This window comes from Saccoglossus kowalevskii, chromosome 20, assembly GCF_978046115.1.
Source record: "Saccoglossus kowalevskii chromosome 20, keSacKowa6.1, whole genome shotgun sequence".
Taxonomy (NCBI): Eukaryota; Metazoa; Hemichordata; class Enteropneusta; family Harrimaniidae; genus Saccoglossus; species Saccoglossus kowalevskii.
Genome location: NC_140660.1, coordinates 14,990,035 through 15,134,213, shown reverse-complemented (window position 1 = coordinate 15,134,213; position 144,179 = coordinate 14,990,035). Strand labels below are relative to the sequence as shown.

The window sequence follows — 144,179 nt, the reverse complement described above, 5'->3', positions numbered from 1 at the left end:
TAGCCATTTGACATCACTTTGGTGCTGCATCTCTTTCAGGAATAGGGGATCAAATCCAGGACATAATAAATCTTCCACTCTTTCTCCTCTTCCAGCCTGCTCATCATAGACAACAGTGTTTTTACTTTCTGCTTGGCGAATGGCATCCATTGAATAGAATCTTACTTTATCAAGGTCTTCATACATCTTCATTGATAGTTGACTAATTATATGTTCCTCAACATTGCATCCTGGAGAGATTTCATTACGGACATCATAGATACAATGAGTAACAATCTCCATCAGCTCGTAACACGCACCCATGCCTTTATCTGTCTCACTTCTCACAAAGATGTTTATGGCTGTCTTGTCTTTTGTCAGAAGTACCAATCCCTCAACACCATGGAACACCTTGATGCCATTTTTCCATATACCACTTGGCTTCTGTCCAAGTTCGCTGAATGTATGATGAAGACGTATCTGTATTTGGAGAAATAGTTGTGGTAGTAACATATCGATTTTCCTTTGACATTCAATCCTGCGTCCCTTGCGTATTTTGTATGGCCCTGCCATCCATTGGTCTTGTGGCACATCATATGGAAGTAGGGTTGGGATGACATACACATCATTCATGGATACGCCTTTAGGATCGCGTGTTAAAAGAAATAGCAACTCTAGTTTTTTCAAGAGTTGCAGTACCAACAGGATATTAGTAGATTTTTCAAATACTGGTGATGACTGGTCACATGTCAGGGATTACAACGTTAACTTCTTCCATGACATAAACCATGGCGATGACTGATTATGCCATGTCAGTGATTGCAACCTTATCTTGTTCCATGACATAAACCATGGTAACGACTGATGACATCATGTCAGGATTACAACCTTACCGTCTTCCATTACATAAACAATGGTAACGACAGATGATGTCATGTCAGCGATTTCAACCTTACCTTCATCCATTACATAAACCATGGTGATGACTGATGACATCATATCAAGAATTACAAGCTTACCTTCTCCCATGACATAAACCATGGTGACGACTAATGACATCATGTCAGGATTACAACCTTGCCTTCTTCCATGACATAAACCATGGTGATGACTGATAATGTCATGTCAAGGATTACAACCTTACCTTCTCCCATGACATAAACCATGGTGATGACTAATGACATCATGTCAGGGATTACAACCTTACCTTCTTCCATGACATAAATCATGGTAACGACTGATGACATCATGTCAGGATTACAACCTTACCGTCTTCCATAACATAAACCATAGTAACAACTAATGATGTCATGTCAGGGATTACCACCTTACCTTGTTCCATGATATAAACCATGGTGATGACTGATGACATCATATCAAGGATTACAACCTTATCTTCTTCCATGATATAAACCATGGTTATGACTGATGACATGTCAGCAATTATAACCTTTCCTTGTTCCATGACATAAACTATGGTGATGACTGATGACATTTCAGGGATCACAACCTTACCTACTTCATCGACATAAACCGTGGTGATGATTCATGAAGACTGACGATATCATGTCCGGTATTACAACCTTACCTTGTTCCACGACATAAATCATGGTGATGACTGATGATCTCATGTCAGTGATTAACACCTTACCTTGTTCCATGACATAAACCATGGTGATGACTGATGCCACATCATATCAGGGATTACAATCTTACCTTCTTCGGTGACATAAACCATGGTGATGACTGATGCCATGTCAGGAATTACAACCTTACCATCTTCCATGACATAAACCATGGTGACGACTGATGACATGTCAGGATTACAACCTTACTTTGTTCAACGACATAAACCATGGTGATGATTCATGACATGTCAGTGATAACAACATTACCTTTTTCCATGACATAAACCATGTTGATGACTGATGACATCATATCAGGGATTACAACCTTACCTTCTTTCATGACATAAACCATGGTGGTGACTGATGACATGTCAGGGATTATCATCTTACCCTCTTCCATGACACAGTCATGGTGACGACTGATGACATGCCAGGGATTACAACCTTACCTTCTTCCATGGCATAAACCATTGTGGTGACTGATGACGTCAGAGATTACAACCTACCTTCTTCCATGACATAAACCATGGTGATGACTGATGCCATGTCAGGGATTACAACTTTACCTTTTTCAGTGACATAAATCATGGTGATGACTGATGACATGTCAGGGATTACAACCTTACCTTCTTCCATTACAAAAACCATGGTGATGACTGATGTCATGACAGGGATTCCAACCTTACTTTGTTCAACGACATAAACCATGGTGATGATTCATGACATGTCAGTGATAACAACATTACCTTTTTCCATGACATAAACCATGTTGATGACTGATGACATCATATCAGGGATTACAACCTTACCTTCCTTCATGACATTAACCAAAATGGTGACTGATGACATGTCAGGGATTATCATCTTACCCTCTTCCATGACACAGTCATGGTGACGACTGATGACATGCCAGTGATTACAACCTTACCTTCTTCCATGACATAAACCATGGTGATGACTGATGCCATGTCAGGGACTACAACTTTACCTTTTTCCGTGACATAAATCATGGTGATGACTGATGTCATGACAGGGATTACAACCTTACCTTCTTCCATGACATAAATCATGGTGATGACTGATGACATGTTAGGGATTACAACCTTACCTTCTTCCATTACTAAAACCATGGTGATGACTGATGTCATGACAGGGATTACAACTTTATCTTCTTCCATGACATAAATCATGGTGATGACTGATGACATATCAGGGATTACAACCTTACCTTTTGCCATGACATAAACCATGGTGATGACTGATGTCATGACAGGGATTACAACCTTACCTTCTTCCATGACATAAACCATGGTGATGACTGATGCCATGTCAGGGATTACAACCTTACCTTCTTCCATAGCATAAACCATGGTGATGACTGATGATGTCATGTCGGTGATTACAACCTTACCTTGTTCCATGACATAAACCATGGTGATGACTGATGCCACATCATATCAGGAATTACAACCTTACCATCTTCCATGACATAAACCATGGTGACGACTGATGAAATGTCAGGGATTACAACCTTACCTTCTTCCATGACATAAACCATGTTGATGACTGATGACATCATATCAGGGATTACAACCTTACCTTCTTTCATGACATAAACCATGGTGGTGACTGATGACATGTCAGGGATTATCATCTCACCTTCTTCCATGAACCATGGTGGTGACTGATGACATCAGAGATTACAACTTTACCTTTTTCCGTGACATAAATCATGGTGATGACTGATGACATGTCAGGGATTACAACCTTTCCTTCATCCACGACCATGGTGACGACTGATGTCATGTCAAGGATTACAACCTTACCTTCTTCCATGACATAAACCATGACATAAACCATGGTGATGACTGATGACTTCATATCAGGGATTACAACCTTACCTTCTTCCATGACATAAATCATGGTGATGACTGATGCCATGTCAGGGATTACAACCTTACCTTCTTCCATGACACAACTCGTGGTGATGACTGATGACATGTCAGGGATTACAACCTTTCCTTCTTCCATGACATAAACCATGGTGGTGACTGATGACGTCAGAGATTAAAACCTTACCTTCTTAAATGACATAAACCATGGTGATGACTGATGACATGTCAGGGATTACAACTTTACCTTTTTCCGTGACATAAATCATGGTGATGACTGATGACATGTCAGGGATTACAACCTTACCTTTTGCCATGACATAAACCATGGTGATGACTGATGTCATGACAGGGATTACAACCTTACCTTCTTCCATGACATAAACCATGGTGATGACTGATGCCATGTCAGGGATTACAACCTTACCTTCTTCCATAGCATAAACCATGGTGATGACTGACGATGTGATGTCGGTGATTACAACCTTACCTTGTTCCATGACATAAACCATGGTGATGACTGATGCCACATCATATCAGGAATTACAACCTTACCATCTTCCATGACATAAACCATGGTGACGACTGATGACATGTCAGGGATTACAACCTTACCTTCTTCCATGACATAAACCATGTTGATGACTGATGACATCATATCAGGGATTACAACCTTACCTTCTTTCATGACATAAACCATGGTGGTGACTGATGACATGTCAGGGATTATCATCTCACCTTCTTCCATGAACCATGGTGGTGACTGATGACGTCAGAGATTACAACTTTACCTTTTTCCGTGACATAAATCATGGTGATGACTGATGACATGTCAGGGATTACAACCTTTCCTTCATCCACGACCATGGTGACGACTGATGTCATGTCAAGGATTACAACCTTACCTTCTTCCATGACATAAACCATGACATAAACCATGGTGATGACTGATGACTTCATATCAGGGATTACAACCTTACCTTCTTCCATGACATAAATCATGGTGATGACTGATGCCATGTCAGGGATTACAACCTTACCTTCTTCCATGACACAACTCGTGGTGATGACTGATGACATGTCAGGGATTACAACCTTTCCTTCTTCCATGACATAAACCATGGTGGTGACTGATGACGTCAGAGATTAAAACCTTACCTTCTTAAATGACATAAACCATGGTGATGACTGATGACATGTCAGGGATTACAACTTTACCTTTTTCCGTGACATAAATCATGGTGATGACTGATGACATGTCAGGGATTACAACCTTTCCTTCATCCACGACATAAACCATGGTGACGACTGATGTCATATCAGGGATTACAACCTTACTTTCTTCCATGACATAATTCATGGCAATGACTGATGCCATGTCAGGGATTACAACATTACCTTCTTCCATGACACAACTCGTGGTGATGACTGATGACATGTCAGGGATTACAACCTTTCCTTCTTCCATGACATAAACCATGGTGATAACTGATGTCATGTCAGGGATTACAACCTTACCTTCTTCCATGACACAAACCATGGTGATACCTGATGTCATGTCAGGGATTACAACCATACCTTCTTCCATGACATAAACCATGGTGATGACTGATGACATGTCAGGGATCAGAACCCTACCTTCTTCCATGACATAAATCATGGTGATGAATCATGAAGACTGACGATACCATGTCCGGTATTACAACCTTACCTTGTTCCATGACATAAACTATGGTGATGACTGATGATGTCATGTCAGTGATTACAACCTTACCTTGTTCCATGACATAAACCATGGTGACGACTGATGACATGTCAAGGATTACAACCTTACCTTCTTCCATGACATAAACCATGGTGATGACTGATGACTTCATATCAGGGATTACAACCTTACCTTATTCCATGACATAAATCATGGTGATGACTGATGCCATGTCAGGGATTACAACCTTACCTTCTTCCATGACACAAATCGTGGTGATGACTGATGACATGTCAGGGATTACAACCTTTCCTTCTTCCATGACATAAACCATGGCGATAACTGATGTCATGTCAGGGATTACAACCTTACCTTCTTCCATGACATAAACCATGGTGATACCTGATGTCATTTCAGGGATTACAACCATACCTTCTTCCATGACATAAACCATGGTGATGACTGATGACATGTCAGGGATCAGAACCCTATCTTCTTCCATGACATAAATCATTGTGATGATTCATGAAGACTGACGATACCATGTCCGGTATTACAACCTTACCTTGTTCCATGACATAAACTATGGTGATGACTGATGATGTCATGTCAGTGATTACAACCTTACCTTGTTCCATGACATAAACCATGGTGACGACTGATGCAACATCATATCAGGGATTACAACCTTACCTTCTTCCGTGACATAAACCATGGTGATGACTGTGCCATGTCAGGAATTACAACCTTACCATCTTCCATGACATAAACCATGGTGACGACTTATGACATGTCAGAGATTACAACCTTACCTTGTTCAACGACATAAACCATGGTGATGATTCATGACATGTCAGTGATTACAACCTTACCTTCTTCCATGACATAAACCATGGTGATGACTGATGATGTCATGTTATATATTACAACCTTATTTTCATATATGGCATAAACCATGGAGATGACTGATTACATGTCAGGGATTACAATCTTACCTTCGTCCATGGCATAAGCCATGGTGATTACTGATGACATGTCAGTGATTACAACCTTACCTTCTTCCATGACATAAACCATGGTGATGACTGATGACATCATATCAGGGATCACAATCTTACCTACTTCCATGGCATAAACCATGCTGGTGACTGATGACGTCAGGTATTACAACCTTACCTTCTTCCATGACATAAACCATGGTGATGACTGATGACATGTCAGGGATTACAATCTTACCTTCTTCCATGGCATAAACCATGGTGATGACTGATGACATGTCAGTGATTACAACCTTACCTTCTTCCATGGCATAAACCATGGTGATGACTGATGACATCATATCAGGGATCACAACCTTACCTTCTTCCATGACATAAACCATGGTGATTACTGATGTCAGGTCAGGGATTACAAATTTATCTTCGTAAATGGCATAAACCATGGTGATGACTGATGTCATGACAGGGATTACAACCTTACCTTCTTCCATGACATAAACCAAGGAGATGACTGATGACATGTCAGTGATTACAACCTTCCCTTCTTCCATGGCATAAACCATGGTAGTGACTGATGACATCATACAGGGATTACAACCTCACCTTCTTCCATGACATAAATCATGGAGATGACTGATGATATGTCGGTGATTACAACCTTACCTTCTTCCATGGCATAAACCATGTTGATGACTGATGACATCATATCAGGGATTACAACCTCACCTTCTTCCATGACATAAATCATGGTAATGACTGATGACATGTCATGGATTATAACCTTACCTTCTTCCATGACATAAACCATGGTGATGACTGATGACATCATATCAGCGATCACAATCTTACCTTCTTCCATGGCATAAACCATGCTGGAGACTGATGACGTCAGGGATTACAACTTTACCTTCTTCCATGACATAAACCATGGTGATGACTGATGACATGTCATGGATCATAACCTTACCTTCTTCCATGACATAAACCATGGTGATGACTGATGACGTCAGGGATTACAATCTTACCTTCTTCCATGACATAAACCATGGTGATGACTGGTGACATCAGGGATTACAAACTTACCTTCTTCCATGATATAAATCATGATTATGACTGATGACATCATATCAGGGATTACAACCTTACCCTCTTCCATGACATAAATCATGGTGATGACTGATGACATGTCAGTGATTACAATCTTACCTTCTTCCATGACATACACCATGGTGATGACTGATGACATGTCAGGGATTACAACCTTACCTTCTTCCATGACATAAACCATGGTGATGACTGATGCCATGTCAGGGATTACAACCTTACCTTCTTCCATAACACAAACCATGGTGATGACTGATGCCATGACAGGGATTACAACTTTACCTTCTTTCATGACATAAATCATGGTGATGAATGACATGTCATTAATTACAATCTTACCTTCTTCCATGACATAAACCATGGTGATGACTGATGCCATGTCAGGGATTACAACCTTACCTTCTTCCATGACATAAAACATGGTGATGACTAATGACAAGTTAGAGATCACAGCCTTACCATGTTCTATGACATAAACCATGGTGATAACTGATGACATCATGTCAGCGATTTCAACCATGCCTTCATCCATTACATAAACCATGGTGATGACTGATGACATCAAATCAAGGATTACAACCTTACCTTCTTCCATGACATAAACCATGGTGATGACTAATGACAAGTTAGAGATCACAACCTTACCATGTTCTATGACATAAACCATGGTGATAACTGATGACATCATGTCAGCGATTTCAACCATACCTTCATCCATTACATAAACCATGGTGATGACTGATGACATGTCAGCAATTACAAACTTTCCTTCTTCCATGACATAAATCATGGTGATGATTCATGAAGACTGACGATACCATGTCCGGTATTACAACCTTACCTTGTTCCATGACATAAACCATGGTGATGACTGATGATGTCATGTCAGTGATTACATCCTTACCTTGTTCCATGACATAAACCATGTTGATGACTGATGACATCATGTCAGTGATAACAACCTCACCTTCTTCCATGACATAAACCATGGTGGTGACTGATGACGTCAGAGATTACAACCTCACCTTCTTCCATGACATAAATCATGGTGATGACTGATGCCATGTCAGGGATTACAACCTTACCTTCTTCCATGTCACAAATCATGGTGATGACTGATGCAACATCATAGCAGGGATTACAACCTTACCTTCTTCCGTGACATAAACCATGGTGATGACTGATGCCATGTCAGGAATTACAACCTTACCATCTTCCATGACATAAACCATGGTGACGACTTATGACATGTCAGGGATTACAACCTTACCTTGTTCAACGACATAAACCATGGTGATGATTCATGACATGTCAGTGATTACAACCTCACCTTCTTCCATGACATAAACCATGGTGATGACTGATGATGTCATGGCATGGATTCCAACCTTACCTTCTTCCATGACATAAACCATGGTGATGACTGATGACATAATATCAGGGATCACAATCTTACCTTCTTCCATGGCATAAACCATGCTGGTGACTGATGACGTCAGGGATTACAACCTTACCTTCTTCCATGACATAAACCATGGTGATGACTGATGACATCATATCAGGGATCACAACCTTACCTTCTTCCGTGACATAAACCATGGTGATGACTGATACCATGTCAGGGATTACAACTTTACCTTCTCTCATGACATAAACCATGGTGATGACTGATGCCATGTCAGGGATTACAAACTTACCTTCTTCCATGACATAAACCATGGTGATGACTGATGATGTCATGTCATGGATTACAACCTTACCTTCTTCCATGACATAAACCATGGTGATGACTGATGACATCATATCAGGGATCACAATCTTACCTTCTTCCATGGCATAAACCATGCTGGTGACTGATGACGTCAGGGATTACAACCTTACCTTCTTCCATGACATAAACCATGGTGATGACTGATGACATCATATCAGGGATCACAACCTTACCTTCTTCCATGACATAAATCATGGTGATGACTGATGACATGTCAGGGATCACAACCTTACCTTCTTCCATGACATAAACCATGGTGATGACTGATGACATGTCAGTGATTACAACCTTACCTTCTTCCATGGCATAAACCATGGTGGTGACTGATGACGTCAATGATTACAACCTCACCTTCTTCCATGACATAAATCATGGTGATGACTGATGCCATGTCAGGGATTACAACCTTACCTTCTTCCATGACACAAATCATGGTGATGACTGATGCTATGTCAGGGATTACAACCTTACCTTCTTCCATGACACAAATCATGGTGATGACTGATGACATGTCAGGGATTACAACCTTACCTTCATCGATGACATAAACCATGGTGATGACTGATGTCATGTCATGGATTACAACCTTATCTTCGTATATGACATAAATCTTGGTGATGACTGATGACATGTCATGGATTATAACCTTACCTTCTTCCATGTCAGAATAATACCCTTACCCTTTTAAGTGTTTCCTTGAGAGTTGTCTTTCCAACACCACCATGGCCACAGAAATAGTATAGTATAGTATAGTATAGTATAGTATAGTATATTTTATTTGACACAAAAAAATGCATGGAAAATACATAATCTATGGCCAATATACATTACTTTATAAACACACAAACAAATAACAAATAAACAAACACTGTAGAAATATAAAATAAATGTTAGAAAAAAAAATGTTAAATATTAAAAGTTTAATTTTTGTTTTCTGTTAAAATATCATTGATGAATTTTCCCAGGCTGTTGGTAATGAACTTTAATGTACCCTAATGTTGGTAATGAACTTTAAAATTTGTTTGAACATGTTTTGTTCCGATAATGTTAGTAGACTATCATTATACAATGACAAAGTATTAATAAATTGTGTACGACTAGTTATTAACCTTTGGTTCTTACAAACCAATACTGCATGTATTTCATCACCAATAGCCTTGTCTTCACACAAATTACAAATTCTTTCCTCTGAAGGCATGCCTTTGTATCTTAACCTTTCAATTGGCAGTGTATGAGCAGAGATTCTAAATTTGGTTATACTTGTTCTATGACTAATATTTTTTACAAGTTCTAGATATGGCTCAAATTCATATTTTGATTTAAATATCTTGTAAATGCGTAATTTATTATTTTCTGTTTTTTGGAGTGCTGGCAACCACTTGTTATCAATATAGGTTTTCTGTAATTTCATTTTTGTTTGTATACTACTGAATTCTGAATTATCATGTACATTTGTTATTTCATGTAATTTGTTCACAAATGCTGTCCAGGTGTTGCCATTTAGTTTGCTTTCTGACTTGAATGCACATTGAACCAATGGACTGCATTCTGAATTTAATATTCTTCTTTGGTATTTTAGCATTTGTGTACATATATCAGTGATGATTGGGTAGCTTCCAAGCTCTGCTCTGGAAGCAATGTTACTGGACCTTTTATGTACACCAAGTGTTTGCTTGCAAAATTTGATGTGCAGTTGTTCAAATTGTAATTTGTCATTGAATAATTTTTGAATGAATGAATCATTTGCAATAATGTTACAATTTTTTTATTTAAATAATTTAAAGTTAAAAGCTGCCCATACTTCTGATCCATACAATATGATTGGCAGAACTGTACTTCTGAATAGTTGTATGGCATTTTTTGGTGAAATGGTATAATTGTGCAAGTTTAGTGTCTGTCTTAGTGCACCTAGGGCTCGCTGTGCTTTCATCACTAAGTTATCTATTGCTAGTTTAAAGTTTCCACTGCTATGAAAGATAATTCCTAGGTATGTATAAGTGGAAACTATCTGTATTTGCCTATTACCTAAATAAAAATTAAAATTATGACCCATGATTCTACCCTTTTTATTAAATATTATGATTTTAGTTTTATTGATATTTACCTGTAATTTCCACTTTTCACAATAACTGTTTAATTTGTTAATACTATTTTGGAGTCCTGTCTCTGAATCTGATAATATTACAATATTGTCTGCAAAAAGCAGAGAGTTGAAACATGTATTTTCCAAACTAACAGAATTTGAATATATATTATCAGACAAGTCATTTATAAATATGTTAAACAGAAGTGGGCTTAAATTACACCCCTGTTTAACCCCACTAGCTGATACAAATGGTTTAGTGTAACCATTATTTGTTTTGATAGCATAACTGGTATTACAGTACATTGACCTTATTAGTTGGAAGAATTTCCCAGTAATACCTGCTTTCACCAGTTTATAAAGCATCCCATCGCGCCAAACACTATCAAAAGCTTTACGTAAGTCAACAAAACAGGCAAACAAATATGGAGTTTTACCTGCTTTATTGATATATTTATTTATTAGGGATTTTAGGATGAAAATGCTATCAGTTGTTCTATGATCCTTTCGAAAACCAAACTGTGTTTTTTGAAAATAATTTTGCTTATCAAGATAATTTTGCAGCCTATTATTTAGAATAATATTTAATAATTTTGATACACAGTTTGAAAGAACAATTCCTCTATAATTATTAACATCTGTAATTTCACCAGATTTATGTAATGGTATTAAATAACTGGTGTTCCAGTGGGATGGGAAATTCCCATTTGATAGTATTTGGTTGAACAATTTCTTTATGCATAATTGCAGTTTTGGGATTGAACATTTAAACATTTCATTAATGATTGTGTCTGGGCCAGGTGATTTACCTGTTTTTGTTTTTTTAATAGCCCAATTAATCACTTGAATGCTAATTTCTTTAACGAGATCAGGGTTAATGGTTTGATTAACTTGGCATTCTTTAAGTACGGATTTTACCTCAGAATCAATTACAGAATTATTTGCAGTATCTATATTGTAAAGAGATGAAAAATAATTTGTCCATTCTGTAGATGAAATTGAAGGGGTTTGTTGATGATTTGTGGGATTATTAAAATCCTGAATTTGTTTAATAATTTTCCAAAAACTTGTAGGATTGTGATTTTCCAAATTTAGTAAATTTTGTAAGAGTTTTTCTTCGCACTTGTTCTTCTTCAGTTTAATAAGTTTTTTGTATTGCTTATTCAGTCTCATTCTCTCAGTTCTTAGGTTTCGGTCAAAAGGAAATTTATTAACTTTACTTGAGATATGTCTTCGTGGTATCGACTTTATCTTTTCCCTGTGTCATCAAATCACTAGTTTCCCTTTCGCTATAAAAATACAAATAGAACATGTAAACATGATTAGATATGTAAACAAAACATGTTTTATCTTTTGTAATAACACTAGTTAATCAGGAGTATCATGTGAACTCAAACTTAAGCAATTAAATAAATAAACCTTTACCTAACACCACACAACATATGTGTATGAGGTGATTAGGTGCACTGTACAAAATTTCAATTACTCATTAGAAACAAAGGAAATTGTCTGAAAATCAAGTAAACATGAAGAACAAATACCAAATTAGGAACCCATTCAAATGGAATATGTTTACAGTTAAGAACTGACACTGATAACAATAATAGAATTCTAATTCTATTGTTGCCAGTGTCAGATTGTATGATAATATGACACACTCATTGTTATTTATGAACCATATTGAATCAGTTCTTGAATTCAATGTCAAGTTTGTCATATATGCAAAATATTATATGTCTACTGAGGTAAAATACGCGCATATTGGAGATGAATCTTGTGGATGAAACATTTGAACATTTGATGTGTTCACACATCACATATAAATTAAAACACTAAATTCACTCATGAATACTAAAATTGATGTGTTTATATTTATAAAGTTATCATGATAACCTTCCTATTATTATGTGGGTCATTTGACAATCTCTGCGACAGTCTGGAAATATTTAGAGATTTTGCTGATTAATCATGTGATTTATAATTTCAATATCACAAAGATTGGCGGTTACACTGTTATGTCTATGACAACTATCAGCAGATACAGCGTGCAGGCAAACGTGCATCTGTCATCTACTTGTTGGAAATTGATATATTCAGAGTAGAAATGTATGATCCAATCAACATCACAGTTAATATCTAATGAATGCAGAGTGAAAATCTAAACATTTCCAGACGGTTATGATGAGGGTTGAAGCATCCACAAACTATCAGGAAGGTAACCAGGATATTTTAAAGTCAAATATAGTGGAAGGTTTTATATTGATTTACCTGTATTGCTTTTAGTAGTAATAGTTTAGCTTCTTTGTAGAAATCAGTTTTCGTACCAGCTGACCTTATGTTGGAATCAATATACTGTAATGGTGTCTTACCGTGACGCTGTAATATAAGATGTAGAAATAAACAGGTAATAAATGTACATTTTAAGAATTATGATATGATATGAAATGAATTGTATTTAGTGCAATGGCCTCAAGCCTATGATACGATAAATCAAAAATAGAAAAGGAAGGAATCCTTTAAATAATTGTTGAATCTACTAGTCATAACTGGTTAAGTAGATTTTCTCTATGTTTAGAAGCATAGAATATAAATTTTGAAATTTGAAGTACAGATAAGTTGTTAAACTGCATTAAACGAAGAAATTTTCCGTTAGTCCGATTTGACTGATAACATATTTCTTTCCAAGATTTTCGTAACGTGGACATACAAGGCAAAAATGGTATTCAATCCTCAACCAACCCTAAATTACATAATTTACAGATTCTCATATTTCTCGGTTTAATTTACGATCAGATTCAACCCAAGGTTGTGAGATGACGTTCTAAGCTGGCATAGCGCAGAGCGTAACTTGTTATCCTTTATTAAATGCAAATATTGTTCACATCCAAAATCGATCTTAAAATCTCTGTATTTATCAAGTTTAGGATAGTTGTTGAGATCTGTAAACCAAGTTTGTTTATACATATCATGGACTCTTTGGGTGAATAGAGACAAAAAGGAACAATTATCTTCCACGCCCTGGTTTAACCAAACAAAACCAAAACCGTGCAAAAATAGTAGTTCTTTGAGTTGGAAAGACCAACATTTACGGTTGTTTTCCGCTTCTTTATACTGGAAATGGTAACATTAGTAAACATAACCCCAAAACCCCAAACTTCACTGCCGTACATCAATATTGGTAAAATTTTACAGTCAAAAATCTTTATATAAATTTGTACATTAATATAATTAAGAATTATTAACTCTCTGTTGAATGTTCAAGTGGTAAAATTAATACACGTGTTTATAAATTACCATGTACTATGGATCTAATTATTGGACAATTCAAGTGATGATATTTAACAATACAAGACTGTAATTGTATTAAGTGTAAAATAATGCATGCATGTAAATAACACAATGGTAAATCAATTAAGACAAAACTTACATCGACGTTGTCCAAGGGTATATTAGTATCTAAAAGCAACTTCATGACATTTATTGCAGATAATTTCATGTCGTCATTAAATCCATACACGGTATTTGGATAGTAAAGCACCATGTTGAGAGCATTCTCTCCCCTCTGAAATAATAATATTTATATCACACTACATAAACCCTTGTCACTGATATTCATCTAACCTATATGTCAACGTCTGACACAAATAACACGTTTATCACAAAAAACGCTGATTGTCATAATACTAATTATAACCCTGAAAGAACAATTGTGTTTCCATTTTACTGTGGCCACATGGAAAAAATAATCAATAACTGCCTTCAGTTAATGTCTCTCCTTGGTTATTACAAATAACCAGTATGTAACTATTATGTGAACATAAAGTTCATCGTTCATGATGCACACTAAAGGGTTCTATGGATAACCAATCTGATGTCACTTTTATTGTAGACTTGCAGAGATATCATTATATCCTCTTACTTGCACATATTGGTCATTTGACAGAAATAATTACTTTTTACCATTAAAGGGCACAATTCACAAATTATTCTCATTTATAATCAATTGCATCTGAGGAATTAAGCACCTGTTTAGATGATAGTTATATATTCATTTAAATAGTACACAACTTGATTAGAATCATTCCAGTGGAATTTTAAAAATTATATAAACATCATATCTGTTGAATGATCTACTCAATAATTCAATATTTGCACACACATTGACGTCCCTAATATTCAATCTTACAATGTGATAATTATGTATGTGCTTGCTTAGATAACTGATTACTGTATTTGCAGTGTAGTGTGCTGATGACACCCTGTGTAATTTCACCAAAGTGTACTCCCTAGGTTTAACATATTAGATAACTGATTACTGTATTTGCCCTGTAGTGTGCTGATAACACCATGTGTAATTTCACCAAAGTGGACTCCCTAGGTTTAGCATATTAGATAATTGATTACTGAATTTGCAGTGCAGTGGATTGATGATGTGGTGAGTCAGAATTGTAAGTTCTGTTAAAGATGAAATTGTAAATCTGAGCTGGAAAATATTTCAGTTCCAAATGACTAAAAAGCCTGGCTTATTTCTGATGACTTGAAGAGCCTCACATATAGCCATGCTATGATCATAATTAGAACTCACTTTATCTTGAAATTTGTCTGTATATGCCATAAGTGCCTGGCATACTGTTATATTATTGAAGGAAATAAAAAAGCTTTTCATCAGTGAATAACAAGTGATTGTCTGAACCCATACTGTTAGGGAATAATATCTAGTCATCAACTCATCCAGCAAATATAAGCAAAGTTGTCATGCTGTATTGTGTTTAATATGGGCCCCAATGCGTTCATGTTGATGTATCTATTGGTATACTGTCTTTGTACAAAATTTAAACATAAATGTTCATTGCATTCATGGGAAAGTAGGCATGGGTATCATGAAAAACAAAATGACCACCAGTCAGCCATATTAGTTTGAATCATAGAAAAAATATGACATGCAACTATAACCCAATATGTATGATCTTCATACCAACTTTGATCCAAATTGGCCTAGTCATCACTGAGAAACAGCTCCGGACATGTAAAAATGACGATTTATAGTGCTTTTAAATAAATATTGGGTGTCAGCCAGCCATATCTAATTGAATCAAAAAAATAATGTTGGTGCAGATGTATGTCTTGGCATACTATCTTTGTACAAAATTTAAAGAGAAACATTCATTGCATTCAAAAGAAAGTAGCATGGGTACCATGAACAACAAAATGGCTGCCAGTCGGCCATATTTGTTCGAATCACAGAAAAAAATATGACGTGCACCTATAACCCAATATGTATGATCACCTTACCAACTTTGATCCAAATCTGCCTAGTCATCTCTGAGAAACAGCTTTGGACATGTAAAAATGACGATTTAGCACTTTTACATGAAATTTGGGCGTCAGTCAGCCATGTTGAATCGAATCACAAAAATAATGATGGTGTAGTTGGCCAGCCAGTCGGCCATATTTGTTTGAATCATGGAAAAAGTATGACGTGCACCTATAACCAAATATGTATGATCATCATACCAAGTTTGATCCAAATCGGCCCAGTCATCTCTGAGAAACAGCTCCGGACATGTAAAAATGACGATTTAGCGCTTTTACATGAAAATTGGGTGTCGGCCAGCCATATTGAATTGAATCACAAAATCATGTTGGTGCAGATCGCCAGTCAGCCATTTTTGCTCCGATCATAAAGTAACTTGACGCGCATATGTAAGACATTATGTATTGTCTTCATGTAAAGTTTGAATGAAATCTATCTATGGATGTTTGAATGAAATCTGTCAATGGATGTCCGAGATATAACTCCGGACGTACGGATGGATGGATGGATGGACGGACGAAACGAACCCAATTTAATAACAATAACAAGTGATTGTCTGAACCCATACTGTTTGGAAATCATATCCAGTCATCTACTCATCCGGCAAATATAATCAAAGTTGTCTTGCTGCATAGTGTTTAATATGGTCCCAATGTGTGTAAAATACATTGCTTATAATCACATAGTGTTTTATAGGAGGCTGTTATGATATACTGAATTCAGGTTCAATTCAAGGGAGATTTTATAAATTTTGCACTACATATGTTTTCAGTTACTAAATATTTCAGGTTTAGGACCAACAAGTAGTATAACTGTCTTGCAATTTACGTTTCCTATCAATACTGAGTAATTACAATGACGTCACTTGATATGAATATGATGTAATTAAAGTGTAGAGTAAATGGTTAGACCATACAAGCAGGCCTAACATAATTCATGAATTACCAGGGTAGTAATATGAACAGCATATGAACTACTTAAATTACCTTATCAACTACTTCTACTTTTGCCCCTGCTGATAACAATGCCTCAACTGATTTATTATCACCTTTTCCTGCTGCATAGTGAAGTGGAGTCTTGTTGTCCTGAAACAAATATAATACAGTGTTAAATGACACAAATACAGTGTAGAGTAAACTTTCAGACTATACAAAAAAATAATGTTGGTGCAGATGTATCTCTTGGAATACTATCTTTGTACAAAATATAAAGAGAAACATTCATTGCATTCAAAAGAAAGTAGCATGGATACCATGAAAAACAAAATGGCTGCCAGTCGGCCATATTTGTTCGAATCACAGAAAAAATATGACGTGCACCTATAACCCAATATGTATGATCACCATACTAACTTTGATCCAAATCGGCCTAGTCATCTCTGAGAAACAGCTTCGGACATGTAAAAATGACGATTTAGCACTTTTACATGAAATTTTGGCGTCAGTCAACCATATTGAATCGAATCACAAAAATAATGATGGTGTAGTTGGCCAGCCAGTCGGCCATATTTGTTTGAATCATGGGAAAAGTATGACGTGCACCTATAACCGAATATGTATGATTATCATACCAAGTTTGATCCAAATCGGCCCAGTCATCTCTGAGAAACAGCTCCGGACATGTAAAAATGACGATTTAGCGCTTCTACATGAAAATTGGGTGTCGGCCAGCCATATTGAATTGAATCACAAAAATCATGTTGGTGCAGATGTATCTCTTGGCATACTACCTTCGTAAAAAATGTATACAGACAGATAAAGTAGCATGGGTACCGTGAAAAACAAGACGGCCGCCAGTCGACCATATTTGTTCGAATCACGAAAATAATTGACGTACACCTATAACCAAGTATGTATGATCATCATACTAAGTTTGATCCAAATCGGCCCAGTCATCTCTGAGAAACAGCTCCGGACATGTAAAAAATACGATTTAGCGCTTTTACATAAAAATTGCATGTCAGCCAGCTATATTGAATTGAATCACAAAAATCATGTTGGTGCAGATGTATCTTTTGGCATACTACCTTCGTAAAAAAATTAAACAGATAGATAAAGTAGCATGGATACCATGAAAAACAAGATGGCCGCCAGTCGGCCATATTTGTTCGAATCACGAAAAAAATTGCGTGCACCTATAACCAAGTATGTATGATCATCGTACCAAGTTTGATCCAAATCAGCCCAGTCATCTCCTAGAAACTGCTGCGGACACGTTTAGGTATCATAAATAGCAAATTTTACATCAGAAATGGCCGCCAGTCAGCCATTTTTTGCTCCGATCATAAAGTAACTTGACGCACATATGTAAGACATTATGTATTGTCTTCATGTAAAGTTTGAATGAAATCTGTCAATGGGTGTCCGAGATATAACTCCGTACGTACGTACGGATGGATGGACGGACGAAACGAACCCAATTTAATAACAATAACAAGTCATTGTCTGAACCCATATTGTTTGGAAATCATATCCAGTCATCTACTCATCTGGCAAATATAATCAAAGTTGTCTTGCTGCATAGTGTTTAATATGGTCCCAATGTGTGTAAAATACATTGCTTATAATCACATCGTGTTTTATAGGAGGCTGCTATGATATACTGAATTCAGGTTTCAATTCAAGGGAGATTTTATAAATTTTGCACTACATATGTTTTCAGTTACTAAATATTTTAGGTTTAGGACCAACAAGTAGTATAACTGTCTTACAATTTACGTTTCCTATCAATACTGAGTAATTACAATGATGTCACTTGATATGAATATGATGTAATTAAAGTGTAGAGTAAATGGTTAGACCATACAAGCAGGCCTAACATAATTCATGAATTACCAGGGGTAGTAATATGAACAGCATATGAACTACTTAAATTACCTTATCAACTACTTCTACTTTTGCCCCTGCTGATAACAATGCCTTAACTGATTTATTATCACCTTTTTCTACTGCATAGTGAAGTGGAGTCTTGTTGTCCTGAAACAAATATAATACAGTGTTAAATGACACAAATACAGTGTAGAGTAAACTTTCAGAATATACAAGCAGGCCTGACATAATTTATTTACATAATATGTAAATAGTAGAAACATGAATTTGTAATGTGAACTTTCAGACCATACAAGTAGGCCGGACATGATTCATTTTAATACACAATATACAATTGGCACCAAAGCATGAATTTAAAAATATTTTTGAATTACCTCAATAACCACATCTACTTTGGCCCCTGCTGACACCAATGCTACAATTGATTTAGAACAATAATGTTCTACTGCATAGTGAAGTGGAGTCTTGTTGTACTGAAACAAATATATTAATACCATGTTTAATGTTGTAAATATGGTGTAAACTGTCAGACTACACAATTTCCTGGTTGACATGAGATTCAATTATCATAGCACACATGAACAATGTTAAACAGAATAAAGAAACCTAGCCAATCACGGCTCAAATCATAATTCATATATCACATAAATTGCAGTTTATATATATATATATATATCTTTATTTCGTACTGTGGCCATTGGCCTTATGTACAGATACAAATAAATACATAATAAATTAGATTGGAATGGTCGCAGAAACAAGTAAAGAAAAACAAATATAAAATCATAATACATAACATTTGCATAATTAAGTGTTCTCTTCAAGCATAAGCTGACGTACTTGAAAACTATAAAATATAAATTTACCAAGGTTTAATTGTATATATGGGGTTTGATTCTGAAATAATGAAATAAACTTTATCTCTGTAGGTGGGGAGAAGTAATACTGTGCAATAAACTTCAACCTTAGGGAGCTATATTTGGGACAAACTAATGTAAAGTGGTATTCGTCCTCAATTACATTACAGCCAAAAGGACACAACCTCTGGTTACGTGGAGTACCACTGGCCCTACCCTTTTCAATTTGTAGTACATGGGACGAGATCCTTAATCTACATAAAGCATTTCTATATATTGCATAAGACTGACCAATATTTGTAAGATATTTCTCACATGTTAATTCATGTTTCACCTTACAATAAGTTACTAGTTTGAGACTTCTATTAATTTCAGAGCTCCAATCTTGTCTGGAAATATCAAAGCACCTCTGTTTAAATAGTTCCAGGAATGCAATAGAGTTACTTACATATTGGTCAATCCAAATATGTCCAAAACCATATTTATAGAGAAGATTTTTAACTGTCAAAGCCCAGCAAATAGCACCTGCTCCTGCCATATTAAGTTGAAATTTATACGATTCTTTTAAAATATGTGGAGAAACATCACGTATTAGTTTTAACCAAAAACGAATAATTTCAACATTTACATACACTCTAAGATAATGCCGACCCAACTCTCCCCTAACAGCGGAATTAGTGGCAACCAAACTAACACTTAGTAAAAATTTGCAAAATTTATTGTGTACTCTCTCCACATCATTAATATCAGAATGAGTGCCCCAAATAGCACTACCGTAGAGGAGAATTGGGAGGATTTTACAATCAAATATACGAAAAGCAACATCAGGCGGCACACCACCCAGATTCTGTATCTTTTTTTCCAAACAAAAAAGTGCTTTACTGGCCTGTTGAGAAACATATTTTTGTGCCTGGTACCACTTTCCAGAACTGGAAAGTATAACCCCCAAATAATTATATTTTGAAACAGTTTCAATGCTTTTACCCTTCCAAAACCATTTTTCACTGTTTTTTAAACGACCCCCTTTCCGAAAAACAATAATTTTAGTTTTCTTAAGGTTCACTGTAAGTCTCCACTTTGAACAATAGTCTGCCAAATTATTCAATAATCGTTGTAAACGAATGGGTGTACTACTAAACAGAGCCAGGTCATCTGCATACAATAGGTAACACAATTTCAAAGCACACAGGTAAACTACACTTTCATGACCTCGTTGAAAAGCCCCATGAAGATCATTAATGTAGAAACAAAATAAAAGAGGTGAAATCACAGAGCCCTGTTGCAAACCCATACTAATATTAAAGTAGTTAGTTACCCCCCAGGGAGTTTTCACTGCTGCCTTTACATGCTGGTACATTGAATATAAGGAATTAAATAATTTGCCTTTGAGACCGGTCTTCGATAATTTGTAAAACAATGAGCAATGATGTACCCTGTCGAAGGCCTTCTCATAGTCCACAAATGCACAATAGAAACGACCTTTTAACTGAAAGACATATTTTTCCACAAGAGTACGTAAAATGAAAACATTATCTAATGTGCTTCTATGTTTCTGGAAACCACTTTGTTCTTCTACAATTTCATTATAATGTTTTAACCAGGTATTTAACCTATTACTTAATATACTTGTATAAATTTTACTTATGACGTTTAATAACATAATACTCCTATAATTACCGGGGTCATCCTTATTTCCCTTCTTGTATACAGGCGATATTAATCCCCTACCCCATTCATCAGGAAAGATTCCCTGGTCAAATACCTTGTTGTATAAAATAAATAACATTTCATGGATTTCTATGGGAGCATTTTTCCAAAATTCTGTGGGTATACCATCTGGTCCTGGGGCTTTATTTGTCTTTAATTTACTTAAATTTTCCCTAATTTCATCCAAAGAAATAGGCCCATCAAATTCAGAAACATTTAATTCGTTATTTAACACCGCATTATCTTCTAAATCATCCATGTAGTTTTTGATTGATGCGAAAAACTCTTTTTGATTTTCGTCCTCCATCAAGGTTAGAGGGTTAAATAAATCATTAAAATAGTTAAACCATTCAACCTCTGATATACTGTCTGGCACATTGGGCCTATTAGATTTCCAACTCTTCCAAAATTGTTTTGAATTAGGTTGTATCGCCATTTTTAAAAATTCATCACGTTTTTTTCTTTGATAATTATTTTTCTTATCACGAACTAGTTGCCTGTATGAGTATTTAGACTGCAAATAATAGTCTAAGGTAGCCTGACTTCTACAATTTCTGAAACGATTCAATGCTTGATTTACTTCTCTTTTAGTAGTACAACATTCCTTGTCAAACCAGGAGTTAAAATATGACCTGCCAACATAATTAGGTTTGTGCATCATATGTGTGTTACAAGCATATATAATATCAACTAAATTATTTGCAGCTTTACTTACATTTCCCTGCCTAATATTATCATGAAAATCATGGCGCATCCCCTCAACGTGTTGTAAATTAATATTATTATAATACTAAATTGCAGTTTATGTAAATGTATTGCATATTATGCTGACCTGCTAGGTAATGACTGTATAATCTTACATGCTTTGGTAAATGTAGAAACATGGTTGATATTGACCAAACATAATGCCATATGCCACACTTATAAACCTAAACACAATAGAACTTTGCATAACCAGATCATATTTTTTTACCAAATTATTCCCATTTATAATAAATTGTGTCCGAGGAATTAAGCACCTGTTTAATAGTGCTATATTTGATTGGTTTATTTAAAAAGTACATAATTTTATTAGAATAATTGCAGTGGAATTTTAAATATAATATAAGCATCTTATCTGTTGAATGATGCACATCTACATTACTGACCATGTATATCTAATTACATAATTCAATATTTGCACTCACATTGACATCCCTAATATTCAATCTTACAATTTGATTGGTGTGATTATATGTTTGTGCTTGAAAATGACAGAGTAGAACCCCTAGGTTTAGCATATTAGATAACTGATCACTGTATTTGCAGTGTAGTGGGCTGATTACACCCCTGTAATTCCACCAAAGTAGACTCCCTAGGTTTACCATATTAGAGAACTGATTACTGTATTTGCAGTGTAGTGTGCTGATTACACCCCTGTAATTTCACCAAAGTGGACTCCCTAGGTTTAGCATAATAGATAACTGATTTAACTGTATTTGCATGTAGTGTGCTGATGACACCCCTGTAATTTCACCAAAGTAGACTCCCTAGGTTTAGCACATTAGAAAACTGATTACTGTATTTGCAGTGTAGTGTGCTGATGACACCCCATAATTTCACCAAAGTGGACTCCCTAGGTTTAGCATATTAGATAACTGATTACTATTTTTGCAATGTAGTGTACTGATGACACCCCTGTAATTTCACCAAAGTGGACTCCCTAGGTTTAGTATATTAGATAACAGATTACTGTATTTGCAGTGCAGTGTGCTGATGACACCCCTGTAATTTCACCAAAGTGGACTCCCTAGGTTTAGCATATCAGATAACTGATTACTGTCTTTGCAGTGCAGTGTACTGATGACACCCCTGTAATTTCACCAAAGTGGAGTCCCTAGGTTTAGCATATTAGATAACTGATTACTGGTTTTGCAATGCTGTGTACTGATGACACCCCTGTAATTTCACCAAAGTGGACTCCCTAGGTTTAGTATATTAGATAACTGATTACTGTATTTGCAGTGCAGTGTGCTGATGACACCCCTGTAATTTCACCAAAGTGGACTCCCTAGGTTTAGCATATTAGATAACTGATTACTGTCTTTGCAGTGCAGTGTACTGATGACACCCCTGTAATTTCACCAAAGTGGACTCCCTAGGTTTAGTATATTAGATAACTGATTACTGTATTTGCAGTGCAGTGTACTGATGACACCCCTGTAATTTCACCAAAGTGGACTCCCTAGGTTTTGCATATTAGATAACTGATTACTTTTTTGCAGTGCAGTGTACTGATGATACCCCTGTAATTTCACCAAAGTGGACTCCCTAGGTTTAGCATATTAGATAAATGATTTAACTGTATTTGCAGTGTAGTGTGCTGATTAAACCCCTGTAATTTCACCAAAGTGTACTCCCTAGGTTTAGCATATTAGATAACTGATTACTGTATTTGCAGTGTAGTGTACTGATGACACCCCTGTAATTTCACCAAATTGGACTCCCTAGGTTTAGTGTATTAGATAACTGATTACTGTCTTTACTGCGTAATGTGCTGATGACACCCTTGTAATTTCACCAAAGTGTACTCCCTAGGTTTAGCATATTAGATAACTGATTACTGTATTTGCAGTGTAGTGTACTGATGACACCCCTGTAATTTCACCAAATTGGACTCCCTAGGTTTAGTGTATTAGATAACTGATTACTGTCTTTACTGCGTAATGTGCTGATGACACCCTTGTAATTTCACCAAAGTGTACTCCCTAGGTTTAGCATATTAGATAACTGATTACTGTCTTTGCACTGCAGTGTACTGATGATACCCCTGTAATTTCACCAAAGTGGACTCCCTAGGTTTAGCATATTAGATAAATGATTTAACTGTATTTGCAGTGTAGTGTGCTGATTAAACCCCTGTAATTTCACCAAAGTGTACTCCCTAGGTTTAGCATATTAGATAACTGATTACTGTATTTGCAGTGTAGTGTACTGATGACACCCCTGTAATTTCACCAAAGTGGACTCCCTAGGTTTAGGGTATTAGATAACTGATTACTGTCTTTACTGCGTAATGTGCTGATGACACCCTTGTAATTTCACCAAAGTGTACTCCCTAGGTTTAGCATATTAGATAACTGATTACTGTCTTTGCAGTGCAGTGTACTGATGATACCCCTGTAATTTCACTAAAGTGTACTCCCTAGGTTTAGCATATTAGATAACTGATTACTGTCTTTGCAGTGTAGTGTACTGATGACACCCCTGTAATTTCACTAAAGTGGACTCCCTAGGTTTAGCATATTAGATAACTGATTACTGTCTTTGCAGTGTAGTGTACTGATGATACCCCTGTAATTTCACTAAAGTGTACTCCCTTGGTTTAGCATATTAGATAACTGATCATTGTTTTTGCAGTGTAGTGTACTGATGATACCCCTGTAAATTCACTAAAGTGTACTCCCTAGGTTTAGCATATTAGATAACTGATCACTGTCTTTGCAGTGTAGTGTACTGATGACACCCCTGTAATTTCACTAAAGTGGACTCCCTAGGTTTAGCATATTAGATAACTGATTACTGTCTTTGCAGTGTAGTGTGCTGATGACGCCCTTGTAATTTCACTAAAGTGGACTCCCTAAGTTTAGCATATTAGATAACTGATTTAACTGTATTTGCAGTGTAGTGTGCTGATTACACCCTTGTAATTTCACCAAAGTAGACTCCCTAGGTTTAGCATATCAGATAACTGATTACTGTCTTTGCAGTGCAGTGTACTGATGACACCCCTGTAATTTCACCAAAGTGGAGTCCCTAGGTTTAGCATATTAGATAACTGATTACTGGTTTTGCAATGCAGTGTACTGATGACACCCCTGTAATTTCACCAAAGTGGACTCCCTAGGTTTAGTATATTAGATAACTGATTACTGTATTTGCAGTGCAGTGTGCTGATGACACCCCTGTAATTTCACCAAAGTGGACTCCCTAGGTTTAGCATATTAGATAACTGATTACTGTCTTTGCAGTGCAGTGTACTGATGACACCCATGTAATTTCACCAAAGTGGACTCCCTAGGTTTAGTATATTAGATAACTGATTACTGTATTTGCAGTGCAGTGTACTGATGACACCCCTGTAATTTCACCAAAGTGGACTCCCTAGGTTTTGCATATTAGATAACTGATTACTTTTTTGCAGTGCAGTGTACTGATGATACCCCTGTAATTTCACCAAAGTGGACTCCCTAGGTTTAGCATATTAGATAAATGATTTAACTGTATTTGCAGTGTAGTGTGCTGATTAAACCCCTGTAATTTCACCAAAGTGTACTCCCTAGGTTTAGCATATTAGATAACTGATTACTGTATTTGCAGTGTAGTGTACTGATGACACCCCTGTAATTTCACCAAATTGGACTCCCTAGGTTTAGTGTATTAGATAACTGATTACTGTCTTTACTGCGTAATGTGCTGATGACACCCTTGTAATTTCACCAAAGTGTACTCCCTAGGTTTAGCATATTAGATAACTGATTACTGTCTTTGCAGTGCAGTGTACTGATGATACCCCTGTAATTTCACCAAAGTGGACTCCCTAGGTTTAGCATATTAGATAAATGATTTAACTGTATTTGCAGTGTAGTGTGCTGATTAAACCCCTGTAATTTCACCAAAGTGTACTCCCTAGGTTTAGCATATTAGATAACTGATTACTGTATTTGCAGTGTAGTGTACTGATGACACCCCTGTAATTTCACCAAAGTGGACTCCCTAGGTTTAGGGTATTAGATAACTGATTACTGTCTTTACTGCGTAATGTGCTGATGACACCCTTGTAATTTCACCAAAGTGTACTCCCTAGGTTTAGCATATTAGATAACTGATTACTGTCTTTGCAGTGCAGTGTACTGATGATACCCCTGTAATTTCACTAAAGTGTACTCCCTAGGTTTAGCATATTAGATAACTGATTACTGTCTTTGCAGTGTAGTGTACTGATGACACCCCTGTAATTTCACTAAAGTGGACTCCCTAGGTTTAGCATATTAGATAACTGATTACTGTCTTTGCAGTGTAGTGTACTGATGATACCCCTGTAATTTCACTAAAGTGTACTCCCTTGGTTTAGCATATTAGATAACTGATCATTGTTTTTGCAGTGTAGTGTACTGATGATACCCCTGTAAATTCACTAAAGTGTACTCCCTAGGTTTAGCATATTAGATAACTGATCACTGTCTTTGCAGTGTAGTGTACTGATGACACCCCTGTAATTTCACTAAAGTGGACTCCCTAGGTTTAGCATATTAGATAACTGATTACTGTCTTTGCAGTGTAGTGTGCTGATGACGCCCTTGTAATTTCACTAAAGTGGACTCCCTAAGTTTAGCATATTAGATAACTGATTTAACTGTATTTGCAGTGTAGTGTGCTGATTACACCCTTGTAATTTCACCAAAGTAGACTCCCTAGGTTTAGTGTATTAGATAACTGATTACTGTATTTGCAGTGTAGTGTGCTGATGACACCCCCTGTAATTTCACCAAAGTAGACTCCCTAGGTTTAGCATATTAGACAACTGATTACTGTATTTGCAGTGTAGTGTGCTGATGACACCCCCTGAATTTTCACCAAAGTGGACTCCGTAGGTTTAACATATTAGAAACCCGGACAGGAAAAAAGCAGGCGATCCAGGCAGAGACGCTAGACTTGATCGCCACTCGATGCGGAGAAAAAGCAGAGTAAGTATCCAGCCCTAATGGGGCCGCCATATGGGCTCGGCCACGTGGTTCGTGATGTAAGGAAAAAGAATCTTGGGGTCATGGGGCTTCCCCTGATCTAGATTCTATCTCTCCGTCATTGGCAGAATTAATGCCTACAGTTAAAAATAGTCATTTTGACTGACCGGAGTCTATGGTGGGTAATTGAACGTAGTGAATTTACCTTATCAACTACTTCTACTTTTGCTCCTTTAGACAACAATGCCTCAATTGATTTATTATCATCTTTTCCTGCTGCATAGTGAAGTGGAGTCTTATATGTGTACTGAAACAAATATAATACAGTAACTGTGTTAAATTACATAAATGGTGTAGAGTAAATTTTCAGACCATACAAATAGGCCTGACATGACTCATTTTAATACACAATGTGCAGTTGTATGAAAGCATGAATTTAAAAGTATATTTCCAATTACCTCATTAACTACATCTACTTTGGCCCCTGCTGACACCAATGCTACAACTGATTCAGAACAATAAAATTCTACTGCATATTGAAGTGGAGTCTTGTTGTCCTGAAACAAATATAATAATACCATGTTTAATGTTGTAAACACAGTGTAAACTGTTTGACTGCACAATGTCCCGACTGACATGAGATACAATTATCATAGCATACATAAACAATGTTAAACAGAATAAAGAAACCTAGCCAATCACGGCTCAAATCATAATTCATATATCACATAAATTGCAGTTTATGCAAATGTATTGCACATTATGCTGACCTGCTAGGTAATGACTGTATAATCTTACATGCTTTGGTAGATGTAGAAACATGATTGATATTGACCAAACGTAATGCCATATGCCACACTTATAAACCTAAACACATTAGAACTCTGCATAACCATAGTTTATATGTATATAAACATGTGAGCTGATGATATCTTGATACATCCATGATACTTGTCCCAGTAAACAATGTGTTTCAAAATACATTAGAATAATCTAATGTCTCCCTGTCCACATGGGTGGAAACCATATTAATGACCATAGTCAAGGACACATACAGATAGCGACTTTTTCCTGTGTTCTTATCTTACTTAGCCAGAACATGAAAACTGTTAGTTTGCATGCATTTTGTATACTAATAGCATACATAATAATTCCTGAAGCAATGCACGAAGCAACACAAGAGACAAGAGGTGACAATAATGGACACACTGACAACTAACTGTGGTGATGGGCAACTAATTGCCTGAAAACCATTTTTATTGAATGACGTTGCCTGACCAATTTTTGCAATTATCTTTAAACCTGCATACTTCTGTTGGTCATGGTTGGCAATCTCAACCCATGGTCATCAACTTTTGTTCATACTATGATAAACATGACTTTATTATACTACTAAACAGCACTGCATGAGCATGCATATCCACATTCAATTGTCAACAATTTTGTTCAATACAAGTCTGGTTTCCTAACAAATTTTAACAGCAAGTTATCATTTTCAGCAACTTTGTCCAGTATAATGTACAAGTTTTGACATATTTTATTTGGACATTTTTTGCTTATTCACTGGTACATGCACTGCTTTTATAATGTTGTAGTGATTTAATCCACAAATCATCCTGTAAAACAGGAAACAAACATTTCCCTATTCTACCGTATATGGCGCACTTCACCAGTATGGCAAATTGGAGAAAAAATTTGCGAGACACAGATCTCAAACTGATACACATGATGGCGACAACCTAAACCTATTTTTAGACCTAATGAAAACAATTTAGCATACAGGAAACTATTAATAACTAAAAGTCAATTTTATAAAATGACAAAAAAAAGAACAACTGATATGAATAAATTATTTCATGACAGAAAACTGTGCAAAATGCAAATGTTTGCCATTTTCTATGACATTTCTGATACTTTTCTCCGATAACTGATGCAGTCATCATTGAACACAATCACTTGAACACTTGCATCTTCCTACAATAATACACTGCCTCTGTATAAAATCTTAATAACTTGTAAATTAATACGGTACTTGCAAAGTTTTTAGTTTTCTAAAAATCAGAAAAATAATGAATTTGCCTCAGTATGCTAACAATAGATACACATTTTCTATGTTTGAAAAAAATCGGCCAGGACAACTTGAAGATAATTTTGGGGGAAAATATGGCCACCAGTTGAACAAAAACACATTATGGGCATAATGATACAATTGGGGAAATCGGTTGGTAAATTTCTGAAATAATGCACCAAATAATCCACAATCCACAAGTACCAGTTCAGGTCACCCTCAGTGAGGTATGCAAGGGTGCCTCAACAGGGTAATAGCACATTTTTGTCAATATGCCACTTGCGTGTACGCGCAAACCAGACTTGCGCGTGACATTCTAATCATAACCTGCGCACAAACCGTTACGCAGTTACGCGTGCCAATATAATAGAGCTGGAATTAAGGAAATGTACGCGCAAATTAGACTTGCGTGTGAGCTTGCATGTACCTTTCTAATTGTTCAAGCCAATAAAATATGGAGATATCAAATATTATAATAAAATGTATGCAAGTGTTGTAATGTCCGGTGAAATAACCACAGTTTCAGTTGAGTTTTAAATTTGAATGTGAACTATTCCAGTTCAAGGATGCCAATGTAAGTTGAGAACAACTGAAAGGTACAAGTCAGGCTCTTTGATACGAATGGATCGAGAGTATACACACATGAATTATTTGCCCCAATAAATTGGTTTATTCTTTATTCTAAGTTGCGAGTGATATGTTTTATGGGCTTGAATGGCACCTCAGCAGCAAGTATACCACTCACAACTCTCTGATATCTAGTGGTGTTAGATTCTTATACATTGGGTGCTTTAACCTTTATCTGGTCAACTCAATGGAAAAGTACATGGCCTGACAGGATAAGGGTTTATTTATCCGACCCGATTTTAGTAATTTTTGTGAATTTCAGCTTCAGTAATTTAGTATATAATTTATATTCACTACTGCATCCTATGTAAAGCTTTCATTTGTGATGTCATATACTCCAAATAATTATTTGTGAGTGAGGGAGGAGGGCATCATTTCAGACAAAATTAAATATGCTGTTATCATAAAAGAACTTTCCCAAAATGCATTGCGCTAAATGACACCACCCAAGTCCAACGAGTTACATAGGGCAACCACCTGAATACAAAGCAATACAAGTAGTTCCAGATTTGACACAAAAGATTATCATGAGTGATTTCATGTCATAACACCTCATTACAAAACATTAAAATTATAGTCAGAGCAATCGTATGATAGTAAATTTTACATAGCATCCACAGTCCTTGTAAATACAGACTACTCACACAAATTGTAGAGTGCTGTGAAAATGCAACAATAAAATGTCCAACAGGTGCCAACGATGGTGGCGGCAGTAAAATCTAATTTGTTTCTGTCATGCCAATACTGCCATGTTCACAGAAATTTAAACTTTTGCTCTGAAATTGTCATGATTAACATGCTCATTGTATATTAAAAAAGAACAAAATAAAAAGATAAATATCTTTAGCAGTCAGGAAAATGACTAGCGGTGTCAGGTGATAAAAATACTGTGGCAGGAGCGCCACTTTCTTTGTATCCTTCTGAGGTTGAAAATGATAAAAAAAAAATACCAAACAATAAAAGCAATACAAATCCTTGATATTTTACCAAACCATTGGGTCCATGACAAAAAGGACATACAAATTAGAGGAAAAAATTGGTGTTTTCTTGTGATGTTGAATTTTATACTGGCGGGTATTTTGAACTGAAAATTTGTCCAAATACAAATAGCTTTTTGTTCAGTATTCAGCTCACTCCCCCTAAGTTGATTTTTTTGAATAGCCAGTAGCAGAAAATAGTTTAGCCAGGAATCTCCAGTGTGAACATGTGTTCGCCATGCTTATTCTTGAAGTGAAACTTGTCCAATAGACCTTAGATGTAAAATACTTCATTTTTGCTATTTTCACTGAAGGGATGAGGAACAGTGAAAATAATAAATAAAAAATATCATTCCAGGAATGATACCTATTTACCTATATTTTCCATTCAACTCTTAAAAAATAAACTATTTTCAAAACACCTAAAAATTATTTTCAGCTGAAATAAAGTGTTATACAGTAACTACATACACGAACTTTATTTTGCTTTTGATGCTTCTGGCATAGCGCCCTCTACAGTCAATAATCTTTTTTTAAGATGGCTCAGAAGCAGAGGATTATTACTCACATATCTTGAGACTAATGATAATTTATTATTAGACTATAATCTTGAGAGCACAGTGTATGAAGACTAGATCAGAAAAATGTTTGGTAATCCTGCAAATCTGTATATATATATATATACTGTTAAAAGTTGAGATTGTGGAGAAGTAATAAAAAAGTAAACGTAATGTAAATGTGGTCTCCAAGAACAACAATTACTGGTAAATGTGACTATACCTACTTCATAAACTGTTACCTCCATTGCAAGGGCACTATTTAAGGTTTTGCATATAATAATATATTAATTAGGCATATGGCCACCTCTCATCTCTACTCTAAAATGAAAGTATCATACTTGTCTGATTTAGAGCACAGGGTTACATAGGGGTGAGCGGTTAGTCATTACATCATAAATGCGAATCAAATAATATGGAGGGCAGGTATAATTTATATAATATATGGAGTATTTGCAGAATACATTATTGATCAATCAGTGCAGAAATGTTGCTTTAAATTGCTTTTCAAAGTTAATTTTGAATTTTATTATTTTTTTTTAATAAAGTGAATTCATAAAAAAAATACATGGGAAGCGACATTGTTTCATGAAATAGTAGTGTCTGTGTTTACAAATAATGCTAATACATTTTAACCAAAAACTGAAATTAACAAGCATGACTATGACCTTCAAAAAGTTTTGTACCTGTACTTTGGGTTCACTGGTGCTAATATTTTGGTAGTGGCAAATTTTTACTGACATTTAATACACATTTTGTAGTTAAAGAAAGAAATTCATGTGTAATGTAGTGAGGACGGGAGAGAATTAAAAATTGCATAGGTTATTTTCGGAGGCCTCTTTCTGACAGAAGTATAAAGAAGGTACAAATGAATGCCTTCAGATGTGGTGGTGCTACAAATAGACAATACAACGCCATAACTATTATCTAATAACTTGAATTGCAATTTGCTAAGTCGCTCATTAACCATGGCTGTGTGAAACATAAATATCTGACTTTGAACCCTGGCTGCTATACTTGTATTAACCATATACTGTTAGTATTTTATGTATTTGAGACAAAGGCATTTAAATGAAATATGTGTCAAGTAGTTAGCATAGCTTAAAAACCCAACGTCTCACTGCCCAGCTGCTAATTAATCATATCTTCATACAACGAATACAAAACATGTATCGACTGACATCTATTCTATGTACTAGGACATTTCTGCATATAACTATAAACTACAATATAGTTTGTAATCTAATCTAGTTTTTTCCTAAATTCCCTGGAAAAAATCATTAAATTTACTTCCAAGAATCATTATTGAATGGTTCTCTTCCCAATATGAAGTCTTAAAAATAAACTCCTTTTTCCAAGAAATCTAGAATGTGCATGAGGGTGAGTTGGTATAGCACATGTATACACACTGATATACTACACCTGCATTGATAACACACTCACTTTATTGACAGCATTCACATTAGCACCTGTATGTAGTAACTTCTCCACTGTAGATGTGTGTCTACTTAAGACAGCGATATGTAATGGAGTGTTCTGGTCCTGGAAATGAAAACATTATTTCATTATATTCTATATTGTAATCAGAGGCTTGCACAAAACACTATTGGTTACATGGCCAATATGGTGCTGTAACCAGGGTAATGGCCCAATCAGCTGACTTTCAGGCAATCATAATGCACTCCCTCTATCAGAATTCTCATGAATTGTACGGTTTTGAACAAAATATATTTGTGATTGGAAAGCATGTTTATTGATGTATCAATAAACATCAATAACATTTTTATTTTTATATTTTACATGAATCGTTGAATGGTTGATTTTTGAGGAAATATTAATAGTACAGACTGATTTATTTGGGTTTTCAGCTCTTAAGTGTCCGGGTAACTACTCGCTGATTTGACATGGTCATCACATATAAAACGTCTACATATAAAATAATGAAGCAATCGGGTTAATAATTTTCAAGAAGTCATCAAAAATATCACTTTTTACAAAAAATATTCATCAAAATTAGAGATTTTAAGATATCCCAAAATAAATGTATCTGAAAGAGGTCCAGCTAAGGGGAAGTTTTAAATCACTTTTGTTTTCATTTTAATTCCCACAAATTGTTAGATCAAGTGGAAACTTTTGAAGCAATTTAGTGCAGTTTTTTAATTTATCCTAGTTGGATGCAGTCATTGTAATAACGAGTGGATCGCTCTATTGTCTGCATATCAATAGCTACTTTAAATACAAGATTGTGCCTGATTGGCTACCCAACAAAAACAATCAGACCAATCAGAGAGCAGCTTGTTTTTTGATAGTTTTTGTTTATGTATCACATTTTGCCTTGTATATGCTTTGAAACAAGTAAATGGTTGTGGTGCTTTGTACTGAGAGTAGTAAAAAAGAAAGCAATATTGTTTGAGCGTTTTTTTGGTTTTAAAAACCTGGTGGATAATATGGTCTGTAAACGGTTGATATGCACATGCACAAGAACTACAAAGCTGAGACAATAATACGACTTGGGTTTTACTAATAATAATATTTTATTGACACAACTCTAACACAGTAAGTTCTTAAAAAATAAGACATACAAAATACAACACAACTTGAAACTATAAAGCTACAAAAGAACGATCATGAATTATTCATAAATAGTGATGTCATTTAAATTGCCTAATCAACAGTAGTTTAATAAACTTAGACCTATAATAGCTCATACCAAAAGAGTACAGGTCTGGTTTTTGTTTATTTTGTACATGGAAACTTTACAAACATTATATCAAATGACCATGCATGTTACTGCAAATGAGAGATAAACCCACAATTCCAAAGAAAAAGTTTCGCGAACATTTGCATGACATAAGTTTGGCACTATAAGTAAGAAGTTATTTAATTGGTTTCTTTCTTCAAAAATAGAAATATTCTGCTTTGTTGGTCATTGCTAAAAAAATTGTTAAAAAATCTGCACACTTTTGCTAATCCCACAACGGTATTTGCAGTATAGCCCCCACAAGAGATTGTGTCAAATGGCAATGGTTCCCACAAATCTGAATCTATACCATATAAAGAGATTACCAAATTTTGAATGTGGGAGTTTAAAAAATTGTTTTGTTTGCTAATATTTTATTCACACATTTTTCCTTTTTTTCACAGAAATATTATGTTTACAAAATCAGAAAACAAAAATGGAATTTATAGTTTAATGTACGACCAAATAGGCCCAATACAGATAACTCGACAGGAAACGTATATTTTTTGTCTGAATCCAATATGACACTGTGGGGAATTCATTATCACCACTATCTGAATTAAATATACTTGCGTGATTCAGTGAATAGAGGTTTATCATGTGATAAAAAAAGCTATGACATTATAAAAACCTTTATTTCTGATAGTTGTGATTTGTAACACACACTAATGGGCTGTGTGTTGTCCTTTATTCCCTGAAGCAATATCCAAATATTGCAGTCTCTGGGATGTATTTACAAATTAGTCTAAACAACATACTTTGGATATACCCATACCTGAATCACAAATACATACATATGCAAATAACCAGCTTTAAAAAGTTACAGTTTAATGGAAAAAAAACTCTCACAGAATATTGCCATGGTAAACTTGAAATAGTGTTGATGTGTTCTGTGAAAAGCAAAGCTAAAATAACTTAGTTGTCTTTCACATAAGAAATGTGCCCCTTGGGAGTGCTGCTGTGTTGTTATTAAAATAGTAATAGTTTGATATCTCCATATAATTTTCATTGAGGTACTGACACAATATTCAATCAGTGGTATGGTTCTGAAAGTCTCCCTCTGCCCTGAAACAGCATAGTTTGATACTTCTGGCACTCTTCTCAATAAATATGCCTGTAGAAAATGCATGTGTAGCTGGTTTCTACAAAATACTGAAAAATAAAAGAGAAGAGAAATTTGTAAAGATCCAGTGTTTCTATACAAAATTTGGAGTGAATTAAGAATATGCACACACCCACTCATGAATAATCAATGACATCATGAATAATTAATAGCAGTCAAATGCCCGTTGATGCGTCCAGTCGGGATTTCTTTAGCTGTCAGGTTAGTTTTTGCGATCATGCTAAAAGGACTAAAAGAAGAATTATTATTTCTTTTTGTAAAACAAAAAAGAAGTCCCGACTTTGCCAGTCTAAAGCAATCTGTCCGACAGTATAAGAAAGAAGACCTGTATGCAGAGTGAATTGAAGGCATCAATTCGATGTAGGGTATATTTATAAGAGCATTCAAAATTTAAAGTTGTTAACAACGTTACAGGGGATATATAAAGCATACTGTATGAACATGAATCAGTTGAAGACCCCATCAAGTGATAGACATTCAAGACAGTATGCAGGGAACTCATGTGAAACATTTGAAATCAAGTGCCTGCTACATTTTTATGAAAAAATAAATAAATACTGAAATTATGCTCATTTCCCACATAATTCCAATATAGTGGCAAACTATGTGACAAAACAAAAATATTCCTCAAAATTTATATTTTTAATACCACATGAAACCGTGGGGAAACCGCCAACGTTATAGTATTTTTTTTTATTAATATGCAAAAATTACAATGACAAAGGGTTGACCAGTTTAAATCAACTTGTATTTGTAATATGCATTAATTTTCAAGTTTAAATGCAAGACAGATAAACCAGGGGGTTTTACCTGTAAAATAGGTAAGGTGTGAACCGCCATCGGAACTGAACTGAAAAAATAACAAACCCAAGTCTAAACAGAAATAAAATAGAACCCCACTACACCCAGTACACATGGTACCCTTATACCTTTCTATATAAAAGAACACCACCATCCCCATACAAATTGGTGTCAACACTAGATGATACACCACATATAAGTACAGAGTTTGGTAAAAGTGCTTTATATAAAGACATTTATGTTTCACATCATGGATGTCCATGCATTAACATTATTCGGGGTGGGGGTGGGGTGGGGGTATGCATATACATATATATGAGGTATATGCAAGACCTAAAAACAAAAATTAGGTAACGGGGTGCTTTTGCACAAATTATGCAGGTTTGTTCAATTCATCAACAGAGGGTGCTGTGCAGTGGCAAAAAAGTGGAATAAAAAAGATTGGCTAATGTTTTGATTGTGTGCATGTGGGAATCAAAATGATTGCATGTTTAAAATAGTAAAATAAAATGACTGCCTGTAGAAATCAAAATGATCATATTTAGGAATAAAAATTACAGACCTTAAAAATAAAATTTTCTGGCATAGATACGGGTCATATCCTAAGGGCACAGTTGCAGCGACTATGACACCTAAACAGCTGACAGTTTTTAAGAAGAAGTCAAAAATAGCCTACATATAACTTTCCCATTCTAGATTAAATAACAAATGGATGGGTTAAATTAATGAAGCACAAACTTTTCTTTTCATGGCAAAAGAAATAACGTAATAATACAGGCTAAATTTAGATGTGAACACTTAATCATAATTACATGAAAAAAATAATAATACTTGTACTGTATTAATCTCAATGTTCCTTACAGAATAATGGTACGTGAATTGTATAAAAGTTCCTAAAATTAATATAGCCACATATCCAGGCCAAATTTGGCAAGAAAAATACTAGCCAATTAATACTGCATGTACTGTATTAATCTCAATGTCCCTTATAAAATAATGGTACATGAATTTTATAAAAGTTCCTAAAATTAATATAACTACATATTCAAGCCAAATTTGACAAGAAAAAATACTAGCCAATTAATACTGCATGTACTGTATTAATCTCAATGTCCCTTATAGAATAATGGAACGTGAATTTTATAAAAGTTCCTAAAATTAATATAGTCACATATCCAAGCCAAATTTGGCAAGAAAAATACTAGCCAATTAATACTGCATGTAGTGTATTAATCTCAATGTCCCTTATAAAATAATGGTACGTGAATTTTATAAAAGTTCCTAAAATTAATATAGCTACATATTCAAGCCAAATTTGACAAGAAAAAATACTAGCCAATTAATACTGCATGTACTGTATTAATCTCAATGCCCCTTATAGAATAATGGAACGTGAATTTTATAAAAGTTCCTAAAATTAATATAGCCACATATCCAAGCCAAATTTGGCAAGAAAAATACTAGCCAATCAATACTGCATGTACTGTATTAATCTCAATGTCCCTTATAGAATAATGGAATGTGAATTTTATAAAAGTTTCTAAAATTAATATAGCCACATATCCAAGCCAAATTTGGCAAGAAAAAATACTAGCCAATTAATACTGCATGTACTGTATTAATCATGATGGCCCTTATAGAATAATCATGGAGGTATAATCTGTTTATAACTCCATGGAATAATATAACATCAACTGTAAAAAAGTTCCCAAATAAAAGTGGAGTAGAAATAACAAAAGTCATCTACAGGGGAATTTACCAAAACACAGTGCAAATGACGGACATTATTGACAAAACAATCAACAAGAACAATAACAACTGACAAAATACACAATACTACATAATCAAATCAGTAAAAGAAATTTATATGGAGTGATGTCAGGTGTTTCAAAAATAAGTGAGCACATGCTGCTTCACATGTGACACTTGCCATGCTTCTTCCTGAGTCATAATCAAATGGTTTCTGTTTGAACCCTGAGGTTTACATCAGACAAGTGACATTGATGCCATCCAAGATCATCTTTCAAATAGTTTTTTGAAAGTAAGCATATGTCCTACATGCTCAGTGAATGAGTTGGAAAATGTATAAGCAGGAGAGAGTGGAATATTGCTATGAAGGTGTGGAAAATAGAATCAAATTCAAGGCACAGATTTAAGTAAGAAGCAGATTCTTTAGTTTGGCTTCTCTGTACTGTTCGTTATTAACTAATTCAAATAAAAATCAAGTAAAGGAATAAATTGACTAGAACCACATTAATTGAAAAATGCTTGACAGATAATGTTCTTAAAGAAAAAAAATTGCAGGGATTAATAACAGGAAATAACACACAGACGAAATAAAAAATTGTTGTGAATGTATCATTGGGAAAAAATAGCAAAAAAATAAAATAAGTGGCGGAAAAATATTTACTTAGTTTTCTGCCCCCCCCCCACCCTAAAGTTTTTAATGGTCAAGCCCTAATTTAATTTAATTTTTATCTAAAGTGCCTGTGCAATGCCCACCCACATGTTTCCTATTTTAGATCTGTGTCCCACTGAAATGGGCAGTTATTGATTTTTTTGCTGAAAATGATTACTCGTATCCAAATAAATTTGAGATATTTCTCGTGTTGTAGCCACACCCACCAATCGGATTTCCGACTCTCGCCAAAAATGCGCCACCAAATGACATGCATGCTTTTGTATTACAATACATATTTTTAATAATATTGTAGATTTTGCCATTTATTTCATTTTTGAGTAATTTATAAAACAACCCATTACGCCAGACACTATCGAAGGCTTTTTGGAAGTCTATAAAGCATGCATATAATTTTCCATTTAGCTGGAGATATTTTTTAACAATTGTTTTCAGTACAAAAATGTGGTCTGTTGTGCGGTGACCTTTACGGAACCCTGCTTGATTATTGTTAATTATGTTATTTGTTTCAATGTATTGGGTAATTCTATTATTTATTATAGTACAGAATGTTTTTCCCACACAACTTGATACAGCTATTCCCCGGTAGTTTCCTGGGTCGTGTGAGTCACCCTTTTTATAGATGTGTGAAATAATACTAATATTCCACGACTTTGGATAAATTCCGGACTCTAAAATAAGGTTAAAAAGTTTTTTTAATGGTTTTATCAACGAATCTGAGCTGCATTTCAAAAGCTCAGAGCAGAAGCCATCATAACCAGGTGCTTTTCTATTTTTAAGTTTTTTAATAGCATTTTTTATCTCTTTTTCTGTTATTTTATTGTTAATAAGTTTATTAGATTCATTTCTGTTTTCCATTTCTGACATATCAGAAATGATATTATTTTGCAAATTGTTGTTCTGATCAGCTTTGTTTAATATTTTATAGTATTCTTCCCACTGTTCTACAGAAATAGGATTAGATTGATTTTTATGAGAATTTTTCAATTCATTAATGATTTTCCAAAATTGATTGGGATTAGTATTTCTCAAATGTGTTAATTAAATTATGTTTGAAGAATAATGAATTGTCATGATTGGGTTAATTTACTGAAAAAATAGAACTGAAATACATAGCCATAGAACATTGCACAGGAAAAGAAAATGCAGACATAAGCAGAAACTAACAATAGTTTTGGTATGGCTTTTAATGAATCCAGAACAAAGACCTTGTAAAATTATTTCAACACCAAGACCTTGATATAACTGTGTCAGATTTCATTGTAATATTTATTTTAGTTATAAACTTGTATTAGATACACCACCTAATATGTTTTTTTTGCTCTAGCAATTTTCAAACCACTTTGATATTTTTTATTTACAAGAAATAAACAAGACATAAATGCCACAGTCCCAGTCTTTGAAAAACAAATTATGGCCTTTAATCATGAGTAACTAAATAAAAGTGAATTATATTTGATTAACACTGAAGAAATGATACAGAGGCAGGTATTGGAAGAAAAATTCAGGGGGGAATGACCTCATGTGACCCAGATCTTGACAATGACAACGTGGTGCTTGAGTGAGACTATGGGAACTCGTATGCATAGGTGTCACTGATTACAAGAAATATTTATATCATTGGGAATAAAAGCTGCATTTATATAGAGCCACTCAGTACACATGTAGGACTGGTTGTGAATGCAGTGTATTCAAATACTGAGATGCAAATACTAGCATTATAGGAGAAACCTACATGGACATTGAATCTGATCACAAGAAATATTTACATCATTGGAAATAAAAGCTGCATTCATATAGTTACTCAGTACACATGTAGAACAGGTTGTGAATGCAGTGTATTCAAATACTGAGATGCAAATACTAGCATTAGAGGAGAAACCTGCTTGTGACTAGGATGATGACCACATGTTGGTTTTTGGTTTGTTTTTAGGCAAAACTGGTCACTAGCCAGTCAAAGGTCAAGCAAACAAAAACAAATTGATGTGCATATGTATTCTGTTATGACTTGCCGTTGTACCAACATGGAACAAAATTGGTCAAGAAATATTTGAGAAATGATGGCAAGTGGACAATGCACACATGGACACACAGACAGAATCAACAACATAAGTATTCATCTTGGACAACATCCAACAGGAAATAAAGCCAAGAAAAACATAACTGCATTCCCATAATAACCCTACCAACCCATATTTTTGGTGAAACACAACATTTTATTTTATGCAAATGTGTCTATTTGTATTTTATTTTTATGCAAGTTGACCACACAAAATATTTTTAGTTCACTTAATGTAATGGAAGACTAGAAGGGGACAGTAATAAATGCATGATTGTTATAAAAATAACCTGTTAGATGGTATTTTATTAGGGGAAAATAAACTGAAATAAATACCCTATTTGCCTACTCAATGTTTTGTTTGCCTATTACGATTTTTTTCCATGTCAAATTAGTAATTATGTTTGCATTTAAATTGTTCTGTGTCAGTTTTCAGGTTTTATTGATTTTTCCATTCTGAAATTACCTTCATGCAGGTCCAGTCATTCCCAAAGACTAAAATACTAAGACTGTATTTTCTTGTTTACAGATAGTAGAACTTGTGCTTTTAATGTAAATTACAGAGTGTTTCCATGGTAAAAATAAAGTTATATTTTAATGATTCATTTTAATTTTTGGTTTATATATGGGGTCCTATGCAAAATGGAAGTGAAAGTATTACTGCCATAACAATGGATTTGTTATTGTCATGTTCTAGTCAACTAATACATCATAGGAAGCAAATACAAGTACAAAGTGAAATATGGCTAATTTGCATAAATTAATATATCAATACTCATATTTCCTTAGTTTACAAAAAAAAATTATCCTAATTTTTAAAAAAAATACTGTTTTCAGTTCTGAGGGTTTCTTCCTTAACATCAACATTTTAATCTGCCAAACATACCATTAAAATTCATGACAACCATAACCCTTTAGCTAAGACAGAATATTTGAATACTCACTGTGAACTGTGAACTCATTTTGAACACTGCATAATAGGATACTGTGACATTGTTCTCAAAGATACATCTTACACATGTGTTAGGTCAGCTTGCAAGAAATTTGATTGGTGGTGACACACAGTCTGTGAATAAAATTAAAAATAATTTAAAGATTGATAAACAAATCATTTTATTATTACAGCAGATCCCCTGTAGCACATATCCCCGCCACCCCCACCTGCACTAAAAAAATTGTTTGCTTCCCAACCAAGGGGGAAATTTGTTTATTAAGATTATTCAATACTAGAAGTAGATACATGTGTGTCCAGCATTTAATATTTTTTTTTAATGCTCAAACACATGTTTACAGGATGATTTGGATAGACAAAGAATCCTCTGAAAATGTACACTCTATTGTACATGTACATCAAACATTTATTGGTATACAAAATTAAAAATAAATGTGTGGGGCACAGGTTTCAAACTGATCTGAAACTGACAATTTTTTTTGGCTAAACAATATTTGCAATTTCACTAAATTCCTCACCACTAATTCAAATATAATTAATTAATCTTCACCTTTATAAATTTGCAGCAACAATCACACTCACTGTTAATTATATAACTGGTTAAATTAAATAAAGTGAAGGCAAAAAATTGATTTATCCCCTTCAAAAATAATACACTGTCACTCTCACAAAATGTAGTAGAATAATTAAAAAAATCTTTATATTTAATTTTAAAGCGGGGTTAGAGGCACAAAATGAACCGTTCCCAACTATGGGATCTAGAGAACCATAAAATATCATGTCAATGAAAACAGTTTTACCCAATCAACCAGAAAAAACAAAAATGAGCACACAACGGTCAACTATTAATTACGTCTGGAAATGTATTATGACAAGATATTTCCCACCTCTCATGGTGAGCAGGCGCAACAACTATTTCTTGAATTCGAAAAAAAAAGCAAATGTGTCACCATAAAACAATTCAATTGACACAAAATGTCATTTTACCACAAGAATATACAGTAGGTATCAAATTTAACTCAAAATAAACCCGAGGTCCAAGTACCGTTGAAATTCGATCACATGTGATAAGCTTACCAGATCACGGAGCTCCATTACAAGACCAACTTTTAAATGCACACCGACATGGCACACCTTGGATACAGAATAAGTGTAGAGACTTCAAGGAAGCGACGGTGAGCACCATGTTATCAACGAACAGGCACACACATAAACTTTCTGGCAGAGTCAATTGACGACTGCGGCATAATCCATCATCCAGTTTTCCGCGAGTTCATTGTAATTTTCAGAATCTCCTTCTCGCTTCCTTTCTATATGATTCTGAGCGGTGTTACTCGGGTACCTACAAGTTCATAATACACCAACAGCAGATTAAAATTATGCAATATTACAGCAATACAAGTCAACAGTAATGCCATGCAGACACCCATCGCTCACTCTCACTTGTAGTAAAACGACACGCGTCAACATGTTGTGCGCCATCTACGGCCACTCAATCAGTTCATTTTGTTTAAATCTGAATCCCATTATCATCCCTGTGATAAAGTTGACCGCAAAACTTACTGTGCACATTTTGTTTGAAATGGCTGAATATAAATACATACATTACACATAGGTTGAACTCTCACAACAATTATATTTGATTCGCAAAGACAGATGGAAATCATGTTGTTGTAAACTAATTTGGCAACATAGAATGAATGATAATGATGCTTCAACAGTAAATGAACCTGGAAGTCTCAAACACATGAAATTTCCAATAGTAAATAAAACAGACAAGCTGTAGATGCACAGAATCACGCTTTTTTGGAATTTATTAATTCTTCTAGCAAAATATATTGCAGTTCTTTAACATAAATTTTTCAGAGAATACTTTTCATTCAACAAGTGTTTTTCAAATGAATCACTCAAACACAATTTGAAGATACCCTGGATGTTGAACTTTGCAAATACCGTAATAGGTTTTGGAGAAATTTATGGCCGTCAAAATGCACACAAGCTGTAATATGATTCAATAATTAGATTAGGACTTTAATACTTACCTAGGTTTGTAAATTTCCGATGCAGGAAGGAAAGAATTTTTACCAATGAATCCGTCTGAAGTCGTCCACTTAGAGCAAACATGCCATAATTGGTGATTCAATGAAAATTATAGATACAGGGCACACCACGAAAAAAGGTGTATTTTGTAAAGTTTTTGAATGTCATTCCCTGTTTGCACTTTTCTATTGGTAACACGTTATGCTATTATTATTATTTAGGATATGTCATTTTAATAGTGACCAACATTTTGTTTAGAAAAAAATCACTGTGAAATATTAAAAAAAAGATTAGTTTGGGCTAACTAATATAGACTAAAAAGGTGAAATTAAAAGCTGTTCAATTAACCTGCCCTCTGGCTAGAAAAAATCTCAACTGGTCTATGATTTATTCCCACTCATGGCTGTAAGAAGTATGAATCTGTTAAAAGAAGTTAGCATAAATTGTTAGCTTAAAGACCCATATCTAGCAGCCTGGCTGTAAATTATTCCTTTAGTTTTGGTTGTTTCCATAAGATTCCTGATAGTCTATTATAGTCATGCATTTAATTTTGGAAATCATTGAAGACAGTGCACTTCTTGTAGAGCAAGTCGTATATGTGAATAGCTATGGTGTAATTCACTACTGCTACCGGGTAGTGGTCATTTTGACCTCACGTGGACGCCCTGACACAGCAACTCTTGGAAAACATCCTACAATGGTGCTGGTGTGGTAGTGTGGTAGACTGCTGGCAAAACTCTTTCAATTTAATTCTATTTGATGAATATTTTGGTAATTAACTTCCATGGATAATTTTCAGATCCACAACTTTTTTTAATTTATCAAAATTTGTTTTTATTTATTTAATTTTTTTATATGTAGTTACAAAATAGCTTCTCTCCCTCAATAAATCTAGTACATGCATGTGAGTTGATATACTACACTGGTACCAACAACATACTCACATTATTGGCAGCATTCACATTGGCACCTTTAGCTAATAACAATTCAACCATAGATGTGTATCCTTCCTGTGCAGCACCATGTAATGGAGTGTCCTGGTCCTGGAAAAGAAATGAAAACATTACTTTGATCAGTATAATGCAATCTATGATGGAATACCCTGGGATAAAATATTTGGAATTTTAGTGATGTTAACTGACTGGATACACTGATAAAATAATGTAGAATACAAATAATGGTAAACATTAAAGGAGAAGACCAGAAAACAACAAAATGCTCCCAGGTGAAAGAGCATTATTTTGTTTACCTCTTTTAAGGACTCATAAAATTAAATAAACACAAGCAAAGAAAATAAACAAATTAAAGTAGAAAAAAATAATGAAAAAATAATTTGGATTGCTTTTCAGATTTGTGTTGGTGAATATTTGGTTTACCAATGCATGTACATGACCTTAACTTGAGGTCGCTGACTTTATTTTTCAGTTTTTCTTCTGTTGTTTTGAAACAGTTATTTATGTATTTTGCTATTTGTATTATTGTTTTCTCATCTTTATTATTCAAAACATATTTTAGTTTTTCTTTATATTTTGCTAAATGTGGGGGTGATAACTGCTGGTAAAGTTTTTTTTATTTCTTCTGCCTAAAGATCACACGTTAACAAAAAATATGTTCTTCGTCCCCTATGGTGTTCACTCACAAAATAGCCATTTTCTGTCAGCTATATCTGTGTTATATCTCTCAGTCTCTATTTGTAGTCTGTGAGCACTAATCCTCAATTTTATCATTGTTGACCTGTGATGGGTATTACTGTAATGACTATATGGTATGTGTAAGTAGTTTTCAAAACCATGATCTGTTTTCAATTCTCTGTAAGTGCACAATTTATTATTGTGATTTTTCCCCTTTGTTATCATTTTCCAAAAATTAGTTTACAATTTTTTTCAAATTTGTTCTGATATTATTTTATCTATAATTACACTGTTCACGTTTTGCATTTTTTCTTCATGCCACAAATGGTCTATATCTAGATCTTTAAGGATAAGTTTTGAACCGGATCGGAGACCCAGTTGTAGATGCCAGAGTTGTCTGTTTCTAAGCTGAGACTATATGCTTCATATACATTACCCATGAATTTGCAGGCATTTTGTTTATTCTAGACCAGTATTTGATCATCTGTTTTATACCTGCTGTAATTAAATAAGTCAATTTGCTTTTAACTTTGTGCAGATATTTGCAATATTTCCATTGTAAGTGTTCCATTGGTGACATGATATTCATATCAAACATTTTAAGGTGTGTTTTATAGGTATATATGTATCTGAGAATAATACCTTGTTTCATCCTGAAGCATGATTTCATAGCTCTATTTTTAAGATCTTCTTGTGCCAAGTCAAATTTACAATTTGTTTTATAATTTAAGTGCAGGTTGACACTTTTTAATTCAACACCATCTATGAGAAAATTGTTAACGTGTTTGTTGAATACCATGGTTTTTGATTAATTTATATCAATGCTTAATTTTCATTTTTTTGGAGTAAATTTGAAGACTACTTAGTGCATTCTGCAAACCTGAATTGCTTTCTTATAGTAGAATTAAGTCATCTTCATATAGTAAACATGGCAGTGTATTATTTCACAAAGATGGCGGATTATCCCCCCTGTTTATATGTCTTTTAATATCATCATATATTAAATAACAGTTGACTTAGGCCATTCCCTTGCCTCATGCCTCTTTCTACTAGAAATGTTTTTCTTATAAAGCCTTTTTTTGTTTTTATGAATGCAAGTGAATTTTGGTAGAAAAATGTCCCTGAGCTAATTTTTATCACTCAAACTAGAATGCTTGTTTGTAGTAATGGACAATGATAACTCTGATATCTATCATTTCTGTCATCAGCCATGATCTTGACAACAACTAGCCCTGATCATTCGGTCTCCGCAGTCCATCGCCTTTGAAGGTGGTCGAGTATAAACTGCGTAGTCATAACAACAAACTGAACGAGGCATACAATTACTCCTGGTACTAGCTTGTAGCAGTTTCTATTGCCCCCTGGTCTTATTGCACCCGGGGGGCAATATTACCTAGGTCCTATTGCACCCCGAATAAATGTGTATTACATGTAAAAACTATACATTTTGTTATAAACTCAATAGCATTTTTGAAAAGGAAAGCTGACAATCCCTGGGACAAGATCACAAAAATTTAAAAAGCGAGGCTTATGTATATGCTTGATGTGGCTTAAATTGTCATTTAATATCTCAACTTGGTAAAATGTACATGATCATTTTGTATTACCATGTATTGTAACCCAATCATATAATTATTTTCAAATAAAAACCCAGAAACAGTATTGCCAAGTAATCTGTGGGGCGCACTAGAAACTAGCTAGGATTTATTGCACCCCAGTTAGCATAAATCAGTTTTTATATCATACAAAATATTTGTAGACTTTTGTCAAGTAATCTGAGGGGTGCAGTAGAAACTAGCTAGGATCTATTGCACCCAGTTAGCATTTCCCAATTTTATATCATACAAAATATTTGTAGACTTTTGTCAAGTAATCTGAGAGGTGCAGTAGAAACTAGCTAGGATCTATTGCACCCCAGTTAGCATATACCAATTTTATATCATACAAAATATTTGTAGACTTTTGTCAAGTAATCTGAGAGGTGCAGTAGAAACTAGCTAGGATCTATTGCACCCCAGTTAGCATATAACAATTTTATATCATAAAAAATATTTGTAGACTATTGTCAAGTAATCTGAGGGATGCAGTAGAACCTTGTGGGTGCTCTCATGAATTGCTTAAGGCATCTATGAAAGACATTTGAGTTGCCTCCAGTCAAATAAACAAATTGAAGTGACGTCGGCCATTTTGAACCAATCCAATCCAATGGAATAATTGTAAGTGCATGTGTATCAGATGCACACATACACACCCAACCCACCACAAACCACAATTACACTGGTAGGTCTTGTATAAAATGGGCATTTAAATATTGAAGTTACTATAAACTAATTTTATTTGAAATATTTATATTTTATTCATGCACAGCAGCAGCAAGCTCTAGTATGAACTTTCTTGTGAAAATAATCTCAGAATATACATTCTGCATCTTGTAAATTTTCTGTACACAGTATATACGGTCCAAACAGAGGACAAACATAGCTGGTTGTGTAACTCCACAAATAAACAAATATACAGTACATACAGCTGAGCAGAGGTCATAAAATAGAATGTTACACTTGGGGGGGGGAAGCAATGAGTACAGGCTCAAACTGACAAATTAAATCACAGACAAACACAATATCATCAATATTGTCCGACACAACATTTGTAATATATAATGGTAATAGTATGTTAGGAAGGTAATTTTAATACAACTACCTCTCAAAACAGCAGAACGTCAATTTACTTCTTTGAACATTTTTGCAGCTATTAAATAATATAAAATAATCAAAGTACATGTATGACATTTTAAATTTTTAAAGGGGGACAATAAAACCAGGGGAGGCAATAACACCTAGTTAGTATTGCCCCCGGGGTGCGATAAGAACTAGGTGTTACTGCAGGGGGTGCAATAGGGACTAGGTACTATTCAAGAGGTGCAGTAATAAGGGGGTGCAGTAAGATCTAGTACACTAGAACACACAGGCGAGAATGAAATCTAACTTGTCATTTCATAGGTAACATACCATAACAATGAATTGGCAAACAAGTAGATAAAGTCCAGTCTGACAAAATTCACGGCAAGGTATTTATAATACAAGTCATTGTCAATGACAAGTTTCTGTCCGGTTTTTAGTGACTGTTTTAGTGCCAAATAATTATTTACACTAAATGTGACATGATTCAAAGTGGGGCCAGTTTATTTGACATGTGTGATTCCTTCATTTATTCTGTCCATACCATTCATCTGATTCTGAAACATGAAATTAATTCTGAAATATGATTCCGGACTGACGCACGGACGGATGGACGCACAGACAGATGGACGAACTGTCGGTCGGAAGACATGTATCCTAACATGTATAATTTATGTACCAAATTTGAATGAAAACTGAAGATGGCTGCCAGTCGGCCATTTTGAATCGACTCGTTAAACCACTGTGTGTGCATATGTCCTACATAGGCACATGCAAAGAATAAATGGAATCGGCCCAAAGGATTCTGAAATGTGGTTCCGGACGGACGCACGGACGGAGACTGAATTATAGGTCCCCCGAACAGGAACTACCGGTAAAAATCATCCAAATGTATTTTGTATCAGACTGCTATGCTATATAGTTTGAAAGTGATACAGCAGAAACTATAGGAAGACGTTTTGCCCCAATAGTACCAATTTTAGCATTTTTGTGGTCATAATTCAACCAGTAGTCGTTTAGCAACCAAGCACAACTGCATTACTACAATTTTGGTAAATGATAACAAGCGACATAATGGTCAAAATAGCTCCTGGTGTCCTACAAGAACATTGTGGTAGCCAAGTCGAGCAATGCACCCATAAGATTTCTTGAAAAACTGCCAACTCAACTTGATACCAAGTATCAAAGCAATTGAGCTGGTGGTTCAATAAAAATAGCTTTTTTTTAAAGATGACAAAAATAGAGAATTGAAGATATCGTCATGAAATGAACACAGAGACCACCCAAGGTACCAACATACTATGTATCAAAGCAATTGAGCTGGTAGTTTTCAAGAATTAGGAAATGCAATTGTTGACTCACGATGGACGGATTTTGAGAGGGGTAGTCAGACCAGGGATTTTTTTTAATATTAGTACTCATTCCATTTATTTATGTATTTCCAACTTTTTCATAAATTGTTGCCTTTGGGATCCATTCATGATTTTTGTTTTAGGTTGAAAAAGTATTTTTGATATAATATCCGTATCCTAAAATACAGCCAAAATCTAGGTGACAATGTACTTTAACTGAATGAGCTGATTATATTGCTGTTCTATTGACAGTGATATTTACATATTCACAAAACCAGTGCAATTCATGTCAGATGAACTTTGACCCCTCCATATTCTTATTAAGCTACTAAATTTTACTGTAACACAAAATCCATCCAATGATACCACATTAGTCCACACAGCTGGTACCAAATCTGTCAAAAATTGGACATGGACTCATGGATTAATTGTTTATACAATGTCGTACAAAGTTGTGGCCTTTATGCTTAATTTATTTCATGATGCAAAATTCATATGCACTAATGAATGGAACTAATGGTATATTTTAATGTAATTTTATAAAAAAAAATTTAATTTGTCATCTCCCTTCTAAAATCTAATGGTCCATCCATAATCATGTTAGTTCAATCATGAGACATGGCAGCATTTCCCGTTACAATATATGCCAGTCAATGTGACCTAGTTCCCAACCTTATGCCAGGTGTGGAGGTATGGGAGCAATAACGATATTTTTATATTTGTTCAATATGTTCCACTTGTGGCAGAGCTTATGAATGTTAGCAGTGTGTTTCCCAAACATTCTGAATGAAAAAATCAAATATACAATTTTGGACTCTAATGGGAGGACCATTATGAACTCTGGGGATGACAGAATTGAAATAAAAAAAATGAAAATAACAGAAAAAAATCTGCATGTCTATTTTGTAGAAACAAATTATAAAAGATTAGAATTCATTAGTGAAAAAGGAAAAAAATATATTGCATAGTTTTTTTTCTGCCATGCCCCCCAGAATTACTTATGGTTCACCCCCAAGTATCGTTTTCTTCAGAGCCAGACGAACATTATTGCCGAGATTATGAATATTATGAGAGATAACAGCTCAAAAAGAACGCATAACATTGCCACCATGTGCAGTCTGTAGTCACTGCAAGACAGCGTGGCAACCAACGATGGTTCCCACAAACCTGAATCTACAATAAGGAATTACCAATTCGAAACTTAGGGGGTTACAAATTTTTGTGCATACTAATATTTTATTCCTACATTTCCCCCATTTTTTCACTTTAGTATGCAGTAAAATTTGCACATATTTTTCTCTTCATCCACAGAAATGCTGTGTGTACAAAATCAGGAAGTAAAAGTGGAATTTGTAGTTTACAGATAACCCATGCACAGAAAAAGTATATTAATTTTGAAATTTACTGAGATGTATGTTATGAAATTACACATATGTTTTATTAAAGTCCCTGGCATAATCACGACCACCCCCACCTAATACAAAGTACCAAACATGGAATAGGATATCACATGTAGACTTGATGAGAAAACAGTTAGCAACATATTCACATTCAGAAACAGACAATGCAGACCAATGCTTGGTAAAAAAATGAGCATCTGTTGAATGCTTGTGACAACACCAAGACACATGTCATTTTTTTAAAATTCTAAACAAATTTGAGTAAATAATCTACTAACTTGACTCTCAAAACAGGTGTTTCTCAGAACCACAAGCTCTAGTCAAGAGTCATGGGTCTAATTTATGTAAATTAAGTAATAAATTTGCACATATTTCAACTGAGATCCAACAGGTGGGCTATCCCAGTCTCACATATGCTGCTTAATCCAGAGCAAAGTTTCATGAAAATCTGATGTGGTTCATGAGGTATCAGTGTAAAATGTGGAAATTGACCGATTATTATGCAAATTAGGTAATTAATATGCACATAGGTCAACCCAAAACTGAGGTCTTCAAGTAATCCCGGAGCATCTATGTAAATAATTTCATTGAAATTTGATGAGCGATTCTGATTATAACCATGGTACAGACGCATGCAAATAAAGTACTGCACACTGCCAAGTATTAAGTCATAACAGGTCTCTCAGACAGGGGATTGAATCTTACCCACTGCACACATCACCCCATCCCATTCATGTTATTTAAACGATAAAGAAGGATATATGGTGGCAAGATAATGTGGGAGAAGAAGTCAAACACATTATTGCATCTAGAACCATCTTCAAATCCAATATGACACTGTGCGAGATTCAGAAACAAACCACATAACCTTGTATACACACATACATATACCACATATATTTTAATACACATGAAAATAAATAGTATTACAAAGTACAGTTTAATGATTGAAAAAAAACAGCTCACAGAATATTGCCAGGATAAACTTAAAATAGTTACATATGTTAATGAATTCTACGTTAAATACAGAGTTGAAATAATTTGTATGTCTATCACAGCAAGAAATGTACACTTTATAATTGAGATGCACTATAGGAATGCTGCTATGTTGTTATTAAGGTGGTGATAACTTGATATTTTCATTGAGGTACAAAGTTATATTCGTTCAAGCATCAGTGGTATGCTTCTGAAAGTCTCTCTTGTGCTTGAAACAGTGTTTGGTAGTCCAACAACAAATTTCATGCACTTCTCTTGTACTGAAAAATAAAGAAGTTGAAACAAGTCAAAACAACGTCCCGTGTTCCAATATTAAATGTGGAGTAAATTCGTCACCCAGTGTGTCAGAGAAAAGACACTTTAGAATTAAACCAAACGGCCATCATCAAATCACAAGTCATGCTATAAAGTAAACTGAAACAGTAATCTATTTTCAATCGAATTTTCACATTATGGCAAAGTATGTAACTTAATAATAATAAATTTATTGAATCCTGAGAAATACTTTCCATTGGTTAACAGCAATAAAATGTTAGTGATAATATTATGTTAGTGCATATGTGACGTTTGAACAGCGTTTATTAAAATAATGGCCACTTTCCAATCTGAAAATCACAATCATTAATAATGCGCACAGCCCCTGTTCTATATTTAATGCCAATGTACTCCATTATGAAAAATAAATACTGTGACTAGTGCATTGTTACCTATTGGTACATGCGCCATAGTCTATTCCAAAGCCTTTGCCTCACATGAATTTGAGTGACAGAATAGTGACTGTATTCTGACTCACCCTTAAATTTTCATTAATGGTAGTCAAACATGAACAACAAATAATATTCTGGTTATGTTTCACTGTGTTGTTAAAATATATGCATAGGAACTGTAATTTCATTACATTGGGATCAACCATTAAATGACACATTCATATGTCAAGGCTGTTGAAGCAGTTGAATTTTGAGTGACAATATCTAGTACTCTAGAAATATGGTCTGAATTGAACATACATATGTAATATGAATTATAAATATTAATGTAATACTGATCAATTTTTGCTTGCTATAATAATAATAATAATAATAATCGTTTTTTTATTTATTTGTTAAAGTTAAATTCATCTTGGGTAAAAAAGTAATAAATAAGTAGTTCTAACAAAAAGAAAAAAAAATATAATGAGCCATGTGCTTATGCATATTAATGAGGTTACATGATCATATATGGTAATATCTTATGTTAGTTGCTTCTTTTATTTGATGTCTCCATTATGGCACTGGTTGCATGTTCCGTTCTGCAACAGTGTTACAGATATAACGATTATGCATCTTAATGAGCTCACATGACCATATATGGTCATCTGTTATTTTAATCAAATCTCTTGTTCAATGTTGTCATAATAACACAGGATTCATCTTCCTAACTGCAACAGTGTTTGAGAAATGACAGTTATGCATATTAATGAGCTCACATGACCATATATAGTCATCTGTTATTTTAATCAAATCTCTTGTTCAACGTTGTCAAAATAACACGGGATTCATCTTCCTAACTACAACAGTGCTTGAGTTATAACAGTTATGCATATTAATGGGGTTAGAAGCCCCCACCCCATGGGTGCCCAGCCACATGGCCTAGCAATGTGCTATTGGGGCAAAATGATGCATCTGATGACACAAATGCACATACAAAATTTGAAAGTAATCGGACTAATACAAAACATGTAGCTGCATAATTTATATTTTCACAAAATCCAAGATGGCGGCCAAACCATGTGACTGATCAAAATAATATTATTTTTTTCATATGGAACTGTAGACAGGGATGGTAAATATGAAAACATCCAGTAGATCCGCTGAAGCACCTTTAAGAAACAAATGCCTAAACTATTGGTCAGTTTTTTGTAAAATCTAAGATGGCCGCCAAACCGCGTGACTTATCGAAAATATATTATTTTTCTCATATGTAGCAATGTTCAGGCATGATATATTCGAAATCAGTAGTTAATTGGTTGAATCACCTCTGAGAAACAAATGCTCAAACTTTTGGTCAATTTTGCCTAAAATCCAAGATGGCAGCCAAACCACGTGACTGATCTGAATTCTTTTTAAGGTTTCTGAAAAGGTCCGATATAGAGATGCCATGCAGCAAAACTGAAGATAATCCCTCGAGTGTGGCATGAGTAAAAAACTACTTCCTGTTTAGAAGGAATCCAAAATGGCAACCAAACCATGTGACCAATCATAACAATTTTCTCAAACATAAATGTGCTTCATATATAGAGCTAAGTACTAAATATCATAGCATTTTACCGAGTAAAAGAAGATGATTTTTAAGTGTTTTTTGTCATTTTTAGGAAAAACAAAATGGCAGGAAAAGTCACGTGACAGCTAAAGTTTTTATTTCTGATATTTATTACACATGAGTTGTACTATATACCATACAAAATCTAGATGCCTAGACCCTCAGAAAGTGGTCAAACATCCACTTCCGGTTTTATTTCAATCAAATATGGCTGCCAAACTAATTGACCAATCAAAATTAGAGAATTTTCAGACCATTCTGTTCAGCGGTTTTCTCAAACGGCTTGACAAAAAAAGTTACGGAAGAAAGAAAGAAAAAACGGATAATAATAGGGGCCTCGCCCTTAGGGCTTGGGGCTTGGGCCCCTAACTAAACAATAAACCTATTCATGTACACTACAATAGCAGAACCAAGACCCAATCAACTATAAAAACACGTCTTAGTTACATAGGCCAACAAGTCATTGTTAATGACACAGTCCCCGTCCCAAATTTTGTGATCTGACATCAATTTGATGCTGATGAAGTCATTGAGATTAGATTGAAACCACTAATAGGAGATGGATTTGTAAAAAATTATGATTTTAGTGCTTTTATACAAGAATTGGACATTGGGCAGTCATATTGAATCAAATTACAAAAAAACAAGTGGCGTATACAACAGATTGTTTATTTACATCAAAACACGTGTTCCGTGTAGTAGTAATATGGCCAAAAATAAAAACAGCCGTTATTTGGCCATCTTTGATCTGATTATGAAACACACTGATATGTATGATGCATGTGCCAAATACGAATGAAAATGATACATAAATTGTGGAAATATAGTAGTAAGGCCAAAAAGTCAGATTGCTGTCAATCGGCCATCCTTGACCAGATTTTGAAACAAATTGTTATGGACATGCATCCTAACATGTATAAAGTACATGTATGTGCTAAATTTGAATGAAAACTGACAGAGCACTTCCAAGATACCGCATAAAAAAAACAAGATGCCTGCCAGTCAACCATCTTTGATCCAATTGCGACTATAACAATAACCTAACATGTATAATCTATGTACCAAATTTGAATGACAACTGACAAAGCATGTCCAAAATACAACATTTTCAAAAAACAAGATGGCTGCCAGTCGGCCATTTTGAATCGAATCGCTAAACCACTGCATGTGCATATGTCCCACATAAGGTACTAGGCACATGCAAAGAATGAACGGAATCAGTCCACAGGATTCTGAAATATTACTATTGACAGACTGATGCACGAACGGACGGACGGACAGACGAACAGACTCAGGAACTCACCAATGGTCGGGCACATGTATCCTAACATGTATGATCGATGTACTAAATTTGAATGAAATCTGGCAAAGCATGTCCAAAATACAACATTTTCAAAAAACAAGATGGCTGCCAGTCGGCCATCTTTGATCCAATTGTGAAATAAATCGTCAGGGACATGTATCCTAACATGTATAATCTATGTACCAAATTTGAATGAAAACTGACAAAGCATGTCCAAAATACAACATTTTCAAAAAACAAGATGTCTGCCAGTCAGCCATTTTGAATCGAATCGCTAAACCACTGCATGTGCATATGTCCCAGATAAAGTACTAGGCACATGCAAAGAATAAACGGAATCAGTCCAAGGGATTCTGAGATATGACTCCGGACGGACGGACGGACGGACGGACGGAGACCAAATTATAAGTCCCCGTTTTCGAACTTTGTCCGAACGGGGACTAAAAAAAGCCACCATTGCATGTGGAAGTGTTGATGGGTTTAGGAGCAGACATGCTATCAAGGCTTGACAAGCGGGAGAACCAAATTGAACAAGTCATTGAAAATGACACGATCCCCATTGAATTTTTGAAAGTTCTCTTTGTGCTCGTCATATTTAAGCGGAGGGGTTGTTGCGAGCATGTCCTTGAAACTTGAGTTCCAAGTGGCATATACAACAGATTGTTTATTTACAACAAAACACGTATTCCGTGTAGTAGTAATATGGCCAAAAATAAAAACAGCCGTTATTCGACCATCTTTGATCTGATTATGAAACACACTGATATGTATGATGTATGTGCCAAATACGAATGAAAATGGTACATAAATTGTGGAACTATAGTAGTAAGGCCAAAAAGTCAGATGGCTGTTAATCGGCTATCCTTGCCCAGATTTTGAAACAAATTGTCATGGACATGCATCCTAACATGTATAAAGTACATGTGCTAAATTTGAATGAAAACTGACAGAGCACGTCCAAGATACCGCATAAAAAAAAACAAGATGCCTGCCAGTCGACTATCTTTGATCCAATTGCGAAATAAATCGTCATGAACATGTATCCTAACATGTATAATCTATGTACCAAGTTTGAATGACAACTGACAAAGCATGTCCAAAATACAACATTTTCAAAAAACAAGATGGCTGCCAGTCGGCCATTTTGAATCGAATCGCTAAACCACTGCATGTGCATATGTCCCACATAAGGTACTAGGCACATGCAAAGAATGAACGGAATCGATCCACAGGATTCTGAAATATGACTCTGGACAGACTGACGCACGAACGAACGGACACACGGATGGACGGACAGATTCAGGAACTCACGGACGGTCGGGACATGTTTCCTAACATGTATGATCTATGTACTAAATTTTGAATGAAAACTGACAAAGCAAATCCAAAATACGACATTTTCAAAAAACAAGATGGCTGCCAGTCAGCCATCTTTGATCCAATTGTGAAATAAATCGTCATGGACATGTATCCTAACATGTCTAATCTATGTACCAAGTTTGAATGAAAACTGACAAAGCATGTCCAAAATACAACATTTTCAAAAAACAAGATGGCTGCCAGACAGCCATTTTGAATCGAATCGTTAAACCACTGCATGTGCATATGTCCCACATAAAGTACTAGGCACATACGAAGAATGAACGGAATCAGTCCACAGGATTCTGAAATATTACTATTGACAGACTGATGCACGAATGGACGGACGGACGGACAGACTCAGGAACTCACCGATGGTTGGGCACATGTATCCTAACATGTATGATCGAAGGGAAACGGTCCAAGGGATTCTGAGATATGACTCCGGACGGACACATGGACGGACGGAGACCGAATTATAAGTCCCCGTTTTCAGACTTCGTCCGAACGGGGACTAATAAAATCAATGAAAACACCTACTTATGAAGGTGAATGATAGAAAGATAAACGATGAGATCACTTAGAGAGGATAATAAACAGTTGAAATAAAAAAAGAAAATGTGGACAACGTGAGAGAAATGAGCTCACAACCAATCAAATGCACCAGCTTTCAGAGGAAATTCTGAGCCAGTGGTAGCCAAGACAATGTGGTACGGAGATAAAGAAAAAGTTAAGAAATAATAGAAAATTATGGAATATTGTAAATGCATTTCTTATTCACTTAATTTTATTTTTGCTGATATGTAAAATTTGCTAAATTACATGTGAACATGTGAAATAACAATAGAACTCATTGATTCACTGACAAATCATGGCTCAAGTGGTTAGAGTGGTTAAATAAACTGACAATTTTGATTTATATCTTTGTAGTTGAAACATGGTTACCTTTCTTTGGTATACTGCATTTAATTCTGTCATTGAATGGGTAGAGCATGTTAGCAGAGTTGGTGGTGCAGTGTCGGTATTTATTAACAAATCAATGAAAATAACCTATGGTACTTTTTCACAGTGATTTTTTATGAGCTAAACACCGGTCATCCCAATAAAAAGAGTGGACTAAAATCAACCATGACAAGAACAAAATAATTAACTGGTACATTACTCAAAATAGAAAGAGAAAGAGAAAGATATATAGACCCTGTCATATATACCTGAAAAGGTGTGAAAAACGCAAAGGGCAAATGCAAAGTGCTGACCGCACTTTTAGTAAAATGCCCTGTGAAAAATTTTCATGACCGACCTCCATGACATAGAAAATAGTCTGTCAAAAACAAAGACTACGAACCATCAACAGAATAAAAATCAGGAGATGCCCGACTTACAAAATCACCGGACAAACAAAGTGCTGAGTGCACTTTCAGAAAGTGACTAAGTGTGAACGACAACATATATTTAGTGCTGACGTAGACTATAAGCGGTAAAACATCCACTGACATAAAAATAAACAACTACAGTTGAAGTCCAATCACAGACCGTGGACGCATGTACAACGTAGACGCTTCTTTACTACTAGCAATGGCCGTCACCGAACTAACGCAATATTGACGCAAACTCTGATACGACTTATTATGAACTGGCCTTTCTTGTGTCTGCACCCATGTAAAGTATTTCCGAGCTCTATTTTACAATGCAATGCCAGTAGATGAAGAGGAAAACATGCGAACAACTAGATAGACATAAAATTAAGTCACCACAATTTTAAATTATATTTTGTTCATGGTTGTTGTGACTACAAAATGTTGACAGATTGTTGTTACAGTAGTAGCTCTGTTGCTCTCTTAACACTGACTTTTAGCTTTTTTTACGTTCTCTTGGTCGTATTTTGTATGTACCAGTCAGACACTGACAGCAAGTACATGTAAGTAAACAGCCTGGCATAGTCAACATGGGACTCTGAATCACAGGAAGGCTCTGAAGGTAGCGTCACTACACGGCATAAATGAACGAAATTTAAATTACAATGTCATGCTTCCAAAAAATCTGATATTTATGCTGGTACTGGCTACGATATACCGTAAGTGAAAATAATATACCTAATAACCGCTGTTAATCCAAGAACACAAAACAAATAACTGTCAACAGTCAACAGTCAACAAAACAAAACAAAACACTGGCGAGTGTAGTGACTTCAGTGTAGTCCAATCAATAAGAAAAAGATACTATGAACTTCATGGTAAAAGAAAAATATAAAGTCAAAGAAAGCTTAGAAAGAACTCCTGTGTTTTTTATTTAAGGGCAGCTGGTAGTTTTTAAATGATTTTTTGATGGCATTGAAACAGGTATAGATGTACCTTGTTATTATTTGTTACATTGAAACCAAATTATTAGTATTTGTGTTGTTGCAAAGTATTGAATTTCAGTTCTCTCATTTTCATAACTTTTGCATTCAAGTAAGAAGTGCATTTCGGCAACAAGCAGTGCACTTTCTGCCACTGCAAGGTATTTTTTTGTATCGTCCTTTCTCTATTTCTTAATTTCCCAATTATACTCTATGTGTTGCATTCCTTACTGTAGTTATCCAAGTTTTATACTGGCAATTTTTCTTTAGCAGTCTATATGTGTGCAGCTTATTCTTTTGGTTTGTTTTTATTAGCATGCATTTGTTGACTCTTGTTTTCAAATATATTTTTTGAGTTTAATGAAAATTATGTTGATTAGATTGGTGTTACAATTTGGAGCATTATTTCCTCATGACTTATCATATTCTTATCCTTATTCTAAATAGTGCAAATAATTTTTGGTACCAGATACCAAATTAAGTATGCTATTACCATTCATCTCTATGCCGAGTCTGTATGCTTCATGGACTAGTGTATTTTCATTCTTTGTTTCATTACTGTACTGTATGTTGGTCCTCTCATCTATGAGGGTCCCGTCTTTTCATGGTCCATTTTTGGTACCACATGTTCTAGTAGCGAATTATGGGCGTCTATAGTAAAAGGACAAGTCAAGATCAACAATATAATGCTCCAAGATGAAAGAGCACCACAAATGTTGCAGAATGCAATTTACAGTGGATATGATTTCAACTTTACCCACAATTCATTGCTGGAGAAACAAGATGGTGGACTACATAATATAGTGATAAAAAGTTGAATATCTAGAGAATGGAAAGTGGTGTAAAAAAATGTAAATTACATTTCTTACACATGTCTAGACTTTTCCTTTAAATAAAAAGACAGGCTTTTCTAAACTTGTAATTTGTGTTTTGGCCTAGTTATCTGACAAGAATAGGAAGTAGACGACAAGACTTTTTTGTTAGCGTGGGGGCAAACAGAGGTGCCAATCCGAAAATTCATGTGATTTTGCCCTGATATTTTTCACGTCAGTCTGCCCCTGCTTTCAATTTTGTCACCAGCTTGTATGATTTGTGGTCAGTGTTTTTGATTGACTATTTTTTCATGGCAGCAAGACATGACCATGAAAGATAGCAGACCTACTACCTTCCATGCTTGAATTGCATGTTTTTGTGATGCTTTTTTTCATGTGAGTGAGCCTGATTTTAATTATTTTAATTTTGTCATCAGCTCGTTGACTCGTAGACACTGCTTTTGATCAGTAATTTTTCAAGTCAGCCATCTCATGATTTTTTTTCTGTTGATGGTTTGTAGTTTGTATTTTTGACAGACTATTTTCAAAGTCATTGAAATTTGTTTACTGTCTATCTTCTATTGTATTAGCACATCTGCACTGTGGTTTATCCATCCACCCTCTATCCTTTTCTAAAAATGTGCTCCACACTTTGCATTGTCAGGTGTTTCAAACAAAGTGAGTGCATATCATGAATCATATGTGGAATTTGCCATATATTATTCTGAGCCATAATCGAATGATTTCTGTAAGTGTTTGGTCAAAATATGTCAGAGATACAGCACTGGAACAGCCATTTTATATTCAATCTTGAACAATGACATGCAACAATGTCTTTATCACTATGTTCAAGGTACATCCCAATTTTTAAATAAAATATGTCAACAATGACATTGATCCAGTTCAGGAATGTTTGATTTTTTATATTTTGACATTACAATCACTATGATTTGGCCATCTTGTGTTTGTACATATGTGTGCTATGATGTATGTGTAAAATTTGAATGTGATTGGTTGAGGCATGTCAGAGATACAGAAAAAAGATAGATGTGAAATTACAAGCCCCATTTTCAAACTACATCCAATCAGGAATTAAAAATAGGATATCACCTGACCTAGCTGATACATTTTAGATGCAAATTATTTTGGCTGGACAGCAATTAATTATTTTTAGGTGTATATATATCCCCACATAAATAATCAACAAGCAGCCTAACGGCTGAGATAGCTCCGCTGTTAGCAATGCACATTTCAATTAAAGAACTGAAGACATCATTAGAAAATGAACAATATGAATAGTATCAAAGCAATCAGACTTGCGGTATTTAACAAGAAGTCGAAAATATCACTTTTTACCAAAAATTACAAAAATATTCACCAAAATTAGAGAACTGAAGATATCATCACAAAATAAACAAATCTGAGAAAGGTCTACATGTAGTATCTATATATGTAATATCAAAGCAATTGAACTATTGGTTTTTAACAAGAAGTCGAAAATCTCACTTTTTACCAAAAATTACAAAAATATTCACCAAAATTAGAGAATTGAAGATATCATCACAAAACGAACAAATCTGAGAGAGGTCCACATGTAGTACCTATATATGTAGTATCAAAGCAATTGGACTTGCGGTTTTTAACAAGAAGTCGAAAATATCACTTTTTACCAAAAATGACAAAAATATTCACCAAAATTAGAGAATTAAAGATATCATTACAAAATGAACAAATCTGAGAAAGGTCCACATGTAGTACCTATATATGTAATATCACAGCATTCGCACTTGCGGTTTTTAACAAGAAGTCGAAAATATCACTCAATACCAAAAATGACAAAAATATTCACCAAAATTAGAGAATTTAAAATATCAACATGAAATGAACAAATCTAAGAGAGGTCTACCCAAGGTACATATACACCAAGTATAAAAGCATTCAGGCTTGTAGTTTTCAAGAAGAAGTCGAAAAAGTAAAACATTGACACGGACGATGGACGACGGACGACAACGACGGACGACGGCGGACGACGACGATGGACAATCACTCATATGATAAGCTCCGCTCGACAAAGTCGACAGCGGAGCTAAAAATTTACACCATTGAAACTAATGGCATCAACACCTTAAAAGTATCAGTACTAACAAATAAGAATGTAATTATGGTGTGTAAATAGAACCATAATTAAAAAAACAAGAAATTCAAATTTAAAATATGAGCATTTAAATGAGAAATTAAATTTAAAATACAAGTATATATTTGGGCAATGTTTGGTTCCAGTGATCTCCCAAAATATAACCTATTATCCAAACAATCAACCCGGGCGATTTTTAAGGTAAATGTTAATAAATGTTCACCATTCATTTATCATATTTGATATCAACTTCTCATATTTTAAATTTAAATTTTTAAATTTAAATGTTTACAATTTTTTCCTGGTCCTAATGACACACCACAATGTAACAGTCACACATGTTACTCATGGAAGATCTAAACACGCTTGCTTACAGCACTGTTAGACATAGAAGAAGAACTGTCAAAACATCAAGAAAACCCATTAGATACAGAAATAAGGATTACGAAAACAACACCGACTCAGACAAAAAAAATCAGATAATATGGTCACTGAATCACCACCACCACCAACGACATTGTAATAGAAAGTCATATCAAACACTTCACACCCAGAAAACCATCAACGCATTTCAAAGATGACACACTTCTACAAAGAATTGGAAAAGAAGGATTGATTCCAACACCAAAAAAAAACTGATTGACACCAACAACAAGTGCCTATGTTCACAGCAATAGACAGTAAAATCTCAGAAGGTCTCAGCCAAATCCTTGCTAGAGTAGGCTCTATCAATGATGTCAATAATAAAGCACTATGTGCAAGTATTACTAAAGGAGCTTAAAATAAAAGATAAAGATATACAAGAAATAAAGTTCTACATGAAAAAAGAGGAACTTATAGAAGGAATGCAAGTAAACATGAATGGTAAGATTGTTGATAATAATACAATGACAATCAAACTAGCACAGATGGATACCCAATGGCGTACAACATCTAATTATTCATTAAGAACAGTCTTGCCAAGAATAAGATGGTTCTGAAATATAGTGGTGTGCAGCAATATCTAATCTGAAACAAGCAGTATTGAATAATGAATACCACCAGACACCGACAGACAAACACTCAAATAATAAGCTCCACTCTACAAAGTCAACAGCGTAGCTAAAATAATGATGGTCATTGTGTTACGTTGTTTTCAATACAAGTCTACAATGAAGTATACAACTTATGTAAAATATATGAAAACATCAAACATGCACTGCATATTAAACGACAACCATCCTGTAACTAAACAGAATAGTTGACATTATACTCACAATTATGAACTCATTTTGAAGACTGCATGATGGAGGCTGTGACTTTGTTCTCATAGATACACGTGAAACATGTATGTGGTAGGACAGCTTGGAATGCTGCACAAAGCCATCCATTTTGTGATAGCATGCCACCATACTTTAGAGTCAGGAAATCTAAATTTAATGCAGAGAAAAAAAAACAATTATGAAATATATGTAGATCTCAAGCAATCAATACTTTAATAAATAAAGCCATATGTACACTGTGTCACACTCATTGCTCAAAATTGGAGAGATGTGCTCCCTGTTCACATCACTCGATCTTCTCTAGTTGCTCACATAACAGTAACTGGAAATGGGATGGGACCAGGAATATCACTTTTATCCGATAGTTTCAGAGCAAACAGACCAAAATGACACAGTGACAAAGCGCTGACCACAGGTGCACAGTTAGAAAATAACAATTAAAATTTAATTCAAACTTAAAAATAGTATACCATAGTTGCTCTATTAGTAGTGCAATCAATGCACATGCGTAAGTTTAGATATTTTAAGTAATATTTTAATAATTCAGTATAACAACTGATTTTGTATTTATATATACACTTCTAGTGGAGATGCGCTTCTAATAGAGCAAATATACAGTATAGTAAATATAAGGTTATAATTATCAAGAAAAATAAAATAATGCACATGACTACTTAGTCTCACATATAGCATGGGCCAACAGAAAACAAAATTTCTTCATTCTATCATACATGTACATTTGTATATTTGGCTGCACTTTATGCAACATTGGAAAAAAGTGTGAAGCACTGTTTTCAAGATGATGTGCACAGTGACAAGAAGTAAGATTTGTTTTGCCTAACCAAGTCAATTTTAAATGGCTCACAATATTTGTAATTTCACTGAATTCCTCGCCATAAATACAATCAGCTGATAAATCCTTACTTCTAAACCGTATTGAAGTTGAGAAGTCTGCCCAAAGTACATATACACCAAGTATCAAAGCAATAAGGCTTAAAAAAGAAGCTGAAAAAGTAAAAAAATTATGGGACTGACAAAGTCAACAGTGGAACTAAAAATAAACAAGTGACTGTGTGCAAGTCTAAAATTACTATAATTAAGTACATTTGCAACAAACAGACGACTTATAATTAATTAACTGGAAATGGTTGCCTGACAACAAATATTCCTATTTCATGGCATGTATGAATTAATACATTGGAATTGCCGGTAAGTACACTTATATTAAATAGAGCAATCAGCAAAATTCAAGTTTTTATGACTGGAGGTGAGCTGGCAAAATCTTTATGAGGTTACAAATAATGTTCTACAAACTTTTCCTAAAACACAGTAAATATTATTAACAAGTTTACTAGTGATTACAGAATTTAGATAGGAGCATTATAATAAGCATATATTAAATATCTAAAAACAATAATAAGAATTAAATCATCTATTGTATGGATCACTGTAAAATTTTCACTGATTCATCCCTACATCAAAAATAAAAGTGGAAATTAGGTATTTTTCAGTAATTGTGTCAAATCTGTTTTCAGTATAAATTGGGTTAATTGCTACACATATAAAGCCTTGCCTGTTCAGTATTCTCTATTGTAGCACCCTCTAGCTATTAGATTCATTGTATAGCGCCACCTAGTGGCAGCATATTCTCAGTCTACTTCAGTTTTTGTTCCCCTGGCTGTTTGACATCTTTATTTTTTACAGTTATTGCTTTGTTCCAGATATGCAGGACAATCCAATTACTAATGAATCATCAAGTAGTCACTGGAATGTTCAATAATATTTTGAAAAAATAATTAATATTTAACCAATGACGGTCTAAACTGAAGCTGATTTTCTCCTTGGATTATGCCGCCACACACCCTCTAAAAAAATTAGGTGTCACTTGACAATACATTGCAACTAATAAAAAAACAAGACATGTGACAGTCTATCACATGTGTCATACTTAAAAGACTTTCAAATACACTGACTTGGCACAATTTGGATTCAATGTAGAGACCTCAACATTAGTGATCATAATCAATGAAAACGCACACACAATTCCAATTCCCATGTCAGTACGCATACCACTTGCAACCATGGGTGTACACGTCTTACTCTTCCTTCGCTTCTGATTTCCATGATTTGGAATGATGTTATGCATGTCCCTATAAGTACGGTACATGTTACACAATCAGCATGGTCATTATGATTCAAAGTATGTGGTATTACAGCAATATGTGTCACTGTATTAGAGACGCCAAGACTAGACATTTAGCAACCACTCATTCCAAAAGAAAGCACAAGTAAACAAGCAAATTGCACCACCTATGGTCATTTAACTAGTTTAACTTTGAATGCCACAATTGAGACAACATTTTAAATACAAAAAGCAAATACAATGTTAACCAAGAATTCTAACAATGAAACAAAATTTGTATTGATATGGAAAACCAGATTGAGCAGTAACGTTTAATTTTAAATTACTTTGACAACATAGAATAAATTTTGATTTGCACATAAACAGAAAATGAAAAAAAGAAAAGCATAAAAAGTCAAATAAATATTAAAACAGTCAAAAGTATTACATATTATTTTATAGTTATTTTTGTTAGGTTTCTTTAACATAAATTACTTGGTGAATACTATGTATTCAACATGTATTGGTGTTGTTCCAAATCTTTTTGTTTTTAATTAATCACTCTAAAATCAATTAAGATATCTCAAATTTTGACAATGCAAATGCCCTTCAATGGTCATATGGGATCAATTTAAGTTTGCTGGATTTTCATTTATAATAAACTTTCAAATGTCCAATATCACTAGTTTTGTTAATATGTGAATGATTATAATAAACACCCATTAGTTGAATAACCCATAAGATGCTACCATGACTTTGTGATATTCCGGTAATGTTGTAATTTACAAACATCAACAAAATATAGAACTTCCATGTCTAAGGTGGAACACATCACTTTTGTTGAGGCCTGCATTTCTTATTTACTCTGTAGGGGGCAGTAAAACCACAAAGAGCCATGAAATCGATGGGTGGTGGTAATACATGATTGAATACCCCAGGTTCCGTTGTCTGTTTCTCCACTTCGCTACCAAAAATAGTGAAGTGGAGAAACAGACTGGATTGGAAGCTGGGGCATTGATTGTAGTTCTGGAAAGAGATTATGACAGTATCCATACCTTGGTTTAATTAGTGTTATACGTATGCCACCCTTCCATTCTACTACAGTGTTACAAGCAATCTTTTATCACTGACACATTGTATCTCTAGTACTCCCAACAACACCAGTCTTTCCTGGGACCTCTGCAAAGAAACAGAACACATATGCACGTAGTCATTGAGATTCATCATGCCTCACCACATAAAAGATGCAAACAAACTTGTATGAATCAATATTCAGATTAAGACCTCGATACTTACCCTAAGGTTTGTGAATTTCCTCCGCATGCAAGAAAGAATTTCGGCTGATGAATACGTCTGAAATTGACCACTCAGTGCAAACACGCAATCTAGTAAGACGTCTTTTGCAATAAAAGTTTTATAATCACAGTCCATCTTGACACTTTCCTATCGTTAACACGTTAATTATTATATCATGTGAGACTGAAATCAACTACGAAATGTAAACATTGAGACTATTGATCACCTTGACCATGAACTATACTGTGATTTATGATGAAATTTATGTTATTATCACAGACTCACTTTCAATTTATCAAAAAACATTGGGTATGATTTTGTGGTCTAGGAGTGGGTTGTTTGTGAAGAATTCACTAGACTTTTAGTTTAGTAGAAATATGTGGGCAAAAGGTTTAACGTTCTAACCATTGTTGAGTAAGTCATGATTTAGTATAGGTTATTGTAAGTAATTTAATAAATCTTGAAACACGATGCATTGTGGGGCTTAGATTTAGAGGGAAATGTTAGTTGAAAATGCTAAAGAAATAAAACTCTTGGCAAAGACTATAATTTTTTTAAAATAAAATTGCCAGCATTCAACCATCTCGAATTGGGTCATCAAATGAGTGTACATACATGTGACATATGTAAAATTTGAACATCATCAAGCCAGGCATATATCTGGATATATAGGTACAGATTCACAGAGGTAAATCTATCCTCATTTTTGGATTCCAATTAAATGGTATTTTACAATGTGGTCATATGTAACTACATTGTTTTAATGAAATCGAAATCGATGGGGGGGGGGTTACTCAAAGTCAGGCCGGGTACAACTGCTGAGGTATTGCCTTTCAAAAAAAATGCTAAACACGAACTTATTTTTGTAAAATTATACCCTTGTTCAAGTGTAGAAACTTAAAATAGATACCTACATGTATATACATACTAAAATCATACTGTTTCCAAGTTGAGGTAACATGAATTCATGAAATTCTTTTTTTTCACACTGTACACTAACACTGTACATACATCAAATAACTAAGTGACACCCCTTTTAAGTGTTTTTATACTTCAGCTTGCGTGCCATATTTTATTCAGAACCCCCCCCCCCACTATACCTTATCACTTCATTATCAATAAACATGAAATACCAGCAAATCATTTGCACCCAAAGCCCATGCATGACTTTACATTAAACATGCAGGGAAGTTAATGTGTACAAAATGATTCCTTGACAGGGAAATTATAATTCAGCAGTTTGTGAATGATAGGACATAACAATAAAATTCAAGGTTTTTGGACCTTTTTTACATCCATATGCATGTACATATACATGGTTTTGAGAGCAATGATTGTATGGGGAGGGGGTATGACATTGCCACATGCAAAGTTCCAGGCTTGGGTGGCTTAGGTGATTGGGTACACATGCCTGCACATTATTTCTCAACATTAAACCACTAAATTTTGCTATGTTATCACAATTTACTTGCTTTCACAACAAACATACATTCATTCAACACCACCAGTATACTCACTTTGTCGACAGCAGTGATATCAGCACCATGTTTTAATAACAACTCTGCAACAGGTGTATGTCCACTGTATGCAGCCCATTGTAATGGAGTTCTCTGATACTGGAAAACAAATATAATGAAGAGTACAACATGAATATCTAATGCATGCTGTAGAAGATTTGGTCAGTACAAACGTGATTTATTCATTTATTATTGTAGAAATCTAGGTCATGTCATACAATGACAGAATAAGCTATGTAAATGCCTGGTTCATTGACCTGTACTCGTACTCAGAACAGAAACAGTACATATTTCCAACATTTTGTATTGCCCCATTCACTTGCACACATGAGAAAATGCACTACAAGTTTTCATGATTTTTCTAGTCATAGGAGTAATAATGACTATTATCTTAATACATTAATATTGGGCATCAACTTGGTGAATGGTACGTTGGGAATAAAGAAAGAAACCATGTGTAATTATAATTAATTTTCTGGCAACTAAAGGAGAACTATGGATCTATTATTAGTATGTACATCTTTCATTTGACAGCTGACAGATTGGGCGAACATGGCACTCAATACCATACATGTGACATGGACAACATCTGAATATGCATTATTCAAGTTTTGTGTGTGCTTTCAATTAGTACAGGCCACATTAATTGTAATGGAGGTGAATCTTGTCATAAAGGACATTAATCGATCATTCCAGAAAATATGATAACATTCTGAATTACAAGAAACTCAGAAACTCAGAAACTCCGACTCGGCTCTGTGTGGCAACTCAAGCCTTTTTTTGTTATGATGCCAACTGAGAACTAGTTATCCACAATTTTGGATTGGGTAAGAAACACAAGGTAGATAAAATACCCTGTGTATATTCTTTGATTTAAAGTTGCATTCACATATACCATTTTCTGTATAAAATCTTTGACCTTCACTGTAAGTATCATATTAAATCATTTTGCATTTCATATGGTTTATTAGATATCTTATTAAACAGAACTCTAAAATCAAATTCAGAGGTGCGTCTTAAAATGAACAAAAATTTGGTTTTATTTAGTTATTAGACACCACGTCATTAGCTGTACTATACAAATTACCTTGTTTTACACAACAGTTTTATCAGGGCCCAGAAACTTGAGCCAGTAAAAATTGTCTAAAGCCTTGCAAAAAAAATGTTTCTAGCCAAATTTGAAATGGGTGTCAAAAGTTGTCTTGAAGTCAATGAAACATGCATAAATTTTATTAGATTTCTTGGCCTTAGATTTAGTGCTTTTAGAATGTTCTGCATGGTACAGATATTTGTTCACATATGTCTTTAATATAAATAGGTTGTCTGTAGTTTGACAATTCTTTCTATAATTAAACTGCTGCTTTGATAACAGGTTATTCATATCTAAGTATGATATTAGCCTAGTGTTTAAAATGTTTGTGAATAGTTTTCCACGGCAGCTTAAGATAGCATTACCTCTGTAGTACGTGTATACTGGATTATGTTTTAAACTGGATTAATTTATTGGCATTATTATACTTGTATACCATGATTCAGGCATCTTAATTTCCAGATTTAAAAATGATATTGAATAGTCTTTGTAAAGCAGTAGTAAGATATTGTGTCCTACTTTTAAACATATTATAGAAGATGAGTAATTTTAGTACTGATACTGACTGCAAGAATATGCAAATGAGACAGTACTTTGATAATTTATTTGTTTTTCATGTTACAATGCAAATTAGTCACGTGCCAGTGCATTTTTTTTATTTCGGCACAAATTATGCAAACTTCATTTCATTTTACATTATGGACTTGGGCGTTCAAGAAAATAGTTCGTCAATCAACATACACTGACATAAAAGAGGTAATAGATGACGATGACCATGAGGAAGATGGTATAATTTCTTTCATCTGAATGATGGAAGTCAACAATCTGGCTGGTACACAAAAAATAAAAAAAATTAGAGAAATGAAGACGAAACAGGAAGTATCTCTATTTAGAATAGTATAGTATAATATGAATGAAGATGTGGAAATGCAACTGACTGAGGAAAGCACTAGGTATGACCAAAGAACATGAGAATGCAATGTTCAAAGCTGGTCAACTCAATTCTCAAATTTAGCCACTTTGCTACACAGCGCCAAACTGCACGATCTGAGAGTTAACGAACACTTACAAATGAAATGAGATTGATGTATTCATTTTAGGCGCTGACAAAGAAGGTAGTGAGTATTCGATGTACTACAAATGCCTGACAAAACAAAATGACATGAATCAGGGGACAACCTTTTTCTCTCTATGCATGTCACGTGACAGCTGATATATCTTTTTTGCATCCATGCAGTCTATGGGAGTGAACTGCTGAACAATTATCATTTTAGAGATACCAATATTGATGGGAATATATACATGTTAAATGCTGTTGTTTCACTTGATTTGTTGTATTATGATTTGAATAAACTATAAATATTGAAATGTATAGTATTAATTGTTTGAAATCATAATCAACATAAAATAACATAGTTGAACTCTGGTGACCTTGCCCTTTGTTATATAATATAATTCCCTTTATCATAGTTTGTTTCAATATAAATATGCATTGTCATAATTAATTTTGAATACAAACAAGTTTTGGGGTTGAAACAACAGTGGGGAATCAGTCTACCGAATGTCCTTAAAAGATGTAAATATCTTACAAAAACATTGGTGCCTTTTTTGTTTAATTATTTTAAGGGACATAATTTCCAGCTTTATTCAAAGTAATTCAGATATTTTAGTATAAAAACAAATGTCTCATTGTAAAAAAAGTGCTGCATTTAGATGTGAATAGATTCATAAAACATGCAAGGTAACAGACAATTTTAGCTGGCTTTTGTCCAAGTAATTTGTACAGGTGTCTGTCAAAAATTAATGATTCACTGAGACAAATGTGAACTGCCTCATTGTGTGACTACTGTATTATATGAAAAGTAAAAAAAACACCCTTTATGAATAGCTATCATGTTGCAAGCTCTGCTTTGTATGTAAATCAACTTAAATAGTTAGTTGGTGTCCAGTGGAGGGAGAAGTCAACAGTACTGTTGCCTCCTGAGAATCTACATCTTCAAACACTGCAATCTTTGAAGTGCGTGTTTAAACTAGTATTATAAAAGCTCTATCTTTCTGTTCTAATAGCTGAAACATATTCCTGTGAGGTTTCATTTGTCGAATGAACTGTTTGTCAAATACAGAATACATATATTTTAGAATAATTTTCTTTTTAAAATGTGGAAGAAATGTTTTGCTTTTAATGTATTTTTTATGTATTGTTTTTGATTTGATAACTTTGAACTAAACAGATTTTCTATTAGCTTCAGGTCTTGATCAAAGTTAGGCACCCAGTTCATAGGAGTGCTTATATTGATTTTCTGACATCTTGTTTTCTGTAAAGATTTTATTGGTAGGTTTGCAAATGTGTATCAGACTGTGCAATCTCTCCATGAGTTGGTTTTGAAACCCAGTATGGGATTCTGAGATACATTGCCAAGGATATTATTACAAGATAAATCATTTGCTTCATTGAACACATACAACAATGCATATTTCCACTGAGATCAGTGACCTTTGATGTGTATCACCAGATCAGTAGAAACAGTCAAAATATTTTATCAGATTTTCTCAATTTTCATACAGGACATCTGTTCTTCAAACTCAGGGAAGACTTTATACTGATGAATAAGGTGACCAAGTTTGATAAAGTTTGGAATATAATTAGTAAAGTTATTATGCACACAATAACAATTATTAACGACGACGACAATGCCGGACAAAATTTTTCCCTTAATATACCTTTCCCTTCCATCTTTGATGGTACGGGCAAGGTAATAAAAGTGATATTAACTTGTTAATGCACAACTAAATTGGCAAAAGAATCCACACTGTCTAAAAGTATTGACCAGCAACGACAAATGAATAATATATTGGCAGAGACACAAAACATATACAACCCCAGACAGCATCAACAGTGTTACCCTTGGCAATATTGACAACAAAAACAATGGCATATCATTAGATAAGCAACCTGAAAGAGCAAATCTTTTTCACAGCATGATTCTCTATTTGTCCCATCACAGTGCCATAAACATCCAGTAATCCACTCAAATAGTAATTGAAGAAACACATTATTACTTTATTGGTAATTTTTTACAAATTGTATTGATTTTCTAATTTAGCCAAAGATTGTTCTCACTGCAGATGAATTCTGGGGATATATTTATTTGCATATTTCTTCATTTATGCTTTAAAGTGGTCACAGGCTCCTTGCAAAGCATTAATTAGATCAAGCAAAATTTTAATTTTGGATCTGGCATCATCAATATTTTGGTCATGACCACCATCCCTTGGGTAGGCAACAAGTTGTGATAATGCCCTCACAAACATGTGTTATTATTTAAATAGTCACTTTTTGTGTTGTAGGCAATAAAAAAAAGTATGGTGGTCACATAACAAATCAACATGTTTAGAGGTTGTTTTGTCAATTTTAGAAGCTAGGTTAGAACCAATATTTACCAAATTGTAGAAGACTTCAGTAATTTTTCTAGGATTTGAGCAAATAAGTTTGGCACCGTGACGTTTCAGCCTGTCTGGGAGTGACTTATTTCCCTGCTTATTACCAATCAAGTCATTGATGATTCCCATGTTTCACCTATGGTATTTGGGAAACTGTTCTGAGTAGTAGCATTTTTCTGCCTTTTCAGGAATTAACAGTTGTCAGTACATTACTATATTTGCAACCTTTTTATATAATTTATGTTTTGCTTTTAAATAAGACATTTTTGATTGCTGACGTAAATCCAGGTTAAGAAACTTATTTATGGTAGTTTGCTACCATTAAAAAAATACTCAGAAATCCTCAAAATCCAGCAAAAGGGGTTGGGTTTAATATTGTAATATTCAGAATTCTGAAATTAAAACTATAAGGTCACTAATTTCTCAAAAAACGACCTTGAAAATTGATCAAAAGTGCATTTTTTGAATAGTATACAATTGGTTACTATGGCAGAAATGTTATTCAGTTACCTATGCTAAAAAAATTATATATAGTGCTATGAGGGCTCGATATGGACATCACATAAATGGGAAAATTTTGGAATAATATGGAATGGAATAATATGCGTAAATTTTTCACCACCTGACTTTCTCACCTAAATTTGTATGCCCATTTTTATCACATTCTTCAATATTTCTAGAAATGAATCAGAATCAGTAAATTTTCAGTTTTTCACTCAAAATTTGGCTACTTTTGTCCCCATCTTCCAAAGAAAAGAGCAGACTATAAAAAGGACTATGTCATTAATAAACTTGTGATGATAAGAGGGAACTGGAGGTGGAATCCTATGCAAAATGTTCAAAAATGGCCAGTTTTTAGATTATTTTGCACATGTTTTCTTGAAAACACATCCTTCTTTCTCTGTAAAAATGGTAAATATGAATAAGCAGCCAGGGAGAAAATACTTTCAAATATTTTTTTTGTTGGATCTGAAATATCGGTAGTAATAACACCAGTGTGAGTACAACACAAATTAATATTAGAATAAATTATTCACTGATGAGTGGTTTGATTTTCTCATCAGCCATGATGTATTTATTATTAAACCAACAAGATAAATCTGTTTTGAAACATTGTGCCCTTGCTGGCAGTGTTCTATTGAACAGTGATCTGACATAAACAAGTCATTGTCAATGACACGTCCCCGTTCCGTTCATATTTGAGTAACAGATACATTCAAAGCAGATCATGACCGAAATGCACCTGCATATGTACAACACATTGTGCTAAATCTGAACAAAATCCATCCATGCATGACTGAGATCCGGTTCTGGAATTGTGAAAATACGTGATGTTGATGCATTTTCGGCCTTAAAATGGCCATCATTCCGCTATTGTTAAGCAGATCATGAAACAAATGCACATATCTATTTGTGACATGATGTACCATGTGTGTGTGAAGTTTGAACTTGATCAATCCAGACATGTCTTGGATACGGATCCAGAACTGAATTCTTTAACAAAATGGCCGCCAGTCGGCCATTTCGAACTTGATCCGAAAAAAAAGACGTGCATCAAGGTCCTATTATGTTTAATGTATGTACCAAATTTGAACAAAATCCATCCATGCATAACTGAGATACGGGTCCGGAATGGTGAAAATGTGCGATTTCAATGCATTTTTGGCCTTAAAGCGGCCCCCATTTGGCTATCGTTAATGAGATCATGAAACAAATGCACATACGTATTTGTGACATGATGTACCTTGTGTGTGTGAAGTTTGAACTTGATCAATCCAGACATGTCTCGGATACGGATCCAGAACTGAATTCTTTAAAACAAAATGGCCGCCAGTCGGCTATTTCGAACTTGATTCGAAAAAAAATGACGTGCATCAAGATCCTATTATGTTTAATGTATGTACCAAATTTGAATGAAATCCGTCCATGCATAACTGAGATCCGGGTCCGGAATGGTGAAAATGTGCGATTTCAATGTATTTTCGGCCTTAAAGCGGCCGCCATTTGGCTATCGTTAATGAGATCATGAAACAAATGCACATACATATTTGTGACATGATGTACCTTGTGTGTGTGAAGTTTGAACTCGATCAATCCAAGCACGTCTCAGATACGGATCCAGAACTGAATTCTTTAAAACAAAATGGCCGCCAGTCGGCCATTTCGAACCCGATCCAAAAAAAATGACGTGCATCAAGGTCCTATTATGTTTAATGTATGTACCAAATTTGAACAAAATCCGTCCATGCATAACTGAGATCCGGGTCCGGAATGGTGAAAATGTGCGATTTTGATGCATTTTCGGCCTTAAAATGGCCGCTATTCGGCTATCGTTAATCGGATCATGAAAAAAATGCATGTGCATATGTCCCATATAATGTGTGATGTATGAGTGAAGTTTGAACTTAATCGGTCCATGCATGTTCGAGATACAGGTGATCACGGACGCACGGACGCAGGGACGGACGGACGGACGGATGCACACAGGGCAAAACATAAGTCCCCGTTTTTGGACTGCGTCCGAACGGGGACTAATAACAGTCTTGCTAGAATTAAAATGTCCACTGGATTGTATCATTTGCATAACTTGTCAATTCTTAGCTGACCATTTCAGCAATAAGTGGGTCATCATCGATACTTTAATAATAAAATCACCACTAAAATTATAATCAAAGAAAGCTTAGAAAGAACTCCCGTGTGCTGAGAGTATTGAAGACGCATTAAAAATTAATTCAAAATTACTAGTACACGAGATATTGATGGAAAAGCTGAAAACTAATTATGTAAATCAGGTAACTAATATAAACAGATCAAAAAATTATGAATTATTATGCTAATTATAGAATTAATATGAACAAATTTTAACCCAAAATTAATCACGTCTGTCTATTGTCCTAGAGCATTTATGTACAAAATTTTATTCAAATGATGATCAGTAATTGAGATATCAGTGTTAATTAATTATGTTAATTAGGTGATTAAAAAGTATAAATATTTACCAAAAACTGATTGGGTCTCTGCATAGTTCCTTTTAAAAGTTTCATTAAAACCCAATTCGTGGTTCTTTATATATCAGTGGAATATTATGCAAATCAGGTAAACAATATTAAATTAAAACTAATCAGGTCTCTGCATAGTTCTAGAAGATCTAGTAGCATGTCTCATTGAAATATGATGATTAGTACTTGAGATATCAGGCAAAAAGCTGAAAATTAACTAATTATTCTAATAAGGTAATTAATATGCACAAATATTTTCCCAAAAACTAATCAGGGGTCTGCACAGTCCTTAAGTAAGTTTGTACCAAGTGTCATTGAAATGTGATGATTACTACTTGAAATATCAAAAACTGAAAATTAATTAATTATGCAAATTAGGTCATTACTATGTACTTGTATTACCCTAAAAAATATCAGGTTTGTGCAGTGTTTTATTGAAATGTGATGATTAGTACTCGAGATATCAGTGGAAAAGCCCAAAATTGATTAATCATTATGCAAATTAGGTAATTAATATTGCACAGATTTTTACCCAAAACTAATCAAATCAAATCTGCGCATTAGTTTGGAGTACTATGTGCCAAGTTTCAACAAAATACAATGAGTGGTTCTTTAGATTTAGTGGAACAGACATGGAACAGCTAAAAAATCAGCTAATTATCATGTAAATTAGGTAATTAATATGCATGGATTTTTACCAAAACCTAATCAAATCTGTGCATTGGCCCAGAGCATCTATGCACCAAGTTTCATCAAAAATCAATGTATGGTTCTTGAGATATCAGTGGAACAGACACACACACAGACACACTAACTGCAAAGACTCCCTTTTTGTGCTTCGCACACGGGAGTCAAAAAGTAATGACACTATCAAGAATAATGATGATAGTAAAGCATAAAAGTATGTTGATTGGGTGATAAGGAAACCAGAAAATAGCTTAGAGCTAGTTGAATCTTATTTTTTGAAAATGAGGGCTATTTGGATTAGTCATTAAAAATTAACATTAAGGCATTTGGGTGAAAACAATTTGCCTGCTTTGAACGATTTTAGCCAATATCAAAACAAACCACACTTTTGTCAATAACGATTTAGTTGCTGAACAGCACTTCCATCTAACGACGAGAACTTTGGATATTTTGAAAACATTGCACAAAATTGGCTCTCGTAAAGGAGTAATTTTTTTGGAGAAAGGAAAGAATTTAATATGCCGACTGAACACCCTTCATGATGAGAACATGATTTTGGCATATGCCAACTGGATACCCTTCATAATGAGAACATGATTTCAGCATATGCTGACTGGATACCCTTCATGATGAGAACATGATTTTGGCATATGCCGACTGGATACCCTTCATAATGAGAACATGATTTCGGCATATGCCGACTGGATACCCTTCATAATGAGAACATGATTTTGACACATGTCTACTGGATACCCTTCATAATGAGAACATGATTTCAGCATATGCTGACTGGATACCTTTCATGAGGAAAACATAATTTTTGCATATGCTGACTGGATACCCTTCATAATAAGAACATGATATCGACATATGCCGACTGGATACCCTTCATGGTGAGAACATGATTTCGGCACATGCCTACTGGATACACTTCATAATGAGAACATGATTTCAGCATATGCTGACTGGATACCTTTCATGAGGAAAACATAATTTTTGCATATGCTGACTGGATACCCTTCATAATAAGAACATGATATCGACATATGCCGACTGGATACCCTTCATGGTGAGAACATGATTTTTGCTTATGCCGACTGGATACCCTTCATAATGAGAACATGATTTTGACACATGTCTACTGGATACCCTTCATAATGAAAACATGATTTCGGCATATGTCGACTGGATAACCTTCATGATAAGAACATGGTTTTTGCTTATGCTGACTGGATACCCTTCATAATGAGAACATGATTTCGACACATGTTTACTGGATACCATTCATAATGAGAACATGATTTCGACACATTTCTACTGGATACCCATCATGATGAAAACATGATTTCAGCATATGCCGACTGGATACCCTTTATAATGCGAACATGGTTTCGGCATATGGCAACTGGATCCCCTTCATGATAAGAACATGATTTTGGCATATGCTGACTGGATACCCTTCATAATGAGAACATGATTTCGACATATGCTGACTGGATACCCTTCATAATGAGACAATGATTTCGACACATATCTACTGGATACCCATCATGATGAGAACATGATTTCAGCATATGCCAACTCGATACCCTTCATAATGCGAACATGATTTTGGCATATGCTGACTGGATACCCTTCATAATGAGAACATGATTTCGACATATGCTGACTGGATACCCTTCATAATGAGACAATGATTTCGACACATATCTACTGGATACCCATCATGACGAGAACATGATTTCAGCATATGCCGACTGGATACCATCCATGATGAGAACATGATTTCGGCATATGCCGACTAGATACCCTCCATGATATTAATATCATGGTATTTATATACACAACAATATAACATATATTTATATACACATAAACAAAAATGACCTCTATCTCGTTTCGGTTTGAGTTCGCCAGTGAGAATACTGTCATAGTCTTTGTTCTGTGTCAACACAATTTCAAACCAAGAGATAAATTTCCTGTCACAATATTGCCCATTCAGTATGCAATATGTCACGGGACAATTTACAATTTGTGGTACCCACACACTCAAGCTATGAGTATTCTAACCCATGACTAGTGCTATGACATAGCATAATAGCTGTATTTAATGTATTAATTACTGGTATTTTTATTTTTTTTTTATCCACCAAAATGAGGGATGTTTTAGTTAAACTTTGAGCTATGGCAGAATGAATATGAAAATGTAGACAAAGAAAAATTAAATTATTAAAATATGTAATTAAAAAGTTCACTATGTCATATTCTAAAACTAAGTCAAAATTGAGAAGAAACCAAGTCAAAGAATTACAACAAGGGGTTGCAAAGCTTGAGAATGATCACAATCACATCACTGCTATTTGCAGATGATTTAATTATTAATGTCACAAACATAAACTGGTTTGCATCCAACCCGAACTTGAACCCCAACTCTACCCCTACCTTCCAGTGCTTCCCAATTTGACTGTACATTTGTATATACCCCTCTGATGGACACAGATAGTTATCTAGAGGGGACATTTCCAATTGAATTGGGGAGGGAGATAGGATGTGGGTTAGAATTAGAATTTCGGGCGGATGCAAAATGAACTTTTTCCACAGATAGAAATAAACATTTTATAAAATTATTGTGAAAAGTGGAATCTGAAGTTTAATTTATCTAAAACTGAAGTCATGATTTTCTGTAAAAGATCACTTTAAATCAACAGTAAAAAAGGATATATAACAAAAAAACAATCAATTTTGTATCTATAACTACAGTTATTTAGGTACCTTGATGACATTTTCAAGCAACTTCTCAGAAGCTGGCCAGAGTTTATCAGACAAGGCAGCAAATACAACAAGCAGTCTGTGCTGAGATAGTGTCACAAGACTTGTTTTCAATTAATTAATAATGGTAGCCAGAGGAGGACCAAAAGACCTTGCCTTGTGTTGTGGGTTCTTTACCCATTACAATTTGGAAATGTACACGAATTCGACACACACGCTTGCAATGACAACATGAATATGTATTAACTTTCAACTCAATATTTAATAACACAACTATAAACAAGCAGCCTCTCGGCTGAGATAGCTCCGCTGTTAGCAATGCACATTTCAATTAAAGAACAGAAGATATCATTAGAAAATGAACAATATGCATAGTATCAATGCAATGGGACTTGCTGTTTTCAACAAGAATTCAAAAATATCATTTTTGACCATAAATGATTGTGGTTTTTACCAAGAAAAAAAATCACTTTTTACCAAAAATGACAAAAATATTCACCAAAATTAGAAAATTAAAGATATCATCATGAAATGAAAAAAATTGAGAGTGGTCCACATGTAGTACCTATATATGTAATATCAAAGCAATTGGACTTGTGGTTTTTAACAAGAAGTTGAAAATATCACTTTTAACCAAAAATGACAAAAATATTCACCAAAATTAGAGAATTAAAGATATCATTACAAAATGAACAAATTTGAGTGAGGTCCATATGCAGTAGTCGAAAATATCACTCTCACCAAAAATGACAAAAATATTTACCAAAATTAGAGAATTAAAGATATCATTACAAAATGAACAAATTTGAGAGAGGTCCACATGTATTACCTATTTATGTCATATCAAAGCAATTGGACTTGCAGCTTTTAACAAAAAGTTGAAAATATCACATTTTACCAAAAATGACAAAAATATTCACCAAAATTAGAAAATTAAAGATATCATCATGAAATGAACAAATCTGAGAGTGGTCCACATGTAGTACCTATATATGTAATATAAAACAATTGGACTTGTGGTTTTTAACAAGAAGTTGAAAATATCACTTTTTACCAAAAATGACAAAAATATTCACCAAAATTAGAAAATTAAAGATATCATCATGAAATGAAAAAAATTGAGAGTGGTCCTCATGTAGTACCTACATATGTAATATCAAAGCAATTGGACTTGCGGTTTTTAACAAGAAGACGAAAATATCACTTTTTACCAAAAATGACAAAAATATTCACCAAAATTAGAGAATTAAAGATATCATTACAAAATGAACAAATTTGAGAGAGGTCCACATGTAGTACCTATATATGTAATATCAAAGCAATTGGACTTGCAGCTTTTAAAAAGAAGTTGAAAATATCACTTTTTACCAAAAATGACAAAAATATTCACCAAAATTAGAAAATTAAAGATATCATCATGAAATGAACAAATCTGAGAGTGGTCCACATGTAGTACCTATATATGTAATATCAAAGCAATTGGACTTGTGGTTTTTAACAAGAAGTTGAAAATATCACTTTTTACCAAAAATGACAAAAATATTCACCAAAACTAGAGAATTGAAGATATGATCATGAAATGAACAAATCTGAGAGATGTCTACCCAAGGTACATATACACCAAGCATCAAAGCACTCAGGCTTGTAGTTTTCAAGAAGAAGTCGAAAAAGTAAAACATTGACGACGACGGATGACGGACAATCACTCATATGATAAGCTCCGCTAGACAAAATCGACAGCGGAGCTAAAAAGTGATGTAGCTTTCATTTGGCTATTATTTTATCTTTTGAAATATATTAATTAATAAAATAAAATGATAAATTTTGACAATACATATATTGCATTGTAATATTACTATTACATTATAATCTAGTATCCGTAATTAGTTACCTGCAGTGTACACCACTTCAGATTGTATTGTTTTAAACAAAGAACTAGTTTGGAGTGACAGGGGTTAGGTTAAGGAAGGTCGCCCAGCTGTACTGTTATTATACAAATTTCTTTGTTTCTGGTCCCTTGTGGTGAGCACTGAAGGCAAATTCAAGTTCGTCTCACCCAGAACACAGTCCTGGAAGGTTGTTCTTAGGCAACCACTTGCTGGGGTCTTGTGACGAGCCAAGTTCTGCTTTTTGTTTGGGGCGCTAGGGAAGTGGCTATATCTCTAGTATAAGCCTGGGCCAGCTTTGGAGCCTATGTGTTCAGATTTTCTGGAAGGAACTGTACAAAAAAGACAGTATCTTTAACTAGCTATTGTGGTTATTAAGGGCCAGCACATCGAATATGTCTTGTCGTGTACGTATAACTCAATTGCTGTTCACCTGGGGTTCATCACAAAGGAACTATTAAAATGCAAACTCAAATATAATTGTAAGTAGAATTGTGTTGTAGATTTTGTTGAATTTAATTATGAGAATTATTTCCGTAACATTTTGATATTATATTGTTTGAAAGAATGACATGAAATTTGTTAGTTTCAAGCCTTAGTAGTAAGTTAAATATATTTATTGTGATTTTCTTATGGTGCTGCTATTTTTCATATTGCCATCTTGAATTTTATCAAGCAGTTAAAATGTCACATTATCGGAAGATATGTGTGGTCTCACTTGGAGCTACGTGTTACATTATCGGAAGAAGCATGTTGTCTCACTAGGAGCTACGTGTTACATTACCGGAAGATACACTTGGAACTACGTGCTACATTATATACTGGGAGTTGCGTTATATTCTTGGAAGCTATGCGTGGTATTACTCAAAGCTACACGTTACGTTGTATAGAACTTTGAGGGTCATACATAAATGTGTAATTTAAGGCAACAATTTTGTACATCCAGTAACTTTCTATTCCGAGGCTAAATCATTTGTGTAATCGCTCGTTTAACAATTTTCTCGTATGTTTTGCGCTGGCAGTCCAATGTTTCACTAATAGGTAGAAAATCCTAAATTTGTAAACAAATTGCATTGTATTTAATTCTTTTTTCATCTTGATTAATTAAAGTTATTCTTTCAATGTTATTTAACTAATTTGTGGTCTTACTGTTACTAGGCAACATAGTCAAAATTGTTGGTATCTCGTATGCATGACAATTGCACCTTTTTAAAAAAAATAATATTTTTTTGTATTACAAGTTCAGTGAAAGAAATACTAGTATGGGAATCTTGCCATGCTGCTAAATGACCACAACGGAAACCTAAATTGACAACTGCACACAAAAAATTTTGATTTGGTGTGCAACAGTTGATGCCTCAGTGACTGTTTCTGTTGTAGTCATCTATGAATTCTGCAATGCATAGAACTTATGCCTAAAATCTTAGAATTCTAGCTTATCTACTGTTGTCGTTGACTTTCACCATATACATGTAACGCTTCCTTTTTTATAGTAAGAAATGTGTTTAACTATACGGTTATCGCCATGTGTCATAATAAATAATGTTCTAGCTCTATAAATGACTTTATGATTTACATAAATATTATAATAAATATATATTATATTTATATTTACAGATTTTTATAAAATATCTTGTAGATTTCTTCAATAAAAAACTCATATAATTTCTATAAAAGTTTATAGAATTAAAACATCTCTAGAAATCTCATAGAATCTTATAAACTTCAAGGCCTATGCCTCGTGAGCTTTTGCCCATCATCAGTTGGAGAGTCATTCATTATTGTTTAAATATTATGAGAGTACATAAATTTAAAAAAATGTCTCTTCATTCGACCAAATTATGGAGACAGTTAATTGCTGGCAATTATTCTCACTATTTAGTGTTTATGTGTGAATTGTTTTTTTTTAAATTGTTCATTCATTATTTGGTAGTAACCATGGGAACAGTACTTAGATGTGCCTGGTATAAAATATATCTACTTTATTGGTGAAAATTACATTTGCAAGTCAAGTTTACAGACACCTTGAGTACTCATCTGAATGACTCATTTCACTAATCAGGTACAATAGCTGTTTCTATAGTGTATATCATTGCTGTCAATGAAAGTAACATGGTAGTATTTACACACATGACAGACATTTGCTATCAACTACTGGGATGGAAAGCATATCTGTGATATGTGTGTGATACTTACAATATACCACATTGTAAGTTATGCTCTAACAAAGCTATGACAACATAGTAATTATACTCACAATATCGGTAGCATTCACATTGGCATTTGCTGAAATCAACACTTCTGCTATAGTTGTATTTCCATTAATTGCACAATAATGTAATGCAGTGCGGTTCTCCTGTAATATGAACATGTGATGCATACATTAGATAACCATGCAGAAGAATAATTTAAATATTACACACAATGTTTAGCAGACCCAACATATCAAACAACAATAGTTGCTATCTGTAATTTAAAATTTATTTAACTGTTTTTGATCACCACTGATCACACAGTAATTACAAGTTATCTATTATTTCAATGTACAATTATAATTCATCTTAACAGTATTAAAAAGCAGATGTCATGATTTTATTCGTTTGGTAAATTATGTTTTCAAGTAATTTCAAGCAGTATTAAATCAGTGGACAATAGTGGCGAATCAAGTTCATAAACCATTTTATTTAAGAAATTAATACAATTGATATGCTATTTTGTAAATATTTAGATTATTCAATGAAAATAAATTCATTCATTTTGTATATTTTTGCTACTACTGGTAACTTCGGTTGTTTTCCATACAATGATGTGCCATTTACATACTGTTTTACCAATTAATTGTTTCACACTATTTCAGTATTCATGTACATTATTAACTTGGAATCCACTCATTCTGTGTACACCAAAGAATGGATGGTTGACTTGTTACAAACCCAAATCAACATTTTACTGAAGATCCAAATCTATGTACAAGTACATCAGGTCATTGTAAAAATGTGGGTTACACAAAGCAAGAATGTTCATAGCACATGTATAAATATGTTTCCAGGGCGGAGAGATTTTGTGGAACAGTCACAAAATGTAGAGAGGGCAGTGAAATGGTAGGGTACAATTTCCCAATTGAAATTCAGCAATGTTACAAACAATGCGTGTCGTGATATACGATTTTTTCATTCTTAGCATTTTTGCAACAACAAAAAATTTCTATATTCTAAAAAAATTTTGTTCTATATTAAAGTTTTGTTGTCCTGAATGTTGGTTCATTTTGTTGTTGTAACTATTGAACATTACTCAAGATTTCTGTGGAACGTTCCAAATAAAAAATCTATTTATGGGCTGTTTTAGATTCAATTGCAAGCCTGTGTCTCCTCCCCCAATTTTTGTTATTTTGTTGTTTGCAATTACTGGCATTCCATATCTTCAATGGTAGTTATTTTATACAGGGATGCAAGCAGCATGCCGGGTACCCAGGCTGAGTCACAGTAGCAAGTGACAAGAGACTGGAACCAAGTCTAACACTTGACATGTTATTGTGTGTGCTTAAACACTAATTTTCTCAGAGGGATATTTCACATTTGAAATGATGAGAACCCATGTGGGAGGGGGTAATGTGTACCATAGTAGTAAATGTGTATCCAGCACATGTATGAATGAGCATTCTGATTTTAATGGAAAGCAAAGGAACAGAAATCTCAAGTCATCAAACTATGCCATTCTGAACACATTTGGTGTCATTTATTTTTAATGAAGTATGTTATACATGCACAGACTGACCTGAAAGTACCTCCTCTCTCAAAAAAAACTTTAGAGTGATTCACTACCCGAGTCTATATTCACAGTTTTTAAAAAGTTTTGTGCTCATAGACTTCATCTAGTCTAATACATTACACAAAGGCCCAACATGTATTTCATTCACTTATCCAAAAATGAGCACATGCAAGGAATTTCAATCACGTCCTATCGTTTATTTAAACCATATCTTTATGATTGGTTGCTTTAATCTAGAAAAAACATTTACATTGACTTTGACTTGACTTTTCAGATGTCCAGAATTGAGTCAGAAGCCAAAAGTTCAAAGATTCGGAAGTGTAAAAAAAAATTAAATGAAAATAAATTGTATTGAATTACTAAATAAAAGCCAATAAAGATACGGCTACTACACATACCAGGTTCCTTGTGATTTGATTATATTTGACCTCCACACATATAGGTCACAAATCACTTGCTTTTTCACATCAGTGACAACCAACATTTGAAAGAATGGCTGAATAGCTATCATGTTGCAAGCTCTGCTTTGTATGCAAATCAACTTAAATAGTTGGTGTCCAGTGGAGGGAGAAGTCAACAGTACTGTTGCCTCCTGAGAATCTACATCTTCAAACACTGCAATCTTTGAAGTGCGTTTTTAAACTAGTATTATAAAAACTCTATCATTCTGTTCTAATAGCTGAAACATATTCCTGTGAGTTTTCATTTGTCGAATGAACTGTTTTTCAAATACAGAATACATATATTTTAGAATAATTTTCTTTTTGAAATGTGGATGAAATGTTTTGCTTTTAATGTATTTTTTATGTATTGTTTTTGATTTGATAACTTTGAACTAAACAGATTTTCTATTAGCTTCAGATCTTGATCAAAGTTAGGCACCCAGTTCATAGGAGTGCTTATACTGATTTTCTGACATCTTGTTTTCTGTAAAGATTTTATTGGTAGGTTTGCAAATGTGTATCAGACTGTGCAATCTCTCCATGAGTTGGTTTTGAAATCCAGTATGGGATTCTGAGATACATTACCAAAGATATTATTACAAGATAAATCATTTGCTTCATTGAACACATACAACAATGCATATTTCCACTGAGATCAGTGACCTTTGATGTGTATCACCAGTGATCAGTCAAGTAGAAACAGTCAAAATATTTTATCAGATTTTCTCGATTTTTGCATGATATTTTCATACAGGACATCTGTTGTTCAAACTCAGGGAAGACTTTATACTGATAAATAAGGTGACCAAGTTTGATAAAGTTTGGAATAGAATTATAGTAAAGTTATTATGCACACAATAACAATTATTAACGACGACAACAACGACGACGACAACGCTGGACAAAATTTTTCCCTTAATATATACCTTTCCCTTCCATCTTTGATGGTACGGGCAAGGTAAAAATGGCAACTTTCATAAGTTTATGGTCATAAATAGTGCATATTCTTGAAAAAAATATTTTAAATGTGTAATCTAAACATATTCAAAGTGTCCATGAATCAGCAATGTGGATATTATTTGGTTGAGCTTTTCTTAGAATACCCCCCCCCCTAGAATAAGCACATACAGTACTGGTAGTAGTAAATCCATGTGTACATGCATACAAATGAGCATTTTGATTTTAATGAAGAAAGGAAGAATTGCTGAGCAGTTTGCATGTACACAGACGCCATAATGTGAAGTGAGCTTTAGCGAAAGATTTTCAGTGTAAACAAGCACGGGTCACACATGTACGTCATCTGTCCAGAAACGCTGTGGGTATCATTGAACAAATGCATTTCAAATGCGAAAACAACAGGTTCAGCTTACAACCAAATATCTCATAGAACATGAAACAGTAACAGATATACACCATTCAACACATGTTTGGCCGTCATTTATTGTCATGAAGTATGATATAAACTAGTAAAGACAAATTTGTATCTGCTATTGAATATGTAAAAATGAATAGAGGTTGTGAGATGGGAAGTATATCGTTTAAAATACTCTTGGATGTCATTATAAAGTCAGTTCAAGTGGGTAAATCAGAATTAAATAATTGTTGGTATATTGCATCATTCATTTAAAATGCATCAAATACTGCATATGAAAAAATGGTTAAACTGAAATACACAAATCATACATGTGTATGCTACATGATATTCAAAACTTTCATATCAAATTGTAGTACTGCCTGAGACGGTTGAATGCAACAATATTTTATACAAGTTTAACAACAAAACAATGTATAACAACAACATTACATACCACATCTGGTTCATCTACTGGTCTTCCTTCTGCCAGTAAACGTCTCACACCATCAATATCATTCTTGTCAGCAGCTTGATACACCGTCTAATTATAATGATAAATAAACATAGATTCAGATATCAAGGATTTGAACCTAATACAAGTATCACATGGTAGTAAAATGTAGAGGGAATGCTGGGTATAAATTGTGACACACATTGTACTGTATGTATTATTATTTACTGTTTTCAAAGACTTGAGTTCAAATGTCAATGTTCTAAAACTTTTCTCACTTAGTTTGTATTTTACACTGACAATAATCTGCGTATTGGGTTAGAATATTTATCGGTTTAATTTGCATACTTAGGCGTTACTTGATAGCATCCCTGAAATCACATTTTATAAAATCTCATCAAGGTCATCACTTTGAATGGTCATGTGTTGGTGAATAAAACTAATTAAGTCAAAGAGAATCCAGTGACCTTATACTAGTATTTCATGCACAGTGTTTACAATACCAAAAAATGATCCCAATGTTTGAATAATATTGTATTTATTTGGTACATGTGTACAGTGTATAATAAAACATTTCAGTGAATATTCAGTTTTAACCCTTAAGACGCGATGTACGAGAATACTCGTAATAGCGCGTCTGAATCCCACAGTGAAGTACGAAAATAATCGTAAACGACCCTCTGAGAAATTGCGTTGTTTTGAATGACGTATATGTGGAGTACATCATCAATAAAGGCGAAAAACGTGTGAAATAAACTTTGACCTGTGTATATGTGTGTGTTATTCTTGCCTCAACCGGGGATTCCCCGCCCAATATGCAAATTGTATGTACAAATTCCATAGCTCGACCGCTAACTTTGAATGTTTGACTAGCAACGCAATCAAAATGGCAACGCCAAATTTGCATTTCGATGACCCTGAAATACAAGCTGTATGGGATCAAATATTTGCCGATTCTGATTCTGAATACGAATTTGAAGGTTTTACTGCGGAAGAGATCGATTTTGGTGACATTCCGAATGATGATACCGAGTGGGAGATTGAAAATTCTGGAGTGGAAGTTGCCGACGATACTCGTCTTGGCTGGTAATCGAAAGCAAGTGGCGACGACATTTTGGTACCACCGTTCACCGGTGTTCCGGGACTCAATGTTCAATTGCCGGAAAACGCAACCGCATTATATTTTGTCAAGTTATTTCTTAAAGATGAGGACATTATCAGCATTGTCGAGCAGACAAATTCGTACGCAAATGGTCATCTTGCACGCAACGGTGAAAACCGCACTCCAGACTCCGGAAGTAGAAGAATGTAAACATAGACGCCATAGAGATGAAGATTTTTCTTGCCATGACAATCGCTATGTCGATGCTCCATAAGAACGATCTTGATGATTATTGGAGCCTAAATCCGATAATTTCGACGCCTTTTTATCGTAGCATGATGCCAAGAGATAGATTTGAGCTCATTTTAAAATTTCTGCACTTCAATGATAATGCTGCCTACGTCGCTCGCGGTGAAGCCGGATATGACCCTCTTTTCAAAATCCGACCTTTGTATGACACCATAACATGCCGTTTGTCGGAAGTTTATACGTGTGAGCAGTGTATTAGTCTTGATGAAGGAATGGTGCCATGGAGAGGGAATATTCACTTCAGGCAGTACATTCCAAGTAAACCAGATCGTTTTGGTTTGAAATCATACATGGTGTCAGAATCATCAAGTGGGTACACTTCTGTTTTTGATATATATACTGGGAAAAATTACACCCCTAACCCCGATACAATAGAAAGTGAAAATGAAGGCCATACTTTCAATGTAGTAATGGGGCTGATGAGAAAAGCTAGTTTGCTGAACAAGGGATACAAACTGTACACAGACAATTATTACACCAGTCATACGCTTATTGACCATCTAAAAGCTGAAGATACAATGTTAGTTGGTACAGCTAGAATGAATAGAAAAGAAATGCCTGCAGCCCTGAAATTGCCATTGCGACAAGGTGAAGTCATTTATCGTCAGAGAAATGGAGTCTTGGCGATGAAATGGAAAGATAAGCGTGATGTTACTATGTTGTCATCAGTACACATGCCAATTTGGAAATTTGTTGGCCTATCCAGGGGATCCGGAGAACCAATTGTAAAGCCTTTGTGTGTTGTAGATTACAACAAAAATATGGGAGGTGTGGATCTTTCAGACCAGATGATCAGATCGTACAAAATGCATCGCCGACGTTCAAAGTGGTATATCAAGCTTTTTTGCCACATGATAGCTCTTCTTGTCACTAATGCCTACATCCTTCACAGGAAGTTCAGTGCCAAGAAGTTAACTTAGCTAAATTTCGTTTATCCATTGTTCATGATCTTGTTTCTAGTGCAACCACTGCACCCATCCCAGCACAGAAAGGGCGAAGATCAGTTGGTCAGCCACTAAGACGACTCGAAGAACGCCACTTCCCCTCACCCATCCCTGCTTTCCCTGGTAGTAAAAAACAAAACCCAACTCGCCAGTGTGTAGTTCACAGAGTGTCACACGTAACATAATAATACCAGTACCAGTTGAAACCTCATCTGTTGACTCCGTGTTTGTATGTTATCATCGCCGCCAGGGAAGTCTTTATGTTACTGTTGCCATTTTGGTATTTGAACCATCACACCTGTACTATACCAATTACGGTAATATTATGTTACGTGTGACACAGAGCCTACTACAAAAAGCATCAAGATGGCAAGCGTCCACAAGAGAGTCGCGTGTGGTGCCGCAAGTGTGAAGTCACCTTATGTACATACCCATGCTTTGAGATTTATCACAGCAGACGTCACTTTGATGCAGTTGATCCAACAGATTTCCATTTTGATACCTAGTTCGTTACTCACTTAGTATTGTGTGCATCTGTGGTCACCACTGTACTAGTACAGTCAACAAACTCCCCCAGCGATGTCATCACAGTTAGCAGAAGCGAACTCGCAGATCTCGTTCGTCGCCTACAACAGCAAGGAAACTGTTAGACGCAGCCGAATAATATTTCGCAACCGCCCGCTGCTCCACAACTGTTGGCAAGCCTCGCGTCATCTCGCGATCCAAGCCAAACAACACCATCAAGTTCGATGGCAACTGACTCTCTCACAAATAACAGTCTTCTGATGACCTTGCCAATAGCTAGTCAACATAATGTGATCATACACAATAATACCGCTCATCAAGACAATTCGATGTCTCACCAACAACTTCCAGCTACTATAAGCCAAGCATCGCTAGCTCACGCTAATCCTAGTCAACAATGTTTTGCTACCGGGGGTCATTTCAATGCAACCAACATGGCCGCTCCCATACAACGTTCCGCTTGTGAGGGCATTCTCACTTCCGCTTCCGGTATCAACACTGCGACACAGGCGATGCCGATGATGAACAAAGCCAGCATTGCAGTTTCTCCTATCATCTCACCTGCAGACTTGTTATTAGCATATGTCGACCAGCAAATAATACTCAATCAACTAGCAAACCGGGGTAAGTTTGTTGATTTGTCCGATTTACACCCTGACTCAAGAAAACCAAATGCCACCCAGATCTCAAACACCCGAGTGGCTTTGGACTCTGACTATCCCTCAGTCGCTGTTCTCTCAAAACATGCAAAAAAGAATGAAATTCGCGATCTAGCGAACTGGCTAGAATGTTGGTCAACATTTGCTGCCTATAGGGCACATTATTTTCTCCATGAGGCTGTACATCTATTCAACTACCAGCGTCACATCGCCAGCCGAGCTCTTGAGTTCAAGCCAGAAGCATGGGTCACCTATGACAAAGAATTCCGTCTAGATTACTCACGTTACCCTGGCCTACGGAACTGGAGTTTGCCTAACAACCAACTTGATTACAAATTCTGTCAACAAAAACTCCATCTGCTCATTCCAACATGTCCTGACTGTCATAAAAAAGGTTATACCAAACAGGAATGCCAACGAAGCAGGAATCCTTATACATTGGTGAACGAATCTGCTGACAATTATAACAATACAGCGTGCCGTAATTTCAATCAAGACCGCTGCGAAACTCCATGCCGGTATAATCGGCTCCACATTTGTTCATCTTGCCACTCTGCAGGCCACACTGCCACTAGCCACCGTGATACCGAGACGAAAAAACCATCTTCCTTAATTTGGGGCCACTTGTGGTATGGTCATCGAATACGGTTCCACTGCGATAACATATCAGTCGTCCAAATATGGAAAAAAGGCTCCTCATCATGTCCACAGATTATGCAACTTGTCCGACTGTTGTTCTTTACTGCAGCATCTAATAACTTTCATGTTGGGTCCCAACCAAAACTCCAGACCTGTGCACCCTCTTAACGGTTCCGATGTGCGACGTAGTCCCGTCAACCTCACACAACAAGCCTGCCACTACATCAACCCGAGCATTGCACCAGGTACACGACGGACATATCATGCGGGACAAACTCGCTATCTTCTCTTCTGTCGCATGTATGGAATGAATCCTTATCCACTAACGCAACGCTCAACGATTCTGTTTATGACACATCTCGCAACGTGGTCACTTACCTATGGTACGCTAAAAGTTTACCTCGCAGCTATCATCCGTGCACACATCGAAGCTGACTTCACCTCATCAATACGCGACGACCTCCTGCTTCACTTCACTATGCAAGGCATTAAAAGACATCACTGCGTGCCAAATCGTGTAAAACTCCCAATCACCATTGCACTGATGCGAATTCTTAAGGACACCGTCGCAAACCATCCCACTATTTGCAACCATGACAAAGCTATGTTGTGGTCTGCTTTTACACTGGAGTTCTTCGGCTTCTTGAGAGTCAGCGAATTTGTCGCACCCGTGTCAACCACCTTCGACCCACAACGCACTTTACTGACGGCAGACATCACTTGCAACACAGACCTCATCATTGCGCTCAAGGCTTCTAGGACAAACCCATTCCGCCGGGGATGTAACATCATCATCACACCCTCACAGTCATCGGTCTGTGCTGTGCAGGCATACCAGGCGTACAAAGTACTACATAGTTCCGTCACTCACCTACCTGCATTCCAGTTCGCCAACAGTACTTTCCTCACGTGGCAAGCTGTTAGCAACCACATTAAAGACCTTCTCACTCGCGCATCTGTGCCAGATGTTAACTGTTACACTACTCACAGTTTCCGCAGTGGTGCAGCCACAACAGCTGCCAACGCAAATCTCCCAGACTGGTTGATCAAGGCACTGGGCAGGTGGTGCAGCGACGCCTACCAGACTTACATTAGCACCCCCCCCAGCATTATCTGAACAGGTCCGGGTCACTTGTCCATTGCTGACTGCTCTTCTTTTAACTGTATCTTCATCATTCGTTTTGAGATTTCATTTCGTTTTCGCCATGTGTATTTGCAGTGTATTTAGTTTAATGTTTTATCGGTCTAACCATGCTTTGTTTTATCTTATCGCGATAGACTTTGTAATTTTATCGGTTTCTTTAGCGTGTTTCTTTTTCTTATTTACAGTATGTTCGTTATGTTGCTGTGCAAGTTTTTCAATTTGTTTTTTTTTTTGGTAAATTTTCAGTTTGTTTTACTCTTCGTGTAAAGCCCATCTCCCGCAACACATCATCCTGCCTTTAAATTTGGGGTTTCCACCACAGACCAAGCAGACTTTTCACGGGTACCCACGCTGTCCATCCTCTTGGGATTGTGAGTCTATCTGCAGGCTCCCGCTAGGGGGACGCCAGCCATGACACCCACCTGTACAGTCTCTGCTGGTGGAAGGTTGCAACCAGGTACCACGCACTCAGCGTCATGATGCAATTCACAGGCGAGTCGCATCATGGAGCTGATCGCTGCGACGCCTGCGTCTGTAATTCGCTCCCCTTTCCACTTATCACAAAACCTTGTGTCTTGTGTCATTTATTGAAGCATTAATAGTATGATTATGAATATAATTTATAATCTGTGTTAATGCTCAATTATGACATGCATTGACCAAGCTGGCATCCCCCTTTCATATTTTGACACCTCCCATGCACATTGTACTTCATGCAATATTTGCTCACATTTCGTCCTTCAGTCGGATTTACGTTAGTTAACGCCAGACTGTTCATTTGCTTATCTGTGCTCGCATCCTCTTCAAGCATCAGTTCGTTTTACCGCACCGTACGATACACATCGTCTCAGCAGACCTCCCACCCACCCATTCATGCAAAAGTCTCTATATAACAACTTTCTATACCACTACCGATCTCACTCAAGTGTAACTCATGTTTATCTGCTCATGAACAACCTTAGCAATAAACAGGTAAGGGGGTTTCCACCACAGACCAAGCAGACTTTACACGGGTACCCACGCTGTTCATCCTCCTGGGGTTGTGAGTGTATCTGCAGGCTCCCGCCAGGGGGACGCCAGCCATGACGCCCGCCTGTACAGTTTCTGCTGGTGGAAGGTTGCAACCAGGAACCACGCGCTCAGCGTCATGATGCAATTCACAGGCGAGTTGCATCATGGAGCTGTGCGCTGCGACGCCTGTGTCTGCAATTCGCTCCCCCTTCCACTTATGCCAAAACCTTGCGTCTTGTGTCATTTATTGAAGCATTAATGACACAAATACAGTGTACAGTAAACTTTCAGACCATACAACCTACCCAACATAATTTATTTACATGGTATGTGAACAGCATTGAACTACTTAAATTACCTTACCAACTACTTCTACTTTTGCTCCTTTAGACAACAATGCCTAATTGGGTTTCATTATTCAGGAGCTAATCAGCTGTAGCCTTGAAGTTGGATGGCGATTTTGGTTTCAAGTATCCCAGGAAAAGTGTTCTATGTTCCTTGTGCAATGAGATGTTCGTATTCAAGGGATTTTCCATGAAAAAGTCATTTAGTGGAATGGCATGGCATGACTATTTAAGTGGCATATGAGCTTTTGTAGATTTCTGTTAAGCGTCTCTCAAAATACACCCATAATGGTAATTTATAGTGAGCTGGGAAGATACCCCCTTGATGTATTTATAAACAAGCAACCTATCGGCTGAGATAGCTCCGCTGTTAGCAATGCACATTTCAATTAAAGAACTGAAGACATCATTAGAAAATGAACAATATGAATAGTATCAAAGCAATCGGACTTACGGTTTTTAACAAGAAGTCGAAAATATCACTTTTTACCAAAAATTACAAAAATATTCACCAAAATAAATTAATTAGAGAATTGAAGATATCATCACAAAATGAACAAATCTGAGAGGTCCACATGTAGTACCTATATATGTAGTATCAAAGCAATCGGACTTACAGTTTTCAACAAGAATTCGAAAATATCACTTTTTACCCAAAATGACAAAAATATTCACCAAAATTAGAGAATTAAAGATATCATTACAAAATGAACAAATCTGAGAGAGGTCCACTTGTAGTACCTATATATGTAGTATCAAAGCAATTGGACTTGCGGTTTTTAACAAGAAGTCGAAAATATCACTTTTTACCAAAAATGACAAAAATATTCACCAAAATTAGAGAATTGAAGATATCATCACGAAATGAACAAATCTGAGAGAGGTCCACATGTAGTACCTATATATGTAGTATCGAAGCGATTGGACTTGCGGTTTTTAACAAGAAGTCGAAAATATCACTTTTTACCAAAAATGACAAAAATATTCACCAAAATTAGAGAATTAAAGATATCATTACAAAATCAACAAATCTGAGAGAGGTCCACATGTAGTACCTATATATGTAATATCAAAACAATTGCACTTGCGGTTTTTAACAAGAAGTCGAAAATATCCCTTTTTACCAAAAATGACAAAAATGTTCACCAAAATTAGAGAATTGAAGATATCAACATGAACAAATCTAAGAGAGGTCTACCCAAGGTACATATACACCAAGTATCAAATCATTCAGGCTTGTAGTTTTCAAGAAGAAGTCGAAAAAGTAAAACATTGACACGGACGACGGACGACGACGACGGACAATCACTTATATGATAAGCTCCGCTCGACAAAGTCGACAGCGGAGCTAAAAACAGAGTATTAAATAATTTAACCGAATCAAGAATTCTACAAACTCACTGTTAAATGAAGCCTATTTGGTTGATAAAGCAATTAGAATCAAATGGTATCTGCAAGTAACTTCTTTGCTGAATAACACCAAGCAAAGCCATCTAAGTCACTCATCAGATAAAATGAATCCATCTCAAATTACACACATCCCCAATAACCATCTCACTAATACAATGACGATGAAAAGAAAGAAATCGAAGACGTTGATGACATGATGGGACGAAACAAATCTGCAACTCAGTGATGCGGGGTCATATTTACTTATTTAGGTCAAAGACGAGGAGGTTGAGTCCAAAAACTCTGGAGGGGAAAACCCGGAGTCGTACCACTATCCATGCCCAGGCAGATGGTGAAGCCTTAAACTAGACTTTGTGGCTCCCTGGACCCGAAAATGCCAGAACGTCCAACCACCAGGGCCACATTCTTCAATCACGGTCTTCTTCTGCTCCTTAGAAGGAGACCACGAGTGCTTTAGATCCTCGCTGTCTGTTCAAAAATCATGGGACTTGCCTGAGCCATCCTGCGGTTTTGGTTTGAACTGTTGGCCGAAAACAGGCAAACAGCCCTAGCCAACAAAAATGATTGCTTCAATGAATATGTTGATCCTGAGCAACCACCAATAACGATCACCGCATCAGCTAGCCAGTTACCAACGAGTCGGCCATGCACCCAAGGCCCTCTCCGCAGGAGATCAAACTTGATCGTCTCCTGCTAGAGTAGGGTAGGCGTACTGACTCAGTATTGCCTCTCGCTCAACTGAAACCGCTCCTTGCCAAGAGGGCAGTATGGACTGTATGTCGCATATAGCAACTCTCTTCAGCTACAACCCCACCTCAAAGCGCTGCCACGAACGTGAATGCCACAGATCGCAAATTCCGCCGAGGAAAAATCCTGATCTTAGTCTTTTTAATGATTAAAGCATGATTCAATCGAAGAAAAGACATGAAAAGTGATAGTGAGCTGTTGAGTCAACAAACAGATGAAACAAGTCATTGAAAATGACACAGTCCCCGTTAAATTCTTTTTGTGCTCGTCATATTGAAGCGGAGGGGTTGTCGCGAGTGCGTCCTTGAAACTTGAGTTCCAAGTGGCGTATACAACAGATTGTTTATTTACATCAAAACACGTGTTTCGTGTCAGAGTAGTATGGCCAAAATAAAAACAGCTGTTATTCGGCCATCTTTGATCTGATTATGAAACACACTGATATGTATGATGTATGTGCTAAATACGAATGAAAATGGTACATAAATTGTTGAAATATAGTAGTAAGGCGAAAAAGTCAGATGGCTGTCAATCGGCCATCCTTGACCAGATTTTGAAACAAATTGTCATGGACATGCATCCTAACATGTATAAAGTACATGTATGTGCCAAATTTGAATGAAAACTGACAGAGCACGTCCATGTGCATATGTCCCACATAAGGTACTAGGCACATGCAAAAAATCAACGGAATCAGTCCACAGGATTCTGAAATATGACGTTGGACAGACTGACGCACGGACAGACGGACGGTCGGACTGACAGACTCAGGAACTCACGGACGGTCGGGGACATGTATCCTAACATGTATGATCTATGTACTAAATTTGAATGAAAACTGACAAAGCAGGTCCAAAATACGACATTTTCAAAAAACAAGATGGCTGTCAGTCGGCCATTTTTTTATCCAATTGTGAAATAAATCATCATGGACATGTATCCTAACATGTATAATCTATGTACCAAGTTTGAATGAAAACTGACAAAGCATGTCCAAAATACAACATTTTCAAAAAACAAGATGGCTGCCAGTCGGCCATTTTGAATTGAATCGCTAAACCACTGCATGTGCATATGTCCCACATAAAGTACTAGGCACATGCATATAATGAACGGATTCGGTCCAAAGGATTCTGAAATATGACGTTGGACAGACTGACGCACGGACAGACGGACGGTCGGACCAACAGACTCAAGAACTCACGGACGGTCGGGGACATGTATCCTAACATGTATGATCTATGTACTAAATTTGAATGAAAACTGACAAAGCACAGGCGGACGGACGCACGGGCGGACGGACGCACGGAGACCGAATTATAAGTCGCAGTTTTCGGACTTCGTCCGAACGGGGACTAAAAATAGGGCCCTTAATAAGGAAAGCCTAACCGTAATGACGTTGATTGTCGGAGTCAATCACAACTAGATTTCAAGAGAGGCTCGGTCAAAAAACTGCAATCTGCATCTTTTTTGTGTGCAAAAGTACACAATCATCGGCCAGCAGAACAAATTGAAATTGGAATTGGCAGGCCTTTCGTGTGTGATCACCCTGTGGGTAACCCCTTAGGCGAGGCCTTTTTTCTAGAGAATGCTACTAGGATGTTTCTTTTGGACCCAGGTATATTCTTTAGAAGTTCCTTTTGGGGCTGTAATCTGTAATTAAGCCTAACGAGTAATAAATGAAATTTATTATTTTCACGGATTTTCTGGTAGGTTTAACCTGGTAAACTACCAGGTTAAAAGTAAATCAAAGAAAGCTTAGCAAGAACTCCCGTGTGGCTAAAATTATTGGAGGCATGAAATACAATCAAGGAATACTATATTTACTATATATTTACAGTTAGCACATTAGCTTCAATTAGCAAATACACCATTTAAAAATATAACTACAAGCAATGTTCAGGGTAGTTCCCAGTAACAATTGGTTAACAATTTAATGAAATAATGACCATATATGATGACTTGATAATTTGGTAATCTTTTCAGACAATAGCACCAATTACATGTTTCTATCTGCAACAGTACTTATGATATTACAGTTATGCATATTATTGAGGTCATCTGAAACTAATCTATGTACCCATCTTGTTTCATTAAAATCTGTTGAATGATACTTGAGAAAAGTAAAAATGCTTAAAGTTCCTTGCAAACTACAGTAAACAATTAAGTGTGTAAACACTATGTACCGGCGACATGCCACACTGTTCAGTGATTGGCAAGCACATGGAAGACAAATTGTGAGACCAAACACATGTCACATCACTTGGCTGGCTAGAAAAGTGAAATAGTGTAACATGCACGTTGGTGTTGACTGCCTAATTATGGTGTAACGTTAACACCATCTTGAAGTTGTAAGGCTTTGTCCTGACGACTATGCTCATTAGCATAGGCAGCAGCTTCAAAGAGAGTGGAATGCAAAGTACTTTTCAAAGTTACTAGTAACCATGGCTACTGTGATCATCTGCTACTAAGCAATGCAGTTGTGTTTGTTTCAGAACATACTTTACTTGGCAATAAAAAAATGCATATTACCTTAAATGCTGAGTATTTTTTGTGATCAGGTGAAATTTTAAATCTAGTGTTCTCCCCAGGATACAAACAGCGTGGCAGTGCCGCTTTGAGAGGCTACCACCGCTACGCTCAAAATCATTACCGCTATGCTTGATTTCCACACCTTTACCTTTGTCTATAAGTTCCACAGCTATTGTTCTATGAGATGTGTCATCTCGCAAGTTTATAAACAGTCAAAAACAATAACCAACATAACATAAGTCAGAAGACTGCTAAGTTTATTTGGGTCAGCATGTACTCATGAACAGTTTGATCACCTCATAGCTAATGTCAAAAATAAAACATTTGAAGGAAAGATCATTGTAATGTCGAAATTGAATCATAAATGATTAAAAGTAGAAAAAAAATGTTCAACATGTTTTTCCATTGTAACTGGTTTGAAGGAATCGGTAAAACTTCACAAATTCAGTCTGTACGCTACCTTACCGTTCACACCACGACCAATTTCCGAATTGAAAACAAAATTCGTTTGCAGGAATGCTGATTCCAATGTTGAAAATAAAACTTGTTATAATAATTACTAGTAGCTTCCTGAAAAATCTTTACAGGCTTCACGTAAGGTCACAAAAACTTGAGATTTAGTTAATAATTCTTCTTTTCCTATTAATTTTCTATTTTACTTTGCTTGTTAATCTTTGACAAGAAGAATAATGTCAATAAAGTTATCTTATCTTATAAAAGTTTTGACGTGCGACATAATGATGACTGGAATAATAGACTCGAAATTCAGAATAAAGTGGTATCCAAAATATTGAGAATTTATATCAACATGAAAAAATGCATGCATATCTCGTCCCCACATGATTACACTATGACAATTGGTCTTCCGATCATAATATGCCGTTTCGTAGAGTGCAATAATCGACATTCGCGTTGCAGATTTAGTTTTTAGACCCCCCCCCCTGCACACATGAGTATACAGATAAACATATACATACAGACACACTAACTGCAAAAACTCCTACTGTGTGCTTTAAAGCTGAATAATAACTGCAATTGTCAATTTATATTCAAGCTGTTTTGGGGATGCCAATCGTTGAAAATTTCACAAATTTGTCCAATCACAAAAATGATGAGATGTGCATATGTGACCCATAGAAATGAGCCATGATGGCCAGTTAATTTAGAATTAATTCACAAAACAAACTGACACGCCTCTATAACATAGAGAGGCAATAACTTATCACAATTACTCAGTTGTTTAGTTGGCTTTACAAGTGGAAACCGAAGCAAAATCACCGACCTACAGATCAGAGAGGTAGTTATAGCTGGGAGCACAGCTTTCACAGCTGATGTAATATGTTGTTCCCGGGAAGCTTTCAGCACTTAACAGCACGTAGGAGGGTCGAGGCAGCATAGTAATGAAGTACGCTGCTTTGTTTAGTCTTCTGAGCCTGAATAACCAAAAATAGGTCACATAATATTGCTAGGAGGCAGGCAACCCAATTGAGCTGTAATCCAACTACTATATTTGGTCTTCAGATTGAACTAGAGAAACCGACAGTATGAAATATGCAGGGGTTTTCTTCCCGAACCACTCTCTTCATAGTTGACTTGCTGTAGCAATCGAGCAGTCATAATACATGTCATGAGCAGTTGTAGAATAAATGCTATGAATCTGGCGATGAATGCAACATAAGCGTGACAGCAGATGAGTTTTTACTCAGCCAACACTTTAGATCCGCAACGTTGTCATTGTCATTGGATTCCAAATTAACATAAACTTCACAACAAAAGAAATGTTATCACTAAAGACACGCATGACGCACAAGCCATCATTACACAGATAGTTTTGAAAGCCAGAGCATTGACATGGCGTCTTCAGTTATTAAGAGAATCTGACGTCCAAACTTCCATTTTCTTCTGTGAAATGAACAACCAATCACAGGTAAGAAAACTAAATGAGTTGATGAGACTGGCAAATTTACCCTATGTACTTTTACATCAACTTGATCACACAAGGGTTAATGGCACACTAGTAAAAGTAAACAAGTCATGAATGACACTGCCTTCGCTAGTTGTCATTTAAAAGTTGCATGGACATAAATTGGCAAACGTGATTTCGATGGCAATTTCAAGTTTATAGCACTCTCCATCCAGGTCAGCATTATTCTCAGCAAGAAAACCAGATAGCGACAAACCAACAACAGGTAAAATGACAAGGAAGTATACAAATCAGATCTGCAAATATGTAGAAGAGTCAGTGTTGGATAAACTAGTTTGTGGCCCTGGATTAGTTCCAATATCTCTAATAAGGACAAGAGTACTTCTCATATGACAATGATACAAATAAAGTACAACAATCCAGAAAAATAGTATCAAGTTTTTATTATCATACATTAATATTAACAAATCGTGTGAAATTTTATGTACAGAGAAACACATATTTATGCTTTGGTTGACAGCACTTCTCAAAGTGAAAAAAAAGAGGACCGGTGAAACTTTAGACAATTGTCAGACACGCAGCGAATAGTACTGGTATGTTTTTTTAATACATGCAGTTCCAGTGGCTTTGCTTTCCGAGAAAAAAATTCCGACTCTGCAATTGCAAAAAAACACATTGGCTGTTAAGATTTAATTAAAAAGATATTTGAGTTTTTTTAGTACGAAAAAATAATTTATATTACTTCATATATTTATACCCGCCAGAAAGAAATTGTACTATTGTACTGTACTATTTTAAACATGTTCTACCAAAGTCAAGGATGAACTAATTAACATATTTTAGTTGTATTTTTAAAATAAAGATTTACTGTATACAGTTAAACAAATTTAGATAATTAAAATGGGATATATTGCCAAAAATATATTAGTTAATATTGTTAACTGTTTACAATTACATAAAATTATATCTGGAGTTTTGAAAAAACAATTATGACTATTAAGGCCAGACTTTTTTATTCCTTGTTTCGCGAGTTTTTATAAGGCAATTTTTTTGAGAGCGGGGACAAAAAATTAATTCTTTTTTTCCATTAGATTTGTGTGATTCTCGAGGAAATGTAAGTGAGATCATTGATCGAAGAGAAGAAATGAAATAACATTTTATTCCATGTATAACCTTATTTCTCATCTGCGCGAGACTTTAGTACTATGATCATGATACTCCCACGAAAATGCAACTTCAATTTGTTATGCGGCGGGCGGTAAAAAAATAAAGATTAAAAATAATATTTGTTAGCAATTTGTTGCGCTTACAAGTCGGCGGACGTGAGAAATTACGCTGAAATAAAATTTTATTTTTATTTCATTTTCGGCTCCTGTTCATTCGGCGGGTTCGCAAAACAAGGGATAATAAAAGTCTGGCCTAAGTCAACATCATTAAAATTGAGGATTACGTGAATTTATCTCCCTCCCTAATAATGTTTCACTGCTCTCTTAATATGATAACCGGCACTCAAGTGTCATATTTACCTCAAAGGTAATTTAAAAGTGATGATAGATTCATTGATATTGAATTACAGTACTTCTCAATTTCATCATTGCTTTCAGGCAATCACGGTTGGCTGAACTTGACTTGTTTTCTCGATAATTCTAGTCTAATATATCGTCACGAAAACAGGTTTCACACTTCCTTTCAATCTGCTAGCAAGTGCCAATGAACACAGGAAATAACAATCGTACAAATCCCGAGATAGCATGTTCTAAACTTTTACGTTTTTATTATTCCAGTATTTTATATGCCAAACGTAATTCTCAAGCTTCTTAAATGACGAGATAAACTTTCGATTTACACATTTCATAACCAGTTCTAACAATAATAGCAGGACTGTTTTTTCTGGCAAAGTGTGACCAGCACTGTGCGATCGCTTGTTTCTTACCAAAGTCAGGACACAAAAAGATAAATCAACGTTCACAATAAATACCATAAGCACATTTTCTTACCTTTGAAACTGACGAGATAGCATTTAATCTATATAAGCCGTGTGCAATGAAAGATACACTCCCGGAATACAATAACTTCAGATGAAAACAACGGCAATTTCCTCAGCGGTTAGACTGGCACATGCGCAATACGTTATGCCAGCTCTTTTGAGAAATCGGCATTTCGGCATTTTTACTAGTATAATGTTGAAAATCACAGAAAAACACAGTGAAACTTTGGCGAATCAAAAAAATACTTGGCGTGCATAAGTATGGCATTGAGAATTACATATGCACCAACTTTGAAAAACATTGGACAGAGCATATCAAAGTTAAGAGAGGTAAAAGACAGATGAACGAAAGCAAATCTAGAAGCCTTCGTCAGACTTAGTCTGCAAAGGCTAAAAAGATCAAGTCTGAAGTCTATACAGGCCTATTATACCTACAGATAAAAAATACATATAAGTTTGATAGCAATCAGCTGAGGTGTTGCGTTCAGTGACAATGTTGCTGGATGATATTTTGCCACTACCATGACTTTACCTTCAATTAATTATGGACAAGCCAACAATTATGTTTATGTTGTTTATGTAAATATTAATGTTGGGTCTAAAATAAAGTGTCTTTAATGACTAAGTACAATAAGAAAGGCAAATAACTTTATGTTATTTCAAAGGAAAGGGCTACAGGTGAATTATTACATCTATATAAAATTATTTAAAAATACTTTAGACTAAATTAGAAGCAGTTCTATGCATAAAAATGATGAACACTGTTGTGTCAAATGTGGTTGTCAAATGTCCTAGCTGCGATATTAACAATAATATTTGTCATTGTCCATTTTCTGAAGTACATGAACAAATCTAATTAACCAGTCAAACTTGTGCTAACGACCACCTTTGTTAAAGACATTGTATATAATGACCACCTGTTTAACGTGACCAGCGACCACCCTATTGTAAACATATTAAACACTTAAACTTCCGATAACGACCACCCAAGTTTTCACCAGACAATAGCTGCTTACGAATTGCTAATAGAAAAGTAGTCTCATGTTATGTTCAGAATACCGAGTATGTAGTCTTTCAGGTTGGAAGGAGGAGTCCATCGCAACTTTGGGCTGTGAAGTTACGAATAAGACACAATGAATATTATCTGAATGCGAAAATGTGGCGACTGGAAAGATGTCATCAATATTCTAACAACAAATTAAAAACGCTTTTAATCAAAGTGTCAAATGAATAAAAAACAAGCTTATTTTTTATTGGCAAAATAATATTGATTCTCGCTGGCATTTGAGCTCTTCACTGGACTGTCTCACAATTGAAGAGCAAATTCACATTGTCCGGTAAACAAAGACAGATGAACGAGTTTTATTAAATGAGAGATGTTTTATTTACCTTGTCGACATGAAATATCCAAACAAAATGATGACAAAATGCAATAATTTTTTGCTGCCGTGTTTGTTGTTGATCGTTACAAATTATGCTAATTCAGCTCGTGCATTTGACTTTCTGATTCAACACCAAGAGTTGGAGCAATCGTTATAAGTTTGGTAAATTTTGTTTATCACCACTGCTTCTTCATTTGTAATGCATGTTTGTTTTTCCAAGCACGACTTCGCCTGTGAATTTTGTCAGTGTACAATCGGCAATACTAACAATGGGACTTTTCCACCAAAAACATATTTATGTGTTAATTAGAAAGTAAACTACAGATAAAGGAAAAAAGTATTTATTTGGAAAAAAAAGGTGCTGGGGTGGACCATATATAACAGTCCTAACATAGCTGAAAACTGTGAAGTACTATCTGAATAGTTTGGACCAGTCTCACCCCAAGCCCCACTAATTAGATTGTTAGTAGTGCCTGACTGCCACTGCAGAAAAAGTTATAATAAAGTACAGAGAGACTGAAAAACTCAATATAAAACAAGACTGAAAAATCAAGAAATAAGTACTAACTAATAAATATTAGCGTTAGCATATTAATATGAGAGTGAACGGCAGAAGATGTAGGTTGGATGTAAGTTATGGGAGATAGAAGATGTGGAAGCTGCAACTATCAGAACTGACACTGAGGGCAGTAGAAAACAGTGGAGGATGCAACTACAATATGTGCGTTAATGATATAAAATGCTAAAATACATAATACTATAATTTACAGTCTGGAGAGTTCAAATTCAAAGCAAGTAACAACATTTTACAGTCAGTATTCTGCCAATGCTACGATTTGGTTCAAATACTAAGCAAGTAACAACATTTTACAGTCTGGATTCTGTGAATGCTATGATTTGATACCATGATTGGGCTGTGAGAACAAACAATGTACTCCGGCGTAATGTGCAAAAGACTGTGGGTTATTAGGGATCAGGGATCAGGGAGCAGGGGCACAACACCCTCATGCCATGGCCATGCGCTTCTTACCCTGGGAAGCAGATTCTCTCGCAACCATACAATTCTGATTGACCAGGAATCACATGTGGCCACAGTCTTCAACTGTAACCTGTCTGATAGTAATTTTGGCTCCAATTGTGTAATTTTAAACTGGTTAAGAACCCACACACAAGGAGATAAAAACATTGAATATTAATGGGTGTTTAGGCTAAATATTTGACCTGCCCTGCAGCCTTGTTTTACATTGTTGCATTGTTTACCTTTTCCTCCAGTAATAGTTGCTGTATTTTTTCTTCCAAGTCCTTAAGATGATTATCCTTCTGTTTGATTGTATCTTGTTGGATTGAAATTTGTTGATAAAGGGCTTGTACTTTCTCATCTTGACTCCCCTTAGCTTTAATCAGTACTGTTATCCGATCATCACATGTCTTCTGTGTGCGCTTCAGTTCTTCAGTGATTGTTTGTATTGCTGTTTCCTTTAAATATGTTAAAAACAAAATAAATTTAAAAAATAAAAATGACTTTGTATTAGTAAAGTCACAGATGTAACTGTTTACTCTTGTAGTTTCATTTAATTTTTTCATTGTTATACCTAAATTGTATTTATAATCAAAGTCCCATCGATGATACGATAACAATAAAGATTATTATTATCACCATATAGAGATCCTGGAAAATATATACTCCATATGTGCTTAATTAGACTAGTAGATGCACATATGCTGAATCATGACTTGATAGACAGACATGTCTTTTACAAATTTCACTTCACTACTAATGGAGCAATACTGAACTAGGTATTACACTTACTAAATACAGAGAAGGAAATCAAATGGTTGTCTTCCACTTTTTTATGCAAATTTATGCATGGATTCCATATGACACCTGATACAAGTGAAAAATAGCATTTTTACCGAAATTATTCGCCAACAAGCAGCCTATTGGCTGAGATAGCTCCGCTGTTAGCAATGCACATTTCAATTAAAGAACTGAAGACATCATTCGAAAATGAACAATATGTATAGTATCAAAGCAATCGGACTTACAGTTTTCAACAAGAAGTCGAAAATATCACTTTCTACCAAAAATGACAAAAATATTCACCAAAATTAGAGAATTGAAGATATCATCACGAAATGAACAAATCTGAGAGAGGTTCACATGTAGTACCTATATATGTAGTATCAAAGCAATTGGACTTGCAGTTTTCAACAAGAAATCGAAAATATCACTTTTTACCAAAAATGACAAAAATATTCACCAAAATTAGAGAATTGAAGATATCATCACAAAATGAACAAATCTGAGAGAGGTCCACATGTAGTACCTATATATATAATATCAAAGCAATCGGACTTGCAGTTTTTAACAAGAAGTCGAAAATATCACTTTTTACCAAAAATGACAAAAATATTCACCAACATTAGAGAATTGAAGATATCATCACAAAATGAACAAATCTGAGAGAGGTCCACATGTAGTACCTATATATGTAATATTAAAGCAATCGGACTTGCAGTTTTTACCAAGAAGTCGAAAATATCACTTTTTACCAAAAATGACAAAAATATTCACCAAAATTAGAGAATTAAAGATATCATTACAAAATCAACAAATCTGAGAGAGGTCCACTTGTAGTACCTATATATGAAGTATCAAAGCAATTGGACTTGCGTTTTTTAACAAGAAGTCGAAAATATCACTTTTTACCAAAAATGACAAAAATATTCACCAAAATTAGATAGTTGAAGATATCAACAATGCGATAACAATGCCACTCGCACTGTGCACATTTTAGCACTAGATCTAGTGCCATTTTTGCGCTAGATCTAGTGCCATTTTTACCACTAGATCTAGTACTTTTTCGGATTAGTGCTACTAGCACTAACCACTCGCACTACGCCCATCTCAACACATTTACATACATGCCTACCGTGACAATAGCCAAAAACATGTTGCTTGCTTTTTGAGCGTAGCGGAGCAGATCGCCTACCAGCCTACCGTCTTGTTTTATGTGTAAGATTAACTGGTGTGAAATCTTGTCTTCATTTATTTATGACTGGTGTGAATTCTTGTCTCCATTTATTTATTTATACATGTAATAGTATTGAACTGTATTGGTGCACATCAGACTAAATTAACTCTGTGATACACAAATTGTGTAATTTTAAGAACCCACACAAAAGGTGATACAAATATTGAATACCAATGGGTGTTTTGGCTAAATAATTGACCTGCTCTGCAGCCTTGCTGCATTGTAATTGCATGCGAACGACATAAACAGTGACAGTAAATTTTAAATTGTTGGATTGTTTACCTTTTCTTCCAGCTGCTTTTCGTGCTGTTGTGTATAGTCCTGTATTTTTTTTTCCAATTCCTTAAGGTGAATATTCTTCTGTTTGATTATATCTTGTAGGATTGAAATTTGTTGATCAAGGGCTTGTACTTCCTTATCATGATTCGTCTTATCTTTAGTCAGTTCTGTTGTCTGATCATCACATTTCTTCTGTGTGCGCTTCAGTTCAGTTTCTTTTTCCTTTAATTATGTTTAGAACAAAATACAATTAAAAAATAAAAATGACTTTATATTAGTAAATATATATGTACATATGTACCATATAGAGACCTAGAATATATATACACCATATATGCTCTATTAGACTAGTAGATGCACACATGCTGAAATACGACTTGATACATGTAATTTACTTTTTATTTACGTTCATCGCACCACTATCAGTGGTGATAGAGCAAATGAAGTAATGTATGTCCTTTCTGTATTTCACACTTCTCAATTTTCACTCATTGTTTATGACAAAGTCCTTATTGGAGTTAAAAGAAGTTTTGTTTAGTTAAAGTAATATGCCCAAACAACATGATGGCTGCAAGTCTGTTGATTTTTATCTGTTGACAAATTGAATTGTTGTATGCAGGTACATGCATAATATATGCAATCAAATACGATATACAAATCACTGATCATGTGACGAGGTAAAATGTCTCTGAATGTACACTGTATGGTCACTGTATGGCAAAGAATGAACAGATTTGATTCTTGCAGTTCTGAAATACGAATTCAGACAATTAGAAGGATCAAAGTATGAATTATACTGGTAAGTCTCCATTTCCAACTTTGTTCAAACAGGGAAAAAATACCTGAAAATACAGAATTCATAATAAACTGAAATTAAAAAAAAACTTCAATGTGCTGAGACTATTGGAGACATTAATTAGCAAATAATTAGCCTTTTAAACATAAAACTGAACAACTAATATTCAAATCCTATTTGAGATGTACAATGTGAAAATAATCTGAAGTTTATAAAACAGAAAATACCTTTGAATTGACATTCATGGTTTTTAGTCTAATAAATTTTCAGATTTAGATTTAGTGGATTTCCACAAACTTCTCAGGTATAGAATTACAATGTTTCTTTATATAAGCTCTATATACCCAATTAAATTGAATTATGGTCTGAAAATATCAGCCACATAGACATCCATCTCAAAAAATGCATCTCAAGACTAAGGCCAAGAAACCACAAGTGATCACATGTTTCTGTCTTCCACAAACAAAGTTGAAAATGTTCTATATTGATGATATATTAGTGATTTGCCATGGTTATTTTTATTACAATGTTCCCAATCACAATGATAGTTTATAAAGTTGTTGCTATGGTAATTTCAATATTGTTATCAACTGGTTACAAACCATACCAAGTATCAAAGTAATAAGGCTTGTATTTTTCAAAAAGTCGAAAAAAACAAACAAAAATTTTAACAAAAATGTCGAAAATATATTTGCTAAAAATAAATAATTGAAGATAACATCATGAAACAAGTGACCAGACGATCAAACTAGCTCTCCGATAAGACAATGTGGTAGTCAAGTTAACTAACACACAGCCACCGAAGGTGGTTTGGTTTTGCTGTTGAGAAAATGTCAACTTCATAAAATTGTTCACAAAAATATTTAGCAGTGATACAAAAAAAATTCGAAAATATAATTTTTTACAAAATTAACAATCAAAGGATATTTGCCAAAAAAGAGAAAATAAATTATACATGTATTGTCATGAAATGAACAAATCTGACAGCAGCCCACTTAAGGTACATACATGTAATACCAAAATTCTAAGCAATTTAGCTGGTAGTTTTCAAGAATAAAGTCAAAAGGCAATGTGAGCCACAAAATAGCTCTGCTGTCCTACAAGAACATTGTTGTAGCCTTGTCGAGAACAAATTGTTCAACAAAAAAATGTACAACTAAAATATCAAAGCAACTGGGTGGGTAGTGTTCAAGAAGAATTCTAATATTCACCCAAAGTACATACATACTAAGTATCAAAGCAATTGAGTTTTCAAGGAAAGTCAAAAATAGCATTTTTTCACTAAAATTTACCAAAATATTTTTCCACAAATAGAGATTTGAAGATATCATCAAGAAATGAGTAAATCTTACAGAGGTCCAGAGGTACATACACACGCATTTCTCAAGAAGAAGTTAAAAAAATTGTTGACAGACTATGAACAAAAAAACAATCACCTATTTGACTAGCTCCATTCTGTCATCTAAAAAGATTGAAGATGTCGTCACAAAATCTGACAATGCGTGTGCACTATCAATATCAGCACTGTAGACCAAATAATGTCATAGTAGAAGTCATTTATTACAATAAGGATTTTCAGTTGGTAGCTAATTTCCATCATCATACACTCATCACTTTGAGTAGCAGAAATGATTGAATTAGAATAGGAACTGAATAGAGGTGCATATTACGTATGTGTGAAGTTTAAATGCGATCAACTCAGGCATGTGAAAGATACAGGTTGGGATTCACAGATAGAGTTCGATCCATAAGTTTCTGTTTTTGACTGCTAATAAGAAATGGGTAAGGCATGTTGAAATTTGGTTGTTTTCTGATTTTTTAAATGCAAATTGGCATTACATAGGAGTGAATTATCTTTGAAATATCTTTGCACTAACTACATTTTATTACACTTTGAAAGGAACGGTGCAAACACACACCCACTGATACATACATATTCGTCCTCTATACCCAACAGCCTACAATACAAAATATACAGCTAACCATGGACAATCCTGTTTCGTCTATGGTTATTTATTTAGCTGGAATATTACCTTTTTTTTCATTGAGGATTTCTGATTTATCATATAATTGAAACGATTTCGTTCAGTCCGTGAAGGGCATCTACCAATCAGCATGAGATTGAGATATTCAATATGTCCTGGGCTTCTTGTTGTAGTGAATGACTTTGAAGGCAATCCAACCAGCATAAGATTAAGATACTCAATTGCTTGGCTGTCTGTGCTTCTAGTTGTAGTGAATGACTTGGTATAGTTGAAACCTCTCACGGCATCAAACATCCCAGTGTCTGCAACAGCTGAAATAACAGAAACTATGAGTATGAATGTATGTATATAATCACAACATATCCCAAAGCAAGAGCAGACTAAACAAATATTTGTGAATATCTAATTATTTTCAAAGTGTGATTTTTGGTACAAGTGTATATCTAAATATAAATGTTAGAAGGTAATGATTCACCTCATGGATAAATATGGTTCAGTCCTCTACCTGCCGATCATTTCATCATCACTTTTTAAATGATTTTAGGGACCTAAATTTGCTTAAATTTTAAGTCATCACTGAGTACCTACATACCAAGTATAAAAGCAATCCAGCTAGTAGTTTTCAAAAAGTTCCAAATAACAATTTGTATCAAAAATGTGAAAAATATTCATCAAAATTGAAGATCTGAAGATATCATCATGAAATGAACAAATCTAAAAGAGGTCTACCCAAGCTAAATACACAAGAAGTATCAAAGCATTCAAGCTTGTAGTTTTCAAGAAAAAGTCGAAAAAGTAAAAAGTTGACATGGACAACAACGGCAACAATGACAGAGGACAGTCACTCGTATGATAAGCAATGCTCTACTAAGTCGGCAGCGGAGCTAATAAAAATGATCATCATTTGGCCATCTTGAATCAGCTCACAAAACATATGAACATGCATATGTACTGTAAAATGACTAATTGTCACTGAGTTTAAATTTCAGGATATTCAGTGGGTTTTAAATTCACGGTTTTATCATTTAGATAATTTGTTTTATGCTAAATTTTACATATTCACTGGGTTTTAATTTAGCCATTTTCCAGTCAGTGAAATAAGCAAAATTATAACCCAGTGAATAATTACCCCTGCCAAAATGCATTAAGTTTGAAAGATGCACATGCACATACACACAAAGATCAAAACACAAGTCCCCATCTGAACAGGAACTAATAAAAACTTCTTACTGCTATGTCTTGTAATGCTTTTTGTAATGAAATATCCAATAACTGAAAATAATGAAAAGCAAGATATAAATGTCAAAGTCTCTGCCTTTGAAAAAAAAAACACATGGCCTCAGATACAAAGAATGCCTAAATAAGAGTAAACATGCTTGATTGTATTGTATCACCAGACTGGATTCAAATATTAAACCTACATATGAATCTGATTACAAGAAATAGTCACACAATTATATTTTATGAATGATGTGCATCAGTAATGCACTATGAGTAAAGGCAACACTAAATTTCAACAGAACCCCCCTCCAAAAAGTCCAATGAAGACATTATGTATAATTTAGAAGTTATGTATATGTAGCAAAACTGTAAACAATGCATTAATTTGTTTCAACTTACATATACTCGCGGGTAAAACCAACAAGACAAACATGAAATTATGATACTCAAATTCACTGTAATGATCTGACGGAATAAAAAGCAAAGTAATATAAGACAATAGGCTGATGTGAGTATGATATGCAGTGTCAGAGTGGCTTGTAAGATGCCCCAAACTTTGTTGCTTGTCAGCAGTCACTAGTATTTCTTAATTCTTTTCATAAATTTATTTAAAATTATTTTAAATATTCAAAGACACACACACATTTCCAACCATATTGACATGACACTGACTGACAAAACAGATATGCTCTTCTAGCCCACATACATGACAGTGTTTGGACAGACATTTTGAGTTGGCACTTATTTACCCACACACACTGAAATATTAAAAGGAGGAAAATGTAATAGTAGATACTAACTAACCTCTAGAATCACCATTGTAATTTCCATTCTCAGTATGAGATGCCTTGCAAAAATATGAAACATATTAAATAATCAAAGAAAGCTTAGAAAGAAGTCCAGTGTGCTGAGAGTATTGAAGACACATAAAAAATGAATTCAAATTTACTTGTATTTGTGGTATTGATAGAAAGGCTGAAAGCTGAATAATTATGCAAATCAGGTTATTAATATGCACAGATTTCATAGTAAAACAACTGATAAGGTCTGCACAATGTCACAGGTCATATATGCATCAAGTTTCATTGAAATTGAATAATTAGTATTTGAGATATCAGCGTTAAAGTTGAAAATTGGTTTATCATGAAAATTAGGTAATTAAGATGCACTAATTTCAACCTAAACTAATTAGGTCTCTGCATTGCCCTAAAGCATCTATGTACCAAGTGTCATTGAAACGGGGTAATTGGTATTTGAAAAAAAGAAAAAGCAGCAAAATTGATTAATTATGTAAATTAGGTAAATGTAATGCTCGGCTAAAATAAACTATCATGTTTGTACTTTGTCCTAGGACATATATGTACCAAGTTTCATTGAAATGTGATGTTTAGTACTTGAGATATCACGGGAAAGCCAAAAACTGAGTAGTCATTATGCGAATTAGGTAATTAATATGCACATGTTTTTACAAAAAACTAATCAAATCTGTGCATCAGTCCTGATCATCTATTTACTAAGTTTCATCAAAATCAAATGGGTAGCTTTTTAGACAACAGTGGAACAGTCATGGAACCGCTAAATTAGCTAAATATCGTGCAAATTAGGTAATTAATATGCATGGATTTTTACTAAGACCTAAATCAGCACATTAACATACATCAGTGGAACAGACAGACACACATACACCGACAAGCCGGTAGGACGAGAACTGAAGCTAACATGTTCTCTCATCAGTCGGCAACTTAGCCAAAATAAAAAGCATGATCATTTGAACACTGCTATTACAAGACTTGTAGTAGGTATTACATTAGGGCGAAAGTATTTAAAAAAAAAAACATTTGTCAGTTGCCATGGCAACAGTGGATCAGGAATTTTTTTCCAATATAACCACTCAACTAGAGTGATGGTATGACCTGTCTGCCAAGTATTAACAAAATCAGCCTAGCCAAAAAAATCATGGAAGAGTTAAAGTTACCCCAACTTAGGTCAAATTTCTCGGTAATGAAAAAAGATATCAAGCTAAATAGAATGAGCCAAGGTGTTTTAGTCCCGGAATTGAAGGATGAAATACATTTGGTGCAAAGCCATTAAAAAATTGTAGGTCAGACTTTTTTTTTTAGATTTTACCACCCAACTAGAATGACGATATGACCTGCCTACCAAGTATGGACAAAATCAGCCCAGCCAAAAAAATCACAGAAGAGTTAAAATGCTGTTAATGGTGAAAAGTAAAAACTAGGTGTGCCAAGCTTGGGCTAAATGGGAGACTAATATATAAACATAAATATACATTTTATTTCCTCTAAACGAACTCAGAGTCCATTTATTGAGAGGAATAATGGATTTGGTGTAAACTTGGTACAAACACAATAGGACTTTCATGCGCCATTTTATTTTTCAAATCACTGAATAGTGGTAATTTTGTTTCCGTGACTTAAACAATTAATAGTGAGATTTAAATTATTTTATGATGGAACGTGTAAGGACTACTGATTGTATTTTGCTAGTCTTTAGACTAATGATTTATTCCATCCTATGTCAAGCCTTGTAATGTCATTTGATTTACTGTTTGTACCTGTACGAAAAATGGGACTTGTGGATTAACCTCTGTGCATTCATATATGTCTGTAGCACATGTCTGTAGCACGCACATCACTGGATTGATCACATTCAAAGTGGACATGTATATCTGACATGTTCACATGCATTTCTTTCATTATCAGATTACAAGATAACAGAGTACCAGCCATATTAAAACTAGCTATTTAGCCCTTCCAGAATTCAGTTATGTGTTTACAATGCATAGATTTGTACATATGCACTAACATACAAGCTTACACTTGGTTGCGAGTTGAAATTTAACCAACTGTTATTTCTCAGGCATGCAAATTATTGAAATTTTGTTGACTGTCAAATTGTCGACTGGTGGCCATGTTGGTTAATTTTTTTTTGTCGTCTTAATCATTTACGGGAAATGCAAAGTTAGTACAAAGAACATATCAAATATCCATAAGTTCATAAATGCAATATCCGACAAGTAAAAAATACTTGTTGCTTTTAATTATACCATACTTGTATCTGCTGGAACAGTTAGTGACACATGGAAATGTATGTCAGAGGGAATTGGTTTGCTGTATAATGGCTGGATATAATGCATGGGTTGACTGCATTGCAACATCAAGAGCTGGCTGTTTGCATTACTTTCACCTAGTCAAGTATGTGTTATTATAATTTTCTGTCGGGTCCAATGTTTAGGGAATGTATCATTCAAATCAGTCCAGTATATATATTTTTTTTGCCTGAGTTCAATGAGATTAATAAGGTTGTAGAAACATGTTTGTTTACCTAATCATACCTGTGGAAAATCTGTGGAAATTTCATTTATTACTTATTTATTGCTTAATTACAGATTACAACCCCAAATGGAAACTATTAGAGAATATACCCAGGTCTGCAAGGAACACCCTAGGGTAGCATTCTCTAAGAAAAAGGCCTCGCCTAAGGGGTAACCCAAAGGGCCATCACGCAACGATTGCAAACACACACACACAATGGGACGGGTGTATACACATAAATAAATGCATTATTACATACTTTTTTCTTCAGAATTAAGTTGTTAAGCTCTTCCAAAGTCATACCATCTTCCTCGTAATCATCATTTATCACATTATCATCATCTCCAACATCATCATCTATGTAGCTGAAAATGCTATTTCCACCGTCTCCTATAAATCACAATGTAAAAAATAATGATCGTCTCCTATAAATCACAATGTAAAAAGTAATGATTGTCTCAATAAAATGCAATAATGCGAAAACGTGCATGCTATAATCGGACATGTAATCTTAGCATGCATGCATTATAACTTTTGTGGGGTTAAATCGTTTTTCGGTAAAGAAGTCTTGGAGTTCTGTGTGAATATTCGTCTTATAATACATGAGCTTAGTAATAAATAATGATTATAACTTATGTTAGTAAAGGCACATTGCACTACCTCATAGCTAGACTATCGTATTTCATTCATACCAAGTGCCAATCCATAAACTATACTACTCCAGGTATTGCAATACACCCAATACCACAAAGATGAATTGTTTTGGGCCATGTTAAATTGTTATATTTAGTGTTCACATGTTTCAAAAGTTAAATTTAAAGTCATGTTCACTCAGTTAAGGTCAAATCTACTTGAAAATATTTTGCGCTCATTTTTGTTCTGCCTTAATTTGAATAGCTTTTGTTTCACTCTGGGTTGGGTCAAATATTTTGCATTCATGTTTTCTGGATCGTGTGTGCTACATAACGCATGTAATTGCGCCATCATGGCCACATCAGTACAAGAATAATTAGGCATTGCAGTAATGTGTCATGAGTTCTCCATCTTACGAGTATCCCATTCGAAAAATCATGACATCAACCTCATGAAATTAACATTTTTGCCTACAAGAATATGTGTTCACATTTAAATCTGTGTGTTGAACATGGTGAAACTCCTCAAAACTTTGCAAAATCATCCAATTTTCATATTGTTTTCATTTCTATTCATATCTTGAAATTTAACAAGCAGCCTATCGGCTGAGATTGCTCGGCTGTTAGCAATGCACATTTCAATTAAAGAACAGAGGATATCATTAGAAAATGAACAATATGTATAGTATCAAAACAATCAGACTTGTGGTTTTTAACACGAAGTGGAAAATATCAATTTTACCAAAAATTACAAAAATATACATCAAAATTAAAGAATTGAAGATATCATCATGAAATGAACAAATCCGAGTTAGAACCACATGTAGTACCTATATATGTAATATCAAAGCAATTGGACTTGCGGTTTTCATCAAGAAGTCGAAAATATCACTTTTTACCGAAAATTACAAAAATATTCACCAAAATAAATTAATTAGAGAATTGAAGATATCATCACAAAATGAACAAATCTGAGAAGTCCACATGTAGTACCTATACATGTAATATCAAAGCAATTGAACTATTGGTTTTTAACAAGAAGTCAAAAATATCACTTTTTATCAAAAATTACAAAAATATTCACCAAAATTAGAGAATTGAAGATATCATCACAAAATAAACAAATCTGAGAGAGGTCCACATGTAGTACCTATATATATAATATTAAAGCAATTGGACTTGCGGTTTTTAACAAGAAGTCGAAGATATCACTTTTCACCAAAAATGACAAAAATATTCACCAAAATTAGAGAATTGAAGATATCATCACAAAATGAACAAATCTGAGAGGATCACATGTAGTACCTATATATGTAATAGCAAAGCAATTGCATTTGCAGTATTTAACAAGAAGTCAAAAATATCACTTTTTACCAAAAATGACAAAAATATTTACCAAAATTAGAGAATTTAAGATATCATCACGAAATGAACAAATATGAGAGAGGTCCACATGTAGTACCTTTATATGTAGTATCAAAGCAATTGGACTTGCGGTTTTTAACAAGAAGTCGAAAATATCACTTTTTACCAAAAATGACAAAAATGCTCACCAAAATTAGAGAATTGAAGATATCAACATGAAATGAACAAACCTAAGAGAGGTATACGCAAGATACATATACACCATGTATCAAAGCATTCAGGCTTGTAGTTTTCAAGAAGAAGTCAAAAATATAAAACATTGACACGGACGACGACGACGACGGCGACGACTGACAATCACTCATACGATAAGCTCCGCTCGACAAAGTCAACAGCGGAGCTAAAAAGTAATAAATTAGTATGCAAATTACAAAATTGCATCCCAATCCACCCAGTGGTTTATCATTGGGACACAATTTACATACATATATCTGTACAACATCACATGTACCTCCATGTGTGCATAGCAAAAAAAAATGGTAATTTAAACTTACGATTTATTAAGTACGTGGCAAGTAACTTGAACTGCTCTTCATCATATGATAAATCCAGCTTAAAGGGGATGTTCAGTAGAGCTGCCTCATACCTCATTTTCTCAGAAATTAAAATCTTGTCAAATTCTCTTGCCAGTGTTCCTGAATTTACAATGCCCTGGAATACATATAGGCTAAAGAGATTTGGGAATGTAATGTAAATTATAAGACTCCCTTCCTTGTATCCTAGGATAATAGCGGAACACTTGTTTTGGACAGCACATTCCAATTCCTCTTGGTAATCTTTGTTGTTTATTGTTAATTGAGTAATAATGTCTGTGCATTTCCACAACCAATGATTGAAATTTGTTGGAGTACTTGATTTAGAATTTGTTTGCGAATTAGTTGAATTGAAGACACAGTGTACTTTTAATGGCAAACATGATTTGCATGGACACTCTGGACACTCATTGATAGTTGTATGATTTAGCAATGCAACGACTTCTTTATAACTTTTTGATACAAGGTAACTTGTTTTAAATTCTTCTCGTAAAGCAGCTGATTTATGCCAAGACATGTTTAAAGACTGTAGGCTGTTTCGAATTTTTTCTTCCCAACTTTCGAAAGTATTTTCCACAATCTTAGACTCCCACAAGTCAATATGTTGCCAAGTGTTGTTGAACACTTCTCCAAAAAAAGCTGCTAGTTGTGATTGTTCATCAACCAAGACAGGAACTCCCAATGCTATAGCTTCTATGCCTACAAAACTGTATTCAATGTCGATTTTGGGGATTATACAAAGATGGCTCGCTCGCAAAGTTCTCAAGATTTGTTTCAGAGAACATGAACTATATGTTGTTACATCATTAAGTGGCAAGGCCGAGCTACTAACAAAATTATTTATTGTCTCAAAAATCTCTAATTCATCTGGCACGCACAGAATCTTCAGTGAAAGACTCTGCTTCAACGATTTAAAAACGTTTGCCACTTCACCTAATACATTCACAGCTTTAATATTAGGATGAAAAAAATGTCCATAGGTAGAAATATAAATTTTTTTTGTTTTATCATTAAATATATCCTTAACCACACTCTCTTTGAAGAAAATTTTTGATGGAAATGGATATAATTTTACATGAGGTTTTTCGTCCAGTCCTAGCAGTTGCAATTTTAAATAGTTTTCTTCATGTATTAAGGGTCCAATTGATATAAATGCTGCAGCAGCCTTGTATACCAATTCATCTATTTCTCCATTCATTTCAAATGCATCAGGCAAAACATGGTTAATTAAAATTAGTCTTGCATCATTAAAAAGCTCATTTTGAATGGTGAATGCAGCATTGTCAGTTCTTGGTGAATATCCAACTACATGTTTTATATTAATACTTTTCAAAACAGGGAAGTAACTATCATGAAGAAAGAACCACTCTCTACTTGGACAATAATTTGCTTTTTTCTTTGCTGGCTCAATCAAATGAATATTCTCATCTTCTGCCTTTCTGCATTTTTCTCTGCTCACTTCAAGTACAGTGCTGTAAATATGGTACATCGATGATAATATATTTGCGACATGTTTGACGAGAGTTACATGAAATCCATCCAGACCACATCGTTCAGTTTCCCATGAATCGTAAACAAATAGAATGCCTGGAACATTTGGTGGTTCATACCCCTGATCTCCCGTACAGTAGTGGTTGGTCAAACAACTGACAAAGAAAAAAAGTAAGAGGTTGTTATTATTCACTCTAAACATAGTACATCTTATATCTACTGTAGAATGCCAAATGAAACAAATGGGCTTGACAGTGCTTTGTAACTTTTAATTTTATTTGTTTCCCCAATAATCTGTAGTCTTATATGTTCAGCACTTTTGCTTTCCATAGATACTGTAGAAAATCACAAACAAATTCACAAAAATTAGAAAATGTAATCAGATTTTGAAATACCTGACCACACTCCCACCCCGGTAGGCAAAATTGTTGTTCAAGCTAACATTACATAAATAGTACAGTTTTACACCTGGGATTGAATTCTTCATTTCAATATAGATGTTACAGTGTAGTAACAATCTGTGCACACAAATATCTCTAGTATATTATTAAAATCATTCCCACCTTACCTTGCTGTAAAAACAGAACAGTACAGTATCAGACCCCGGATTAAAGTCTTCATTGCAAAATAGATGTCCTTGCAAAACAGCAATCTGAAAGTGTTGATCGTTATTGCTTAATTTCTGACTATGCAGTATATTCCGACCATATTTTCATTATTCATGTTTTTCACTTGCTAGTTTATTGAAAACATTGACCACTCACCCAAACACTGATCACTGGCACATGATTTGCCAAATGGTGGTTTTAATGGTAATCCTGACTGAAAATTAGGACCTGCCCCACACTTTTTTGGCACACATCCACCAACATGTCATGCACTCCGCTGCATACAGGTCATGTTTTCTTACTTACATATATATGCTACATTCTCTGTCATATGCATCCTTAAACATGCCACACAATCTGCTGTCAATATGCCATATGTATGAATGTACACATGTCGCACAATAACCCCCAATAAAGTAAATAAATGTTACATTTTTTAGTACAGACAGGTAGTCAGACAGATAGATTTGGATATAACTTCATATAAATTGAGAAATATGACATTAGAATAAGAAAACAAGCAGCCGGTCGGCTGAGATAGCTCCGCTGTTAGCAATGCACATTTCAATTAAAAAACAGAAAATATCATTAGAAAATGAGCAATGTATAGTATCAAAGCAATGGGACTTGTTGTTTTCAACAAGGAGTCAAAAATACAACTTTTCACCAACAATGACAAAAATAATCATCAAAATTAGATAATTGAAAATATCACCACGAAATTAACAAATCTGAAAGAGGTCCACATGTAGTACCTATATATGTAATATCAAAGCAATCGGACTTACAGTTTTTAACAAGAAATCGAAAATATCACTTTTTACCAAAAATGACAAAAATATTCACCAAAATTAGAGAATTAAAATTATCATTACAAAATGAACAAATCTGAGAGAGGTCCACATGTAGTTCCTATATATGTAATATCAAAGCAATTGCACTTGCGGTTTTTAACAAGAAGTCGAAAATATCACTTTTTACCAAAAATGACAAAAATATTCACCAAAATTAGAGAATTGAAGATATCAACATGAAATGAACAAACCTCAGAGAGGTCTATCGAAGGTACATATACACCAAGTATCAAAGCATTCAGGTTTGTAGTTTTCAAGAAGTCGAAAAAGTAAAACATTGACACGGACGACAACGAGGATGATGGACAATCACTCATATGATAAGCTCCGCTCGATAAAGTCAACAGCGGAGCTAATAAAAGCAATTGGACTTGCGGTTTTCAACAAGAAGTCGAAAATATCACTTTTTACCAAAAAATCCAAAAATATTCACTAAAATAAGAGAATTGAAGATATCAACATGAAATGAACAAGTCTGAGTGCCGACCACATGTAGTACCTATATATGTAATATCAAAGCAATTGGACTTGCGGTTTTCAACAAGAAGTCGAAAATATCACTTTTTACCAAAAATTACAAAAATATTCACTAAAATAAGAGAATTGAAGATATCAACATGAAATGAACAAATCTGAGAGAGGTCCACATGTAGTACCTATATATGTAATATCAAAGCAATTGGACTTGTGGTTTTCAACAAGAAGTCGAAAATATCACTTTTTACCAAAAATGACAAAAATATTCACCAAAATTAGAGAATTAAAGATATCATTACAAAATGAACACATCTGAGAGAGGTCCACATGTAGTACCTATATGTGTAATATCAAAGCAATTGGACTTGCGGTTTTTAACAAGAAGTTGAAAATATCACTTTTTACCAAAAATTACAAAAATATTCACCAAAATTAGAGAATTGAAGATATCATCATGAAATGAACAAATCTGAGAGAGGTCTACCCAAGGTACATATACACCAAGTATCAAAGCATTCAGGCTTGTGCCGTAAAAACTTGATTAATTCGTGGTAGTAAAAATAATTATTTTTTCAAGTGCACGAACTAATAGGGTCAAAACGGAAATTATTAGTTTTTGGTGCGTGAATTAAAAGAATACTTTTTGATCGATTCAAAAAAGAGCTGTTTTCATAAATTTATTAGTGATTTGTTTTGTTTTCGAATGAACACGATTACAAGACGTTTTTTTAGTGCCTCTGAGACTCATGGCTAGCGCAATTCATGGCGTATAGTCGGGCAGAGAACACGGACTGCGTCAGGGACCACGCACCATGTTACACTTGAAATGAAACAGTGAAATGGCAAAGGTCACTCTGTACACAAACAAACAATGAACACGTGGCTACAAAGTAGCCGTCTGGCAGCACTGCCTTTTTTATTTTTCTAAGCATCACCCGGGCGATGTTATGGCAGATATTACGAAGCCAATCTCATCGGGAAAAATAACCCTGCGTTGATAAAAATGGTCTCAGAAAATGTTTAGAAAAAATGTTTCACGTTGACCAAATATAATCATGCAAAGTATAAATTCAAAGTGTTTTAATACATTGGTGAGAGGTCGCATCACTAAGAAGGAAAAGCAAGCCAAAGTCGAAACAAGGTGCATCATGGATATGACACAACACACGCTGCGACAACTGAGTGATCAGCGACATCATTTTGGGACGCAATTGAACAAGTACTTTTTTGCGAAAATTGTTGCGCGGCGATGCTGACATCAAGTGTGTGTTGATCGAAGTTTGACCCCAAGTCACGCACTGAACTGGCGCGTTACCTTAACAACCTATTTTTCTTTCGTGTCCCGCGCGTCAAACTAGTAAAATTGTTATTATATCTGAAGGTACTGTAATTACGCAACTTGTATGCAACTCTGCACTGCTTTTCTAATTACGCAAATTTGTTTACAATATTGTACCGGCTCTGTACTTCGTTATGTATTGCTTTCATGATAATTAGTTTTTTTTTAACTATTGTTAGGGCACTAACCCGGGGTATTGGGTCTGTGAATATTTCAATATCACCGACTTGATAATGCGTTGCATTCATAATAATTACGCAAACATAAACATACCATACGTCAAATTAAATTTTACTATAATATAATAAACTCTGGGCAGCAGACTTCGATCGCATTATTCACGTACATTTTGACTGAACTCTAATAACCACGCGTTTGGTTCATGCACTGATATTTAAATTCGAGCCACCCAGCTTGACGCAAATCAATATAGTTACTTGTCATTTGTTCGAAAAATTATTTAACTCTCACAAATACTATGGATGCAAAGAGTTAACTGGGGGTTAAATGAAAGGGAACGTCTTTCTTGGACAAAAAACACATCAGTACAAGATTATGTGTGCAAGGTTAGATTTATAGAAGGTACATGGCCGCTTAACTCTGTGTTTTTTACCGAATCCGGTATAATGAAAACGTAACACGAGGTCAATCGCCCGACCAATCAAAAATGTCAATTTATGCACCATAGGGCGGTTTACTTAAATGACGTAATAGAATAATGGCGGGCACATGATCGATGCAATCATGTGGACCAGCGACGAAAAAGCCCTGTACTAAGCTTTCCATCACGGAAATTCGTAATCGATGTGCTGACCGATGGATATTTATCGACTATGTAATAATCTTACCCAACATCTGTAGTGTCGTGGGGGAATGATTTTTTTCACGTCAACAGGACTCTGTGGTTTCGAACTTCGGGTAGAAAGCTTAATAGTGCTAGGAGTACTGCTTTAGCCAGTTGATATGGTGGTCCCGAACCCACTGCGGGTGCCATATTCCTTGGGTTTGTTTGTCCAATAGATGCGCTTCCCACCCTAGGAGGGAGGAGTCTGTTACCAGATTCATAGCTGTGACGAGTTGGTCCAAAAGGACCTCCCGTTCGAGGTTGGTCAGCAACGACCACCAGGACAGGGTTTCCTTCGCTTGGTCTGGGATCAGTACTCGCCTGTCTAGTTCCCTTAGGTGAGCTCGGTGTTCCAATAACAAGCATTGGACCGGGCGGCTGCGTAGTGCGGCCTGGGGAACTACCCTTCGAACAGCGATCATCATTTTGATAAACCGCATTAGTTCTCTGAGGGACACTGAAGGAATGCTGACTTGGCATTCTGCTAGGCTGCTTAGCGCTAGTCAATGCACTTGAGATGGGCGAACCAGGCTTACATCGGTGTCAAACTCCATGCCCAGAAACACCAACTGTTGAGTCGGGTTGGGATGGGACTTTTTCTGATTTACTAGAAAACCCAACTGGTTGTAAATCCTGTGTTAGCCTTACTTGTCTGGCTAATAACCCCTTGTCTGGTCTACGTACGGATTGATGTGTATCGACATTTGGTGGAGCAGCAGCACTACCAGTTTCATCACTCCGGTGAACACGTAGGGTGCTGTGTATAACCTGAAGGGGAGCACCCAAGTGGGCGAATCAAAGGAGGTGGCAACTCGCTGGGTGAATCGCTATGTGGAGGTATGCATCGCTTAAGTCTAAAGAGGCTAGCCAGTTGAACCGGTGGATGGAGAGTAGCACGCTGAAGAGTGTCTCCATGTGGAACCAATCGAGAAGCACATACTGATTTAGTATGCTTAGGTCCAGAACCGGACGCCAGCCGCCTGTAGCTTTTGGTACTACAAATACATTTGAGTAGAAGCCCGGACATAGTGCCAGCTGAACTATTCTGTGTACAGCACCCTTTCTCAGTAAACTGCCTACTTCCTGTCTGATTGCTTCCACCTTCGGGGGATCCCCTGGCAGTGTCCCCACCCTGGCAGTGTCCCGAACAGGGGGAACACTGAAACATAGTTAAACTCGGGTGACCTTGCCCTTTGTTACATAATATAATTCCCTTTATCAGTTTGTTTCAATATAAATATGCATTGTCATAATTAATTTTGAATACAAACAAGTTTTGGGGTGTCAGTCTACCGAATGTCCTTAAAAGATGTAAATATCTTACAAAAACATTGGTGCCTTATTTAATTAATTATTTTAAAGGACATAATTTCCAGTTTTATTCAAAATCTTTCCCTCAATATACCTTTCCCTTCCATCTTTGATGGTACAGGCAAGGTAAAAATGAGCGCCGGTTTACCCCGGTTAAATGCCTGTGTTGGCGGGGACCAACGGTGGCCAAGGAGCTTATCACTAATGAAAGAAATTTTTTTAACAACGGCAAAATATATATCATAAACGCCGCTACAACGCCAGTTGGACCAGCTAAATAATATTCACAACAAGCACAATGGCATAATTTATATGATACGACTGTGACAACGGTCGACAACGAAATATTCTGTACAATTACATAATACGGCGTGTTCAGTTGGGAGTGCTGTCATTTTAAACTGAGTACAATATTAACAACAATGGCCTGATATAGTATGGAGCTGTATGTTATTTTATTTTTTTTCAATCGTGGAACTTAAACTCAGCACTTGGAAGTTCTGCAGAACGTTGCCCAACACATTATTGTTATTATTGTTATTTTTGGACTTTACTCAAGATTTCATTGGTACGTTCCAAATAAAAATTCTATCTTCTATCTTGACATATCTTGCCTTGACTAGAGGTATATATTAAATATTAATAATATATTATATATGCAGGCACTAGACAGTGAAAACATCGCAACGAATGTAGTAACTCGTTGATAAAAGTGGTAATCCTTTTCTGGGACTTGTAGAAAGTCTGTCGTTTTTTGTCTTTAGAAAGGTGAGAACATTTGAACAATAGGATTATAATCATGAACAATGAGAACAATGACTAAATGCATGACCACAGCCAAATCGCTGTTTAATTGAAGTAAAAAAAATCAAAGAAAACAGAGAAGGAAGAGAAACACGAGCGATGTAGTCGAACGACAGGCATTACGGCAGCCATGTTTGTTTCACCACGATCAATAGAATATTACCCAATATGCACTATTCCCATTAGTGTGGGTATGTGGAAGTTCATAGCCAAGCGTACTACGTTCAAGAACAAGGTAAGAAATTACGTGACGAAACCATCCCGATTTGCCGTCGATTTCCGGGTTCGGGTGCGTTTCATACAAGAAGATCGATATGCACTACACCGCTGAGTGTAGTAGACATAATCCCGATGGCACAATGGGACGTTCAAAAGAAGTTAATACAGTTGATTTATAACAGACGAAGTAAATGGAAATCACTTCAGTCAAGAACACAAATGTAGTTAAATGAGTTAGTAAACAAGAGACGATGGCAACTCCACGTTTTGGCAGATATGACGCAGCGTGAAAATGGCAATTTAAACTTTGCTTGCAGATTTTCCCGGGGCAGATTTACATAATATTACAGTTCGATAACACGGCCAGTCATGCAAAATCCATCAAACGGAAACTGCAAGTCGTATAATGTCAAAACAGAACTATGATTTCACAACTTTCGAAATAAGTTTGCTTTTATTGATGTCCACTGTACACCAGTAAATGCCTTCCCGTTCGCAAGAACACAAAGTCTAAACTATCAGAAATTCGTAAAACATAATTCGAGTGATGGTATAACAAAATAACTCATCATTTGTAAATTCAATCTATCGGAAAAATATAAAAAACATTTTCATAAACAATTTTATTATACAAATACGCTTTGAAAAGAAACAAGATTCATAAACATAAATCTATTTGAATATATTCTCACTACAAATTACACAATACTTTGTGTAATTCTAATGGAGTTTCTTCACAGCACAAACAATTGGAATCCATGCACACATGTGAGTACTTCGGTGACACATTTTATAGTTACGCTCAAAATAGTCCATCATTTATTGCACAACTGTGACCAAACGACAACATTCTGTTAACATCCACACATTTTCATAAAATCTCCATGCACTTACTCCAGAAAAACAATTTTCTTGGTACATTCCTACATTCTTGCATACTAATGAGGGGTTCAGACACATTCCAAGCTGAACAATTTTCTTGGACTAATAACAAAGCTGGTCAATCCTTTCCCAGCAATAAGTATACATATTTGTAAACAACTTGTCTCAGCTATCGGCTTTCCCAGGGCTTGTATCCACTATTTTCACATGCATGACAAGTTCATATTTTTATGCTGTTTACACATGTATGCTCATACCAACAAACATGTATTGAGTATCAAAATGATCAGGCAGGTAGTTTTTAAAAAGAAATTAGGTCCATTCAAGTAATTTAATTATAGCAAAAATGCAGCCACTATGTACAACAGAAAATCACCTATATTTTATGAACAGCTTGAGTGCTAAAAAGTTAAGTTCTTACCAGATATATAAAGTTGGTCCAAGTTGTTCTTCTAAACTGGTATCACACTGGCAACTTCTGTCGGCAGAATAAACTAATCCCAGTTGGTGTCAATACAATACCCAATATTAAAGTGACCACAGTGATCTCTTCATCACTAAGGTAAAAGGAAAACAGTGACCTCATTATCAGTAAGATAACAGGTAAACTGAGATAACATTATTAGATGATATATTAAGTATTGTTCACAGAGTTATCAATTGGGCCAATGTCTCTGTAATGTTGTCAAGATTTAATTGAAACATTCAACATGTGTGAAAAGAAAATTAATTTGTAAGTCAATTTCAGTGTAGGTGTGTATGTAATTTTCTGATCCTAAATAACAAACACAATACAGGCATTAAGAATGCACACTGTTCGGTATCCCTGGTTGTCCATTTCTATGATCAGTATAAGTACATTTACAGTATGGTTCAAATGTAACTTATCATTCGGCCTGCTTCAAGCTGGCTTAACTTTTTCACCCCAGTTCCCTTCATTTTATTAAAAATTCACAAAATAGTCCCGTTTATAGTCTGCACTTTCCTTCAGAAGATTGAAACAATAATAACCAATTTTTTTAGTAAAAACTGAAAATTGACTCAAATGTCTGTTGGCTTCAGAATAAGGATTGATTTTCAGAAATATTGAAGAATATAGGAAATCAAAGAAAGCTTAGAAAGAACTCCCGTGTGCTGAGAGTTTTGGAGACACATTAAAAATTAATTAAAAATTACTTATACTTATGCAAATTTAATTATAATATATATAATTATAATTATGCAAATAAGGTAACTAATATGAACAGATTTAAGTGTAAAACTAATACGGTATGCACAAGTTTCATTGAAATGTGATTAGAACCAAAAAATATTAGTTATTATGCTAATTAGAGAATTAATATGAACAGATTTTAACCCAAAATCAATCAGGCTGTCTATTGTCCTAGAGCATTTATGTACCAAGTTGTATTCAAATGTGATGATCAATACTGGAGATATCAGTATTAATTACTGGGTACTCTTTAAAAGTTTCATTGAAATCCAATGAGTGGTTTTTAGACATCAGTGCAACAGCCATAGAACAGCAAAAAAGTAACTAATTATGCAAATTAGGTAATTATGAAATGTGATGATTAGTACTTGAGATATCAGGTGAAAAGCTGAAAATTAACTAATTATGCTAATAAGATGATTAATATGCACAAATATTTACCCAAAAACTAAAGTAACTATGTACCAAGTTTCATTGAAACATGATCATTACTACTCGAAATATCAAGAGCTGAAAATTAATTAATTATGCAAATTAGGTAATTAATATGTACTGATATTACCCTAAGAACTATCAGGTCTGTGCAGTGTCAGATGACACCTATGTACCAAGTTTTATTGAAATGTTATGATTGGTACTTGAGATATCAGTGGAAAAGCCGAAAATTGATTAATCATTATGTAAATTAGGTAATTAATAATATTAACAGATTTTTACCCAAAACTAATCAAATCTGCGCATTAGTTCAGAGCACCCATGTGCCAAGTTTCATTGAAATCCAATGAGTGGTTCTCCAAAAAACAGTGGAACAGTCATAGAACAGCTTAAAATCAGTTAATTATCATGCAAATTAGGTAATTAATATTCATAGATTTGTACCCAAAACTAATCAAATCTGCGCACTAGTTCAGAGCATCCATGTGCCACATTTCATCAAAATCCAATGAGTGGTTCTTTAGATATCAGTGGAACAGTCTTGGAACAGCTAAAAATCAGCTAAGTATCATGCAAATTAGATAATTAATATTCATAGATTTTTACCAAAACCTAATCAACTCTGCGCATTATCCCAGAGCATCTATGTACCAAGTTTCACCAAATTTTGATTAGTGGTTCTTGAGATAACGGTGGAACAAAAAAAGTGACATACATACATACATACAGACAGACATACAGACATACAGACATACAGACATACAGACAGGGTAACTGCAAAGACTCCCTTTTGTGCTTCGCACACGGGAGTCAAAAAGTATAGAAAGATTATGTCAAGAAAGTCTGGTAGTGAGAAGGTTAAAGGTAACTTAGCTTGATTTCAAACTGCAATCTAAATTGTGTATGTTGTATGTTTGTTGAAGGAAGGAACTGTACTGTACATACATGTACACTCTATGTCAATTTCAATGTAGTATGACTGCAAGTGCATAGACTGACAAAATGTAGTGATTATATACAAACACACATACAGACTGAAAATAGTTCTCGACACTTTTTCAGACTGCAATTTTAAGATTATAGGCAAAATGGCTGCCAATCTACTATATAAATTAGATCAAATCACAAAATACTAGAACATAATTGATGTGCCTATCTAGGTTCATGTTCTTTGTGCCAAGTTGGAGTGAGATTTGTTAAAGAAAGTTTGAGAAATCACATACATGTATTGTCAGGATTACATATTGTCAGTGAAATACTATATGTTCTATCAATTTGGTTATTACAAACTTATATACAATGTTTTGGTCATAAGATAATTTTGAACTCTGGCATGCAAGTATTTACTTAAGTATGAGGCATTAAGATTTCACTACTAGATTTTTCTGATTTAATTATATATAATTATATTGAAGCAATTTGACCCTTTGACCTAGATTTGACTGGAACTGAATATATTCTGATTTGTCATACTGCCACAAAAATGTATTTTAACACCAGTACAGTTTGATATTGCTAAAAGTGCTAAAAATGGTTAAAATGTGGTTCACTGGCAAATGGATAATATGGCTAAATATGGTTCTGTGACCCAGGTCGTGTTTTGATCAGCTGATTTTCAGCCAATCAATGATGTTGTGATAAAGTGTATTTGACACAAAGTGATAGGATGTAATACCATCCAATTACCGGTATCAATTCACATAGTTTTAGTGACAGGCTTCAAAATTATTCACTCAAGAGCATCAGTATATTTTTACATTGCTTTGATTTGAAAATAGTTCAGAAAGAAAAATAAGCTTAAATACAGTAGGTTACTCGGCAAATCAGTTTTTTTGCAAGTTGAAAAAATAAAGTAAACTAGACCAGTATTTATGATTTCCAGTGGCAAATACCTTCAGTGAATCATGCTTGTCAAAGCATTCATCAACCCACCACCAAATATTAAAGGATATAATTGATTTTCAAACCATTCATTGATCCACCACCAAATATTTAAGGATATAATTGATTTTCAAACCATTCATTGACCCACCACCAAATATTTAAGTATACAATTGATTTTCAAACCATTCATTGAACACCCACCAAATATTTAAGGATAGAATTGATTTTCAAACCATTCATCGAACACCCACCAAATATTTAAGGATATAATTGATTTTCAAACCATTCATTGAACACCCACCAAATATTTAAGAATACAATTGATTTTCAAACCATTCATCGAATACCCACCAAATATCTAAGGATACAATTGATTTTCAAACCATTCATCAACCCGCCACCAAATATTTAAGGATACAATTGATTTTCAAACCATTAATCAACCCACCATATATTTAAGGATACAATTTATTTTCAAACCATTCATCGAACACCCACCAAATATTTAAGGATACAATTGATTGTCAAACCATTCATCAACCCACCACCAAATATTTAAGGATATAATTGACTTTCAAACCATTCATCAACCCGCCACCAAATATTTAAGGATACAATTGATTTTCAAACCATTCATTGACCCACCACCAAATATTTAAGGATATAATTGATTTTCAAACCATTCATCGAACACCCACCAAATATTTAAGGATATAATTGATTTTCAAACCATTCATTGAACACCCAGCAAATATTTAAGGATACAATTGATTTTCAAACCATCCATCGAATACCCACCAAATATCTAAGGATACAATTGATTTTCAAACCATTCATTGACCCACCACTAAATATTTAAGAATACAATTGATTTTCAAACCATTCATCGAATACGCACCAAATATTTAAGGATACAATTGATTTTCAAACCATTCATTGACCCACCACCAAATATTTAAGGATACAATTGATTTCCAAACCATTCATCGAACACCCACCAATTATTTAAGGATATAATTGATTTTCAAACCATTCATTGAACACCCACCAAATATTTAAGGATACAATTGATTTTCAAACCATTCATCGACCCGCCACCAAATATTTAAGGATACAATTGATTTTTAAACCATTCATCGAACACCCACCAAATATACAAGGATACAATTGATTTTCAAACCATTCATCGAACACTCACCAAATATTTAAGGATACAATTGAATTTCAAACCATTCATCGAACACCCGCCAAATATTTAAGAATACAATTGATTTTCAAACCATTCATTGACCTACCACCAAATATTTAAGAATACAATTGATTTTCAAACCATTCATTGACCCACCACCAAATATTTAAGGATACAATTGATTTTCAAACCATTCATCAACCCGCCACCAAATATTTAAGGATAGAATTGACTTTCAACCATTCATCAACCTGCCACCAAATATTTAAGGATACAATTGATTTTCAAACCATTCATTGACCCACCACTAAATATTCAAGAATATAATTGATTTTCAAACCATTCATTGAACACCCACCAAATATTTAAGAATACAATTGATTTTCAAACCATTCATCGAATACCCACCAAATATCTAAGGATACAATTGATTTTCAAACCATTCATCAACCCGCCACCAAATATTTAAGGATACAATTGATTTTCAAACCATTAATCAACCCACCATATATTTAAGGATACAATTTATTTTCAAACCATTCATCGAACACCCACCAAATATTTAAGGATACAATTGATTGTCAAACCATTCATCAACCCACCACCAAATATTTAAGGATATAATTGACTTTCAAACCATTCATCAACCCGCCACCAAATATTTAAGGATACAATTGATTTTCAAACCATTCATTGACCCACCACCAAATATTTAAGGATATAATTGATTTTCAAACCATTCATCGAACACCCACCAAATATTTAAGGATATAATTGATTTTCAAACCATTCATTGAACACCCACCAAATATTTAAGGATACAATTGATTTTCAAACCATCCATCGAATACCCACCAAATATCTAAGGATACAATTGATTTTCAAACCATTCATTGACCCACCACTAAATATTTAAGAATACAATTGATTTTCAAACCATTCATCGAATACGCACCAAATATTTAAGGATACAATTGATTTTCAAACCATTCATTGACCCACCACCAAATATTTAAGGATACAATTGATTTCCAAACCATTCATCGAACACCCACCAATTATTTAAGGATATAATTGATTTTCAAACCATTCATTGAACACCCACCAAATATTTAAGGATACAATTGATTTTCAAACCATTCATCGACCCGCCACCAAATATTTAAGGATACAATTGATTTTTAAACCATTCATCGAACACCCACCAAATATACAAGGATACAATTGATTTTCAAACCATTCATCGAACACTCACCAAATATTTAAGGATACAATTGAATTTCAAACCATTCATCGAACACCTGCCAAATATTTAAGAATACAATTGATTTTCAAACCATTCATTGACCTACCACCAAATATTTAAGAATACAATTGATTTTCAAACCATTCATTGACCCACCACCAAATATTTAAGGATACAATTGATTTTCAAACCATTCATCAACCCGCCACCAAATATTTAAGGATAGAATTGACTTTCAACCATTCATCAACCTGCCACCAAATATTTAAGGATACAATTGATTTTCAAACCATTCATTGACCCACCACCAAATATTCAAGAATATAATTGATTTTCAAACCATTCATTGAACACCCACCAAATATTTAAGAATACAATTGATTTTCAAACCATTCATCGAATACCCACCAAATATCTAAGGATACAATTGATTTTCAAACCATTCATCAACCCGCCACCAAATATTTAAGGATACAATTGATTTTCAAACCATTAATCAACCCACCATATATTTAAGGATACAATTTATTTTCAAACCATTCATCGAACACCCACCAAATATTTAAGGATACAATTGATTGTCAAACCATTCATCAACCCACCACCAAATATTTAACGATATAATTGACTTTCAAACCATTCATCAACCCGCCACCAAATATTTAAGGATACAATTGATTTTCAAACCATTCATTGACCCACCACCAAATATTTAAGGATATAATTGATTTTCAAACCATTCATCGAACACCCACCAAATATTTAAGGATATAATTGATTTTCAAACCATTCATTGAACACCCACCAAATATTTAAGGATACAATTGATTTTCAAACCATCCATCGAATACCCACCAAATATCTAAGGATACAATTGATTTTCAAACCATTCATTGACCCACCACTAAATATTTAAGAATACAATTGATTTTCAAACCATTCATCGAATACGCACCAAATATTTAAGGATACAATTGATTTTCAAACCATTCATTGACCCACCACCAAATATTTAAGGATACAATTGATTTCCAAACCATTCATCGAACACCCACCAATTATTTAAGGATATAATTGATTTTCAAACCATTCATTGAACACCCACCAAATATTTAAGGATACAATTGATTTTCAAACCATTCATCGACCCGCCACCAAATATTTAAGGATACAATTGATTTTTAAACCATTCATCGAACACCCACCAAATATACAAGGATACAATTGATTTTCAAACCATTCATCGAACACTCACCAAATATTTAAGGATACAATTGAATTTCAAACCATTCATCGAACACCCGCCAAATATTTAAGAATACAATTGATTTTCAAACCATTCATTGACCTACCACCAAATATTTAAGAATACAATTGATTTTCAAACCATTCATTGACCCACCACCAAATATTTAAGGATACAATTGATTTTCAAACCATTCATCAACCCGCCACCAAATATTTAAGGATAGAATTGACTTTCAACCATTCATCAACCTGCCACCAAATATTTAAGGATACAATTGATTTTCAAACCATTCATTGACCCACCACCAAATATTCAAGAATATAATTGATTTTCAAACCATTCATCGAACACCCACCAAATATTTAAGGATATAATTGATTTTCAAACCATTCATTGAACACCCACCAAATATTTAAGGATACAATTGATTTTCAAACCATTCATCAACCCGCCACCAAATATTTAAGGATAGAATTGACTTTCAAATCATTCATCGAACACTCATCAAATATTCAAGGATACAATTGATTTCCAAACTATTCATTGACCCGCCCACCAAATATTTAAGGATACAATTGGTTTTCAAACCATTCATCGAATGCCCACCAAATATCTAAGGATACATTTGATTTTCAAACCATTCATTGAACACCCACCACTAAATATTTAAGAATACAATTGATTTTCAAACCATTCATCGAATACCCACCAAATACTTAAGGATACAATTGATTTTCAAACCATTCATCGAATACCCACCAAAAATTTAAGGATACAACTGATTTTCAAACCATTTATTGACCCACCACCAAATATTTAAGCATACAATTGATTTTCAAACCATTCATTGACCCACCACCAAATATTTAAAAATACAATTGATTTTCAAACCATGCATTGACCCACCACCAAATATTTAAGGATACAATTGATTTTCAAACCATTCATTGACCCACCACCAAATATTTAAGAATACAATTGATTTTCAAACCATTCATCTACCCGCCACCAAATATTTAAGGATAGAATTGACTTTCAAATCATTCATCGAACACCCATCAAATATTCAATGATACAATTGATTTTCAAACCATTCATTGATCCGCCCACCAAATATTTAAGGATACAATTGGTTTTCAAACCATTCATCGAATGCCCACCAAATATCTAAGGATACATTTGATTTTCAAACCATTCATTGAACACCCACCACTAAATATTTAAGAATACAATTGATTTTCAAACCATTCATCGAATACCCACCAAATATTTAAGGATACAATTGATTTTCAAACCATTCATCGAATACCCACCAAATATTTAAGGATACAATTGATTTTTCAAACCATTTATTGACCCACCACCAAATATTTAAGGATACAATTGATTTTCAAACCATTCATTGACCCACCACCAAATATTTAAGAATACATTTGATTTTCAAACCATTCATTGACCCACCACCAAATATTTAAGGATAAAATTGAATTTCAAACCATTCATCGAACACGCGCCAAATATTTAAGAATACAATTGATTTTCAAACCATTCATCGAACACCCTCCAAATATTTAAGAATACAATTGATTTTCAAGCCATTCATTGACCCACCACCAAATTTTTAAGGATACAATTGATTTTGAAACCATTCATCGAACACCCGCCAAATATTTAAGAATACAATTGATTTTCAAACCATTCATTGACCCACCACCAAATATTTAAGGATACAATTGATTTTCAAACCATTCATCAACCCGCCACCAAATATTTAAGGATAGAAATGACTTTCAAACTATTCATCAACCCGCCACCAAATATTTAAGGATACAATTGATTTTCAAACCATTCATTGACCCACCACCAAATATTTAAGAATATAATTGATTTTCAAACCATTCATCGAACACCCACCAAATATTTAAGGATACAATTGATTTTCAAACCATTCATCAACCCGCCACCAAATATTTAAGGATAGAATTGACTTTCAAATCATTCATCGAACACCCATCAAATATTCAAGGATACAATTGATTTTCAAACCATTCATTGACCCGCCCACCAAATATTTAAGGATACAATTGGTTTTCAAACCATTCATCGAATGCCCACCAAATATCTAAGGATACATTTGATTTTCAAACCATTCATTGAACACCCACCACTAAATATTTAAGAATACAATTGATTTTCAAACCATTCATCGAATACCCACCAAATATTTAAGGATACAATTGATTTTCAAACCATTCATCGAATACCCACCAAATATTTAAGGATACAATTGATTTTCAAACCATTCATTGAACACCCACCAAATATTTAAGGATACAATTGATTTTCAAACCATTCATCAACCCAACACCAAATATTTAAGGATAGAAATGACTTTCAAATCATTCATCGAACACCCATCAAATATTCAAGGATACAATTGATTTTCAAACCATTCATTGACCCGCCCACCAAATATTTAAGGATACAATTGGTTTTCAAACCATTCATCAAATGCCCACCAAATATCTAAGGATACATTTGATTTTCAAACCATTCATTGAACACCCACCACTAAATATTTAAGAATACAATTGATTTTCAAACCATTCATCGAATACCCACCAAATATTTAAGGATACAATTGATTGACCCACCACCAAATATTTAAGAATACAATTGATTTTCAAACCATTCATCGAATACCCACCTAATATGTAAGGATACAATTGATTTTCAAACCATTCATCGAATACCCACCAAATATTTAAGGATACAATTGATTTTCAAACCATTTATTGACCCACCACCAAATATTTAAGGATACAATTGATTTTCAAACCATTCATTGACCCACCACCAAATATTTAAGAATACATTTGATTTTCAAACCATTCATTGACCCACCACCAAATTTTTAAGGATAAAATTGAATTTCAAACCATTCATCGAACACCCGCCAAATATTTAAGAATACAATTGATTTTCAAACCATTCATCAACCCGCCACCAAATATTTAAGGATAGAAATGACTTTCAAATCATTCATCGAACACCCATCAAATATTCAAGGATACAATTGATTTTCAAACCATTCATTGACCCGCCCACCAAATATTTAAGGATACAATTGGTTTTCAAACCATTCATCAAATGCCCACCAAATATCTAAGGATACATTTGATTTTCAAACCATTCATTGAACACCCACCACTAAATATTTAAGAATACAATTGATTTTCAAACCATTCATCGAATACCCACCAAATATTTAAGGATACAATTGATTGACCCACCACCAAATATTTAAGAATACAATTGATTTTCAAACCATTCATCGAATACCCACCTAATATGTAAGGATACAATTGATTTTCAAACCATTCATCGAATACCCACCAAATATTTAAGGATACAATTGATTTTCAAACCATTTATTGACCCACCACCAAATATTTAAGGATACAATTGATTTTCAAACCATTCATTGACCCACCACCAAATATTTAAGAATACATTTGATTTTCAAACCATTCATTGACCCACCACCAAATTTTTAAGGATAAAATTGAATTTCAAACCATTCATCGAACACCCGCCAAATATTTAAGAATACAATTGATTTTCAAACCATTCATCAACCCGCCACCAAATATTTAAGGATAGAATTGACTTTCAAATCATTCATCGAACACTCATCAAATATTCAAGGATACAATTGATTTCCAAACCATTCATTGACCCGCCCACCAAATATTTAAGGATACAATTGGTTTTCAAACCAATCATCGAATGCCCACCAAATATCTAAGGATACATTTGATTTTCAAACCATTCATTGAACACCCACCACTAAATATTTAAGAATACAATTGATTTTCAAACCATTCATCGAATACCCACCAAATACTTAAGGATACAATTGATTTTCAAACCATTCATTGACCCACCACCAAATATTTAAGGATACAATTGATTTTCAAACCATTCATTGACCCACCACCAAATATTTAAAAATACAATTGATTTTCAAACCATTCATCAACCCGCCACCAAATATTTAAGGATAGAATTGACTTTCAAATCATTCATCGAACACCCATCAAATATTCAAGGATACAATTGATTTTCAAACCATTCATTGATCCGCCCACCAAATATTTAAGGATACAATTGGTTTTCAAACCATTCATCGAATGCCCACCAAATATCTAAGGATACATTTGATTTTCAAACCATTCATTGAACACCCACCACTAAATATTTAAGAATACAATTGATTTTCAAACCATTCATCGAATACCCACCAAATATTTAAGGATACAATTGATTTTCAAACCATTCATCGAATACCCACCAAATATTTAAGGATACAATTGATTTTCAAACCATTTATTGACCCACCACCAAATATTTAAGGATACAATTGAATTTCAAACCATTCATTGACCCACCACCAAATATTTAAGAATACATTTGATTTTCAAACCATTCATTGACCCACCACCAAATATTTAAGGATAAAATTGAATTTCAAACCATTCATCGAACACCCGCCAAATATTTAAGAATACAATTGATTTTCAAACCATTCATCGAACACCCTCCAAATATTTAAGAATACAATTGATTTTCAAGCCATTCATTGACCCACCACCAATTTTTTAAGGATACAATTGATTTTGAAACCATTCATCGAACACCCGCAAAATATTTAAGAATACAATTGATTTTCAAACCATTCATTGACCCACCACCAAATATTTAAGGATACAATTGATTTTCAAACCATTCATCAACCCGCCACCAAATATTTAAGGATAGAATTGACTTTCAAACTATTCATCAACCCGCCACCAAATATTTAAGGATACAATTGATTTTCAAACCATTCATTGACCCACCACCAAATATTTAAGAATATAATTGATTTTCAAACCATTCATCGAACACCCACCAAATATTTAAGGATATAATTGATTTTCAAACCATTCATCAACCCGCCACCAAATATTTAAGGATAGAATTGACTTTCAAATCATTCATCGAACACCCATCAAATATTCAAGGATACAATTGATTTTCAAACCATTCATTGAACCGCCCACCAAATATTTAAGGATACAATTGGTTTTCAAACCATTCATCGAATGCCCACCAAATATTCAAGGATACAATTGATTTTCAAACCATTCATCAACCCGCCACCAAATATTTAAGGATAGAATTGACTTTCAAACCATTCATCAACCCGCCACCAAATATTTAAGGATACAATTGATTTTCAAACCATTCATTGACCCACCACCAAATATTCAAGAATATAATTGATTTTCAAACCATTCATCGAACACCCACCAAATATTTAAGGATATAATTGATTTTCAAACCATTCATTGAACACCCACCAAATATTTAAGGATACAATTGATTTTCAAACCATTCATCAACCCGCCACCAAATATTTAAGGATAGAATTGATTTTCAAACCATTCATCGAATACCCACCAAATATTTAAGGATACAATTGATTTTCAAACCATTCATCGAATACCCACCAAATATTTAAGGATACAATTGATTTTCAAACCATTTATTGACCCACCACCAAATATTTAAGGATACAATTGAATTTCAAACCATTCATTGACCCAAAACCAAATATTTAAGAATACATTTGATTTTCAAACCATTCATTGACCCACCACCAAATATTTAAGGATAAAATTGAATTTCAAACCATTCATCGAACACCCGCCAAATATTCAAGGATACAATTGATTTCCAAACTATTCATTGACCCGCCCACCAAATATTTAAGGATACAATTGGTTTTCAAACCATTCATCGAATGCCCACCAAATATCTAAGGATACATTTGATTTTCAAACCATTCATTGAACACCCACCACTAAATATTTAAGAATACAATTGATTTTCAAACCATTCATCGAATACCCACCAAATACTTAAGGATACAATTGATTTTCAAACCATTCATCGAATACCCACCAAAAATTTAAGGATACAACTGATTTTCAAACCATTTATTGACCCACCACCAAATATTTAAGCATACAATTGATTTTCAAACCATTCATTGACCCACCACCAAATATTTAAAAATACAATTGATTTTCAAACCATGCATTGACCCACCACCAAATATTTAAGGATACAATTGATTTTCAAACCATTCATTGACCCACCACCAAATATTTAAGAATACAATTGATTTTCAAACCATTCATCAACCCGCCACCAAATATTTAAGGATAGAATTGACTTTCAAATCATTCATCGAACACCCATCAAATATTCAATGATACAATTGATTTTCAAACCATTCATTGATCCGCCCACCAAATATTTAAGGATACAATTGGTTTTCAAACCATTCATCGAATGCCCACCAAATATCTAAGGATACATTTGATTTTCAAACCATTCATTGAACACCCACCACTAAATATTTAAGAATACAATTGATTTTCAAACCATTCATCGAATACCCACCAAATATTTAAGGATACAATTGATTTTCAAACCATTCATCGAATACCCACCAAATATTTAAGGATACAATTGATTTTTCAAACCATTTATTGACCCACCACCAAATATTTAAGGATACAATTGATTTTCAAACCATTCATTGACCCACCACCAAATATTTAAGAATACATTTGATTTTCAAACCATTCATTGACCCACCACCAAATATTTAAGGATAAAATTGAATTTCAAACCATTCATCGAACACGCGCCAAATATTTAAGAATACAATTGATTTTCAAACCATTCATCGAACACCCTCCAAATATTTAAGAATACAATTGATTTTCAAGCCATTCATTGACCCACCACCAAATTTTTAAGGATACAATTGATTTTGAAACCATTCATCGAACACCCGCCAAATATTTAAGAATACAATTGATTTTCAAACCATTCATTGACCCACCACCAAATATTTAAGGATACAATTGATTTTCAAACCATTCATCAACCCGCCACCAAATATTTAAGGATAGAAATGACTTTCAAACTATTCATCAACCCGCCACCAAATATTTAAGGATACAATTGATTTTCAAACCATTCATTGACCCACCACCAAATATTTAAAAATATAATTGATTTTCAAACCATTCATCGAACACCCACCAAATATTTAAGGATACAATTGATTTTCAAACCATTCATCAACCCGCCACCAAATATTTAAGGATAGAATTGACTTTCAAATCATTCATCGAACACCCATCAAATATTCAAGGATACAATTGATTTTCAAACCATTCATTGACCCGCCCACCAAATATTTAAGGATACAATTGGTTTTCAAACCATTCATCGAATGCCCACCAAATATCTAAGGATACATTTGATTTTCAAACCATTCATTGAACACCCACCACTAAATATTTAAGAATACAATTGATTTTCAAACCATTCATCGAATACCCACCAAATATTTAAGGATACAATTGATTTTCAAACCATTCATCGAATACCCACCAAATATTTAAGGATACAATTGATTTTCAAACCATTCATTGAACACCCACCAAATATTTAAGGATACAATTGATTTTCAAACCATTCATCAACCCAACACCAAATATTTAAGGATAGAAATGACTTTCAAATCATTCATCGAACACCCATCAAATATTCAAGGATACAATTGATTTTCAAACCATTCATTGACCCGCCCACCAAATATTTAAGGATACAATTGGTTTTCAAACCATTCATCAAATGCCCACCAAATATCTAAGGATACATTTGATTTTCAAACCATTCATTGAACACCCACCACTAAATATTTAAGAATACAATTGATTTTCAAACCATTCATCGAATACCCACCAAATATTTAAGGATACAATTGATTGACCCACCACCAAATATTTAAGAATACAATTGATTTTCAAACCATTCATCGAATACCCACCTAATATGTAAGGATACAATTGATTTTCAAACCATTCATCGAATACCCACCAAATATTTAAGGATACAATTGATTTTCAAACCATTTATTGACCCACCACCAAATATTTAAGGATACAATTGATTTTCAAACCATTCATTGACCCACCACCAAATATTTAAGAATACATTTGATTTTCAAACCATTCATTGACCCACCACCAAATTTTTAAGGATAAAATTGAATTTCAAACCATTCATCGAACACCCGCCAAATATTTAAGAATACAATTGATTTTCAAACCATTCATCAACCCGCCACCAAATATTTAAGGATAGAATTGACTTTCAAATCATTCATCGAACACTCATCAAATATTCAAGGATACAATTGATTTCCAAACCATTCATTGACCCGCCCACCAAATATTTAAGGATACAATTGGTTTTCAAACCAATCATCGAATGCCCACCAAATATCTAAGGATACATTTGATTTTCAAACCATTCATTGAACACCCACCACTAAATATTTAAGAATACAATTGATTTTCAAACCATTCATCGAATACCCACCAAATACTTAAGGATACAATTGATTTTCAAACCATTCATTGACCCACCACCAAATATTTAAGGATACAATTGATTTTCAAACCATTCATTGACCCACCACCAAATATTTAAAAATACAATTGATTTTCAAACCATTCATCAACCCGCCACCAAATATTTAAGGATAGAATTGACTTTCAAATCATTCATCGAACACCCATCAAATATTCAAGGATACAATTGATTTTCAAACCATTCATTGATCCGCCCACCAAATATTTAAGGATACAATTGGTTTTCAAACCATTCATCGAATGCCCACCAAATATCTAAGGATACATTTGATTTTCAAACCATTCATTGAACACCCACCACTAAATATTTAAGAATACAATTGATTTTCAAACCATTCATCGAATACCCACCAAATATTTAAGGATACAATTGATTTTCAAACCATTCATCGAATACCCACCAAATATTTAAGGATACAATTGATTTTCAAACCATTTATTGACCCACCACCAAATATTTAAGGATACAATTGAATTTCAAACCATTCATTGACCCACCACCAAATATTTAAGAATACATTTGATTTTCAAACCATTCATTGACCCACCACCAAATATTTAAGGATAAAATTGAATTTCAAACCATTCATCGAACACCCGCCAAATATTTAAGAATACAATTGATTTTCAAACCATTCATCGAACACCCTCCAAATATTTAAGAATACAATTGATTTTCAAGCCATTCATTGACCCACCACCAATTTTTTAAGGATACAATTGATTTTGAAACCATTCATCGAACACCCGCAAAATATTTAAGAATACAATTGATTTTCAAACCATTCATTGACCCACCACCAAATATTTAAGGATACAATTGATTTTCAAACCATTCATCAACCCGCCACCAAATATTTAAGGATAGAATTGACTTTCAAACTATTCATCAACCCGCCACCAAATATTTAAGGATACAATTGATTTTCAAACCATTCATTGACCCACCACCAAATATTTAAGAATATAATTGATTTTCAAACCATTCATCGAACACCCACCAAATATTTAAGGATATAATTGATTTTCAAACCATTCATTGAACACCCACCAAATATTTAAGGATACAATTGATTTTCAAACCATTCATCAACCCGCCACCAAATATTTAAGGATAGAATTGACTTTCAAATCATTCATCGAACACCCATCAAATATTCAAGGATACAATTGATTTTCAAACCATTCATTGAACCGCCCACCAAATATTTAAGGATACAATTGGTTTTCAAACCATTCATCGAATGCCCACCAAATATTCAAGGATACAATTGATTTTCAAACCATTCATCAACCCGCCACCAAATATTTAAGGATAGAATTGACTTTCAAACCATTCATCAACCCGCCACCAAATATTTAAGGATACAATTGATTTTCAAACCATTCATTGACCCACCACCAAATATTCAAGAATATAATTGATTTTCAAACCATTCATCGAACACCCACCAAATATTTAAGGATATAATTGATTTTCAAACCATTCATTGAACACCCACCAAATATTTAAGGATACAATTGATTTTCAAACCATTCATCAACCCGCCACCAAATATTTAAGGATAGAATTGATTTTCAAACCATTCATCGAATACCCACCAAATATTTAAGGATACAATTGATTTTCAAACCATTCATCGAATACCCACCAAATATTTAAGGATACAATTGATTTTCAAACCATTTATTGACCCACCACCAAATATTTAAGGATACAATTGAATTTCAAACCATTCATTGACCCACCACCAAATATTTAAGAATACATTTGATTTTCAAACCATTCATTGACCCACCACCAAATATTTAAGGATAAAATTGAATTTCAAACCATTCATCGAACACCCGCCAAATATTTAAGAATACAATTGATTTTCAAACCATTCATCGAACACCCTCCAAATATTTAAGAATACAATTGATTTTCAAGCCATTCATTGACCCACCACCAATTTTTTAAGGATACAATTGATTTTGAAACCATTCATCGAACACCCGCAAAATATTTAAGAATACAATTGATTTTCAAACCATTCATTGACCCACCACCAAATATTTAAGGATACAATTGATTTTCAAACCATTCATCAACCCGCCACCAAATATTTAAGGATAGAATTGACTTTCAAACTATTCATCAACCCGCCACCAAATATTTAAGGATACAATTGATTTTCAAACCATTCATTGACCCACCACCAAATATTTAAGAATATAATTGATTTTCAAACCATTCATCGAACACCCACCAAATATTTAAGGATATAATTGATTTTCAAACCATTCATTGAACACCCACCAAATATTTAAGGATACAATTGATTTTCAA

At 34.6% G+C, this 144,179-nt stretch overlaps 2 protein-coding genes and 3 long non-coding RNA genes across 5 annotated transcripts; all 5 read right to left on the bottom strand.

Annotated features, from left to right (window-relative positions):
- Window positions 1-12,341: 12,341 nt before the first annotated feature.
- LOC102807626 (transient receptor potential cation channel subfamily A member 1 homolog) lies at window positions 12,342-18,928 on the bottom strand. The gene is made up of 5 exons (XM_085494397.1): window positions 18,890-18,928; window positions 17,461-17,559; window positions 14,588-14,722; window positions 13,429-13,536; window positions 12,342-12,449 (listed from the first exon to the last, which is right to left on the bottom strand). Exons 1-5 carry the CDS (start codon window positions 18,926-18,928, stop codon window positions 12,435-12,437), a joined length of 396 nt encoding a protein of 131 aa, XP_085350523.1. The 3' UTR covers window positions 12,342-12,434.
- Window positions 18,929-19,371: 443 nt separating this feature from the next.
- Window positions 19,372-27,884, bottom strand: LOC146730043 (uncharacterized). Its single transcript, XR_014927899.1, has 3 exons — window positions 27,795-27,884; window positions 19,677-19,775; window positions 19,372-19,449 (listed from the first exon to the last, which is right to left on the bottom strand). It is a non-coding gene; the product is annotated as an uncharacterized LOC146730043 (long non-coding RNA).
- A 6,449-nt stretch (window positions 27,885-34,333) lies between these two features.
- Window positions 34,334-43,623, bottom strand: LOC146730042 (uncharacterized). Its single transcript, XR_014927808.1, has 2 exons — window positions 42,990-43,623; window positions 34,334-35,710 (listed from the first exon to the last, which is right to left on the bottom strand). It is a non-coding gene; the product is annotated as an uncharacterized LOC146730042 (long non-coding RNA).
- Window positions 43,624-65,621: 21,998 nt separating this feature from the next.
- LOC144356041 (uncharacterized) lies at window positions 65,622-66,955 on the bottom strand. The gene is made up of 2 exons (XR_013421354.2): window positions 66,693-66,955; window positions 65,622-65,665 (listed from the first exon to the last, which is right to left on the bottom strand). It is a non-coding gene; the product is annotated as an uncharacterized LOC144356041 (long non-coding RNA).
- Window positions 66,956-68,390: 1,435 nt separating this feature from the next.
- On the bottom strand, window positions 68,391-126,558 carry LOC146730041 (uncharacterized). Its single transcript, XM_085494396.1, has 13 exons — window positions 126,489-126,558; window positions 119,298-119,381; window positions 117,200-118,884; window positions 114,908-115,038; window positions 112,118-112,160; window positions 111,713-111,778; window positions 111,266-111,364; window positions 110,141-110,403; window positions 107,315-107,533; window positions 105,258-105,473; window positions 87,342-87,428; window positions 83,580-83,678; window positions 68,391-68,549 (listed from the first exon to the last, which is right to left on the bottom strand). The coding sequence occupies exons 2-13, from the start codon at window positions 119,348-119,350 to the stop codon at window positions 68,391-68,393; spliced, it is 3,120 nt and encodes a 1,039-aa protein (XP_085350522.1). The 5' UTR covers window positions 119,351-119,381; window positions 126,489-126,558.
- Window positions 126,559-144,179: the final 17,621 nt, after the last annotated feature.

Bases quoted from the DNA above. Each gene is read 5' to 3' on its own strand.
- LOC102807626 (XM_085494397.1), bottom strand. From the start codon at position 18,928: ATGGGTTCAGACAATGACTTGTTATTGTTATTAAATTGG. The intron at 17,560-18,889 runs GTTCGTTTCGTC...TATTTGTTTCAG, and splicing joins TGTTATTGTTATTAAATTGG to GACAACAAGACTCCACTTCA. The intron at 13,537-14,587 runs GTAAGTTTTGTC...CTTATATTACAG, and splicing joins TACCCTTGGACAACGTCGAT to CGTCACGGTAAGACACCATT.
- LOC146730041 (XM_085494396.1), bottom strand. From the start codon at position 119,350: ATGAAGACTTTAATCCGGGGTCTGATACTGTACTGTTCTGTTTTTACA. The intron at 111,779-112,117 runs GTTAGTTAGTAT...TTATTCCGTCAG, and splicing joins TTACAATGGTGATTCTAGAG to ATCATTACAGTGAATTTGAG. The intron at 105,474-107,314 runs GTAAACAATCCA...ACATATTTAAAG, and splicing joins AAAAGCAGCTGGAAGAAAAG to GAAACAGCAATACAAACAAT.